The following is a 144,179-nucleotide window of genomic DNA, read 5'->3' as shown; positions in this document are numbered from 1 at the left end:
ACTTGATGAAAGTCTGAATGCTGGATTATCAGCCCCAATCAAGTTCCAAAGAAAGTCAAGCTGTCCTACAAGCTCAGGCAGCATCAGAGTCAGCGCAAACTCCGTTAACACTTGAATGAAATGAAACCCCATGGCAGGGGACCCAGGAGGACTCCACTGCTGACACAGACATAAAAAAGCTAAACTGTAGTTTGCAAAACATACATGAGTAAGAAAAAATCCTCCTGGGAAAGCTTCTTGTGGACAGATGAGACCAAGATAGAATTTTATGGTAAATCACTTCATTCTACTGTTTACCGAAAACGGCAAGGCATGAGGCCTACAAAGAAAAGAACACAGTACCTACACTCAAATATGGTTGAGGTTCAAAATTGCTTTGGGGTTGTTTTGCTGCCTCTGGCGCTGGGTGCCTTGACTATGAGCAATGGCCGCACTCATCTGTGCTAAAATAGGAAAATGGCCAAACGTTGTGAGCCCATTCACCAAACGTCAAGGTAATCTCAGATCGAATGGGTAACTAACCTGACTGGTGTGAACACTTACCTATGGTATCTGAGCTGACTGCCTAATGTGAACACTTACCTATGGCTAATAACAGGATAAAGCCTACTTATATAGGAGGCTCAGAACCAACTGTGTTGAGATGTAATTAAAATCACAGCATGGTGAAGGGGGGGACGTTCAAGTCAGAATATAGTATATAGTAAAAATAGGTAAACTGACTGAACAATATATATATAATTTATACTAGTTCACATTAGGCAGTCAGCTCAGATACCATAGGTAAGTGTTCACACCAGTCAGGTTAGTTACCCATTCGATCTGAGATTACCTTGACGTTTGGTGAATGGGCTCACAACGTTTGGCCAAATCTTGTGCTAAAAATCTCATGTGTTTTTTCATAAAGTTCATAAGCCATTATGCTATTCACATTCCATATATTTCACATTTTCCTATTTTAGCACAGATGAGTGCGGCCATTGATCTATTTTGTATGTGTCTTTTTTTGGCTATGCACTAGTATAAATTATATATATATTGTTCAGTCAGTTTACCTATTTTGACTATGAGCAAGGCGTCATGAAATCTGAAGATTACCAAAGGAGTTTGGGTCGCAATGTAGTGCCCAGTGTGAGAAAACTGAGTTTTCGTACTAGGTCATGGGTCTTCCAGCAGGACAATGACCCCAAACACTCTGTACTTCAAGGAGCACCCAGAAATGGATGGAAACAAAACTCTGGAGAGTTCTTACATGGCCATCAGTGAGTCTGGAATTAATTGCCATCCTGCGGAGAGATCTTAAAATTGCTTCTGGGAGAAGGTGCCTTCAAATATGAGAGATCTGGAGCAGTTTGCTAAGGAAGAGTGGTCCTAAATTCCAGGGGAGATGTGTAAGAAGCTTGTTGATGGTTATAGGAAGCTATTAATTGCAGTTATTTAGTCCAAAGGGTGTGCAACCAAATATTAAGGTGAGGGTGCCAACAATTTTGTATAGCCCATTTTTCTAGTTTTGTGGGAAATTATGTCCAATTTGCCTTTTTTCTGTTTTTTTTTTTTGTTGTTCCAATACACACAAAGGAAATAAACACGTGTCATCGAGGTTGGTAGTTTCGATGATGTGAGCTTGGAATGTATGCTACAGTACATATAGTGGTGAGAGAGTTATTAGGGCATTCCAGGGCCAGGTTTTATGAGCAGTCAAGAGATGGGTGGGAATGACATATCACATATCCCCACCTCGTGGTTTGGCAAATAAAATGGAGAACAAGTGTCTCATTTAATGTCTGTGACTGGAGGTGTGGAGGCCTCCAGCCTTGTTTGCTAAAAAACACTGACCTGAGTGGGCAGACCCGCAGTGCTATATAGACTGTTTATTTTCACTTTTTGCTGGAGAAGGCTATCTTTTGTTTGCATAGCCATAAGCAGGTTTATGGAGTTAATAAACCTGACTGGACAATTTTATGAAAACCTCTTCCTGTGACTATCTCAAAACACAGCTGAGTGAGCAAAACCCTACAATATATGTATACATACATAGCAAATTGCATGGATATTTCTATGTCTATACAGTGGAGAAAATAAGTATTTGATACACTGCCGATTTTGCAAGTTTTCTCACTTACATAGAATGGAGAGGTCTGTAATTTTTATCATACGTACACTTCATCTGTGAGAGACAAAATCTTTAAGAAAAAATCCAGAAAATCACATTGTACGATTTTTACATAATTAATTTGCATTTTATTCCATGAAATAAGTATTTGATATAATAGAAAAACAGAACTTAATATTTGCTTGCACGAGAAATTATTAGGAAATTCATAACAAAAAGTACTAGAGATGAGCGAGTGTACTCGTTACTCGTGTTTCCCAGAGCACGCCTGAGTGGTCTCTGAGTATTTCGTAGTGCTGGAGATTTAGTTTTCATTGCAGCAGCTGCATGATTTGTGGCTGCTAGACAGGCTGAATACATGAGGGAATTCCCTAACAAACAGACAACCCCCACATGTATTTAGCCCAGGTACGGACTGGGAATGAAATTCAGTCCTGGCATTTGAAATCACACAGGCCCATGGTGTCCCCGTCCCCAATAACCAGATGGGATATATTACTAATATTACCCTGGATGGAGGAAAGGAAGATTTACTACAAGACCAATATTTCTAATTATACCCACGGCATGCTGGGGTAAGTGATGGAGTGACCGGCTTTGTGCTCCGTCACAACTCTTAACAGTATGGGTGTCTTGAGAACAATGATTCTGTTAACAACATAGCCCACAGGGCAGCCCACGACCAGACAGGCCCTTCTGGCATTTGCCAGAATTGCCAAATGGCCAGTCCGGCCCTGATTTAGCCTGTCTAGCAGCCGTAAATCATGAAGCTGAGGCGAAGAAAACTAAATGTCCGAGCCCTAACAAATACTCGGAGACAACCCGAGCGTGCTTTGGAAAACACGAGCAACAAGTATACTCGCTCGTCACTAGTGAGTACATATGCACATTTTAATCTTTAATTATTTGGTCACATACAGGCTCGGACTGGGGCACCGGGACACCGGAGAATCCTCCGTGGGTCCCGCCCCCAGCCCCTGCCTCCTTCATTTGTCCCTGCCCTGCGTGCGGTGGTGCACACTGTCCCACAGTTTATTTACTCTATAGCCAGCGGCCGGCGCACATGCTGTACTGAAGAATGTGAAGTGCTGTGCAAGCAGCCGCGCGGCAGCTGCTCGCAGCTCGCTCCTTCACATCTGAAATGATCATTCATCTCGCACTGCTGTCTGCTGCCGACGGCGACGCCGAGTTTGTGCGTCGCCGTCTGTGCTCTTGTTGATAAGAGCGGCCCGTGCGCAGCGTGGTGCGACTGTGACTCAGAGTCAGAGAGGAGAAGACAGGGACACACGCACCCGCACGCACAGTCTGCAACTCTGCACTGTTCATCACCGACCTGTTTATTGTTCCTTTGCCCACCCTCGACTCCGCCTCTTCATCACTAAAAGTCTGTGGTCTGACTGGAGTCTGGACTAAGGGTGTGTTCTAATGCTGATTGGCTGACAGATGCAGGCAGGAGCAGTGTTATGGACCTGGTGGTTAGGAGCACCCGGAATGACCTGATGGTTAAACTGTAGAACAGGACAAGCTCTGGGAAATGGGAGCTCTGCTGACCGCAAACCCTAATCCTATCACACACACTAGAAATAGCCGTGGAGCGTACCTAACTCTGCCTAGACGCCTCTTCACAGCCTAAGAGCTAACTACCCCCTAAAGATAGGAAATAAAGCCTTACCTTGCCTCAGAGAAATTCCCCAAAGGAAAAGGCAGCCCCCCACATATATTGACTGTGAGTTAAGATGGAAGTCACAAACACAGGAATGAAACAGGTTTTAGCAAAGGAGTCCAGACTTCACTAAACAGACAGAGGACAGAAAAGGTATCTTTGCGGTCAGCACAAAAAACTACAAAATACCACGCAGAATGTGCAAAAAGACCCCCGCACCGACTCACGGTGCGGAGGTGCCACTCTGCATCCCAGAGCTTCCAGCTAGCAAGGCAATTTCATGATAGCAAGCTGGACAAGAAAACAATGAACAACAAAATAACTAGCAGAGACTTAGCTTCTGCTGGAGTAGACAGGTCATCAGAAAGATCCAGGAGAGATCTGAACCAGTACTAAGACATTGGCAGCTGGCATGAAGTAACGATCTGAGTGGAGTAAAATAGAGAAGCCAGCCTAGCCATAAACGAGGGCAGCTGAGGAAGGAATCTCAGAACCAGCAGCTCCACTCACAGCCACAAGAGGGAGTCCACGGACAGAACTCGCCGAAGTACCATTCATGATCACAGGAGGGAGTTCGAGAACGGAATTCACAACAGAGCAGCCAATCAGCATTAGTTTTCTTTGTGTGACCACACAGGTCACAGCACACCTCAATGAGCTGTGCTGTGATTGGTTGTCTGTCCTCCTGCCCAAGCAGCACAGGCACACAGGCGCGCACTGTCTGCAATACTATGATTGGAGAGGCTGCCTGGAGCTGAGGGACGTCACTTTTTTTTGATGATCGCAGCCAGTCAGAATTAGTAAGGTGTAAGTAAAATATGCCTGCAGGCAGCCTGCAGCATAGTTTGAGACACTGAGACAGTTATGGGAGGCCCCCCCTGCAATCTGAAGGTGACACAACAAGGTGGGGGTCCCCCATAGAAAATTTCTAATTTCCTGTGGTCCCCTCCCCCTTCCCCACTGTCTCCTAATTTACTGTGGGGCCCGGTCACCTCTCCCACCATTTCACCTCTGGGGAAATTAGGTGACACAGTGGGGAAGGGGTCCTCAGGAAATCAGGTGATGTGACACAGTGAGGAAGGCAATATACTACGTGGCTGGGCAATATACTACATGGCTTTGTGCTGTATACTACGTGACTGGGCAATATACTACGTCGCTGTGCAATATACTATGTGACTGGGCAATATACTACATCACTGGGCAATATACTACGTGGCTGGGCAATATACTACATTGCTGTGCAATATACTACGTGGCTGGGCAATACACTACATCGCTGTGCAATATACTACGTGGCTGGGCAATATACTACATCGCTGTGCAATATACTACGTGGCTGGGCAATATACTACATCGCTGTGCAATATACTACGTGACTGGACAATATACTACATCGCTGTGCAATATACTACGTGGCTGGGCAATATACTACATCGCTGTGCAATATACTACGTGACTGGACAATATACTACATCGCTGTGCAATATACTACGTGGCTGGGCAATATACTACATCGACGGGCAATATACTACGTGACTGGACAATATACTACATCGCTGTGCAATATACTACTTGACTGGGCAATATACTACATCGACGGGCAATATACAACGTGGCTGGGCTGTTATGATCCGGTGGTAGGATCTCAAACTGACCTGACACATATAACCTGAATATAAGGACAAGTTCTGGGGATGTGGAAGCTATACTGACCGCAATCCTGATCCTATCCACACACACTAAAGGCAGCCGTGGAGCGTTACCTGAAAACCTAGACGCCTCGTCACAGCCTGAGAAACTGACTACCCCTAGAGAGAAAGCAAAGACCTCACTTGCCTCAGAGAAATATCCCCAAAGTTTTAGATAGCCCCCCACAAATAATAACGGTGAGTTAAGGGGAAAACACAAACGTAGAGATGAAACAGGTTTAGCAAATGAGGCCCGCTTACACTAGATAGGCAGAAAATAGATAGGTGTCTGTGCGGTCAGTACAAAAAAGTATCAAAAATAAACCACGCAGAGAATACAAGAACCCCCACACCGACTCACGATGTGAGGGGCGCACTCTGCACCCCAGAACTAACCAGCAAGTAAAAAATCACATAAAAGCAAGCTGGACTGAACTAATCATATACTGAGAAACGTTTTCAAGGAAATAATGAGCAAAATGAACAAGCAAACTTAGCTTCTCCTAGCAGGAGACTGGTCTCAAGGAATATTCAGGAGCGCTCAGAATCAGGACTGAATACACCGACAGCAGGCAACAAGTGAAGGTCCAGCTGAATTAAATAGGCCCCGCATAGCAGGAAATGAAGCAGCTGAACCCAGCCAAGACCAGCCATATCACTAAAGGCCACCAGAGGGAGCCCAAGAACAAACTCACACAGTACCACTCATGACCATAGGAGGGAGCCCGAGAACGGAATTCACAACAGTACCCCCCCTTAAGGAGGGGTCACCGAACCCTCACCAGGGCTCCCAGGCCGATCAGGACGAGCCAAATGGAAGGCATGAACCAAATCGGCCGCATGGACATCGGAGGCGACAACCCAGGAATTATCCTCCTGACCATAGCCCTTCCACTTAACCAAGTACTGAAGCTTCCGTCTCGAAATACGAGAATCCAAGATCTTCTCCACCACATACTCCAACTCCCCCTCGACCAAGACCGGAGCAGGAGGATCAACAGAAGGGACCACAGGCACCACATATCTCCGCAACAATGACCTATGGAACACATTATGAATGGCAAACAATGTAGGGAGGTCCAAACGAAATGTCACAGGGTTGAGGATTTCCAAAATCTTATAAGGACCGATGAAACGAGGCTTGAACTTAGGAGAGGAAACCTTCATCGGGACATAACGAGAAGACAACCATACCAAATCCCCCACAAATAAGTTTCCAAGGTCTGGTTAGTTCGTTCGGTTTGACCATTCGTCTGAGGATGGAAGGCCAATGAAAAAGACAATTCAATGCCCATCTTAGCACAAAAGGACCACCAAAATCTGGACACAAACTGGGATCCTCTGTCAGACACAATGTTCTCCGGAATACCATGTAAACGAACCACATTCTGAAAAAACAGTGGCACCAAATCGGAGGAGGAAGGCAGCTTAGGCAAGGGTACCAAATGGACCATTTTAGAAAAACGATCACAAACCACCCAGATGACAGACATCTTCTGAGAGACAGGAAGATCCAAAATAAAATCCATGGAAATATGCGTCCAAGGCCTCTTCGGGACAGGCAAATGCAAAAGCAATCCACTGGCACGAGAACAGGAAGGCTTGGCCCGAGCACAAATCCCACAGGACTGCACAAAGGAAAGCACATCCCGCGACAAGGAAGGCCACCAAAAGGACCTCGCCACCAAATCCCTGGTACCAAAAATCCCAGGATGACCCGCCAACACCGAAGAATGCACCTCGGAAATAACTCTACTGGTCCATCTGTCCAGAACAAACAGTCTCTCCGGTGGACAACGGTCAGGTCTGTTGGCCTGAAACTCCTGCAACACCCGTCGCAGATCAGGAGAGATGGCAGACAAAATCACCCCCTCTTTGAGGACACCAGTCGGTTCAGAAACTTCCGGGGAGTCAGGAACAAAACTCCTGGAAAGGGCATCAGCCTTCACGTTTTTCGAACCCGGAAGATATGAAACCACGAAATTGAAACGAGAGAGAAACAGCGACCATCGAGCCTGTCTCGGATTCAACCGTTTGGCAGACTCGAGATAAGTCAAATTTTTGTGATCCGTCAAGACCACCACACGATGCTTGGCTCCCTCAAGCCAATGTCGCCACTCCTCAAATGCCCACTTCATTGCCAACAACTCTCGATTACCAACATCATAATTCCGCTCGGCAGGCGAAAACTTTCTTGAAAAGAAAGCACATGGTCTCATCACAGAGCTATCAGAGCTTTTCTGCGACAAGACAGCCCCTGCTCCAATCTCAGAAGCATCAACCTCGACCTGAAAGGGAAGAGAGACATCGGGCTGGCGCAAGACAGGAGCCGAAGAAAACCGACGTTTCAGCTCCTGAAAGGCCTCCACGGCCGTAGGAGACCAATTCGTCACATCAGAACCCTTCTTGGTCAAATCCGTCAAAGGCTTAACCACACTAGAAAAATTAGTGATGAAGCGACGGTAAAAATTAGCAAAACCCAAGAACTTCTGAAGACTCTTCACAGATGTAGGTTGAGTCCAGTCATGAATAGCCTGGACCTTGACTGGATCCATCTCAATAGTAGAAGGAGAAAAAATAAAGCCCAAAAAGGAAACCTTCTGGACTCCGAAGAGACATTTAGAGCCCTTCACAAACAAGGCATTGGTACGCAGGACCTGAAATACCATCCTGACCTGCTTCACATGAGACTCCCAATCATCAGAAAAGACCAAAATATCATCCAGGTACACAATCATAAATCTATCCAGATACTCTCGGAAGATGTCGCGCATGAAGGATTGAAACACAGAGGGGGCATTAGAAAGCCCAAAAGGCATCACCAAGTACTCAAAGTGGCCTTCGGGCGTATTAAATGCTGTTTTCCATTCATCGCCCTGCTTTATGCGCACAAGATTATACGCTCCTCGAAGATCTATCTTGGTGAACCAACTGGCCCCCCTAATCCGGGCAAACAGATCGGACAACTGTGGCAAGGGGTACTGAAATTTGACCGTGATGTTATTTAGAAGGCGATAATCTATACAAGGTCTCAGAGAACCATCCTTCTTGGCCACAAAAAAGAACCCCGCACACAAAGGGGACGAGGATGGGCGAATATGTCCCTTCTCCAAGGACTCCTTTATATAACTCCGCATAGCGGCATGTTCTGGTACAGATAAATTAAAAAGTCGCCCCTTAGGGAACTTACTACCAGGAATCAAATTTATGGCACAATCACAATCCCTATGAGGAGGTAGGGCACTGGATTTGGGCTCATCAAATACATCCTGGTAGTCCGACAAAAATTTAGGGACTTCAGAAGGAGTAGAAGATGCAATTGACACCAAAGGAGCCTCGCCATGAATTCCCTGGCAACCCCAACTTGACACAGACATTGCTTTCCAATCCAGAACTGGATTATGAGCCTGCAGCCATGGCAGACCCAACACGACAACATCATGCAAATTATGTAGCACCAGAAAGCGAATCACCTCCTGATGTGCAGGAGCCATGCACATGGTCAATTGAGTCCAATACTGAGGTTTATTCTTGGCCAATGGTGTAGCATCAATTCCCTTTAGTGGGATAGGGAATTGTAAAGGCTCCAAGATAAAACCACAGCGCCTGGCAAATGACAAATCCATCAAATTCAGGGCAGCACCTGAATCCACAAAAGCCATAACTGGGTAGGATGACAGAGAGCAAATCAAAGTAACAGACAAAATGAATTTAGGTTGTACAGTACCAATGGTGACAGACTTGGCGAACCTTTTTGTGCGCTTAGAACACTCTGAGATAACATGAGCAGAATCACCACAGTAAAAGCACAACCCATTCTGACGTCTGTGGTTTTGCCGTTCAACTCTGGTCAGAATCCTGTCGCATTGCATAGGCTCAGGTTTCTGCTCAGAAAATACCGCCAGATGGTGCACAGGTTTGCGCTCCCGCAAACGCCGATCAATCTGAATGGCCAAAGACATTGACTCATTCAGACCCGCAGGCGTGGGGAACCCCACCATAACATCTTTAAGGGCTTCAGAAAGACCCTTTCTGAAAATCGCTGCCAGGGCGCACTCATTCCACTGAGTGAGCACTGACCACTTCCTAAACTTCTGACAATAAACCTCTGCTTCATCCTGACCCTGAGAGAGAACCAGCAAAACCTTCTCTGCTTGGTCTACTGTTGTGGATTCTGTTTTTGGGCTCCCTCTGGTGGTTACAACTGGTACTGGGTGACTTTGGTGGGTGGCGGTCTCTGGTTTCCACCTGTCCATCAGAGGCTGGGTGTTTCCTATTTAACCTGGCTTTCCTGTCATTCCCTTGCCGGCTATCAATGTATCAGTGTGTCTCTGTTACCTGCTCCTAAAGCCTTCAAGACAAGCTAAGTTCTGATTTCCCTGTTTCATGTTTGCTTTCATGTTTTTAGTCCAGTTTGCAGATATGTAATTCTCTGCTACTGGTAGCTCTGGTGGGCTGAAATTACCACTCATGTACCATGAGTTGGCACATGAGTTCAAGTAATTTCAGGATGGTATTTTGAAGGGTTTTTAAGCTGACCGCACAGTGCACCTTTTGTATCCTCTGCTATCTAGCTTAAAGCGGGCCTCATTTTGCTGAATCTATTTTCATAACTACGTTTGTGCCTTCCTCTCATTTCACCGTCATTATATGTGGGGGGCTGCTATTTCTGTGGGAATATTTCTCTGGAGGCAAGATAGGTCTGTGATTCTTCTGATAGGGGAAGCTAGATCTCCGGCTGGCGCGAGGCGTCTAGAGTCCCCCCAGGAACGCTCCCCGGCTACTGTTAGTTGAGTGTTGAGGTTCAGGATCGCGGTCAGCTCAGGTTCCATCACCCTAGAGCTCGTCCTGTTTTTGCCCATGTTATTTGTTAAATTCCCTGCCATTGGGAACATGACAGTATAGCCGGCCCGCAGAGTGTTAATTGTTTGGGCTGAAGCAGGAGGAAAAGAAGTGTTGAAGGGTAATTTTTTTTTTTTTTTCCCTCAGAGTTTTGCTGCCTAGCCCTTAATTGCTGTCTAGCTGCTTCTTACCTCCTCTTAACCCTTGAATGGCTCTGACCTTAGCTGTTTAACATGGATGTCCAGTGTTTGGCTTCCAGCCTGAATAATCTTGCTGCAAAAGTTCAAAACATACAGGATTTTGTTGTTCACACTCCTATGTCTGAACCTAGAATTCCTATTCCAGAGTTTTTTTCTGGAGATAGATCTACCTTCCTGAATTTCAGGAACAATTGCAAATTGTTTCTTTCTTTGAAGTCTCGCTCCTCTGGAGACCCTGCTCAGCAGGTCAAGATTGTAATATCTTTCCTGCGGGGCGACCCTCAGAATTGGGCATTTGCATTGGCACCAGGGGATCCTGCATTGCTCAGTGTGGATGCGCTTTTTCTGGCACTGGGATTGCTCTATGAGGAACCTAATCTGGAGATTCAGGCTGAAAAGGCTTTATTAGCCCTCTCTCAAGGGCAAGATGAAGCGGAAGTATATTGTCAAAAATTTCGGAAATGGTCGGTGCTTACTCAGTGGAATGAGTGCGCCCTGGCTGCAAACTTCAGAGATGGTCTTTCTGAGGCCATTAAGGATATTATGGTGGGGTTCCCTGCGCCTACAGGTCTGAATGAGTCTATGGCTATGGCCATTCAGATTGATCGGTGTTTACGGGAGCGCAAACCTGTGCACCAGTTGGCGGTGTCTTCTGAACGGGCACCTGAGACTATGCAATGTGATAGAATTCAGTCCAGAAGTGAACGGCAAAATTATAGGCGGAAAAATGGATTGTGTTTTTATTGTGGTGATTCAGCTCATGTTATATCAGCATGCTCTAAACGCACAAAAAAGGTTGATAAATCTTTTGCCATTAGTACTCTGCAGTCTAAGTTCATTTTGTCTGTAACTCTGATTTGTTCACTGTCATCCATTTCCGTCGATGCCTATGTGGATTCGGGCGCTGCCCTGAGTCTTATGGATTGGTCATTTGCCAAACGCTGCGGTTTTAGTCTGGAGCCTCTGGAAGTTCCTGTTCCTTTGAAGGGAATTGACTCTACACCATTGGCTATGAATAAACCGCAGTACTGGACACAAGTGACCATGCGCATGACTCCCGTTCATCAGGAGGTGATTCGCTTCCTTGTACTGTATAATTTACATGATGTACTAGTGCTTGGTCTGCCATGGTTACAAACTCATAATCCAGTCCTGGATTGGAAAACAATGTCTGTGTTAAGCTGGGGATGTCAGGGGGTTCATGATGATGCACCTCTGATTTCAATCGCTTCATCTACTCCTTCTGAGGTCCCTGCCTTTTTGTCTGACAATCGGGATGTTTTTGAGGAGCCTAAGCTCAATTCGCTCCCTCCTCATAGGGATTGTGACTGTGCTATAGAATTAATTCCTGGCAGTAAGTTCCCTAAGGGTCGTTTATTTAATCTGTCAGTGCCAGAGCATACTGCTATGCGGAATTATATTAAGGAATCCTTGGAAAAGGGACATATTCGTCCATCTTCGTCCCCTCTGGGAGCAGGGTTTTTTTTCGTGGCTAAAAAAGATGGTTCCCTGAGGCCTTGTATAGATTATCGCCTTCTGAATAAGATTACAGTCAAATATCAGTATCCATTGCCATTATTGACTGATTTGTTTGCTCGCATTAAGGGGGCTAGGTGGTTCACTAAGATAGATCTTCGCGGTGCGTATAATCTTGTGCGGATAAAGCAGGGTGATGAGTGGAAAACCGCATTTAATACGCCTGAGGGCCATTTTGAGTATTTAGTAATGCCTTTTGGACTTTCTAATGCTCCTTCAGTCTTTCAGTCCTTTATGCACAATATTTTCCGTGAATATCTGGATAAGTTTATGATTGTGTATTTGGATGATATTTTGGTGTTTTCTGATGACTGGGAGTCTCATGTTCTACAGGTCAGGAAGGTGTTTCAAGTCCTGCGGGCCAATTCTCTGTTTGTGAAGGGCTCAAAATGTCTCTTCGGAGTCCAGAAGATTTCTTTTTTGGGGTACATTTTTTCTCCTTCTACTATTGAGATGGATCCCGTCAAGGTTCAGGCGATTTGTGACTGGACACAACCTACATCTGTTAAGAGTCTTCAGAAGTTTTTGGGTTTTGCTAATTTTTATCGTCGGTTCATTACTAATTTTTCCAGTGTTGTTAAACCTTTGACTGATTTGACTAAAAAGGGTGCTGATGTTGCTAATTGGTCTCCTACGGCTGTGGAGGCCTTTCAGGAACTTAAGCGCCGGTTTTCTTCTGCTCCTGTGTTATGTCAACCAGATGTTTCACTTCCCTTTCAGGTTGAGGTTGATGCTTCCGAGATTGGAGCGGGGGCGGTTTTGTCACAGAGAAGTTCCGATGGCTCAGTGATGAAGCCATGTGCGTTCTTTTCTAGAAAATTCTCGCCCGCCGAGCGCAATTATGATGTGGGTAATCGGGAGCTTTTGGCCATGAAGTGGGCATTTGAGGAGTGGCGTCATTGGCTTGAGGGTGCTAGACATCGTGTGGTGGTCTTGACTGACCACAAAAATCTGATTTACCTTGAGTCTGCCAGGCGTCTGAATCCTAGACAGGCTCGTTGGTCGTTATTCTTTTCTCGTTTCAATTTTGTGGTTTCATACCTGCCAGGTTCAAAGAATTTGAAGGCGGATGCTCTTTCCAGGAGCTTTGTGCCTGACTCTCCTGGAGACTCTGGGCCTACTGGTATCCTTAGGGATGGGGTAATATTGTCCGCCGTCTCCCCAGACTTGCGACATGCATTGCAGGAGTTTCAGGTGGATAAACCTGATGGTTGTCCACCAGAAAGACTGTTTGTTCCGGATGATTGGACCAGTAGAGTCATCTCCGAGGTCCATTCTTCTGTGTTGGCTGGTCATCCTGGAATATTTGGTACTAGAGATTTGGTGGCCAGGTCTTTTTGGTGGCCTTCCTTGTCAAGGGATGTGCGCACCTTTGTGCAGTCTTGTGAAGTGTGTGCTCGGGCTAAGCCTTGCTGTTCTCGGGCCAGTGGGTTGTTGTTACCCTTGCCTATCCCGAAGAGTCCTTGGATGCACATTTCCATGGATTTTATTTCAGATCTCCCTGTCTCACAGAAAATGTCCGTTATCTGGGTTGTGTGTGACCGCTTTTCTAAGATGGTTCATTTGGTACCCTGTCATGATCTCTGCAGGCAGAGATCATAGCAAGCCTATAGAGGGACAAGCTCTCGGAAGATGGAACTATACTGACCATGAACTAAGCCTGCCGCGCAACTAGAAATAGCCAGGTAGCATTTCCTATTTATCGCTAGATGCCCAGCTCTGGCCTAAGACCTAAATAGCTAGCAGAGGGAAATATAAGACCTGGCTCACCTCTAGAGAAATATTCCAAAGAAGACAGTAGCCCCCCACATATAATGACGGTGAGTTCAGATGAAACAACAAACGCAGCAGGAAAATAGTCTTAGCAAATTTGAGGTCCGCTTACTAGATAGCAGAAGACAGATAGTATACTTTCATGGTCAGCAGAAAAACACTAACAAAACACCATCCAGAGATTACCTTAAACTCTGGCATTAACTCATAACGCCAGAGTAGCAATCCCTGATCAACGAGAGCTTTCCAGACACAGTAACAAAACTTCAGCTGTGAACTGGAACAAATAGGCAAAACAAAACATGGACAAAAGTCCAACTTATCTAGTAGTAGTCTAGAAGCAGGAACAAGCACTGAGAGGCATCAGATAACATTGTTGACCGGCAAGAAACCACCAGAGAAATGAGCTTAAATAGCGACACCCACTACTGATGGAATCAGGTGAAACAGGAAAGAGGATGACAAGTCCAATTCCACAAGCGGCCACCGGGGGAGCCCAGAATCCAAATTCACAACAGTACCCCCCCCTCAAGGAGGGGGCACCGAACCCTCACCAGATCCACCAGGGCGACCAGGATGAGCCCTATGGAAGGCACGAACAAGATCAGAAGCATGAACATCAGATGCATTGACCCAAGAATTATCCTCCTGGCCGTAACCCTTCCAGTTGACCAGATACTGGAGTTTCCGTCTGGAAACACGAGAGTCCAAAATTTTCTCCACAACGTACTCCAACTCACCCTCAACCAACACCGGAGCAGGAGGCTCAACTGAAGGTACAACAGGTACCTCATACCTGCGCAATAACGACCGATGAAAAACGTTATGAATGGAAAAGGACGCAGGGAGGTCCAAACGGAAAGAAACAGGATTAAGAATCTCCAATATTCTATAAGGGCCGATGAACCGAGGTTTAAACTTAGGAGAAGAGACCCTCATAGGGACAAAACGAGAAGACAACCACACTAAATCTCCAACACAAAGCCGAGAACCAACACGACGATGACGGTTGGCAAAACGCTGAGTCTTCTCCTGGGACAACTTCAAATTGTCCATAACCTGCCCCCAAATGTGATGCAATCTCTCTACCACCGCATCCACTCCAGGACAATCCGAGGATTCCACCTGACCGGAGGAAAATCGAGGGTGAAACCCCGAATTACAGAAAAACGGGGACACCAAGGTGGAAGAACTGGCCCGATTATTGAGGGCGAACTCTGCCAATGGCAAAAAAGCAACCCAATCATCCTGGTCAGCAGAGACAAAACACCTCAGATATGTCTCAAGGGTCTGATTAGTCCGCTCGGTCTGGCCATTAGTCTGAGGGTGAAAAGCAGACGAAAAAGACAAATCTATGCCCATCCTAGCACAGAATGCCCGCCAAAATCTAGACACAAATTGGGTACCTCTGTCAGAAACAATATTCTCAGGAATACCGTGCAATCGGACAACATTCTGAAAAAACAGAGGAACCAACTCAGAAGAAGAAGGCAACTTGGGCAGAGGAACCAAATGGACCATTTTAGAGAAACGGTCACAGACCACCCAGATGACAGACATCTTCTGGGAAACAGGCAGATCTGAAATAAAATCCATCGAGATGTGTGTCCAAGGCCTCTTAGGAATAGGCAAGGGCAACAGCAGTCCGCTAGCCCGAGAACTACAAGACTTGGCCCGAGCACAAACGTCACATGACTGCACAAAGACTCGCACATCTCGTGACAGAGAAGGCCACCAGAAGGATCTTGCCACCAAATCCCTGGTACCAAAAATTCCGGGATGACCTGCCAATGCAGAAGAATGTACCTCAGAGATGACTCTGCTGGTCCAATCATCCGGAACAAACAGTCTATCAGGCGGACAACGATCCGGTCTATCCGCCTGAAACTCTTGCAAGGACCGCCGCAGATCAGGAGAAACGGCCGACAAAATTACTCCCTCCCTAAGGATACCTGTGGGTTCAGAATTACCAGGAGAGTCCGGGTCAAAACTCCTAGAAAGGGCATCTGCCTTAACATTCTTAGAACCCGGTAGGTATGACACCACAAAATTAAAGCGAGAAAAAAATAAAGACCAGCGCGCCTGTCTAGGATTCAGGCGTCTGGCAGTCTCAAGATAAATCAAATTTTTGTGGTCAGTCAATACCACCACCTGATGTCTAGCCCCCTCGAGCCAATGGCGCCACTCCTCAAACGCCCACTTCATGGCCAAAAGCTCCCGATTCCCAACATCATAATTCCGCTCTGCGGGCGAAAATTTGCGAGAAAAGAAGGCACAAGGCCTAATGACGGAGCAGTCGGAACCTTTCTGCGACAACACTGCCCCAGCTCCGATCTCCGAAGCGTCAACCTCAACCTGAAAAGGCAGATTCACATCAGGCTGACGCAACACAGGGGCAGAGGCAAAACGGCGCTTAAGCTCCTGAAAGGCCTCTACAGCATGAGGGGACCAATTAGCAACATCAGCGCCTTGTCTGGTCAAATCAGTCAGTGGTTTAACGACATCCGAAAAACCAGCAATAAATCGGCGGTAAAAGTTGGCAAAGCCCAAAAATCTCTGAAGACCCTTAAGAGAGGAGGGCTGAGTCCAGTCACAAATAGCTTGCACCTTGACGGGATCCATCTCAATGGAAGAGGGAGAAAAAATATACCCCAAAAAGGAAATTTTCTGGACCCCAAAAACGCACTTAGACCCCTTCACACATAAAGAATTAGACCGCAGAACCTGAAAAACTCTCCTGACCTGCTGGACATGAGAGTCCCAGTCATCAGAAAAAATCAGAATATCATCCAGATATATTATCATAAATTTATCCAGAAAATCGCGGAAAATATCATGCATAAAAGACTGGAAAACTGAAGGGGCATTAGAAAGACCAAAAGGCATGACCAAATACTCAAAGTGGCCCTCGGGCGTATTAAATGCGGTCTTCCACTCATCCCCCTGCCTGATCCGCACCAAATTATACGCCCCACGAAGATCAATTTTAGAGAACCACTTAGCACCCTCTATACGAGCAAACAAATCAGTAAGCAATGGCAATGGGTATTGATACTTAACAGTGATCTTATTCAGAAGCCGATAATCAATACATGGTCTCAAAGAGCCGTCTTTTTTTGAGACAAAGAAAAACCCAGCTCCCAAGGGAGAAGAAGATGGACGAATATGTCCCTTTTCCAAAGACTCCTTTATATATTCCCGCATAGCAGCATGTTCCGGCACAGACAAATTAAACAAACGACCCTTTGGATATTTACAACCCGGTATCAAATCTATGGCACAATCGCACTCACGGTGCGGAGGTAACGACCCAAGCTTGGGTTCGTCAAAGACGTCTTGATAATCAGAGAGGAACTCAGGGACTTCAGAGGGAATGGACGACGAAATAGAAACCAAAGGTACGTCCCCATGAATACCCTTACATCCCCAGCTCAACACAGACATTGCTCTCCAGTCCAAGACTGGGTTGTGAGACTGCAACCATGGCAATCCCAGTACCAAATCGTCATGTAAATTATACAGCACCAGGAAACGAATAATCTCCTGGTGATCCGGATTGATACGCATGGTTACTTGTGTCCAGTATTGTGGTTTATTATTAGCCAATGGGGTGGAGTCAATCCCCTTCAGAGGAATAAGAGTCTCCAAAGGCTCTAAATCAAAACCACAACGATTGGCAAAGGACCAATCCATAAGACTCAGAGCGGCGCCAGAGTCAACATAGGCGTCCGTGGCAATGGATGACAAAGAGCAAATCAGGGTTACAGACAAAATAAACTTAGACTGAATGGTGCTAATGGAAACAGACTTATCAAGCTTCTTTGTACGCCTAGAGCATGCTGATATAACATGAGTAGAATCCCCACAATAGAAACACAATCCATTCTTCCGTCTAAAATTCTGTCGCTCGCTCCTGGACAGAATTCTATCACACTGCATACTTTCTGGCGTCTTTTCCATAGACACCGCCAGATGGTGCACCGGTTTGCGCTCCCGCAGACGCCTATCAATCTGAATAGCCATTGTCATGGACTCATTCAGACCTGCAGGCAAAGGGAACCCCACCAAAACATCCTTAACGGCATCAGAGAGACCTTCTCTGAAAGTTGCCGCCAAGGCGCACTCATTCCACTGAGTAAGCACAGACCATTTACGGAATTTTTGGCAGAAAACTTCAGCTTCGTCTTGCCCCTGAGATAGTGCCATCAAAGTTTTTTCTGCCTGAAGTTCCAAATGAGGTTCCTCATAAAGCAAGCCCAAGGCCAGAAAAAACGCATCCACATCGCGTAACGCAGGATCCCCTGCTGGCAATGAGAAGGCCCAATCTTGAGGGTCACCCCTGAGCAAGGAAATCACAATCCTAACCTGCTGAGCAGGGTCTCCAGCTGAACGAGACTTCAGGGACAAATAAAGCTTACAATTATTTTGGAAATTCTGGAAGCTAGCTCTATTCCCTGTGAAGAACTCCGGCAAAGGAATTCTCGGCTCAGATACCGGAGCATGTACCACAAAATCTTGTAAATTTTGTACTTTCGTGATGAGATTATTCAAACCCGCAGTTACACTCTGGAGATCCATTATTGTCAGGTGCACACAGAGCATACAGAGATTAGGAGGAGAGAGAGAGAAAAGACTGCAGCAAGGCAGACTGGAGGAAAAAAAAAAAAAAAAAAAAAAAAAAAAAATTTCAGCAGACTTCTTATAACTCTCCTTTCTCAACCTGGGTCTTTAACACTTTACTGGCCGGTCAAACTGTCATGATCTCTGCAGGCAGAGATCATAGCACTGTCATGATCTCTGCAGGCAGAGATCATAGCAAGCCTATAGAGGGACAAGCTCTCGGAAGATGGAACTATACTGACCATGAACTAAGCCTGCCGCGCAACTAGAAATAGCCAGGTAGCATTTCCTATTTATCGCTAGATGCCCAGCTCTGGCCTAAGACCTAAATAGCTAGCAGAGGGAAATATAAGACCTGGCTCACCTCTAGAGAAATATTCCAAAGAAGACAGTAGCCCCCCACATATAATGACGGTGAGTTCAGATGAAACAACAAACGCAGCAGGAAAATAGTCTTAGCAAATTTGAGGTCCGCTTACTAGATAGCAGAAGACAGATAGTATACTTTCATGGTCAGCAGAAAAACACTAACAAAACACCATCCAGAGATTACCTTAAACTCTGGCATTAACTCATAACGCCAGAGTAGCAATCCCTGATCAACGAGAGCTTTCCAGACACAGTAACAAAACTTCAGCTGTGAACTGGAACAAATAGGCAAAACAAAACATGGACAAAAGTCCAACTTATCTAGTAGTAGTCTAGAAGCAGGAACAAGCACTGAGAGGCATCAGATAACATTGTTGACCGGCAAGAAACCACCAGAGAAATGAGCTTAAATAGCGACACCCACTACTGATGGAATCAGGTGAAACAGGAAAGAGGATGACAAGTCCAATTCCACAAGCGGCCACCGGGGGAGCCCAGAATCCAAATTCACAACAGTACCCTTGCCTAAGTTGCCTTCCTCCTCTGAGTTGGTTCCTTTGTTTTTTCAGAACGTGGTTCGTTTGCATGGGATTCCGGAGAATATCGTTTCTGACAGGGGATCCCAGTTTGTGTCTAGATTTTGGCGGACGTTTTGTGCTAAGATGGGCATTAATTTGTCTTTCTCGTCTGCATTCCATCCTCAGACGAATGGCCAGACGGAGCGAACTAATCAGACCTTGGAAACTTATTTAAGGTGTTTTGTTTCTGCTGATCAAGATGACTGGGTTGCCTTTTTGCCACTGGCCGAATTTGCCCTTAATAATCGGGCTAGTTCTGCTACTTTGGTTTCTCCTTTCTTTTGTAATTCGGGGTTTCATCCTCATTTTTCCTCTGGTCAGGTGGAGCCTTCAGATTGTCCTGGAGTGGACGTGGTGGTGGACAGGCTACATCAGATTTGGAATCAGGTGGTGGACAATTTGAAGTTGTCTCAGGAGAAGGCTCAGCAGTTTGCTAATCGCCGTCGCCGCGTGGGTCCCCGACTTCGTGTTGGGGACTTGGTGTGGTTGTCTTCTCGTTTTGTCCCTATGAAGGTCTCTTCTCCTAAGTTCAAGCCTCGGTTCATCGGTCCTTATAAGATCTTGGAGATTCTTAACCCTGTATCTTTTCGTTTGGATCTCCCAGCATCGTTTGCTATTCATAATGTGTTCCATCGGTCGTTATTGCGGAGGTATGAGGTGCCTGTTGTTCCTTCGGTTGAGCCTCCTGCTCCGGTGCTGGTGGAGGGAGAATTGGAGTATGTTGTTGAGAAGATCTTGGATTCTCGTGTTTCCAGACGTAAACTCCAGTATTTGGTTAAGTGGAAGGGTTATGGTCAGGAGGATAATTCCTGGGTGGTCGTCTCTGATGTTCATGCGACTGATTTGGTCCGCGCCTTCCATAGAGCTCATCCTGATCGCCCTGGGGGTTCTCGTGAGGGTTCGGTGACCCCTCCTCAAGGGGGGGGTACTGTTGTGGATTCTGTTTTTGGGCTCCCTCTGGTGGTTACAACTGGTACTGGGTGACTTTGGTGGGTGGCGGTCTCTGGTTTCCACCTGTCCATCAGAGGCTGGGTGTTTCCTATTTAACCTGGCTTTCCTGTCATTCCCTTGCCGGCTATCAATGTATCAGTGTGTCTCTGTTACCTGCTCCTAAAGCCTTCAAGACAAGCTAAGTTCTGATTTCCCTGTTTCATGTTTGCTTTCATGTTTTTAGTCCAGTTTGCAGATATGTAATTCTCTGCTACTGGTAGCTCTGGTGGGCTGAAATTACCACTCATGTACCATGAGTTGGCACATGAGTTCAAGTAGTTTCAGGATGGTATTTTGAAGGGTTTTTAAGCTGACCGCGCAGTGCACCTTTTGTATCCTCTGCTATCTAGCTTAAAGCGGGCCTCATTTTGCTGAATCTATTTTCATAACTACGTTTGTGCCTTCCTCTCATTTCACCGTCATTATATGTGGGGGGCTGCTATTTCTGTGGGAATATTTCTCTGGAGGCAAGATAGGTCTGTGATTCTTCTGATAGGGGAAGCTAGATCTCCGGCTGGCGCGAGGCGTCTAGAGTCCCCCCAGGAACGCTCCCCGGCTACTGTTAGTTGAGTGTTGAGGTTCAGGATCGCGGTCAGCTCAGGTTCCATCACCCTAGAGCTCGTCCTGTTTTTGCCCATGTTATTTGTTAAATTCCCTGCCATTGGGAACATGACAGTCTACCAGATTTGGTTCCTCATAAAGCACTCCAAGAGCCAGAAAAAACGCATCAACATTTAGCAGTGCAGGATCTCCTGGCGCCAGAGAGAATGCCCAATCTTGAGGGTCACCACGTAACAAAGAAATAACTATTTTAACTTGCTGAACAGAGTCACCAGATGAGCGAGGTCTCAGAGAAAGGAATAACTTACAATTATTCTTAAAGTTCAAAAACCTAGATCTATCTCCGGAGAACAGCTCAGGAATAGGTATTTTAGGCTCTGACATAGGACTGCGGACTACATAATCCTGAATGCCCTGTACCCTTGCAGTGAGATGATCCACACTAGAAGACAGACTCTGAATGTCCATATCAGTAGCTGCATTCAGAACCACCCAGAGATTAAGGGGAGGAGAGAGGCTAAACACAGTGCAGAGGAAAAAAAAAAATGACCTTAGGATTTCTCTTCTCCCTCTTCTGCTGCATTAACACTTTGTTGGCCTGCTGTACTGTTATGATCCGGTGGTAGGATCTCAAACTGACCTGACACATATAACCTGAATATAAGGACAAGTTCTGGGGATGTGGAAGCTATACTGACCGCAATCCTGATCCTATCCACACACACTAAAGGCAGCCGTGGAGCGTTACCTGAAAACCTAGACACCTCGTCACAGCCTGAGAAACTGACTACCCCTAGAGAGAAAGCAAAGACCTCACTTGCCTCAGAGAAATATCCCCAAAGTTTTAGATAGCCCCCACAAATAATAACGGTGAGTTAAGGGGAAAACACAAACGTAGAGATGAAACAGGTTTAGCAAATGAGGCCCGCTTACACTAGATAGGCAGAAAATAGATAGGTGTCTGTGCGGTCAGTACAAAAACTATCAAAAATAAACCACGCAGAGAATACAAGAACCCCCACACCGACTCACGATGTGAGGGGCGCACTCTGCACCCCAGAACTAACCAGCAAGCGAAAAATCACATAAAAGCAAGCTGGACTGAACTAATCATATACTGAGAAACGTTTTCAAGGAAATAATGAGCAAAATGAACAAGCAAACTTAGCTTCTCCTAGCAGGAGACTGGTCACAAGGAATATTCAGGAGCACTCAGAATCAGGACTGAATACACCGACAGCAGGCAACAAGTGAAGGTCCAGCTGAATTAAATAGGCCCCGCATAGCAGGAAATGAAGCAGCTGAACCCAGCCAAGACCAGCCATATTGCTAAAGGCCACCAGAGGGACCCCAAGAACAAACTCACACAGTACCACTCATGACCATAGGAGGGAGCCCGACAACGGAATTCACAACACTGGGCTATATACTACGTGGCTGTGCAATATACTACGTGACTGGGCAATATACTACATCGCTGTGCAATATACTACGTGGCTGGGCAATATACTACGTGGCTGGGCAATATACTACGTTGCTGGGCAATATTCTACGTGACGGCAATATACTACGTCACTGGGCAATATACAAAGTGACTGGGCAATATACTACGTGGCTGGGCAATATACTACGTGGCTGTGCAATATACTACGTCACTGGGCAATATACTACGTCACTGGGCAATATACAAAGTGACTGGGCAATATACTACGTGGCTGGGCAATATACTACGTGGCTGGGCAATATACTACGTGGACATGCATATTCTAGAATACTACGATGCCTTAGAATCGGGCCACCATCTAGTAGTACTAATAAAACGTTATCTAGCCCTGCAAAAAATAAGCTATCACACAGCTCCATCATCCGAAAAATAAAAACGTAACTGGTCTCATAAGGTGACACAAAATCTTTTTTTTCTCAATGTTCTATGTTTTGTTTTTCACTACTCAAATAATAAAAAAATGGACGTTTTGGTATTGCCGTCATCATACTGATGAGCCGAATGATATTGCAAGGTCATTTTTATCACAAAATGCTCAATTAAAAACAAAAAATCCTTCTTTTTTTTCACAATTTCACTGAACTTGGAATATGTTTCCCTTTTTCAAGTACACTATGTGTAAAAATCAATGGTGTCATTCAAAAGTCCAACTCGCCCTGCCAAAAACAAGCCCTCATATGTCTAATATCAGACCTGGGCAAAGTGCGGCCCGTGGGCCACATCTGGCCCTCTGGCTGTCTCAGTCCGTTCCATGGACCAAGACAGTTGTGGGGCTGGAAATCAGAGGTCCATCGGCCACACAGTGCCCGCCCGCTCGCTGTCTCTCCATCTGTGGCTCTGCGCTGCGCCGCTGACTCCTTTGGTGGATGAGGAGCCTCCTGCCAATTCCTCCAACAATCAGCATGTGAAACAGCTGATGCGATGACGTCACTTCATTGTGTCAGCTGTGTACCCCGAAGAGTCCGCGCACTGGAGGCAGGGAGAGAAGCAGAGCGCCAGGGAAGGGGACCGAGGTGAGTATGTTGTGTTCATTTTTTTTTTCTCATGTGTATGGGCTATTTGGGTGGGCATGGGGAGGCTATGGGGGTGTGACATGGTGCTGCATAAGGGGGTGACATGCTGCACATGGGGAGGATATGGGGGCGACATTCAGTGTATATGGGGGAGGCTATGGGAGGCTCATATGATATACGGAAGGGTTTGCGCTCAGGTTCAAATGATATATAGGGGGATGTCAACATACTTAATTCTGCTCAATATTAGGTGATACAATTAATATTAATAAAATGATCAATAGTATAATAATTATAATATATTGATATTAAAATTGAGCAGAATTAATTTTGGCCTATTGGTTCGGCCCTCCGCAGCAGCCACGGTCTCATGTGGACCCTTGGGAAAATTAATTGCCCACGCCTGGTCTATATGGACATAAAAATAAAAATGATGGCTCTTGGAAAAAAAAAGGAAGCACAAAACTAGAGCTCAAAGCTGGAAAATTTCCCCATCGTGAAAGGGTTAACAAAATTAATAAAGGGGATAGGGGAACTACAATACGCAGAGATATTAGCAAAATTAGGATTATTTAGTCTAGAAAAAAGACGACTGAGGGGCGATCTAATAACCATGTATAAGTATATAAGGGGACAATACAAATATCTCTCCGAGAATGTTTAATACCAAGGAAGGTGACGGGCACAAGGGGGAATTCTCTGCGTCTGGAGGAGAGAAGGTTTTTCCACCAACATAGAAGAGGATGAAGAATGGCCCCACTATCTTTGTATGGGGTGGTATATGAGATGGTACAACAAAGATAGTGAGGCCATTCTTCATCAATGGAAACCTAAATGCCACTGGATATCTGAAATTGCTACATGATGATATGTTGCCCTCTTTATGCACTTTAGATGGCACGTTCCCTGAGTTTTTCCAGCACGATGTTGCACCACCCCATTATGGGTGTCAGGTCCGAGCATTCCTACATGAACAGTGTCCTGGAAAGTGGATTGGTTGTCATGGGCCAGTTGAATTGCCACCAAGGACTCCAGACCTAGCTGATCCCCTTAGACTTTTATCTTTGGGTCATCTAAAGGCAATTGTCTATGCTGTGAAGATACGAGATGGGCAGCATCTGAAACAACGGATACTGGAAGCCTGTGCTAGCATTTCCTCTGCGGTGTTGCTACCAGTGTGTCAAGAGTGGGAGAAAAGTTTCCCCCCTTCCATATACTAATGTGCCACGAACAGGAAGTTGATATCACCAACCATTCCCATTTTATTTATGTGTATCCATATAAATGGCCCGCCCTGTATAGGAAGCCTAATGTCATTATGTCAGGAACTTGACCTGTATTTTGTTTTCTGCTCACTTCTATCTTTTTCTTGCCATAGTGAGCCGACACCAGACAATCTAATGGGTGAGTTCAATTTTGAGATCTCAGCCTCGGAATTGTGAGTAGTGCCCCTGTTTCCATTATTAATAATGATCATTCATGTTTTTATAGATGGGATGTCATTGTTTCCTTGATGTTCACATTTAGGAACAGGGTTCTCTACATCTTCAATCATGTAAGGTTTAGGGTTCATTCACACGGCCATCAATTCTGTCATACAAAAGAATTGGTCCGACTCAAACTCTCCCCGCTCTGTCTCAGAGTTTAACTGTAATGGCGCGCTGTACACACCAATAGTTAAATGTAGTGTAGCTCCAGGTGGGCTCCTCAGAGCGCGGGGCCCAGGCCAACAGCACCCTCTGACCCCTATCCTTAGTTATACTACTGCATGCACCTATTGACTTGTATGGGTACGTGTCATCCGAATATCAGATACACTTGCACCTTGCTGCCATAATTGCACATCTGCACTATCCCATAGTAGAACACTGGGCCTAGTGCTATCCGATACAACATCACATAGCTCTCGGCCATGTCATACGCTCGTGTGAGCGAACCCATAAAATATAGTTCCTGGTCTGTGCGGTGAGCTGCTTATTAGGCCTCATCTGCACTGACATGTTTTCATCAGTAATTTGAAGAATAAATGTGAATCTTTCTATTATATTCTGTGTGGGTTCAGCTCTCAGTTTTGTCTTACAAATCCCAGTGCTGAATGGTAACCAAAATACGAAAGTGTGAATGAGGCCTGACTCTGCATTAGTCTAGTGTCCTGCTCTGTCTTTTTTATTTCCATATCCGTACTGGAGCCAGTGCTGTAAAATGACATTCCATTCCACAGTGTTGGGTTCTGTACTGGTAATTGGAATCAAGGAGAGTTATAAGCCTGGAGTCTGGTGGGCTGTGTGTATATATATATATATATATATATATATATACTGTACATGCAGCGCCCCAGAGTCCTGGTCGTTGCAGTACTGTTGCTCCGCCGCTAAGGGGGGCTATGGTACGTCTGATGGCACTGAAGGAGTTCACCTGACCAGGTATCACAGTCACCAATACACTTCACAGTCTGGCCTCCAGGGGGAGCTAAGGGTGCTATGTATTAGGCCACTCCTCACAGTCTGGTAAAACTGGGGGTTGGATAGGAAGTTAGACAGAAAGCTGACTGGGTTGGAACCAGGCAACATCTTGTGGCAGAGGGTGTTGCAGGGGAAGATTCAGAGGGGTCCCTGTCAGGGGTGGGATCCTGACAGCAGCCTAGCGAACAGAGAGAACGTTACGGGACCGCGCCTGCACGAGATAGCGGCGGTGCCCTAAGAAAGGACAAGAAGCGAGGTTTATTGTGCTGAGTGAGAAACGAGATCAACGCAACAAGGAGAATACCAGTAGGAGTCGTGCTGTAAGATGAGGCAACATCCTACTGAGGCGCGCAGCCGGTGGCTGGAACGCCGAGGAAGTATTAGGCTCCAGGCAATACTTCAAACCTACGGCAGGACAGTCAGTTATAGGCGGGCTGTCTCACCTAAATCACCTAAGAAGACATAGGGGGCAACATTTGGAGAGGGGCGACTCTAGGGTCCCGGAAGAGCTCCGAGCCTACCCGTCATACGGGTGCGTCCTAGCCATAGCATCTGGGGGACGAAGAAGAACATCATAATTGAGTTGTGAGGGAACACGAGAAACAGACACAACAGTTGTGGGGACTATTCCGTAAGCACAGCAGGGGAGGACCGCAACACACAAGCGCTAGAAGGTAGGCACAGATTTCCACCTTCAAAGGGAACTCTGGAGGTGCCATCGGACCGGCCGGACTTGCGCAGCCCGGTTAACCGTATTCTGGACCGAGGATCCTGAAGCCTTCAGTAAAGAGGTAAAGAGACTGCACCCTGGTGTCCTCGTTATTTACTGCAACCGGCACTTCACCGCACCATAACATCATCACCATACCTCCACCTTCATTGTACGCCCCTCAGCAGGGTCACGGACCGGGTCTAGCCACCGTGACAATCCCAGAACAGAGACTCAGAGGCCCGGTACCGGGTACCCCTTGGCCCTGCGGCAGTGGGGGCGCTACAACTTGGCGTCACGAACAGGATCTACTTAAGCCTGAAGAATCAGGTCATGTGTGCCTTGGAATTGTGATTTATTGTGCTTGGACTGTGACTTATTGCAAAGACTGTGTATTGCCACTTGCCGCCAGAAGTTCCCGCCAAAACCGCCGCCATTACAGCGCTAAGGAGAGCGCAGGAGAAGAAGGGCGTGAAGTGGGCGTAAACAAGCTGAAGAGCGCGAAAGACAATGGCCGCCCAGTCTAAGTATTTCTGTCCCTTGAGGACGTGTCCGTCAGCAGCCGAGATCCGCCTCCTAATCCTTATTGGAGGGCGGAGGCAAAGAAAGCGAAACCGTCCACGAAGGAGAGAGCGGGAAAAGGACCAGGAAGAAGAAGCGAACCACGTGGAAGAAGCCATGGCGAGCTGCCCGGAACCGGAGCGTGGGGTCGGAGCAGAGGACTCCCCCAGCTACCCGGAGGGACACCGTGACCAGGCCTCCACCGCTGATGCTGACTTCCTGCCGGCCGGAGTGGATGAGCTCAGCGACCAACTCCTGCGGACGCAGCTGAGCACTGAGGCCGGGTGGAAGAAGACCTTCATCGGGAGCCTCCACAGACGTCTGTCGGCAGCCTCGTCTGGTCCGGAGCAAGAAAGAAGTTCCAGCGCTCCGAAGCCAGAAAGCAAGGCTCTGCCGGAAAGCGAGATGCTGCAAACGGAGATGACAATGCCGCAGCAAAAGGCCTCGCAACCAGAGTTCCAGACCCCAGCGGAGACGGAGCAGACCAGCACCGGAGGGACCACGTCTGAAGCAGGTATGAAGAACGACCCTGCCTCGCCAGCAGAGGACCTGCTGATAGGCCCCGTCGCGTTATCCCCTCTCCCTGGGACCTATAGACTCCGGCGCTTTACACCCTGGGATTGGGCCACGGGTATGGAGCACTTCTTGAAGGCCCCGATCTCACCGATCACCTTGCCGAGCGAGGTATATGTGGAGCTACGGACGCCAGAGCGAGAGTAAACCTCGATGCCATGGATATGTAAATAGTTAACTGTTTGTTTCCTGCTTGCTGCTAGTAACCGATTAGGGTTAACTCTTAAAGGGATCCCTTTGTTTACCCGGGATCCCTTCCTCTGTTTTTGCTTTTGTTTCCTGTTTTATCATTGTTATCAAGAACTGCTGAATCATGAACAATGCATGATTACAAACTCCTTGTAAATAGTTTGCACCTTCTTAAAGGTGTCCTCTACTGGTTTTACAAAAGAAAGGACTCTTTGTGAAGAAACTGTTCCTGGAAACAGCACCGGAGTCCTTACTGTATACGGACTTGCAGCTTGAGAAGTTGCACTACCTCGTAGAGACTTGGTCCCCTCTTAAAGGGAATGTTCACATGTTGCACTTACAAATAGTGTTGCCTTAAGATAGTTGGATGGTAATGATGTCTTGAAAGAAAAAGTAATAATGCCGATATGTAAAAGTTATATGTAGTAAGCTAGTTAATTGTAAGAAATGTTTAATGATGTTGCTAGAAGAGTGAGGACAGGAAGTGAACCCAGACGGGGTTAGTCAGTGAGTCCTCCTAGGAGCCATACAGAGATGGCTCAGTGATCTTGAACTAAGAGATGGATGATACGTTCTATACTGTGTATAGTAGCAGAAAGGCAGAAGGCCCGGACGAGAATGGGGTGGTCCTGCAACAGAACGAGAGGCAGTAGGCCTGGGGCAGATAGACAGGCAGTCCTGCAGATGTAAAAATGGAAAATGAAGAAAAGTTGATTAGCCTTATAGTGTTTTATAAGAAGGTCTTTAGTGGATTCAGCGTGTACGTCCTTAAAGGCAATGTTAAATTATTGTTCAGAAATTTGCACTAAGTAGAATACCCGGTTGGGTAAGAAAAGTTATTTATAGTATGTTATTCATAATATTTAACCATGTTTGTAACGTTCAAGTGTCCTCACCTCCCATAAAGGGAAGCTCTGTTCAAACTTACTTGTTATTTGCATTTTCAAAATTGTATGTCTTTTTGCTGACATGTATTGTTGTTTTCTTCCCAGTCCAGGAGTACTGGATTTAACCGGGGGGGGAGTGCAGCGCCCCAGAGTCCTGGTCGTTGCACTACTGTTGCTCCGCCGCTAAGGGGGGCTATGGTTCGTCTGATGGCACTGAAGGAGTTCACCTGACCAGGTATCACAGTCACCAATACACTTCACAGTCTGGCCTCCAGGGGGAGCTAAGGGTGCTATGTATTAGGCCACTCCTCACAGTCTGGTAAAACTGGGGGTTTGATAGGAAGTTAGACAGAAAGCTGACTGGGTTGGAACCAGGCAACATCTTGTGGCAGAGGGTGTTGCAGGGGAAGATTCAGAGGGGTCCCTGTCAGGGGTGGGATCCTGACAGAGGCCTAGGGAACAGAGAGAACGTTACGGGACCGCGCCTGCACGAGATAGCGGCGGTGCCCTAAGAAAGGACAACAAGCGAGGTTTATTGTGCTGAGTGAGAAACGAGATCAACGCAACAAGGAGAATACCAGTAGGAGTCGTGCTGTAAGACGAGGCAACATCCTACTGAGGCGCGCTGCCGGTGGCCGGAACGCCGAGGAAGTATTAGGCTCCAGGCAATACTTCAAACCTATGGCAGGACAGTCAGTTATAGGCGGGCTGTCTCACCTAAATCACCTAAGAAGACATAGGGGGCAACATTTGGAGAGGGGCGACTCTAGGGTCCCGGAAGAGCTCCGAGCCTACCCGTCATACGGGTGCGTCCTAGCCATAGCATCTGGGGGACGAAGAAGAACATCATAATTGAGTTGTGAGGGAACACGAGAAACAGACACAACAGTTGTGGGGACTATCCCGTAAGCACAGCAGGGGAGGACCGCAACACACAAGCGCTAGAAGGTAGGCACAGATTTCCACCTGCAAAGGGAACTCTGGAGGTGCCATTGGACCGGCCGGACTTGCGCAGCCCGGTTAACCGTATTCCGGACCGAGGATCCTGAAGCCTTCAGTAAAGAGGTAAAGAGACTGCACCCTGGTGTCCTCGTTATTTACTGCAACCGGCACTTCACCGCACCATAACATCATCACCATACCTCCACCTTCATTGTACGCCCCTCAGCAGGGTCACGGACCGGGTCTAGCCACCGTGACAATCCCAGAACAGAGACTCAGAGGCCCGGTACCGGGTACCCCTTGGCCCTGCGGCAGTGGGGGCGCTACATATACACACACACAGACGGAATACGCAGTGGAATATGGCCAGTGGGATATAGAGGACCTCCTGTGCTGTGCAGTATATAGAGGATGTGTCCTGTGCTGTGCAGTATATAGAGGATGTGTCCTGTGCTGTGCAGTATATAGAGGATGTGTCCTGTGCTGTGCAGTATATAGAGGATGTGTCCTGTGCTGTGCAGTATATAGAGGATGTGTCCTGTGCTGTGCAGTATATAGAGGATGTGTCCCGTGTGGTGTAGTGTATAGAGGTTAATAAACACTACGTTTGATATTACATCATTTTGCAACATAATTGGTATTATTTCTATATAACTGCAAGGTGGGCCCCAAGAATGATTTTTCTCTGGTGGGCCCAAGGTACTCCAGTCCGACGCTGGTCACATAAATGTAATTTATGCCTATATTTTTCTCACTTCAGTAACTTAGACTATTTAGTGCTGATGCATCACACACTAATCAGATTACAAAAATAATTAGACACAGATTGCAATGTAACAAACAGGTAAAATGCCAAGAGAGGTGAATATACTGTATGTGTGCATGTATGGTATGTGTGTGTGTTTCTGTGTTTGTATTTTTTTGTGTGTAAGTATGTATGTTTGTGTATATGTATGTATTTTTTCTGAATGTGTATACAGTATATAAATATAATACATAAATGTGTGTGTCAGTATGCTTTTGTGTGTATCTATTTATTTGTGTGTGTGTATATAAAGCGCTGCAGAATATGTTGGCGCTATATAAATAAAAATTATTATTATTATTATTATTATTATACAGTATATATAATACAAATTAAATATGTGTTTATACAGCATGTGTGTTTATGTTTTTGTGTGTGTGTATTTATTAATGAGTGTGTGTGAGTCGCCTGCCAGGGCAGTGGGGTTACTCGGTACCGAGTCCAGTACTTAAGGGGACGTGTCACAGTGGCGACCCGGTCCATGGACCTGGGCGCCCATGTAAAAGGGATATTGATTAAAGTTTATGTTCGTGATGCCACCTGTGGTATTCGGTCAGTGAGGACCGACGCTGCTTAAAGGGGTCCTCTGGGGTGATGGTATGGCAGCTAGATGGTATGACTTCCCACAGGTGAAGTAGGTCCCCAGGGCTCCCGGTGTGTAGATGGAGATCGTGAATGGTGCAGTAAAGAACGAGGACACAGGTTTGCAGTCTCTTTACCTGGTTTACTGAAGACTTCAGGCAGCACCAGATCACAGGTACAGGCAGGGTCCGGCTGGCTTGGAAGCTAATTCAGAGTCCCCTTTACTAGGTGGAGTTAAAAGCCTTCCTCATATCGTGGTGGTGTTGTAGTTCCTTACTGCCTATGGCTTCTGATAAGGTCCTCACAGTTCTCTCTGTCCTCCGTAAAGGTGGGACACAAACCCGTATGGCAGGTGACTCGAGCCTTTTTACAGAATCTCTATCATGACCAGGGGCTCTATGTGCCACTGTGCTTCCTGGGTATTAGGGCAGACAGGTGATGTGTAATCCAGATGTCCTGCTGGTATCTGCTGTAAGTCTTAGGGTACTGTCACACAGTACCATTTTGATCGCTACGACGGCACGATCCGTGACGTCGCAGCGATCGTATGATTATCGCTCCAGCGTCGTAGACTGCGGTCGCACGTTGCAATCACGGCGCTGGAGCGATGCCGAAGTCCCCGGTAACCAGGGTAAACATCGGGTAACTAAGCGCAGGGCCGCGCTTAGTAACCCGATGTTTACCGTGGTTACCAGCGTAAACGTAAAAAAAACAAACAGTACATACTTACATTCCGGTGTCTGTCCTCCAGCGTCTCAGCTTCTCTGCACTGTGTAAGCGCCATGGCCGGAAAGCACAGCGGTGACGTCAGACGTCACCGCTGTGCTCGCTTTCCGGCTGGCAGACGCTCACACAGTGGAGAGAAGCTGAGACGCTGGAGGACAGACACCGGAATGTAAGTATGTACTGTTTGGTTTTTTTACGTTTACGCTGGTAACCACGGTAAACATCGGGTTACTAAGCGCGGCCCTGCGCTTAGTTACCCGATGTTTACCCTGGTTACAAGCGAACACATCGCTGGATCGCTGTCACACACAACGATCCAGCGATGTCAGCGGGTGATCAAGCGACGAAAGAAAGTTCCATACGATCTGCTACGACGTACGATTCTCAGCAGGATCCCTGATCGCTGCTGCGTGTCAGACACTGCGATATCGTAACGATATCGCTAGAACGTCACGAATCGTACCGTCGTAGCGATCAAAATGGTACTGTGTGACAGTACCCTTAGAGCCCTCACAACCTCGGTCTACCGGTAATCTGCGTTTCACAAGGAGATAGCTCATTCGCAGCTGTTCTCCCCAAATGTCACTCTCCTGTGCTTCGCTCTCCTGCACGCTCACTAAACAATATTCTTCCTTTCGTATTCTTTCTCTTTCTCCAGGAGCTGTAGCAACTCTGGCTACACGGCTCCTTCAGTCTTTCCGACATTCAATGTCTGACTACTCTCTTTTTTGTCCTCTGACAGACTGCTCAAAAACTCTCCTTTCCCTCCAGATCAGAATGTATTTATAGGGGAGTTCACCCTTAATCTGGGTTTAGAGCTCCCCGCTTCCAATTGTGACATCACTCTCCCAATGAGGAAAGCAATGCCACTGTGATGACCAGGGGCATCACATGTGCATATACAGTATAAATATATTACAAAAGTATGTGTGTAAGAATGCTTTTGTGTATATATATATATATATATATATATATATATATATATATATATATATATATATACACTCTGCTCAAAAAAATAAAGGGAACACTAAAATACCATATCCTAGATATCACTGAATTAAATATTTCAGTTGCAAATCTTTATTCATTGCATAGTGGAATGTGTTGAGAACAATAAAACATAAAAATGATCAATGTAAATAAAAAATCAATATCCCATGGAGGTCTGGATTTGGAATGATGCTCAAAATCAAAGTGGAAAATCAAATTACAGGCTGATCCAACTTCTGTGGAAATGCCTCATGACAAGGAAATGATGTTCAGTTGTTTGTGTGTTGCCTCCATGTGCCTGTATGACCTCCATACAACACCTGGGCATGTTCCTGATGAGGAGATGGATTGTCTCCTGAGGGATCTCCTCCCAGACCTGGACTAAAGCACCCGCCAACTCCTGGACAGTCTGTGGTGCAATGTGACGTGGGTGGATGGTGCAAGACATGATGTCCCAGATGTGTTCAATCGGATTCAGGTCTGGGGAATGGGCGGGCCAGTCCATAGCTTCAATGCCTTCATCTTGTAGGAACTGATGACACACTCCAGCCACATGACTTCTGGCATTGTCCTGCATTAGGAGGAACCCAGGGCCAACTGCACCAGCATATGGTCTCACAAGGGTCTGAGGATCTCATCTCGGTACCTAATGGCAGTCAGGCTACCTCTGGCGAGCACATGGAGGGCTGTGGAGGTCATTTTGCAGGGCTCTGGCAGTGCTCTTCCTGTTCCTCCTTGTACAAATGCTGAGGTAGCTGTCCTGCTGTTGGGTTGTTGCCCTCCTATAGCCCCCTCCATGTCTCCTGGTGTACTGGTGTTGTGATTTTGCTTTTTGCTCCCTCTAGTGGTCATTAGTGATTTGACTCTGGAGCGTCTGTCTTTTCCTATATCCTCACCTGGGCCGTTAGTTCAGGGGCGTTTCTATATAAGCTCCCTGGACCTTCAGTTCAATGCCTGGCATCGTTGAAATCAGAGCTAATCTGTTGTGCTCTTGTCCTCTGATCCTGGTTCCTGTTTTTCAAGCTAAGTCTGCTTCTTTGCTTTTTGCTTTTGTTTTGTTTGGTATTTTTGTCCAGCTTGTTCCTATCTGTATCCTGACCTTTGCTGGAAGCTCTAGGGGGCTGGTGTTCTCCCCCCGGACCGTTAGACGGTTCGGGGGTTCTTGAATCTCCAGCGTGGATTTTTATAGGGTTTTTGTTGACCAGATAAGTTATCTTGCTATATTCTGCTATTAGTAAGCTGGCCTCTCTTTGCTGAACCTGGTTCATTTCTGTGTTTGTCATTTCCTCTTACCTCACCGTTATTATTTGTGGGGGGCTTGTATCTTGCTTTGGGGTCCCTTTCTCTGGAGGCAAGAGAGGTCTTTGTTTTCTTCTCCTAGGGGTAGTTAGATTCTCCGGCTGGCGCGAGTCATCTAGCGATCACCGTAGGCATGATCCCCGGCTACTTCTAGTGTTGGCGTTAGGAGTAGCTATTTGGTCAACCCAGTTACCACAGCCCTATGAGCTGGATTTTCGTATCTTGCAGACTTACACATTCCTCTGAGACCCTGTCCACTGGGGTCATAATAGTATGCCAGGCCAGTATTAAATGTTTAATGCATTGCAGAAGTGGGATTATAAGAAAGAAAATTTTGAGTTTTTTTTTTCCCTCTCTCATTTTTTTTTTTTTTTTTTCTTTTCCCCTTTACCTCAGAGTGGCTTAAGCTTGCTGCAGACATGAATGTCCAGACCTTGATTACAAGTGTGGACCAGCTTGCCGCTCGTGTGCAGGGTATACAAGATTATGTTACCAGAAATCCTAGGTCTGAACCCAAGATTCCGATTCCTGAACTGTTTTCAGGAGACCGATTTAAGTTTAGGAATTTCAGGAATAATTGTAAATTATTTTTGTCCCTGAAACCTTGTTCGTCTGGAGACTCTGCTCAACAGGTAAAAATTGTTATTTCATTCTTACGGGGTGACCCTCAGGATTGGGCTTTTTCGTTGGCGCCAGGAGATCCGGCATTGGCTGATATTGATGCGTTTTTTCTGGCGCTCGGTTTACTTTATGAGGAACCTAATCTTGAGATTCAGGCAGAGAAAGCCTTGCTGGCTATGTCTCAGGGCCAGGACGAGGCTGAGGTGTATTGCCAAAAATTTCGGAAATGGTCCGTGCTGACACATTGGAACGAGTGTGCACTGGCCGCTAATTTTAGAAATGGCCTTTCTGAGGCCATTAAGAATGTTATGGTGGGTTTTCCCATTCCCACAGGTCTGAATGATACCATGTCCCTGGCTATTCAAATTGACCGGCGGTTGCGGGAGCGCAAAACCGCAAATTCCCTCATGTTGTTGTCTGAACTGACACCTGATGTGATGCAATGTGATAGAAAAACCGCAAATTCCCTCATGGTGTTGTCTGAACGGACACCTGATTTGATGCAATGTGATAGAATCCTGACTAGAAATGAGAGGAAAATTCATAGACGCCGGAATGGCTTGTGCTACTACTGTGGTGATTCTACACATGTTATCTCAGCATGCTCTAAACGTATATCTAAGGTTGTTAGTCCTGTCACCGTTGGTAATTTGCATCCTAAGTTTATTCTGTCTGTAACTTTGATTTGCTCACTGTCATCTTATCCTGTCATGGCGTTTGTAGATTCAGGTGCTGCCCTGAGTCTTATGGATCTCTCATTTGCTAAGCGCTGTGGTTTTATTCTTGAACCATTAGAAAATCCTATCCCTCTTAGGGGTATTGATGCTACGCCATTGGCAGAAAATAAGCCGCAGTATTGGACACAGGTTACCATGTGCATGACTCCTGAACATCGCGAGGAGATACGTTTTCTCGTTCTACATAAAATGCATGATTTGGTTGTTTTAGGGCTGCCATGGTTACAGACCCATAATCCAGTCCTTGACTGGAAGGCTATGTCAGTGTCTAGTTGGGGCATTCATGAGGATTCCCTGCCTGTGTCTATTGCTTCTTCTACGCCTTCGGAAGTTCCGGAGTACTTGTCTGATTATCAGGATGTCTTTAGCGAGTCCAGGTCCAGTGCATTGCCTCCTCATAGGGAATGTGACTGTGCAATAGATTTGATTCCAGGCAGTAAATTTCCTAAGGGAAGACTGTTTAATCTGTCGATACCTGAACATACCGCTATGCGTTCATATATCAAGGAGTCTCTGGAGAAAGGACACATCCGTCCGTCTTCTTCCCCTCTTGGTGCGGGATTCTTTTTTGTGGCTAAAAAGGACGGATCTTTGAGGCCTTGTATTGACTATCGGCTTTTAAATAAGATCACTGTCAAATTTCAGTATCCTTTGCCGCTGTTGTCTGACTTGTTTGCCCGGATTAAAGGTGCCAAGTGGTTTACCAAGATAGACCTTCGTGGTGCGTACAACCTTGTGCGCATTAAGCAAGGGGATGAATGGAAAACCGCATTCAATACGCCCGAAGGTCATTTTGAGTACTTGGTGATGCCTTTTGGGCTCTCTAATGCCCCTTCAGTTTTTCAGTCCTTTATGCATGACATTTTCCGGAACTATCTGGATAAATTTCTGATCGTTTATCTGGATGATATTCTGGTTTTTTCTGATAATTGGGACTCGCATGTGGAGCAGGTCAGGATGGTCTTTAAAATTTTGCATGAAAATTCTTTGTTTGTCAAGGGCTCAAAGTGTCTTTTTGGTGTACAGAAGGTTCCCTTTTTGGGGTTCATTTTTTCCCCTTCTGCTGTGGAGATGGACCCAGTCAAGGTCCGAGCTATTCTTGATTGGACTCAGCCCTCGTCAGTTAAGAGTCTTCAGAAGTTCTTGGGTTTCGCTAACTTCCACCGTCGTTTTATCGCTAACTTTTCTAGCATTGTGAAACCTTTGACGGATATGACCAAGAAGGGCTCCGATGTGGTTAATTGGGCTCCTGCTGCCGTGGAGGCTTTCCAGGAGTTGAAACGTCGGTTTACTTCGGCGCCTGTTTTGTGCCAGCCTGATGTCTCGCTTCCCTTTCAAGTTGAGGTGGATGCTTCAGAGATTGGAGCAGGGGCCGTTTTGTCGCAGAGAGGCCCTGGTTGCTCTGTTATGAGACCTTGCGCCTTTTTCTCTAGGAAGTTTTCGCCTGCGGAGCGAAATTATGATGTGGGCAATCGGGAGTTGTTAGCCATGAAATGGGCATTTGAGGAGTGGCGTCATTGGCTTGAGGGTGCTAAGCATCGTGTGGTGGTCTTGACTGATCACAAAAATCTGATGTATCTCGAGTCTGCTAAACACCTGAATCCTAGACAGGCCCGCTGGTCATTGTTTTTCTCCCGTTTTGACTTTGTTGTCTCGTATTTACCAGGTTCAAAGAATGTGAAGGCCGATGCTCTTTCCAGGAGCTTTGTGCCTGATACTCCTGGAGTCGCTGAACCTGTTGGTATTCTTAAGGATGGTATTATCTTGTCAGCTATTTCTCCTGATCTGCGACGTGTGTTGCAGAGATTTCAGGCTGATAGGCCTGATACTTGTCCACCTGACAGACTGTTTGTGCCTGATAAGTGGACCAGCAGAGTCATTTCCGAGGTTCATTCCTCGGTGTTGGCAGGTCACCCAGGAATTTTTGGCACCAGAGATCTGGTGGCCAGATCCTTTTGGTGGCCTTCCTTGTCTAGGGATGTGCGGTCATTTGTACAGTCCTGTGGGACTTGTGCTCGAGCTAAGCCTTGCTGTTCTCGTGCCAGCGGGTTGCTCTTGCCCTTGCCTGTGCCTAAGAGACCTTGGACACATATCTCCATGGATTTCATTTCTGATCTTCCGGTGTCTCAGGGCATGTCTGTTATCTGGGTGATATGTGATCGCTTCTCCAAGATGGTCCATTTGGTTCCTTTGCCTAAACTGCCTTCCTCTTCCGATCTGGTTCCTGTGTTTTTCCAGAACGTGGTTCGTTTGCACGGCATCCATGAGAATATTGTGTCAGACAGAGGATCCCAGTTCGTTTCCAGATTCTGGCGATCCTTTTGTAGTAGGATGGGCATTGACTTGTCGTTTTCGTCTGCTTTCCATCCTCAGACTAATGGACAGACGGAGCGAACTAATCAGACTTTGGAGGCTTATTTGAGGTGTTTTGTCTCTGCTGATCAGGACGATTGGGTGACCTTCTTGCCGTTAGCTGAGTTTGCCCTTAATAATCGGGCTAGTTCCGCCACCTTGGTTTCGCCGTTTTTCTGCAACTCTGGTTTCCACCCTCGTTTTTCTTCGGGTCATGTGGAACCTTCTGACTGCCCTGGGGTGGATTCTGTGGTGGATAGGTTGCAGCGGATCTGGAGTCTTGTGGTGGACAACTTGAAGTTGTCACAGGAGAGGGCTCAGCGCTTTGCCAACCGCCGCCGCGGTGTGGGTCCCCGACTACGTGTTGGGGATTTGGTGTGGCTTTCTTCCCGCTTTGTTCCTATGAAGGTTTCCTCTCCCAAATTTAAACCTCGTTTTTTTGGTCCTTACAAGATATTGGAAATTCTTAATCCTGTATCCTTTCGCCTGGATCTACCTGTGTCGTTTGCTATCCACAACGTGTTTCATAGGTCCTTGTTGCGGCGGTACGTTGTGCCTGTGGTTCCTTCTGCTGAGCCTCCTGCTCCGGTGTTGGTTGAGGGCGAGTTGGAGTACGTGGTGGAGAAGATCTTGGATTCTCGTCTCTCTTGGCGGAGGCTTCAGTACCTGGTCAAGTGGAAGGGCTATGGTCAGGAAGATAATTCCTGGGTGGTCGCCTCTGATGTTCATGCGGCCGATTTAGTTCGTGCCTTTCATGCCGCTCATCCTGATCGCCCTGGTGGTCGTGGTGAGGGTTCGGTGACCCCTCACTAAGGGGGGGGTACTGTTGTGATTTTGCTTTTTGCTCCCTCTAGTGGTCATTAGTGATTTGACTCTGGAGCGTCTGTCTTTTCCTATATCCTCACCTGGGCCGTTAGTTCAGGGGCGTTTCTATATAAGCTCCCTGGACCTTCAGTTCAATGCCTGGCATCGTTGAAATCAGAGCTAATCTGTTGTGCTCTTGTCCTCTGATCCTGGTTCCTGTTTTTCAAGCTAAGTCTGCTTCTTTGCTTTTTGCTTTTGTTTTGTTTGGTATTTTTGTCCAGCTTGTTCCTATCTGTATCCTGACCTTTGCTGGAAGCTCTAGGGGGCTGGTGTTCTCCCCCCGGACCGTTAGACGGTTCGGGGGTTCTTGAATCTCCAGCGTGGATTTTTATAGGGTTTTTGTTGACCAGATAAGTTATCTTGCTATATTCTGCTATTAGTAAGCTGGCCTCTCTTTGCTGAACCTGGTTCATTTCTGTGTTTGTCATTTCCTCTTACCTCACCGTTATTATTTGTGGGGGGCTTGTATCTTGCTTTGGGGTCCCTTTCTCTGGAGGCAAGAGAGGTCTTTGTTTTCTTCTCCTAGGGGTAGTTAGATTCTCCGGCTGGCGCGAGTCATCTAGCGATCACCGTAGGCATGATCCCCGGCTACTTCTAGTGTTGGCGTTAGGAGTAGCTATTTGGTCAACCCAGTTACCACAGCCCTATGAGCTGGATTTTTGTATCTTGCAGACTTACACGTTCCTCTGAGACCCTGTCCACTGGGGTCATAACAACTGGCCTGTCTCCTGTTAGCGCCTCCAGCCTCTGGACACTACGCTGACAGACATAGCAAACCTTCATGCCACAGCTCACATTGATGTGCCATCCTGGATGAGCTGTACTACCTGAGCCACTTGTGTGGGTTGTAGAGTCTGTCTCATGCTACCATGAGTGTAAAAGCACAACCAACATTCAAAAGTGACCAAAACACCAGCCAGAAAGCATTGGTACTGAGATGTGGTCTGTGGTCCCCACCTGCAGAACCACTCCTTTATTGAGGGTGTCTTGATAATTGCCAATAATTTCCATCTGTTGTCTATTCCATTTGCACAACAGCATGTGAAATTGATTGTCACTCAGTGTTGCTTCCTAAGTGGACGGTTTAATTTCACAGACGTTTGATTTACTTGTAGTTATATTCTGTTGTTTAAGTGTTCCCTTTATTCTTTTGAGCAGTGTATATATATATATATATATATATATATATATATATATATATATGTAACATAAATATGTGTGTATGTACATATGTATTTAAGATATCTACAAATTATCATGCCCAAGACTCTTGAACACTTCTGATGGCCTTTTCTACTTATACTTACGACCCTTGTATCATAAGCCGTGGGACGCAAATTTTCAACAAGCATTTGATGTGATTTCACCGTTTGTAACACAGCAGGCATTCTCCAGTTGCCAGGTTAGTTAAAATGACTTCAGAGTTGTCGCACAGCAGGGAGAGATCACGGCTTTATATAAACACAACACTGGAAAGTCGTGTTACTCCGTCTACATTGAAAACTTTTTGATATGTAGCTTGTCAAAATGCAGATGTGAAGAAGAGGGAGAAAGTGAAGGAGAATAGAACGAAGTATACAAGAAAGGGAATACAGAACCATTGGAGTGAAAGGTGGCCACAATAATTTGCTAAGACTATGTAACCCCCCTTAACCCCTTCATGATCTTACGCACATCCATACGTCCAGGTTGGGGAGTACTTCCCTAAAATGGTACGTATTTATACACCCTGGCAATTTTTCGCTCACCGGATCAGAGCATATGCAATCACCGCCGGGTGTTCAACTGACATGACAGCTGACATCCGGCATTCACTGCCAGGAGCAGTTTAACCCTCTAAATGCTGAGATCGATTTTGATCGCAGCATTAAGAAAGCAGGGTTCCCTCTACCCTCCTATCGGTACCCCACAACGCCATTGCGAGTGGCCGATCATTGCCTTGGTGACCCAATGTCGTCATGATGAAATACTGGTCACCAGGGCTAGCAAGGTTAGCTAAATCATTGGCAATGACAGTGCATTGCTATGCTTTATAACTGCGATCAGAGGTGTGAATGTAAAAGTCTCAGAGTGGGACTAAGCAAAAAAGTTTAAAAAATTGATAAAATATAAAAAAAAAACACAAATTAAAAAAATATATATGTATATAAATATAATGTGTATATATATATATGTATATATATATATATATATATATATGTACTGTATATATTGCTCTGGCAAAAATTAGGAGACCACTGCAAAATGTTCAGTTTGTCTGATTTTTCTCTTTATAGGTATATTTTTGAGTAAAATGTAAATTGTTCTTTTATTCTATAAACTACTGACAACATGTCTCCGAAGTTCCAAGCAATAAATTTTGTATTTATTTTCTGAAAATGAGAAATGGTCAAAATAACAAAAAATTGCATTGCTTGCAGACCTCAAATAATGCAAAAAAAAACAAATTCATAATAATTTAGGAACAATAATAGTAATGTTTTAACTCAGGAGGAGTTCAGAAATCAATATTTTGTGGAATTACCATGATTTTTAATCACAGCTTTCATACTTCTTGACATGCTTTCCACCAGTCTTTCACACTGCTTTTCGGTGACCTTATGCCACTCCTTGTACAAAGATGTAAGCGGTTCTTCTTTGTTTGATGACTTGTGACTATCCATCTTCCTCTTGATTACATTCCAGAGGTTTTCAATGGGGTTCAGGTCTGGAGATTGGGCTGGCCATGTCAGGGATTTGATGTGGTGATCCTTCATCCACACCTTGATTGACCTAGCTGTGTGGCATGGCGCATTGTCCTGCTGGGAAAAAACAGTCCTCAGAGTTGGGGAACATTGCCTGAGCAGAAGGAATCAACTGTTTTTCCAGGATAACCTTGTATGTGGCTTGATTCATACGTCCTTCGCAAAGAACAACCTGCCCAATTCCAGACTTGCTGAACCATCTCCAGATCATCACCGATCCTCCACCAAATTTCACAGTGAGTGCAGACACTGTGGCTTGTAAGCCTCTCCAGGCCTCCGCCTAACCATTAGACGACCAGGTGATGAATAGTAGAGCAATTTGGCGCACAGCAAATTCAAACAATTCTAAGAAATCAATGGGGGTGCGGGTGCATACCTAGTGAACATGTAATGAAGCATGACAACAAAGAAGCAAAGAAAGTCACTATGAGGTATGCACACCAGCCAAGAATATATATATAAAACAGGAAACTTTATTGGTAACAAAGTTTAAAAACAATTAAAAACAATATGGTACAACACTCCACCACATAAGCCCCCACTCTGTGTAAGGAATAATAGTAAACAAAATGCACACCGAAACAATCAGTAAATGGCAAAAAAAGAAAAAAAGAAAAAGAAATGAGCCTGAAATGGAATGCAAGCATGTAGTACTAGAACGCCCACCAGCAGGTAAATAGTACGCAGCACCAAGCCAATAGAGGTATAAATGACATCTATATCACATAGACCTAGAAATATGATAAAGATCCGTGAAGGACAAAGGGGCTGAGACATAAACACAGGGTCCAATCTATCAAGTAATACAGACACTGTTAAACAGGAGCAAGTAACCTGAAGGGAACTGCCATGCTGGCGGCTGAACACAAGAGCGGGTGGTGGGGGAGTGGACTCCCAACGCGTATCACTGTTACCAGGACAGCTTCGTCAGGGGAAGTGAACCAATGCTACCAATAGGCTCTATAAATACCTGAATCCTAATGAGTAAGTCTCGCCCGGTGTATGTGACCAGAAGACCAGAAGATGGGGGCAGCAGCTGTGAGTGATGCAATGCAGACGTCTCTGCTGTAATATGTCTAGTGCGCACGCGCTGTTCAGAAGATCAGAGTGCCGCACTAAACAGGGAATAGGGCGCATGCGCAGCTCCCGGGAGTCAGAAAAATGAGAGACCAGGTGTAAAGAAGAGCCCATGCAGGCTAGAGCTTATACAGGGACAGCGCAATCGAGCATGAGAGATACAGATGGAGGAATACAGAATAAAGTACAAGGAGGATGTCTTAGAGCAGAGAAACAAAAGACTTACAAACAGAGAGCCCCAGAGAAGTCCAGGAGATGAATGTGCCATACATAAAGGAAATATCTATAAATGTAAACTAACATTAGTAATAGCAAATAAATAGATATATGCCTCTGTTTATTTATTTATTTACATCCTCTTCATGGTAAATAATAAGGCACCAATAGACTAGAGTGCCTGTATGTAAGGCCCCACCAAATCAAGGAATACTATGGAGCCCCAATAACATATATAGTGCCCATGTGCAGAACCATACCAGATATAAAGAGTACAGATATATAACACCTGAACCCCAATATGTATATAAAGATCATGCACAAAGAGAGTAATATGTCTACATAGAGCACGGGCCGGGCAAACAGGTGGACATGGCCATTATATAGAAGATACTCCAATATCTATATGTCTAGTGACTAGTAAAGAACTAGGGGTTACACGGACATGGATAAACCTAAAAAATAGAAAAGCAATAATACAAGAAAAAGAAAAAATGAAAAACATACAGAACCTTATAAACCGTATAATAGAAAAATATTCATTTCCAAGTGCATAGTAAATGCGCATATTAAACATAGTCCATCTTGTATAACGAAGATTCACGTAGAAAAGATGCCAAATTTGAGGTTCCACAGACACAGGCAGAAGCCATAAAGGGGGTCAAATGTCACTAATGATATGTAGATCCACAGGTAAAGATGTTAATTCAGTCCAGGCGGAAGAAGTCCAAACATCGGAAAATGTTCATCAATGGTCAAGGTATGTCCGGAGGATAACCATAGCAAGGTCAGGTAAAATCCTGGTAGTGGGTCAGCCCAAGAAACCTGTAAATAAAAGATTTTCGTTAATCCCCTGTGGAGCTGTAGAATGCAATACAAAAATCCAACGGGATTCAGCCTGTAGAAGTTTCTTATGTAAAGGGCCACCTCTACCATTGCCCTTTATGTGTTCCAGACCAACTACCCTGGTATTAGAATAACTTCCTGCGTGGTGAGTAAGAAAATGAGAAGCCACTGTCGTAAGTGTCTTACCTTTACGACTATCAGTGGCTGCTGTATTAATAGTTGAAAAATGTCCCTGGATTCTTCATCGTAATTCCTGTGACCTTTGACCTATATATACAAGAGAACAAGGGCAGATGATGGCATATATGACGTTGGTCGTTTTGCAATTAATATATGTCTTCAGATTGTGCTGAGTCTGATCAACCGGATTGCGGAATACATCACGTGTGGGGTGCATGTATTGGCAGATATTGCAATCTCCGCATGGGAATGAGCCCTTTAGGATGATACCTCGATTGAGCCTGTGTGAGGGCCTAATGTAATGGCTCCTCGTAAGGATGTCCCTTAAATTCGGGGCTCTCCTTGCGGTCAAGAGTGGCCGCTTGCTCACAACCCGGGAGGTCTGTAGATCAGTAGTCAAAATTCTCCAATGCTCTTGTAAGACATTTCTTACCTGTGTCCAGTTAGTATTGAAATTCGTAATAAAACGAACATGATTATCAGAAACCTTCTCCCTTGGAACACGTAATACATCAGCAACCGAGGGACACTCTTCGAGCGATTTTTTATCGTCCGCCGAAAGCGAAACAGAGCTAGGACAAGGCGAGGCCGCAAGAAACGCAGGACTGTCTACGCGAGTAACCCGGAGCAAGAGCTACAGACCCCCACATTACAATCCACGGAAGAAGTTCCAAAAGTAATCCTGTCATGTACCCATAATAGTGGTGAGTACAACATGCCTGATGCGAGTGATGACTTCCAAATTCTGAATTTATCTCAGTACAAATTGTCTCCTACAGAAATGTCTGTTCTTAGGAGAGGTCTTACGTTTTCATCGGCCCAGCAATTAGACAAATTTACATTGATTAAGGACCTCTTTCTCTTTTGTAGGAAAATTCTCTTACAGGTGTTACACAATCAGCCACAGGCAGCACCTCCTCCTTCTGTGTATAATCAAACTGATCAAGTGGTCTTTCAGGATCTTTTGGATCTTCTATGTGAGAGTGAAGCAGAAACAGGTAGGCCACATTTTCCCCATAAGAACAAATCCTTGGTCTGTCCATCATTTTCCATCATACCAGCAATACGAATTTTCTTTGAGATGGTTAAAAGAGATATTGAGGCATTACCCACAGGGGCCGGGTCCCTAACTAACTTTACATCATTGGAGAGACGTGCCCTCTCTGCTTTAAGATCTAATACTGAATTTTTAATCCGAGAGGCAGACAAAGGGGGGAATGTGGTCCTATGGCCCCATGGATTATATTTGGAGGAAGCTCATAGACAGTTAAACAACCAACAATTTTATCGCAAATTACCCTCTGACCCTACTGGGATATACGCTACCAAACTGAGGACTCTTATCGATAAGGCCTTCGATTTGGGTATCATAAATGTGGGAGAGCGAAATTTTATTTGGATTGAACAACCGACTGTCTCAACATTTTACATGCTACCAAAAATTTATAAAGACCTAAAGAAACCACCTGGGCGGCCGATTGTATCCAGTATTGGTAGCTTATGTGAAAAAGCATGTGTATATATCGACTCCTTCCTGCAACCTTTGGTGTCAAGACTACCCTCCCATATTAGGGATTCTTCACATTTCATCAGATCTCTTAAGGGTGTTACCTTGTCCTCGGAGGAATTCATGGTTACTTGCGATGTGGAATCGCTTTATTCCAACATTAATCATGATGATGGTATACAAGCGGATCTGTACTTTCTTGACCAACAACTGAATTCGAATAGATTACATGATTCCTTTATTGTTGACTTATTGTCTTTTGTTCTCAGACATAATTTTTTCATTTTTGACAGGACGTTTTACCTACAAACATCAGGTGTGGCCATGGGGGCGTGTTGTGCACCTGCGTTCGCTAATTTATTCTTAGGATGGTGGGAGTCAACAGTCGTCTATACTTCTACCTGGTTTCAACGGAAGGTACGACATTGGTTGCGCTTTATAGATGAAATCTTTTTCATTTGGTCTGGCTCCCTGGAAGAGTGTTTGACATTTTTGGGTTTTCTTAACCAAAATGCTTTGAACATTTTCCCAACTCACACTTTTTCATCCTCTGCAGTCAGTTTCTTGGACCTGCATGTCAATTGCCGAGAAGGCACTTGTAGCGCCCCCACTGCCGCAGGGCCGAGGGGTACCCAGTACCGGGTCTCCGAGCTTCTGCTCTGGGGTTGTCACGGTGGCTAGGCCCGGTCCGTGACCCTGCCGTGGGGCGCACAGTCAGTAATGATGATAGAAGTAGATAGCGGTAGCGGTGGTGAGGCTGTAGTGATGCAGTGTAGTGGTGCAGTGCAGCAGTAAATAACGAGGACACCAGGTTGCAGTCTCTTTACCTCTTTACTGAAGATCTCTGGGTCCTCAGTCCGGAATAGGGTTCACCAGGCTGCGCAAGTCCGGCCGGTCCAAGGGCACCTCCAGAGTTCTCTTCACAGGTGGAAATCTGTGCCTTCCTGCTTGCGCTATGTGTTGTGGTCCTTCCCTGCTGTGCTTACGGAAAGTCCCCACAACTGTTGTGTCTGTTTCTTAAGTTCCCTCACAACTCGATTAGATGATGTTCTGCTAACCCTCCGTCCCTCCCTGATGTTCTGGTTGGGACGGCACCCGTTTGACGGGTAGGCTCGGAGCTCTTCCGGGACCCTAGAGTCGCCCCTCTCCACAAGTTGCCCCCCAAGACTGCATAGGTGATTTAAGTTAGACAGCCCGCCTTAGACTGACTGTCCTGCCGCTGTTTAGAGTATTGCTTGAAGCTGGATATTATAATACTCCCTCGGCGTTCCGGCCACTGGTTATGCGCCTCAGTAGGATGTTGCCTCGGTCTTACAGCACGACTCCTACTGGTATTCTCCTATTGCTATGATCTCGTTTCTCACTCAGCACAATCTATCTCGCTTCTGGTCCCTCCTTGGGCACCGCCGCTATGCTGAGCAGGCACGGTCCCGTTACGTTCGTTCAAGTTGCCAAGCCTCTGTCAGGATCCCACCCCTGACAGAGACCCTACTGTATCTTCCCCCCACAACACCCTCTGCCACAAGGTGTTGCCTGGTTCCAACCCAGTCAGCTTCTGATCTAACTTCCTGCCTGACCCCCAGTTTACCCACTATGGTGAGGAGTGGCCTAGTGAATAGAACCCTTAGCTCCCCCTGGAGGCCCGGCTGTGAAATGTATTGGTGTCTGTGATACCTGGTCAGATGAACTCCTTCAGTGCCATCAGACGTACCATAGCCCCCCTTAGTGGCGGAGCCACAGTACTGCAACGACCAGGACTCTGGGGTGCTGCACACTGTGTCTACATGTCTATATCGGAAACCTACAGCCACTAACAGCTTACTGGAGTACCGAAGTTTCCATCCCACGCACATAAAGCAAGGTGTCCCAGTGGGGCAATTTCTAAGGGTCAGGCGCAACTGTACTGATGACCAAGATTTCCAACGAGAGGCGCTGGACCTTACTAATAGGCTTAAGAGGAGAAATGATCCTAGGAAGTGTATCTCTAGGGCTTACCAGAGGGCTAAGACAGAAACACAGGATTCTCTTCTTATTCCAAGGTAGAAAGTTTCTGATAATTATGTTCGTTTTATTACGAATTTCAATACTAACTGGACACAGGTAAGAAATGTCTTACAAGAGCATTGGAAAATTTTGACTACTGATCTACAGACCTCCCGGGTTGTGAGCAAGCGGCCACTCTTGACCGCGAGGAGAGCCCCGAATTTAAGGGACATCCTTACGAGGAGGCGGAGCCATTACATTAGGCCCTCACACAAGCTCAATCGAGGTATCATCCTAAAGGGCTCATTCCCATGCGGAGATTGCAATATCTGCCAATACATGCACCCCACGCGTGATATATTCCACAATCCAGTTGATCAGACTCAGCACAATCTGAAGACTTATATTAATTGCAAAACGACCAATGTCATATATGCCATCATCTGCCCTTGTTCTCTTGTATATATAGGTCAAAAGTCACAGGAATTAAGACGAAGAAGAAGAATCCGGGGACATTTTTCAACTATTAATACAGCAGCCACTGATAGTCGTAAAGGTAAGACACTTATGACAGTGGCTTCTCATTTTCTTACTCACCACGCAGGAAGTTATTCTAATACCAGGGTAGTTGGTCTGGAACACATAAAGGGCAATGGTAGAGGTGGCTCTTTACATAAGAAACTTCTACAGGCTGAATCCCGTTGGATTTTTGTATTGCATTCTACAGCTCCACAGGGGATTAACGAAAATCTTTTATTTACAGGTTTCTTGGGCTGACCCACTACCAGGATTTTACCTGACCTTGCTATGGTTATCCTCCGGACATACCTTGACCATTGATGAACATTTTCCGATGTTTGGACTTCTTCTGCCTGGACTGAATTAATATCTTTACCTGTGGATCTTCATATCATTAGTGACATTTGACCCCCTTTATGGCTTCTGCCTGTGTCTGTGGAACCTCAAATTTGGCATTTTTTCTACGTGAATCTTCGCTATACAAGATGGACTATGTTTAATATGCGCATTTACTATGCACTTGGAAATGAATATTTTTCTATTATACGGTTTATAAGGTTCTGTATGTTTTTCTTTTTTTTTTTTCTTGTATTATTGCTTTTCTATTTTTTAGGTTTATCCATGTCCGTGTAACCCCTAGTTCTTTACTATTCACTAGACATATAGATATTGGAGTATCTTCTATATAATGGCCATGTCCACCTGTTTGCCCGGCCCGTGCTCTATGTAGACATATTACTCTCTTTGTGCATGATCTTTATATACATATTGGGATTCAGGTGTTATATATCTGTACTCTTTATGTCTGGTATGGTTCTGCACATGGGCACTATATATGTTATTGGGGCTCCATAGTATTCCTTGATTTGGTGGGGCCTTACATACAGGCACTCTAGTCTATTGGTGCCTTATCATTTACCATGAAGAGGATATAAATAAATAAATAAACAGAGGCATATATCTATTTATTTGCTATTACTAATGTTAGTTTACATTTATAGATATTTCCTTTATGTATGGCACATTCATCTCCTGGACTTCTCTGGGGCTCTCTGTTTGTAAGTCTTTTGTTTCTCTGCTCTAAGACATCCTCCTTGTACTTTATTCTGTATTCCTCCATCTGTATCTCTCATGCTCGATTGTGCTGTCCCTGTATAAGCTCTAGCCTGCATGGGCTCTTCTTTACACCTGGTCTCTCATTTTTCTGACTCGCGGGAGCTGCGCATGCGCCCTATTCCCTGTTTAGTGCGGCACTCTGATCTTCTGAACAGCGCGTGCGCACTAGACATATTACAGCAGAGACGTCTGCATTGCATCACTCACAGCCGCTGCCCCCATCTTCTGGTCTTCTGGTCACATACACCGGGCGAGACTTACTCATTAGGATTCAGGTATTTATAGAACCTATTGGTAGCATTGGTTCACTTCCCCTGACGAAGCTGTCCTGGTAACAGTGATACGCGTTGGGAGTCCACTCCCCCACCACCCGCTCTTGTGTTCAGCCGCCAGCATGGCAGTTCCCTTCAGGTTACTTGCTCCTGTTTAACAGTGTCTGTATTACTTGATAGATTGGACCCTGTGTTTATGTCTCAGCACCTTTGTCCTTCACGGATCTTTATCATATTTCTAGGTCTATGTGATATAGATGTCATTTATACCTCTATTGGCTTGGTGCTGCGTACTATTTACCTGCTGGTGGGCGTTCTAGTACTACATGCCTGCATTCCATTTCAGGCTCATTTCTTTTTCTTTTTTTCTTTTTTTGCCATTTACTGATTGTTTCGGTGTGCATTTTGTTTACTATTATTCCTTACACAGAGTGGGGGCTTATGTGGTGGAGTGTTGTACCATATTGTTTTTAACTGTTTTTAAACTTTGTTACCAATAAAGTTTCCTGTTTTATATATATATTATTGGCTGGTGTGCATACCTCATAGTGACTTTCTTTGCTTCTTTGTTATTAGACGACCAGGTGATAACAGTGATAGCAGGAGTCGCTGCTGGGAGATATAGTCTCTCAGCAGCCGGCGTCTGTGCTCAAACTTGTAAAAAAAAAGTTAAATAATTAAATACATATTCAAATAATAAGAAAAAAAAAATATACTCAACTAACACCAAATCCCCGATGCCCCTGTCTCCTATAAAAAATGTAAAATAACAAAACAGCATACAGTATACTCACCTTAATGCCCAATCCCCGATGATTATGTCTCCTGTAAACAATCAAAAATATTAAACAGCCATATACTCTCCTCTCCGCCATAGTCCATGTAATCCAGAGTGTCGGAGATGTGACTGCTCTAACCGGCCACTGGCGATACACTGCCAGGAGCATCATCGCACCCGCAGTGTATAGCACTGAGCTGCCATGAGAGAGGTCACACGAGTTCATCAGCTGATGAGATCCGGTGATCTCGCTTACAGCACCACCACTGTGATGAACTCTGGTGAACTCTCTCACGGCAGCTCAGTGCTACACTCTGCACGAGCGATTACACTCTCCTGTCAGTGTGTAGCCGGCTGCTCAGTAACTGCTCTAAAAGTCATAACGATTGTCGTGGGACAATATGAAATATTATATTCTTGGTGGAAAGGTGAGGAATATTGTGGTTTATCATTTTAGTTTTGTTGCAGTAGATGTTGGCTTCGGTAGATTGGGAGTTTGGTGAGTATGGTTTAATTTAGATTCCATAAAGGACTGTGTCATTATTTCAAATAAAGGACTTTAATTCTGGGTGTGCATATTTTTTTTCTAATATCACTATGGGGTTAGTAATGGGGGTGTCTTATAGATGCCTCTCCATTACTAACCTTTGGGCTTGATGTCACCTGACAATACAAATGTGACAGCAATCCCCCCAACCATTACCCCACTCGCGACTGCACCAGTGCAAGTGGGAAGAGAACCTTTTCTGGGGCAGCCGAGAGCTGAAGTTTTTAGTCTGAGAAGGGGCAAATATCCATGGCTCCTTCCTAGGCTATTAATATCAGTCCACAGCTGTCTGCCCAGCCTTTGCTGATTCGATTCTATAGGGGGGCTCTATGTCAATTTTTTCTGGGGCCCCCCTGTAAACTAGCCAGTAAAGTCTAAGCAAACAGTTGTGAGCTGATATTACAAGCTTGGGAACCTTTATGTCTATTGGCTCCTTCCCAGAATATTAACATCAGCCCTCAGCAATTGGCTTTCCCTCTGCTAGTTATGAAAATTACGCGGGAGGCCATATCATTTTTTTTTTTTAAAGGGAACCTGTCACCCCCAAAATCGAAGATGAGCAAAGCCCACCGGCATCAGGGGCTTATCTACAGCATTCTGTAATGCTGTAGATACACCCCCGATGTACCCTGAAAGGTGAGAAAAAGAGGTCATATTATACTCACTCAGGGGCAGTCCCGTTGCGGTCCGGTCCGATGGGCGTCACGGTCCGGTCCGTGGCCTCCCATCTTTTTATGATGACATCCTCTTCTTGTATTCACGCTGCGGCTCCGGCGTACTTTGTCTGCAAAGTACTGCAGTGTGCAGGCGCCGAAAAAGGTCAGAGAGGCCCGGCGCCTGCGCACTGCAGTACTTTGTTCTGCAGGGTAGACAAAGTACGCCTGCACCAGAGCCGCAGCGTGAAGACAAGAAGAGGACGTCATCCTATGAAGATGTGATGCCCCGGACCGGACCACGACGCCCATCAGATCGGACTGCCCATCGGATCGGACTGCCCACCCGGGTGAGTATAATCTAACCTCTTCTTTTCATCTTTCAGAATGCTGTAGATAAGCCCCTGATGCCGGTGGGCTTAGCTCATCTTTGATTTTAGGGGTGACAGGTACCCTTTAATTAACATTTGATGTTTGGTTACAGTCTATGTAAGGTGTGTGTGTGTGTGTGTGTGTGTGTGTGTGTGTGTGTGTGTGTGTGTGTGTGTGTGTGTGTGTTTACCATCCCAGTAAGGAGGGTGTCTGGCTAACACCTTTTCATTACTAAACCTAGGGCTTCATATCAGTGACAGCTGCTAACACCAAGCCCTAATCCCATTACCCTGATGATACTGTATCAGAATGAAAAAGGTGGCGTTGAACCAAGAAATAACATCACAATTTTTTTTTTAAGAACTTAATTTAGCTAAAAAAAAGCCTTCATTGCTATTCAAAAACGCATGCAAAAACTCATACAAAACCACGGCAAAAACGCACCAAAAAAGCAGCAAAATGCACTTTTTTTGAGGGACCCACCTGGAGCGATCATCACTCTTAACTGAATAGGAGTTCTGCACACAACGATACAGTTAAACACAGTAGTAGAACAGGGAGAAATAGTCTCCCTGCACAACCACTCTCCATTCTGTACACTGCAGATTGCTTAAACCTGTGGCCTACAAAATTGCAGGGTAACACATTGGAGAAGGAGGAATTCTGATGTCCAGTTTGTGTGCCGGAGCGATGACACCAACTGCAGACTCAACAAGATCTGTGGATACATTAATACATTGTGTTTTAACTTTATAATTAGTACTTGTTGTGTAGCTGTGGGGACATAATAAAGTGTGTGGGAACCTCTTACAATTTGAAGGTTACTGTGGGAGCCCTGATACAGTGTCAGGGTTCCTGTGGGAGCCCTCATAAAGTGTGGGGATATTGTAAAGCTTGAGGGACCCTCATTGAGTATGAGCGCTACTGTTGAGAAACATCATACAGTGTGGAGACTACTGTACGGGCCACCATACAGTGTGAAGGCCATCATATCATAAGAGGACTACTCTGGGGCCATTATATAGTGTGTGATCTCTTATTCAATATGTTCTACAGGACTGGTATCTACAACTATAAGGTCACCGTGTGTCAGTACTATAGATGCTGGTCTTTACATACAGTAGTAATATTTTCACTAACAGGACAGTTATCTGCTGAGGCTCCCCCAATGCCCATGATTAAAGGGCATTACCGCAACCTACCCCAAGTTGAACCCTTAGCTACATCTCTGGCCACACATGAGACAGTGGTGAGGAGGAATAGAACATGGTTGAGCTCTGAGACAAAAAGAGAAATATACTTAATAGATTTGTCTATTGTACTCACTATGTAAGGCAAAATAGGTTCTGTGGAAAGGAGGGGATTAAGAGGAACATTATCAATGAGAGATATGACCCTCAACCCAAAAGTCCCAGAGCAGCCATATGGAATGTCTCACCAATATACCCTTCCCATCCAGTCTGTCAAATATGGCACCACATGAGAAAATTCACAAATATTTTCCTGTTACTTTAAAGCTAGAAATCAATGTGAATACATACCAATTACTAGTAATGCGTTCCGTAATTCTCTTTGAAATGTTGTATTTTTTGTCTTATTTATTTCTAAATCAAGTGGTAAGTAAAATGGGGAACATTGATTGTATGGCTTTGCAGAGTGCGTGAGATAAATGGCTTCAGAAAAGTGCATTTGATATCCTCAATATTCTCTATGGATCTCATTATCTAGATTGTTGAGTTTGCCATGCTGACGTAAGGCTTCTTATAAACCTCTCATTGAGGAAATGCAGCCTCAATTACAAGAATTAGGCTTCATTTTTACATCAGGTATTCTGATGTACAGCCTTCATCTCCCACATGTGTTTTTGCAATTCTAAGTTTAGAAGATACATCAAAAAATGTTTTTAGACTGTTTGAAGCAACTTTATGTTTGATCTTTAATGTTTTCCTGTAGGAAATAAATATATATATACAGTGGGGAAAATAAGTATTTGTTCCCTTGCTGATTTTGTTTGCCCACTGACAAACACATGAACAGTCTATAATTTTAAGGGTAGGTTAATTTTAGCATTGAGAGGCAGAATATCAAAAATAAAATCCAGAAAATCACATTATAAAAATTATATAAATGTATTTGCATTTTGCAGTGAGAAATAAGTATTTGATCCCTCTGGCAAACAAGACTTAATACTTGGTGGTAAAACCCTTGTTGGCAAGCAGATGTTTTTTGTAGTTGATGATGAGGTTTGCGCACATGTCAGGAGGAATTTTGGTCCACTTTGCTTCCCCCATAGAGGAAACATTTGCGAAACGGCGCTGTCGGGGTGAGAACACTCTGTTCATTTGGGACCTCCACGTGGATTCACATCCAGGTATGACTCCAATTGTTTCAGTCATCTTATTTACTGTCCGAATCTACGTTGACAGTAATATTTAGCACTCATACTCCAGCCACCAATGTTAGTATTTGCAGATTTCTGCATCATTTCCTGCTGACTTTTCCATATACATGCTGTTCATATTTTGCACAATGCACTAGGCACGTTTTTCACTTGAAGCTTTTGTCAGCTTGTTTATATAATAGGCCTATTACACATGACACTTTATATAGAGGGTGCATTATTTCATTATTTTATTGTATTTAGACCTATCCGGTCAGGCTGAAACTTATTAATTATATACATGCATTTGCATTTTATGTAACATCTAACAGTCTATGTGTGTCATACCTGTGATACAATATTTCAATTGGCACTGACCATGTGTCCCTTTGCCATTGTGTTCTTCTTTTGTGTGGTTGCAGCAGCTTGATTCTGCATCTTATTTTAATTACTTTTTTTAGAATATCCAATAAAACTTATCATGTTTTAATATACATTTGCATTCATCGTCTTCTTCCACTTTATTTTAGTGGGAGTGTGTAGTGAAGTCAATGTACGGATTTGGGTAAACTGGTAAAGGGATGGTTGTCTGTATTATTCAAATGACTATTTAACCACACATTATACTGACAGGTAATTTTAGACCAATTTTAATGTGAAAAACACATGAAAAGTCTCTTTTAGTCATTTGTGATCATCCAAATCATTTTGTGAAAAATACTGATGGTATCTCTGTCAGAGGTAACATCATCCTGTTGTGACTGAGATGAGTGATGTGACACTTGCTAGAAAAAAAAAAGAGTCTAATTGTGGCCAGCGATTGGTAGCACTGGGACTCAATACAAGTATGGGGCGCAATTTATAAAAGTCAATATTTCAGTGTTACTAGGGATCAGAAACATAAGAGCCACCTTCAAAGAAGGCAGCCACGACGCTGCTGAATGTGGATCTTTTACTTAAAAATGCCCTGGGGGTGACAAGTTCCCTTTAAGGAGCAGGACTCATAGACTGGTAAAGCATATGCATGCAATCTAAAAACTTTGAGTGAGGGCCACCTGAATTGGCTTTTTGTTCCGCTGCTGACATCCTGTCTCCCCCTCCTCCTTATCACCAAATCTGCATTGAGAAAATGAGATGAGGCAGGGCTGGGTAGTATCACCCTGCAAATTTTCTTTCTCCATCTCCGCCTGGTCCACATCCAAAGCTTCAGCCCTCATTGTGAGCAGAAAGCTGTTGCTGATAGTTACGGTCATGATGGCGTCATCACCACTGACCATCTTGGTTGATTCATCAAAATGTTATAGAACCTCAGCAGCAACTCTGCCATATCAGCGACAGTTGTAGCTGACTTGCGGAAATGGCCGCACATGCGGTGTACCTTCACATGTAATTCAGGAAAATCTGGGTAGGTTTTCAGAAAATGACGTACCACTATTTTTGAGCATGTGCGCCAGGCATGGTACATGTGCAAGCTTGCCATTCTTCAGAGCCGCCACTAGGTCATTATCACACACAAACATACCTGTTTGTAGGTTTCGGCAGCGAGACTCACAGATCTGTCAGGTCTGTTATACCTTTCCACAACTCTGCAGTGGAGTGTGATGTTTGTCACGTAAACAAATTAGTGTAAGCAGAGCCTGTTGCTGCTTCACCAAGGCAGTACTGCAGAACTTCCACCTTGCAACTGATATGGATGGCATGGTCTGAGATGACAATTCGGAGATGGAAGATGTGGAGGAGGAGGGGGGTGCAAGAACTGGTATAGAATGAAGAAGCCCTGATAGAACTAGGGCCCGCAATCCTCTGTGTCGGTAGCACATGTGCCGTCCTAGGGTGTGATTGATCCAGTGCGCCACCAGGCAAATCTAGCATTCCCAGCAACAAGTACTTGTCCACATGTTGGAAGTCAAGTGGATCTTCCACTAACTGCGTTGGTCAGGGCACGGTTGATGTTATGGGACAAGTGCTGTTGCAAGGCAGGGATGGCACACTGTGAAAAGTTTTGGTGGCTGGGTACTGAGTACTAAGGGACGACCACAGCTATGAGGTTGCGGAAAGCCTCAGTATCCACAAGCCTGAAGGGCAACATTTCCAGGGCAAGCATTCTGGAATTGTGACAGTTAAGTGTTTGGGCCTGTGGGTAGGTGGTTGGTTATTTTCCCTTGTGTCTCATGGCTTGGAGTAGGGACAGCTGGACCCTGCATTGGGAGAAGGAATCGGAGGTGGTTGCTCATGGGGCTAGCAAATGTGCAATAACAGGTGCAGGGCTGGATGCATCCGAGCCTGCGTCATGGACAGGGAATTTGTAATCACAGGGAAAGAGGCAGTTTAGTCATCCACAGACACTGATTGTGGACTCAGGCGTTCGACCCACTTAGTTGGTTGCTTTCATGACATGTGCCTGAGCATTCTAGTAGTTGTCAGGCTGGTAATGGTCAGGCCCCTGCTGATATTGGTATGGCACATGTGTCATATGACAATTCTTTTATCGTCCGCACCTTCTTTAAAAAAAAGCACCAGACTGGGAAACACTTAAGCCTTGGCCTGAGAATTTACAACATATTGGTGCTCTGGGGAACAGTTACCCTCCTTCTCCCTATGGCCACCACCTCCCTCTTCCTGCCTATTGCGGTGCTGCATATCACTCCCCCTCTGTGCTGCTGACTTCTCTCTGCATGGCACCTTCCCAGGTTGAGACAGTGACTTCATCGTCCACCACCTAGTCTTCCACTTTCGCACTCTTGTCCTGACTTGTTGACTTAACAAGATTACTTTTTGGCTACTGTGTCTGATCATCATCTTCCTCTTTCAACATTAATTGCTGTTCCCCATTATCATCTTCTTCTGACCGTGGCTGCTTAAATATTTTGGGCATTACTACACACGACCCTCTTGAAATATGCAAGGCAAGAGCCCAGAATCAATAAATGGAAAAGTAAAGAACTCCTCGGTGTCCAAGTGTGGGATCACTTGTCTTCTGGGACTTGCCATGGTTGGAGGAAGGAGTATCTGGGAGAGTATTATGTTGTCTAGACTTTTTGCTAGTGAGACTGGACCATGTGGAAGACAGGGTGGTGCTGCAAAACAGACTGGAAAGATTGTCTGCTATCCACCTGTTTTCACCATTCTAGCTTCAAGTATTGTGTCCCACGTCCCTCTGTAAAGTGGGACTGGAAGCTAGGTCTCATGCATGAGCATGTTTGTTGTTCTTCCTTCTCTTACTGCACGTCTTGTGCATTTTTTGAATTAGGCATACATTTATATGAGGAGAAGGAATATAAACCAGCTCACCCGTGATGCATAAGCTGAATTTCGGAGGCACGGACCCTTTGTGTCCAGGCATGTAGAATCCAAAAAAGAAAAATGTCCAGCTTCACCGAATATGTGAAAAAAGTTTTCTTTATTCACAAACTTAAACATGGAGGATACAAGCTTCAGCACAAACCATATGGGTACGAATCTCAACGCGTTTCTGGAGACTAAGCTCCCGTAATCATGACAACATACATTTATATGCCTGAAAACTTTCCAGTATAAATAGGGAAAAGAAAATATATATCCCTGAAAAGGACTCTTCTTTAAATGGCACACCAGCATTATACAAGTACTGCAATAGCAATATAAAACTCTACCTATTTGCCTGTAATACAAAACTATACCTCCATTGAATGCAGGTAACAGGGGTTTTACTAGAGAAAGGAAAATATTTAGCCCTGAAATGGACTTTTCTTTTAATGCTGCGGTATACAAGTACTGAAATAGCAGTATTAAACATTGCCTATCAAATATGCCTGCTCTAAAATATGCTCTCCCTTCTATAACAACTTTCCTTGAACTGTTCCTGAGGATAGTGTGCTGAGCATAAGACCCCATGACGCGATGTTGCCGGCCAATCACAGTAATGCCCGTATCCAACATGACTGCAGCATTACCGTGTATGTCAGGCAATCCCCGCATATTTATTAGCTGTCTAACAGGCGCTAAACATACGGGGTGTGGACTCGAGCATGGCGCTTGAGCACCGCGACAAGTAATAGAGTAACGAGTGTTCCCGAGCACCCCGATGATCCAGTGAGTATCGAGCAGTGGTGAGCGCGCTCACTTATTACTATTTATTATCCATGTGCTGTGACATCACTGTATTTACTGTCCATATACTCTGACATCACTGTGTTTATTATCACTATACTGTGACATCACTGTGTTCATTGTCTCTGTACTGTGACATAACTGAGTTTATCATCTGTGTGCTCTCACATAACCATATTGTCCCTCTACTGTGACATCACTGTATGTATCATCCCTCTACTGTGATATCACTGTGTGCATTATCCCTCTACTGTGACACCTCTGTGTCTATTACCCCTGTACTGTGACATCACTGTGTTCATTGTCTCTGTACTGTGACATAACTGAGTTTATCATCTGTGTGCTCTCACATAACCATATTATCCCTGTACTGTGACATCACTGTATGTAACATCCCTCTACTGTGACATCACTGTGTGCATTATCCCTCTACTGTGACAGCACTGTGTGCATTATCCCTCTACTGTGACATCACTGTGTGCATTATCCCTCTACTGTGACATCACTGTGTGTAGTATCCCTGTACTGTGACATCACTGTGTGTATTATCCCTGTACTGTGACATCCCTGTGTGTATTATCCCTCTACTGTGACATCACTGTGTGTATTATCCCTGTACTGTGACATCACTGTATGTAACATCCCTCTACTGTGACATCACTGTGTGCATTATCCCTCTACTGTGACATCACTGTTTTCAATATCTCTATACTATGACATCATTAAGTTTATCATCTCTGTGATGTCACATCACTGTGTTTACTTTCTCTATATTGTCACATTATTGTGGTTATTATCAGGCTTGTGCAGCGCCCCAGAGTCCTGGTCGTTGCAGTACTGTGGCTCCGCCACTATGGGGAGCTATGGTACGTCTGATGGCACTGAAGGAGTTCATCTGACCAGGTATCACAGACACCAATATATTTCACAGCCGGGCCTCCGGGGGGAGCTAAGGGTTCTATTCACTAGGCCACTCCCCACCATAGTGGGTAAACTGGGGGTCAGGCAGGAAGTTAGATTAGAAGCTGACTGGGTTGGAACCAGGCAACACCTTGTGGCAGAGGGTGTTGTGGGGGAAGATACAGTAGGGTCTCTGTCAGGGGTGGGATCCTGACAGAGGCTTGGCAACTTGAACGAACGTAACGGGACCGCGCCTGCTCAGGATAGCGGCGGTGCCCAAGGAGGGACTAGAAGCGAGATAGATTGTGCTGAGTGAGAAACGAGATCAAAGCGATAGGAGAATACCAGTAGGAGTCGTGCTGTAAGACCGAGGCAACATTCTACTGAGGCGCACAACCGGTGGCCGGAACGCCGAGAGAGTATTATAACATTCAGCTTCAAGCAATACTCTAAACAGCGGCAGGACAGTCAGTCTCAGGCGGGCTGTCTAACTCAAATCACCTATGAAGTCTTGGGGGGCAACTTGTGGAGAGGGGCGTCTCTAGGGTCCCGGAAGAGCTCCGAGCCTACCCGTCAAACGGGTGCCGTTCCTACCCGAACCTCAGGGAGGGACGGAGGATTAGCAGAACATCATCTAGTCGAGTTGTGAGGGAACTTAAGAAACAGACACAACAGTTGTGGGGACTTTCCGTAAGCACAGCAGGGAAGGACTACAACACATAGCGCAAGCAGGAAGGCACAGATTTCCACCTGTGCAGAGAACTCCGGAGGTGCCATTGGACCGGCCGGACTTGCGTAGCCTGGTGAACCGTATTCTGGACTGAGGACCCAGAGATCTTCAGTAAAGAGGTAAAGAGACTGCAACCTGGTGTCCTCGTTATTTACCGCGACCTGCACCCCAAAACTGCACCATCATCACCACTTATTGCACTGGACGCTCCCCACTGACAGACAGGGCCACGGACCGGGTTTAGCCACCGTGACAACCCCAGAACTGAGACTCAGAGGCCCGGCTCCGGTTACCCCTCGGCCCTGTGGCGGTGTGGGGGCGCTCTACTTGGACTGGCCCACCGGAGAACCGGAGGATCCTCCGGTGGGCCCAGGCACAGACACCTGCTGGTAGGGCCCCCACTGCTCCAGGGCCCCCACTGCTCCAGCGCCCCCCCCCGCCTGCCCCCCCTTGAAGACGATAGTCACCAGGACCCTGCTCCAGCGATGGTCTCGGCGTCTGCACTGCAGCTTGTCCTGCTTGTGCGGTCACGTGGTACCGCTCATTAAGGCCATGAATATGCGCATATTCATGACCTTAATGACAGTATCACATGACCGCACAATCAGGAAGCAGATGCTGCGCCGCCGCCGGGAGTCGGGACAGAGCGCGAGCCGCGAGGGATGTCGGCAGGGCCGTGCAGTGTGTGGGACAGGTGAGTATGAGGACGGGGGAACTGGGGGCTGAAGGAGGACATTGGCGCGCGGTGCGGGTGCGGCGGCGGCGGCGGCGGCGGCGGTAAGTCTGGGGCAGATTGCTGGTCACACTGGGGACAGTGCTCTACACTGGGGCAATGCTGGACACTGGCGCAGATTGCTGGACAATGGGGAAGATAGATTGCCGGACACACTGGGGGCAATGCTGGACACTGGGGCAGATTGCTGGACAATGGGGCAGATAGATTGCAGGACACACTGGGGGCAATGCTGGACACTGGGGCAGATTGCTGGTCACACTGGGGGGCAGTGCTGGACACTGGGGCAGATTGCTGGTCACACTGGGGGCAGTGCTGGACACTGGGGCAGATTGCTGGACAATGGGGCAGATAGATTGCTGGACACACTGGGGGCAATGCTGGACACTGGGGCAGATTGCTGGTCACACTGGGGGCAGTGCTGGACACTGGGGCAGATTGCTGGTCGCACTGGGGGCAGTGCTGGACACTGGGGAAGATTGCTGGACACTGGGGCAGATTGCTGGACACTGGGGCAGATTGCTGGACACACTGGGGGCAATGCTGGGCACTGGGGGAGATTGCTGGACACACTGGGGGCAATGCTGGACACTGGGGCAGATTACTGGTCACACTGGGGGCAGTGCTGTACACTGGGGCAATGCTGGACACTGGTGCAGATTGCTGGACAATGGGGCAGATAGATTGCCGGACACACTGGGGGCAATGCTGGACACTGGGGCAGATTGCTGGTCACACTGGGGGCAGTGCTGTACACTGGGGAAATGCTGGACACTGGGGCAGATTGCTGGACACTGGGGCAGATTGCTGGACAATGGGGCAGATAGATTGCCGGACACACTGGGGGCAATGCTGGACACTGGGGCAGATTGCTGGTCACACTGGGGGCAGTGCTGTACACTGGGGCAATGCTAGACACTGGGGCAGATTGCTGGACAATGGGGCAGATAGATTGCCGGACACACTGGGGGCAATGCTGGACACTGGGGCAGATTGCTGGACACACTGGGGGCAATGCTGGACACTGGGGCAGATTACTGGTCACACTGGGGGCAGTGCTGTACACTGGGGCAATGCTAGACACTGGGGCAGATTGCTGGACACTGGGGCAGATTGCTGGTCACACTGGGGGCAGTGCTGTACACTGGGGCAATGCTGGACACTGGCGCAGATTGCTGGACACTGGGGCAGATTGCTGGTCACACTGGGGGCAGTGCTGGACACTGGGGCAATGCTGGACACTGGGGCAGATTGCTGGACAATGGGGCAGATAGATTGCTGGACACACTGGGGGCAATGCTGGACACTGGGGCAGATTGCTGGTCACACTGGGGGCAGGACTGGAGGCATGGGCAGAATGTAGACACGGGGCATGATTGGAGACACGGGGCAGAATGAAAGACATGGGGCAGGATTGGATCATGGGGCAGGATGGATACGATGGAGACAGAATGGGGCAGGATGGGGAGATCATATGGGGTAGAATGGATACTCATGAGGGCAGGATGCGAGAACATATGGCTGGAGCCAGGAATGAGATAAACGTGGCCAGGGTGGGGAATATTATTACCATAGGGGCTAATTAAGGGATATTATTACTGCAGTGATGTATTTATTTAATTTTTTGAGGACACTGTTTTAAATGGGGGGGGCGGTCCTGTTAGTGTGCAGAGTGACACTATATCGCCTTTTTTTCTCCATGTGGTGTAATGTAGAAGTTGTGAAAAATTAAGTAATGTGTTCTGCAAGCGGAGCTCTAGATAACTGTGTTATTTCCTGCAGAGACGAGTCCTGGCTGGATGAAGTGATGGCGGTCTGTGCTGGATGAAAGATGAAGGACTTCACCTAGAGACGTCAATGGTGAGTCAGTGTTACCCATACACTGACACTATACACTGTATACTATATACAGAGCTCCTGTGTACAATCTCACCAGTGATCACTGTATTACCTATATATTTTATACAGAGCTCCTGTGTATAATGTCACCAGTGATCTCTGTATTACCTCTACACAGACACTGCATACTAAGTACAGATCTCCTGTGTATAATGTCACTTATGCTGCCGTCACACATTCAGTATTTGGTCTGTAATTTACATCAGTATTTGTAAGCCAAAACCAGGAGTGGGTGATAAATGCAGAAGTGGTGCATATGTTTCTATTATACTTTGCCTCTGATTGTTCCACTCCTGGTTTTGGCTTACAAATACTGATGTAAAATACTGACCAAATACTGCTAGTGTGACGGCAGCCTTATGGTGATAGTATTGTGTTTTTTTTTTTTTGTTTTTTTTTATTTCTGATCAGTATTGTAGTATTCAGTCACCAAGTGGTGGTAATATGTGGTCTGGAAATGGTGTTGTGGTATTTGTCCCTTGTATGTGCTATTTGGTCACCAAGTGGTGGTAATATGTGGTCTGGAAATGGTGTTGTGGTATTTGTCCCTTGTATGTGCTATTTGGTCACCAAGTGGTGGTAATATGTGGTCTTGACATGGTGTGGTGGTATTTGTCCCTTGTATGTAGTATTATTCGGTCACTATGTGGTCTGGTCATGGTGTGGTGGTATTTCTTCCTGTATGTGGTATTAATGGTCTTGGTATAGTGGATTGTGTTGTGTATGGCGGTCATTTGTTCTCTGATACTAATTAGGAGAAGATTCTTTATTTCCATTAGAGTTGTAATGCTTTGCACAGCGGCGGAGATGCACTTACAGGGGTTTCCTGTGGAAAAAAGTAATCACCTCTCCACAGGATAAGTGATAACGTATTGATTGGTGGGGGTCTGACTGCTTGGACCCACTCAGCAAAATGTGGCACTTTTTATCCCCATTAGACTGGAGTGGCATGTCCGACTAGATCACTGATCCATTCATTCCCTTAGTGGCTGCACTTGTTTTTTTCTGGAAGCCCCAAAGAGAATGAATGGAGCTGTGGTCAGAAATCCCACCTGCCGCGGCATTTTAAAATGGTGATAAAAGTGTCCTGTCAGGGATAAAACTTCCCCAGTTTCTAATGGTCGGATCTAAGCGATCACCAATCCTGTGGAGCCCATGGATCAGTGATAACTTGTTTTAACCAAGAACCCCATTAATGTAAACTACCATAATTATACATCCCAGTTATTGGGGTACACGGTAGATGTGCAGCAGCCGCCGGTGTTTTGCAGCCGATGCTCCACTATAATGACAGATATTTGCATATAGCTGTAGGGTGGGCCCCTAGAGTCCATTCCTCTGGTGGGCCCCAGACACCCCAGTCCGACGCTGATTATTATTGTACATTTTCCAAAAATCTCTATTTAAAGGATTTGTTCAAAGTAGACAACCACTTTAATAAATTACACCTCATTATAGACTTAGCTACTAATTAACAGCATTTTATGCTCTCTCCACTTTTAACAACCAATTCAAATCTCCTTTTATTTCAATGCAGATTTCTGACTTACAGTGGATGAAAATTGACTTTCCATTTTCAAGCTTTTTAATTTTTTTTTTAATTTAACATTTCAACAGCACTTACATTAATGACATTTTGGGCCCACTGTCGGATCAATACTTCACTTTTTTTTAACCACATGTGCTAAATTTCTGTTATTTAAGCTTAAATATCTATCACTGGTAAACAAATTCAGAGGATTTTATAAAAGTAGTGCTGGAAGTAAATGACCTTTAGAATGATCAGATTAAACCATTAATCTCATCTTCGGAAATCTTCTTTAGTTTGATATGATCAGCAAATTTAGAAAAATAGATGGCTATCTTGTAGCTTTATCGAGAGCTTCCAAATTCAGTTGTTAATAGCAATATTATCAGACATGCAAGTAGAGGAATCCAAAGGCTGTGGGTAATTCTAAGATTCCGGCTTTTTCAAATGGGGATGGAAAATATCGGTCATATAAAAAGATGTTTGATCTTAGGGGCATAGAGGTTAATCTGACTCGAGGGGCAGCCCAAGTCATCACTCACATGTCCTTTTTTCATGTACGCTTTTTATCCGTGTTTTTCATTTTTCATAATAGTCCATGAAGCTGTTCACATGTCCTTGATTTTTTTGCAAAAATAAAGCATCGAACCTCATCCATTTTTGATCGGTTTTATGGATAAACCATACAAGTGTATCGGTCCGTGAAAATCACTGACAACATATCCGTGTGGTGACCGGTTTTGAAATTGTAATGAAAAGAAGAGTTGCAATTTTTTTTTACTTACGAGAAAAATAACTGATGGTAAAAATTGACATACTGACCAGAAAATCTAATTTTGTAAAAAAAAATGTTTTCCTGCACTAGAAAAAATGGACAACTAAATAAAGATAAGAGTCATGGATAGTTTTCTAGCTTCCTTTCTATAAGTAGGCTGTCAAGTGGACATTTTGTTCTTCACGTTGCACTATTCCAAGTAGCCATAAAGATAAAGAAACATGTGGACAGACAAAAATAGAGGAAAAGGGGTAAACGTATAATTACCTAATCCATTCATGATCTTTGACTTACCCATACGTCATGGTCGGATAGGGGTTAACGACCTTTGACGTATGGGTATGTCATTGCAATAGTGTGCAACACAAGAACTGTGCCCGCACAATCAATGTCGGGAGCTTGGTTTATGTGATAGCCAAGACTCGGCTCTCATTGTCAGGGGTGGTGCCCGAACTGCCCCCAACTGTTTAACCCCCTACATACTGCAATCAATATCGATTGCAGTATTTGGGAGGCTAAGGGAGGGCTCTCCCTCTCCCTTTCAATCTGCGCCACGCGAAGTCATCGCGAGGGCCCTATCATGGTATCCAGAAGTCGTCATGACAACTTCAAGGTCAGTCACCTACAGCAAACCTATTAGACCATGCCAGAAGCATGGTCTAAGAGGCTTCTCTCAGTATAACACTGACAAGAGTAATGCATTGCAATGCATTATACCAGCGATCAAAGCATTGAAAGTTAACTAAACGGACTAAGTAAAAAAGGAAGAATAATTGCAAAAATATTACAAAATAAATGAAAAAAATGAAAATAATATTATACCAATAAATAAAATCTATGTAAAAATAAAGAAAAAAAAGGTACATATATTTGATATTGCCACATCCATATCAGCCCACCTGTAAAACTAATTAAAGCAATCAAAAAGTCAAATGGAAAAAACAGTGATATCACTGAAAACGTCATCTTGTCCCACAAAAAAACAAGCTGCCATACAGCTCCATCAGTGGAGAAATAAAAAGTTATAGCTCTCAGAATAAAGTGATGCAAAAACAATTATTTATTCTATAAAATAGTTTAGTGTAAAAGCGGCAAAACATAAAAAAATAAATGAGGTATCACTGTAATCGTACTGACCCAAAGAATAAAGCTACCTTATCACTTTTACCACACAGTGAAAAGCATAACAAAAACACCCCAAATTTTTTTTGCTAAATTGCTTGTTTTTGTTCATTCTGCCTCCCAAAAATCGAAATAGAAAGTGATCCTAAATTTTGTGACCTAAAATGGAACCAATAAAAACAGCAACTCGTCTCACAAAAAATCAGCTCTCACGTGACTCTGTCAGCCAAAATATTGAAAAATTATATCTCTCAAAATTTGCTAATGCAGTTTCTGCAAAAAAAAAGTTTTTTTGTGTATGATAGTAGTCAAACATAAAACATCGATATATATCTGGTATCGCTGTAATCGCACCGACCCAAAGAATAAAGTCGTCTAATCAATTATATCACACAAAGAAAAGCATAAAACCAAAAATAAAAACAATTCTTAATCCAGTGGTGTTTGTCTTTTTAAGCATGCATAAAAGTGCAGTCCGCCACAGTTTTGTGCACCTCTAAAAAGAAGGACACAGCTGAACAGAGGCCAAACGGAGTCCAGAATAACTCTGGTGCGTCATTATAGTGAATGGATCCTCTGGGTTTTCATCTGAATCATGTCACTCGGGGATTTAGATGAAAACCCCAAAGTAAATGCTTAGCATAGAGTGCAGGATAAATGTGATCCCAAGTGTTATGTAAAATGTTCCCAACAAAAACTTCAACTCAATCTGGAAAAAAGCAAGTCTCCACTCGGGTCCATCATCTGTCAATGAAAATATAGGGGGGTTTGTTATGACCCCAATGGCGAGGGTCTCAGAGAAACAAGTAAGTCTGCGACGTACAAAAATCCAGCTCATAGGGCAGTGGTAACTGGGTTGACCATATATCTACTCCTAACGCCAACACTAGCAGTAGCCGGGGAACATGCCTACGTTGGTCGCTAGATGTCTCGCGCCAGCCGGAGGACTAACTACCCCTAGAAGAGGAAAACAAAGACCTCTCTTGCCTCCAGAGAATAGACCCCAAAAGTAGGATAGTAGCCCCCCACAAATAATAACAGTGAGGTAAGAGGAAATGACAAACACAGAGATGAACTAGATTTTAGCAAAGAGAGGCCCACTTACTAATAGCAGAATGTAGTAAGATAACTTATATGGTCAACAAAAACCCTATCAAAATCCACGCTGGAGATTCAAGAACCCCCAAACCGTCTAACGGCCCGGGGGGAGAACACCAGCCACCCTAGAGCTTCCAGCAAGGTCAGGAAACAGATTATATACAAGCTGGACAAAAATGCAAACCAAAAACAAATAGCAAAAAGCAAGAAAGCAGACTTAGCTTAATCAAGCAGGAACCAGGATCAGTAGACAAGAGCACTACAGATTAGCTCTGATATCAACGTTGCCAGGCATTGAACTGAAGGTCCAGGGAGCTTATATAGCAACACCCCAGACCTAACGACCCAGGTGAGCATACAAGGGATGAATGACATACCCAGAGTCAAATCACTAGTAGCCACTAGAGGGAGCCAAAAGGTAAATTCACAACAGTACCCCCCCTTAGTGAGGGGTCACGAACCCTCACCAAGACCACCAGGGCGATCAGGATGAGCGGCGTGAAAGGCACGAACTAAATCGGCCGCATGCACATCAGAGGCGACCACCCAGGAATTATCCTCCTGACCATAGCCCTTCCGCTTGACCAGGTACTGAAGCCTCCGCCTGGAGAGACGAGAATCTAAGATCTTCTCCACCACGTACTCCAACTCGCCCTCAACCAACACCGGAGCAGGAGGCTCAGCAGAAGGAACCACAGGCACAACGTACCGCCGCAAGAAGGACCTATGAAATACGTTGTGGATGGCAAACGACACCGGAAGATCCAGGCGAAAGGATACAGGATTAATGATTTCCAATATCTTGTAAGGACCAATGAAGCGAGGCTTAAATTTGGGAGAGGAGACCTTCATAGGAACAAATCGAGAAGACAGCCATACCAAATCCCCAACGCGAAGTCGGGGACCCACACCGCGGCGGCGGTTGGCAAAACGCTGAGCCTTCTCCTGTGACAACTTCAAGTTGTCCACCACATGCCCCCAGATCCGCTGCCACCTATCCACCACGGAATCCACCCCAGGACAGTCTGAAGGCTCCACATGTCCCGAGGAAAAACGAGGATGGAAACCAGAGTTGCAGAAAAATGGCGAAACCAAGGTGGCGGAACTAGCCCGATTATTAAGGGCAAATTCAGCCAACGGCAAGAAGGTCACCCAATCATCCTGATCAGAAGAGACAAAACACCTCAAATAAGCCTCCAGAGTCTGATTAGTTCGCTCCGTTTGTCCGTTAGTCTGGGGATGGAAAGCGGATGAAAACGACAACTCAATGCCCATCCTACCACAAAAGGATCGCCAGAACCTGGAAACAAACTGGGATCCTCTGTCCGACACAATATTCTCAGGAATGCCGTGCAAACGAACCACGTTCTGGAAGAACACAGGAACCAGATCAGAAGAGGAGGGCAGCTTAGGCAAAGGAACCAAATGGACCATCTTGGAGAAACGGTCACATATCACCCAGATGACAGACATGCCCTGAGACACCGGAAGATCCGAAATGAAATCCATAGAGATGTGTGTCCAAGGTCTCTTCGGGACAGGCAAGGGCAAGAGCAACCCGCTGGCACGAGAGCAGCAAGGCTTAGCTCGAGCACAAGTACCACAGGACTGTACAAATGACCGCACATCCCTTGACAAGGAAGGCCACCAAAAGGACCTGGCCACCAGATCTCTGGTGCCAAAAATTCCCGGGTGCCCTGCCAACACCGAGGAATGAACCTCGGAAATGACTCTGCTGGTCCATCTAGCAGGCACAAACAATCTGTCAGGTGGACAAGAGTCAGGCCTACCAGCCTGAAATCTCTGCAACACACGTCGCAGATCTGGAGAAATAGCAGACACGATAACTCCTTCCTTAAGAATACCCACAGGTTCAGCGACTCCAGGAGCATCAGGCACAAAGCTCCTAGACAGAGCATCGGCCTTCACATTCTTAGAACCTGGCAAATACGAGACCACAAAGTCAAAACGGGAGAAAAACAATGACCAGCGGGCCTGTCTAGGATTCAGGCGTTTAGCAGACTCGAGATACATCAGATTTTTGTGATCAGTCAAGACCACCACACGATGCTTAGCACCCTCGAGCCAATGACGCCACTCCTCAAATGCCCACTTCATGGCCAACAACTCCCGATTGCCCACATCATAATTTCGCTCTGCCGGCGAAAACTTCCTAGAGAAAAAGGCACAAGGTCTCATAGTAGAGCAACCAGGGCCTCTCTGCGACAAAACGGCCCCTGCCCCAATCTCCGAAGCATCCACCTCAACCTGAAAGGGAAGTGAGATGTCAGGCTGGCACAAAACAGGCGCCGAAGTAAACCGGCGTTTTAACTCCTGGAAAGCCTCCACGGCAGCAGGAGCCCAGTTAGCTACATCAGAGCCTTTCTTGGTCATATCCATCAGCGGTTTAACAACGCTAGAGAAATTTGCGATAAAACGACGGTAGAAGTTAGCAAAACCAAGAACTTCTGAAGACTCTTAACTGACGAGGGTTGAGTCCAATCATGAATAGCTCGGACCTTGACTGGATCCATCTCCACAGCAGAAGGGGAAAAAATAAACCCCAAAAAGGGAACCTTCTGTACACCAAAGAGACACTTTGAGCCTTTTACAAACAAAGAATTTTCACGCAGAATCTCAAAAACCATCCTGACCTGCTCCACATGCGAATCCCAATCATCAGAAAAAAACAGAATATCGTCCAGATAAACAATCAAAAATTTATCCAGATACTTCCGGAAAATGTCATGCATGAAGGACTGAAAAACTGAAGGTGCATTAGAGAGACCGAATGGCATCACCAAGTACTCAAAATGACCTTCGGGCGTATTGAATGCGGTTTTCCATTCATCGCCCTGCCTAATGTGCACAAGGTTGTACGCACCACGAAGGTCTATCTTGGTGAACCACTTGGCACCTTTAATCCGGGCAAACAAATCTGACAACAGCGGTAAAGGATACTGAAATTTGACAGTGATCTTATTTAAAAGCCGATAGTCAATACAAGGCCTCAAAGATCCGTCCTTTTTGGCCACAAAAAAGAATCCCGCACCAAGAGGGGAAGAAGAAGGACGGATATGCCCCTTCTCAAGAGACTCCTTGATATATGAACGCATCGCGGTATGTTCAGGTACCGACAGATTAAACAGTCTCCCCTTAGGAAACTTACTGCCAGGAATCAAATCTATTGCACAGTCACATTCCCTATGAGGAGGCAGTGCACTGGACTTAGACTCGCTGAAGACATCCTGATAATCAGACAAATACGCCGGAACTTCCGAAGGCGTAGAAGAAGCAATAGACAAGGGCAGGGAATCTCCATGAATTCCATGGCAGCCCCAACTTGACACTGACATAGCCTTCCAGTCCAAGACTGGATTATGGGTCTGTAACCATGGCAAACCCAAAACAACCAAATCATGCATTTTATGCAGAACAAGAAAACGTATTACCTCCCGATGTTCGGGAGTCATGCACATGGTAACCTGTGTCCAAAACTGCGGTTTATTTTTTGCCAATGGCGTAGAATCAATACCCCTAAGAGGGATAGGATTTTCCAATGGCTCAAGAACAAATCCGCAGCGCTTGGCAAATGACAGATCCATAAGGCTCAGGGCAGCACCCGAGTCCACAAACGCCATGACAGGATACGATGACAGTGAGCAAATCAAAGTTACAGATAGAATAAATTTAGGTTGCAAATTACCAATGGCGACCGGACTAACAACCTTAGTAAGACGTTTAGAGCATGCTGAGATAACATGTGTAGAATCACCACAGTAGTAACACAAGCCATTCTGGCGTCTATGAATTTTCCGCTCATTTCTAGTCAGAATTCTATCAAATTGCATTAAATCAGGTGTCTGTTCAGACAACACCATGAGGGAATTAGTGGTTTTGCGCTCCCGCAACCGCCGGTCGATTTGAATAGCCAGGGCCATAGAATCATTCAGACCTGTGGGAATGGGAAAACCCACCATCACATTCTTAATGGCTTCAGAAAGGCCATTTCTAAAATTAGCAGCCAATGCACACTCGTTCCACTGGGTCAGCACGGACCATTTCCGAAATTTTTGGCAATACACTTCAGCCTCGTCCTGACCCTGAGACATAGCCAGCAAGGCCTTTTCTGCCTGAATTTCAAGATTGGGTTCCTCATAAAGCAAACCGAGCGCCAGAAAAAACGCATCAATGTCAGCCAATGCCGGATCTCCTGGCGCCAGCAAGAAGGCCCAATCCTGAGGGTCGCCCCGTAAAAAAGAAATAACAATTTTTACTTGCTGAGCGGAGTCTCCAGATGAACAGGGTTTCAGGGACAAAAACAATTTACAATTATTCCTGAAATTTCTAAATTTAAATCGGTCTCCGGAAAACGGTTCAGGAATCGGTATCTTAGGTTCTGACATAGGACTTCTGATAACATAATCTTGTATGCCCTGCACACGAGCAGCAAGCTGGTCCACACTTGTAATCAAGGTCTGGACATTCATGTCTGCAGCAATCACAAGCCACTCAGAGGTAAAGGGGAAAAGAAAAAAAAAAATGAGAGAGAGAAAAAAAAACTCAGAACTTTCTTTCTTATAATCCCGCTTCTGCAATGCATTTAACATTTAATCAAGGCCTGGCAAACTGTTATGACCCCAATGGCGAGGGTCTCAGAGAAACAAGTAAGTCTGCGACGTACAAAAATCCAGCTCATAGGGCAGTGGTAACTGGGTTGACCATATATCTACTCCTAACGCCAACACTAGCAGTAGCTGGGGAACATGCCTACGTTGGTCGCTAGATGTCTCGCGCCAGCCGGAGGACTAACTACCCCTAGAAGAGGAAAACAAAGACCTCTCTTGCCTCCAGAGAATAGACCCCAAAAGTAGGATAGTAGCCCCCCACAAATAATAACGGTGAGGTAAGAGGAAATGACAAACACAGAGATGAACTAGATTTTAGCAAAGAGAGGCCCACTTACTAATAGCAGAATGTAGTAAGATAACTTATATGGTCAACAAAAACCCTATCAAAATCCACGCTGGAGATTCAAGAACCCCCGAACCGTCTAACGGCCCGGGGGGAGAACACCAGCCACCCTAGAGCTTCCAGCAAGGTCAGGAAACAGATTATATACAAGCTGGACAAAAATGCAAACCAAAAACAAATAGCAAAAAGCAAGAAAGCAGACTTAGCTTAATCAAGCAGGAACCAGGATCAGTAGACAAGAGCACTACAGATTAGCTCTGATATCAACGTTGCCAGGCATTGAACTGAAGGTCCAGGGAGCTTATATAGCAACACCCCAGACCTAACGACCCAGGTGAGCATACAAGGGATGAATGACATACCCAGAGTCAAATCACTAGTAGCCACTAGAGGGAGCCAAAAGGTAAATTCACAACAGGGGTTTCCACGTTATTGGTAGAACAACGGCTCTGGAAAACACTATAGCTCCTAGCACCCGAAAAAAACCCAGCAAATTCTGCTCTTCCAAATCCAAATGCCCCCTCCCTTCTGAGCCCCAGTGTGCTTAAAGGGAACCTGTCACCTGAATTTGGCGGGACCAGTTTTGGGTCACATGGGCGGGGTTTTCGGGTGTTTGATTCACCCTTTCCTTACCCGCTGGCTGCATGCTGGCCGCAATATTGGATTGAAGTTAATTCTCTGTCCTCCATAGTACACGCCTGCGTAAGGCAATATTGCCTTGCGCTGGTGTGTACTCCGGAGGACAGAGAATGAACTTCAATCTAATATTGCGGCCAGCATGCAGCCAGCGGGTAAGGAAAGGGTGAATCAAACACCCGAAAACCCCGCCCATATGACCCAAAACTGGTCCCGCCAAATTCAGGTGACAGGTTCCCTTTAAACCACATATAGCGCCCACATGTTTGGCATTTCTCTAGTGATGAGAGCCCACCTAATTTACTGATGCATTTCTCCAGAAGCACGAGTTGGGTAAATGTATGGACACTACAAAATACGTGAACTACCATGACACATTTCCAATTTTCACTCAGCAACATGTACTGCTGCTTCTTTCTGGAAAACACTGATGGAGTCAAAATCGACACTACACCTGTAGAAGAAATTGCAAAAGGGGTATAATTTCCAAAATGGGGTCACTTGAGGGAAGATTCTGCTCTTCTGGCAATTAGGGCTTTGCATATGGAGTCCGCAAACTATTCTACGATTTGTTCCCCGAGACTCAAATAGTGCTCCGTCCCGTGGGGTATTGCCACAATGAGCAAAAATTGTTGGGAAAAAATTTGGTGCCATTTTTACCCATTTTCCAGTGTGAATGTAAAATCGGGTGCTAAAACTAAATGTTTATGCTTAAAATGTAATTCTTTTTTATTCACTGTCCAATGAAATAAAGTTCTTTGACACGCCCATTGTGTCACTATGATCACTGCACGCCTAGATGAATTCACTGAGAGGGTGTAGTTTGTAAAATGAGGTCACATATGGGAGGTTTCTGCTGTTCTGGCACCTCAGGGGCTCTGCCAATGCGACATGGCGCCGCCAAACCAGTGCAGCAAAATGTCAACTCCAATATGGCGCTTCTTCCTTTCTGAGCTCTCTGCCTCAAAGTTAGTGTTTGACCACATATGGGGTACTAGTATACTCAGGAGAAAATACATAACAAATTGTACAATCCATTTTCTCCCATTATTCCTTTTTGAAAATTGAAAACTTGGGCCCAAAGCAACATTTTAGTGGAAAAATTGGTAATTTAACAGTGACCCACCCAATGTTATGCAAATCTCTGAATCACCTGAGGGTTAAAAATGCTCACTACACCCCTAAATGAATTCCACAAAAAGTGTAATTTACAAAATTGGATCACTTATGCGGGTTTCTGATGTTTTGGCATGTTAGGGGCTCTACAAATGTGACATGGCATCTGCAATGTATTCCAGACAAAATTGTGCCTCAGAATTAAATTAGAGTTCCTTCCCTTTGAGCCCTGCCGTGTGTCCAAACAGGAACATCCCATGTGGGGTCCATTTTCACCTGTTATCCTTGTGGAAATGAAAAATGTTGGGCTGAAGCAATATTTTTGAGGCCAAACACAATTTTTTCATTTTCATGGCTCAATATTGGAAAATTCTGTGAAACACCTGTGAGTTCAAGGTGCTCACCACACTTCTAGATAAGTTCCTTAACCCCTTTCTGACATCAGGCGTAATAGTGTGCTAATGTTGGACTCCCTCCCTTTGATGTGAGGTCCGGCGGTGAGCCCACATCTTTCCCGGGACATGTCAGCTGTTTTGAAAACCTCCGGGGGTTAGGGGGTTTAGTTTCTAAAAGGGGATCTCTGTGGGGGCCTCCTCTGTTTAGGTCCATCAGGGGTTCCTCAAACACGAAAAAGCATCTGCTGTGTATTCCAGCCAATTTTGTGCTCCAAAAGTTGATTGGTGCTCCTTCCCTTCCAAGCTCTGCGGTGCACACAAACAGTAGACTTGAACAACATATGGGGTATTGGTGAAACTGCACGATACATTATACAGTTCATTTTCTCCTATTACCATTTTGAAAATAAAAAATTTGAGAAAAAGTAAAATTTTAATTTTTTTCCTTTCACACTGCTTTAACCCCTTAATCCCATCTGACGTACTATCCCGTCAAGGTGACCTGGGACTTAATTCCCAGTGACGGGATAGTACATCATACGCGATCGGCCGTGCTCACGGGGGGAGCGCGGCCGATCGCGGCCGGGTGTCAGCTGCATATCGCAGCTGACATCCGGCACTATGTGCCAGGAGCGGTCACAGACCGCCCCCGGCACATTAACCCCCGGCACACCGCGATCAAACATGATCGCGGTGTACCGGCGGTATAGGGAAGCATAGCGCAGGGAGGGGGCTCCCTGCGGGCTTCCCTGAGACCCCCGGAGCAACGCGATGTGATCGCGTTGCTCCGAGGGTCTCCTACCTCCCTCCTCGCCGCAGGTCCCGGATCCAAGATGGCCGCAGCATCCGGGTCCTGCAGGGAGGGAGGTGGCTTACCGAGTGTCTGCTCAGAGCAGACGCTTGGTAAGCCTGCAGCCCTGCACAGCAGAACGTCGATCTGACAGAGTGCTGTGCACACTATCAGATCAATGATCTGTAATGTCCCCCCCTGGGACAAAGTAAAAAAGTTTAAAAAAAATTCCCCACGTGTGTAAAAAAAAATTAAAAAAATATCCTAAATAAAGAAAAAAAAAATATATTATTCCCATAAATACATTTCTTTAGCTAAATAAAATAAAAAAAACAATAAAAGTACACATATTTAGTATCGCCGCGTCCGTAACGACCCAACCTATAAAACTGCCCCACTAGTTAACCCCTTCAGTAAACACCGTAAGAAAAAAAAAAAACGAGGCAAAAAACAACGCTTTATTATCATACCGCCGAACAAAAAGTGGAATAACACGCGATCAAAAAGACTGATATAAATAACCATGGTACCCCTGAAAACGTCATCTTGTCCCGCAAAAAAACGAGCCGCCATACAGCATCATCAGCAAAAAATAAAAAAGTTATAGTCCTGAGAAAAAAGCGATACCAAAATAATTATTTTTTCTATAAAATAGTTTTTATCGTATAAAAGCGCCAAAACATAAAAAAAATGATATAAATGAGATATCGCTGTAATCGTACTGACCCGACGAATAAAACTGCTTTATCAATTTTACCAAACGCGGAACGGTATAAACGCCTCCCCCAAAAGAAATTCATGAATAGCTGGTTTTTGATCACTCTGCCTCACAAAAATCGGAATAAAAAGCGATCAAAAAATGTCACGTGTCCAAAAATGTTACCAATAAAAACGTCAACTCGTCCTGCAAAAAACAAGATCTCACATGACTCTGTGGACTCAAATATGGAAAAATTATAGCTCTCAAAATGTGGTAACGCAAAAAAAAAATTTTTGGAATGAAAAGCGTCTTTCAGTGTGTGACGGCTGCCAATCATAAAAATCCGCTAAAAACCCGCTATAAAAGTAAATCAAACCCTCCTTCATCACCCCCTTAGTTAGGGAAAAATAAAAAAAATTAAAAAATTTATTTATTTCCATTTTCCCATTAGGGTTAGGGTTAGAGTTAGGACTAGAGTTAGGGCTAGGGTTAGGGTTCGGGTTAGGGCAAGGGTTAGGGCTAGGGTTAGGGTTAGGGTTAGGGCTAGGGTTAGGGCTAGGGTTAGGGTTAGGGCTAGGGTTGGGGCTAGGGTTAGGGCTAGGGATAGGGCTAGGGTTAGGGCTAGGGTTAGGGCTAGTGTTACGGCTAGTGTTAGGGCTAGTGATAGGGCTAGTGTTATTGCTAGGGTTAGGGCTAGGGTTAGGGCTAGGGTTGGGGCTAGGGTTGGGGCTAGGGTTGGGGTTACAGTTAGGGTTGGGGCTAAAGATAGGGTTAGGGTTTGGATTACATTTACGGTTGGGAATAGGGTTGGGTGTGTCTGGGTTAGGCTACGTTCACATTTGCGGTCCTCGCCGCAGCGTCGGGCGCCGCAGCGGCGCCGCATGCATCATGCGCCCCTATATTTAACATGGGGGCGCATGTACATGCGGTGCACTTGCGTTTGGCGCCGCATGCGTCCCTGCGGCGCCCGCGTCGGGGCGCAGAGGACGCAGCAAGTTGCATTTTTGCTGCGTCCGAAATCAATGAAAAAAAGGACGCATGCGGCACAAAACGCAGCGTTGTGCATGCGTTTTGCCGCGTTTTTGTTTGCGTTGTGCGCTGCGGCGCCGACGCTGCGGCGCACAACGCAAATGTGAACGTAGCCTTAGAGGAGTGGTTAGGGTTACTGTTGGGATTAGGGTAAGGGGTGTGTTTGGATTAGGGTTTCAGTTATAATTGGGGGGTTTCCACTGTTTAGGCACATCAGGGGCTCTCCAAACGGGACATGGCATCCGATCTGAATTCCAGCCAATTCTGTGTTGAAAAAGGAAAACAGTGCTACTTCCCTTCAGAGCTCTCCCGTGTGCCCAGACAGGGGTTTACCCCAACATATGGGGTATCAGCGTACTCAGGACAAATTGGACATCATCTTTTGGGGTCCAATTTCTCCTGCTACCCTTGGAAAAATACAAAACTGGGGGCCAAAAAATAAGTTTTGTGGGAAAAAAAAGATTTTTTATTTTCACGGCTCTGCGTTGTAAACTGTAGTGAAACACTTGGGGGTTCAAAGTTCTCACAACACATCTAGATAAGTTCCTTGGGGGTTCTAGTTTCCGATATGGGGTCACTTGTGGGGGGTTTGTACTGTTTGGGTACATCAGGGGCTCTGCAAATGCAACGTGACGCCTGCAGACCAATCCATTTAAGTCTGCATTCCAAATGGCGCTCCTTCCCTTCCGAGCTCTGTCATGCGCCCAAACAGTGGTTCCCCCCCACATATGGGGTATCAGCGTACTCAGGACAAATTGGACAACAACGTTTGGGGTCCAATTTATCCTGATACCCTTGTAAAAATACAAAACTGGGGGCTAAATATCATTTTTGTGAAAAAAAAAATAATTTTTATTTTCATGGCTCTGCGTTATAAACTGTAGTGAAACACTTGGGGGTTCAAAGTTCTCACAACACATCTAGATAAGTTCCTTGGGGGGTCTAGTTTCCGATATGGGGTCACTTGTGGGGGGTTTGTACTGTTTGGGTACATCAGGGGCTCTGCAATTGCAACGTGACGCCTGCAGACCAATCCATTTAAGTCTGCATTCCAAATGGCGCTCCTTCCCTTCCGAGCTCTGTCATGCGCCCAAACAGTGGTTCCCCCCCACATATGGGGTATCAGCGTACTCAGGACAAATTGGACAACAACGTTTGGGGTCCAATTTATCCTGATACCCTTGTGAAAATACAAAACTGGGGGCTAAAAAATCATTTTTGTGAAAAAAAAAAGAATTTTTATTTTCACGGCTCTGCGTTATAAACTGTAGTGAAACACTTGGGGGTTCAAAGCTCTCAAAACACATCTAGATAAGTTCCTTAGGGGGTCTACTTTCCAAAATGGTGTCACTTGTGGGGGGTTTTAATGTTTAGGCACATCAGGGGCTCTCCAAATGCAACATGGCATCCCATCTTAATTCCAGTCAATTTTGCATTGAAAAGTAAAATAGCGCTCCTTCCCTTCCGAGCTCTGCTATGCGCCCAAACAGTGGTTTACCCCCACATATGGGGTATCGTCGTACTCAGGACAAATTGCACAACAACTTTTGTGGTCTAATTTCTTCTCTTACCCTTGGGAAAATAAAAAATTGGGGGCGAAAAGATCATTTTTGTGAAAAAATATGATTTTTTATTTTTACAGCTCTGCATTATAAACTTCTGTGAAGCACTTGTTGGGTCAAAGTGCTCACCACACATCTAGATAAGTTCCTTAGGGGGTCTACTTTCCAAAATGGTGTCACTTGTGGGGGGTTTCAATGTTTAGGCACATCAGGGGCTCTCCAAATGCAACATGGCGTCCCATCTCAATTCCAGTCAATTTTGCATTGAAAAGTCAAATGGCACTCCTTCCCTTCCGAGGTCTGCCCTGCGCCCAAACAATGGTTTACACCCACATATGGGGTATCAGCGTACTCAGGACAAATTGCACAACAATTTTTGTTGTCCAATTTCTTCTCTTACCCTTGGGAAAATAAAAAATTGGGGGCGAAAAGATCATTTTTGTGAAAAAATATGATTTTTTATTTTTACGGCTCTGCATTATAAACTTCTGTGAAGCACTTGTTGGGTCAAAGTGCTCACCACACATCTAGATAAGATCCTTAGGGGGTCTACTTTCCAAAATGCTGTCGCTTGTGGGGGGTTTCAATGTTTAGGCACATCAGGGGCTCTTCAAATGCAACATGGCGTGCCATCTCAATTCCAGTCAATTTTGCATTGAAAAGTCAAATGGCGCTCCTTTCCTTCCGAGCTCTGCCATGCGCCCAAACAGTGGTTTACCCCCACATATGGGGTATCAGCGTACTCAGGACAAATTGTAAAACATATTTTGGGGTCTATTTTCTCCTGTTACCCTTGGTAAAATAAAACAAATTGGAGCGGAAATAAATTTTGTGTGAAAAAAAGTTAAATGTTTATTTTTATTTAAACATTCCAAAAATTCCTGTGAAACACCTGAAGGGTTAATAAACTTCTTGAAAGTGGTTTTGAGTACCTTGAGGGGTGCAGTTTTTAGAATGGTGTCACACTTGGGTATTTTCTATCATATAGACCCCTCAAAATGACTTCAAATGAGATGTGGTCCCTAAAAAAAAATGGTGTTGTAAAAATGAGAAATTGCTGGTCAACTTTTAACCCTTATAACTCCGTCACAAAAAAAATTTTGGTTCCAAAATTGTGCTGATGTAAAGTAGACATGTGGGAAATGTTACTTATTAAGTATTTTGCGTGACATATGTCTGTGATTTAAGGGCATAAAAATTCAAAGTTGGAAAATTGCGAAATTTTCAAAATTTTTGCCAAATATTCGTTTTTTTCACAAATAAACACAAGTTATATCGAAGAAATTTTACAACTGTCATGAAGTACAATATGTGACGAGAAAACAATGTCAGAATCGCCAAGATCCGTTGAAGCGTTCCAGAGTTATAACCTCATAAAGGGACAGTGGTCAGAATTGTAAAAATTGGCCCGGTCATTAACGTGCAAACAACCCTCGGGGCTTAAGGGGTTAATGTTGGTGAAGACCCTAAAGGGTTAATAAACTTCTTAAATGTAGTTTTTAAAATGGTGTCACTTTTCAGTATTTTCTGTCACATAGGCCCCTGAAAGTCACTACAAATTGAATATGGTTCCTAAAAGATTGTGAAAAATTTTGTTGGGAAAATGAAAAATTGATGATAAATTTTAACCCTTCTAACGTTTTAACTAAAAATAAAAAAATAATGTTGATGTGAAGTAGACTAGACATGTGATAAATGTTATTTATTAACTATTTTTTTTAGATATAACTATTTGGTTTAAGGGCATAAAAATTCAATAGTTGAAAAACTATTTGTCAAATTTTCAATGAACACAAGTCATAGTGACCTAAATTTTTCACTAGTATGAAGTACAAGAGGTCACAAAAATAATCGCAGAATCACTGGAATATGTATATATTCCAGTGAATATGTATTTGGCAAATATTAATAATTATGGTAATCCTAATTGACCTAAAATGGGAAATCTTTATTCTGATTTCATGTCAGATATTGAGAAATACATGCAGACGTGTCTTTTTATATAGTGTATGGAAACTTCTCTTTTCAACTGTATATATCCCGGTACGGTCACTACCAGCTCCACAATAAAAAGAGGAGCCACTACTAGCTGCCACCAACAATCGTTTATATACGCCGACTGCACACCCATTTTAGGTAGCGTATAACTTCAGGTGTGCGGTTATCAGAGCAAGACACAGAAAATATGTCTCCCACAAATTTCGGATTGATGCAAAACCCCAATATTCATCACTGACCACTAGTGTTGAGCGATACTTTCCGATATCGGAAAGTATCGGTATCGGAAAGTATCGGCCGATACCGTCAAAATATCGGATCCAATCCGATACCGATACCCGATCCCAATGCAAGTCAATGGGACGAAAATATCGGAATTAAAATAAACCCTTTATACACTTGTAGGTTCATTCTACATGAAGGAAAACAACTAAGAATAATGTAGGATGTATTGGGGGACGTGGCGGAGACATTAAAGGCACAGAGGTTTAGCCCAATGTAATAGAATAGCAGGATTTTTTTTTTTTTATGACGTTCGGCGTTAGAAAGAATTTGACTATGTTATTTTTTTTTTTTTTTATGTCACATATTGATGTTTCACTATCACTACTTCAACGCCCTTCACCTTCTTTTTTACTTCTCCCACGCTTTCTTCTTCATTATCCTCATCATCAGCTTCTTTGACATCAACTTCTTCACCTTCATCTTCTTCTTCATCTTCTACCTATTATTTTTTGGGTTACATTGTTCATATTCTTTTTATTTTACTATTATCTTCATCATATTCTACTTCTTCATCATATTCTTATTTGTGACAGGCATTCCCGTAGTTGTTATCTATAAAAGTTTGAAGATTACACCTTCCGTTCTGCCTGTCACAAAAGAGTTACATTTGTCCGCGTTCAGTTTGGCCTGCAGCATCAGGCTTTATCCAGGGGCACGACGAGGAGGAACGGACTCACCCCCATACACTGCTTAGTCTTCTTCTGCTTATAATTTAGATAATATTTTTTGCTCTGATATTTAGTGTTATGCTTAATGTTCTTCTGCTCTTTGTTCTGCAGCCTCTTGTTCTTCTGCTTCTCGGTCTTCCAGGTCGTCGTCATCTCCAGGGTTGTCGTCTCCGGGGTCGTCGTCATCGGGGTGGTCTTCAGGGTCGTCATCTCCGGGGTCGTCGTCATCACGGTGGTCTTCAGGGTCATCGTCTCCAGGGTCGTCGTCATCACGGTGGTTGTCGTCTCTGGTGTCGCCGTCATCTTAGGGGTGTTCTTCCGGGTCATCGTGTTTAGTCTCTTGAACTTGGAAATGTAGCAGAAGGTACAAGAAGGCTGAGAAAATGCCGAGAACCAGCTGATGGAACTGGAACTCGGATGGCTACCCGAAGGTCCAAGAGCCAATGGAACTACCGAGGACCAGCTGACGTTACTGGAACCCGGTTACTAAGCAGGAGGTACCCGTGCCTGAAAGCACTACCAAGGACCACCTGACGTTGGTGGAACTCGGATACCCAGAGGGAGGCACCTAAGCCAAAGGCTCTGCCCGGAACCAGCTGACGGTACTGGAACCAGGATGGGGAGCAGAAGGTACAAGAGCAAAAGACACTGCCGAGAACCAGCTGACGGTGCTGGAACCCGGATGTGTAGCCGAAGGTCCAAGAGCCAATGGAACTACCGAGGACCAGCTGACGTTACTGGAACCCGGTTACTAAGCAGGAGGTACCCGTGCCTGAAAGCACTACCAAGGACCACCTGACGTTGGTGGAACTCGGATACCCAGAGGGAGGCACCTAAGCCAAAGGCTCTGCCCGGAACCAGCTGACGGTACTGGAACCAGGATGGGGAGCAGAAGGTACAAGAGCAAGTGTCTGCGTGGCTTTTGCAGGACACGATGCCGGCTGCACAGCAGGGGAACAGCTGGCGGTGCTGAACCCCACTGACACATTGGCTGGTGTTTTTCTCTGTGCAGCTAGCAGTACCGGGCCCCAACTGGCGGTGTTGGAGCCCAGGGCTCTGCAGGGGGAGCAGAGTGTAGGCCGAAGCCTAATTGAACCAATTTCAAAGGTAACCTTTAACCCCCCCTCAGGGGTTACAAAGTAGAAGAGCCACAGCTTATGCAGCAGTAGTGCTGCACAAGTCAAAGGTTGCTCTTTTAATTTCGCTCCTTGCACACGCTGAGTGAAACACGTATAACATTTAGCCCTTTATACAGTCAAACTGTGTTGGAGGCGCGAGTTCCCTTTGTAATGAGACGCAGCACAGATGTCAAGAATCCCACCTTGGTGCTGGGTGCAGCCTCCTGAGCGTTGTTATTTGCTGTACAGGAGTCTGCGCTGTCGTGTTATCCCCTGGCCTAGCGCTGTTAGCGCTGCCCATGTTCTGGCATCATTTAATGTCGGCCGGTGCGTTTCGCGATGACCATGAATCCCAGCCCCGCAGTGTCTTAACATTGTTAAAACACTGCGGGGCTGGGATTCAGGGCCTGGCGCAGCACATATGTTCGCCTCTCACACTCGGGTCCTTACACCCGCTTCAGACTGTGCGGCGTCATCTGATCCCTTATCGCATGCCACGGCCATGAAGCCGCACAGTCCGCAGAAGGCGGAAGGAGATGAGGGACAGGCGAACTGATGCACTGATCATGCCCATCAATCACACCCTCGCAGTCCCAATAACTAAGACAACGAGGGGCGTTGTGTGGGTCAGGGCGGCCGCAGAGGCGCAGGCAGCCAAACCATGATGCCAGAAGACGGGCAGCGCTACCAAGGGGGTTGCAGCGTGTCATTACAAAGGAAAGTCACACCACCGGGACGGTTAAATGGTCACACAGAGGACACATTTTAGACGTGTTTTCAGTTTCACATGTGCGAGGAGAATACGTTTATGAGCCACCTTGCACACATGCAGCATTACCGCTGTACAAGGTGGCCTTTAAAACGTACAAACGCCTGGGGGAGGGGGGACAGGTTCCCTTCAATTTCAGTTCTTGTGTCTGCGTGGCTTTTGCAGGACACGATGCCGGCTGCACAGCAGGGGAACAGCTGGCGGTGCTGAACCCCACTGACACATTGGCTGGTGTTTTTCTCTGTGCAGCTAGCAGTACCGGGCCCCAACTGGCGGTGTTGGAGCCCGGGGTCAGCAGGAGGAGGAGATGGAGCAGAGTGTAGGCCGAAGCCTGCACTGGCGGCAGCTTTTGGGTCTGTTGTGCCTGCGTGGCAGTTGCAGGACACGTTGCCGGCTGCACAGCAGGGGAACAGCTGGCGGTGCTGAACCCCACTGACACATTGGCTGGTGTTTTTCTCTGTGCAGCTAGCAGTACCGGGCCCCAACTGGCGGTGTTGGAGCCCAGGGCTCTGCAGGGGAAGCAGAGTGTAGGCCGAAGCCTAATTGAACCAATTTCAAAGGTAACCTTTAACCCCCCCTCAGGGGTTACAAAGTAGAAGAGCCACAGCTTATGCAGCAGTAGTGCTGCACAAGTCAAAGGTTGCTCTTTTAATTTCGCTCCTTGCACACGCTGAGTGAAACACGTATAACATTTAGCCCTTTATACAGTCAAACTGTGTTGGAGGCGCGAGTTCCCTTTGTAATGAGACGCAGCACAGATGTCAAGAATCCCACCTTGGTGCTGGGTGCAGCCTCCTGAGCGTTGTTATTTGCTGTACAGGAGTCTGCGCTGTCGTGTTATCCCCTGGCCTAGCGCTGTTAGCGCTGCCCATGTTCTGGCATCATTTAATGTCGGCCGGTGCGTTTCGCGATGACCATGAATCCCAGCCCCGCAGTGTCTTAACATTGTTAAAACACTGCGGGGCTGGGATTCAGGGCCTGGCGCAGCACATATGTTCACCTCTCACACTCGGGTCCTTACACCCGCTTCAGACTGTGCGGCGTCATCTGATCCCTTATCGCATGCCACGGCCATGAAGCCGCACAGTCCGCAGAAGGCGGAAGGAGATGAGGGACAGGCGAACTGATGCACTGATCATGCCCATCAATCACACCCTCGCAGTCCCAATAACTAAGACAACGAGGGGCGTTGTGTGGGTCAGGGCGGCCGCAGAGGCGCAGGCAGCCAAACCATGATGCCAGAAGACGGGCAGCGCTACCAAGGGGGTTGCAGCGTGTCATTACAAAGGAAAGTCACACCACCGGGACGGTTAAATGGTCACACAGAGGACACATTTTAGACGTGTTTTCAGTTCCACATGTGCGAGGAGAATACGTTTATGAGCCACCTTGCACACATGCAGCATTACCGCTGTACAAGGTGGCCTTTAAAACGTACAAACGCCTGGGGGAGGGGGGACAGGTTCCCTTCAATTTCAGTTCTTGTGTCTGCGTGGCTTTTGCAGGACACGATGCCGGCTGCACAGCAGGGGAACAGCTGGCGGTGCTGAACCCCACTGACACATTGGCTGGTGTTTTTCTCTGTGCAGCTAGCAGTACCGGGCCCCAACTGGCGGTGTTGGAGCCCGGGGTCAGCAGGAGGAGGAGATGGAGCAGAGTGTAGGCCGAAGCCTGCACTGGCGGCAGCTTTTGGGTCTGTTGTGTGTCATGATCTCTGCAGGCAAAGATCATAGCAAGCCTATAGAGGGACAAGCTCTCGGAAGATGGAACTATACTGACCATGAACTAAGCCTGCCGCGCAACTAGAAATAGCCAGGTAGCATTTCCTATTTATCGCTAGATGCCCAGCTCTGGCCTAAGACCTAAATAGCTAGCAGAGGGAAATATAAGACCTGGCTCACCTCTAGAGAAATATTCCAAAGAAGACAGTAGCCCCCCACATATAATGACGGTGAGTTCAGATGAAACAACAAACGCAGCAGGAAAATAGTCTTAGCAAATTTGAGGTCCGCTTACTAGATAGCAGAAGACAGATAGTATACTTTCATGGTCAGCAGAAAAACACTAACAAAACACCATCCAGAGATTACCTTAAACTCTGGCATTAACTCATAACGCCAGAGTAGCAATCCCTGATCAACGAGAGCTTTCCAGACACAGTAACAAAACTTCAGCTGTGAACTGGAACAAATAGGCAAAACAAAACATGGACAAAAGTCCAACTTATCTAGTAGTTGTCTAGAAGCAGGAACAAGCACTGAGAGGCATCAGATAACATTGTTGACCGGCAAGAAACCACCAGAGAAATGAGCTTAAATAGCGACACCCACTACTGATGGAACCAGGTGAAACAGGAAAGAGGATGACAAGTCCAATTCCACAAGCGGCCACCGGGGGAGCCCAGAATCCAAATTCACAACAGTACCCCCCCCTCAAGGAGGGGGCACCGAACCCTCACCAGATCCACCAGGGCGACCAGGATGAGCCCTATGGAAGGCACGAACAAGATCAGAAGCATGAACATCAGATGCATTGACCCAAGAATTATCCTCCTGGCCGTAACCCTTCCAGTTGACCAGATACTGGAGTTTCCGTCTGGAAACACGAGAGTCCAAAATTTTCTCCACAACGTACTCCAACTCACCCTCAACCAACACCGGAGCAGGAGGCTCAACTGAAGGTACAACAGGTACCTCATACCTGCGCAATAACGACCGATGAAAAACGTTATGAATGGAAAAGGACGCAGGGAGGTCCAAACGGAAAGAAACAGGATTAAGAATCTCCAATATTCTATAAGGGCCGATGAACCGAGGTTTAAACTTAGGAGAAGAGACCCTCATAGGGACAAAACGAGAAGACAACCACACTAAATCTCCAACACAAAGCCGAGAACCAACACGACGATGACGGTTGGCAAAACGCTGAGTCTTCTCCTGGGACAACTTCAAATTGTCCATAACCTGCCCCCAGATGTGATGCAATCTCTCCACCACCGCATCCACTCCAGGACAATCCGAGGATTCCACCTGACCGGAGGAAAATCGAGGGTGAAACCCCGAATTACAGAAAAACGGGGACACCAAGGTGGAAGAACTGGCCCGATTATTGAGGGCGAACTCTGCCAATGGCAAAAAAGCAACCCAATCATCCTGGTCAGCAGAGACAAAACACCTCAGATATGTCTCAAGGGTCTGATTAGTCCGCTCGGTCTGGCCATTAGTCTGAGGGTGAAAAGCAGATGAAAAAGACAAATCTATGCCCATCCTAGCACAGAATGCCCGCCAAAATCTAGACACAAATTGGGTACCTCTGTCAGAAACAATATTCTCAGGAATACCGTGCAATCGGACAACATTCTGAAAAAACAGAGGAACCAACTCAGAAGAAGAAGGCAACTTGGGCAGAGGAACCAAATGGACCATTTTAGAGAAACGGTCACAGACCACCCAGATGACAGACATCTTCTGGGAAACAGGCAGATCTGAAATAAAATCCATCGAGATGTGTGTCCAAGGTCTCTTAGGAATAGGCAAGGGCAACAGCAGTCCGCTAGCCCGAGAACTACAAGACTTGGCCCGAGCACAAACGTCACATGACTGCACAAAGACTCGCACATCTCGTGACAGGGAAGGCCACCAGAAGGATCTTGCCACCAAATCCCTGGTACCAAAAATTCCGGGATGACCTGCCAATGCAGAAGAATGTACCTCAGAGATGACTCTGCTGGTCCAATCATCCGGAACAAACAGTCTATCAGGCGGACAACGATCCGGTCTATCCGCCTGAAACTCTTGCAAGGACCGCCGCAGATCAGGAGAAACGGCCGACAAAATTACTCCCTCCCTAAGGATACCTGTGGGTTCAGAATTACCAGGAGAGTCCGGGTCAAAACTCCTAGAAAGGGCATCTGCCTTAACATTCTTAGAACCCGGTAGGTATGACACCACAAAATTAAAGCGAGAAAAAAATAAAGACCAGCGCGCCTGTCTAGGATTCAGGCGTCTGGCAGTCTCAAGATAAATCAAATTTTTGTGGTCAGTCAATACCACCACCTGATGCCTAGCCCCCTCGAGCCAATGGCGCCACTCCTCAAACGCCCACTTCATGGCCAAAAGCTCCCGATTCCCAACATCATAATTCCGCTCTGCGGGCGAAAATTTGCGAGAAAAGAAGGCACAAGGCCTAATGACGGAGCAGTCGGAACCTTTCTGCGACAACACTGCCCCAGCTCCGATCTCCGAAGCGTCAACCTCAACCTGAAAAGGCAGATTCACATCAGGCTGACGCAACACAGGGGCAGAGGCAAAACGGCGCTTAAGCTCCTGAAAGGCCTCTACAGCATGAGGGGACCAATTAGCAACATCAGCGCCTTGTCTGGTCAAATCAGTCAGTGGTTTAACGACATCCGAAAAACCAGCAATAAATCGGCGGTAAAAGTTGGCAAAGCCCAAAAATCTCTGAAGACCCTTAAGAGAGGAGGGCTGAGTCCAGTCACAAATAGCTTGCACCTTGACGGGATCCATCTCAATGGAAGAGGGAGAAAAAATATACCCCAAAAAGGAAATTTTCTGGACCCCAAAAACGCACTTAGACCCCTTCACACATAAAGAATTAGACCGCAGAACCTGAAAAACTCTCCTGACCTGCTGGACATGAGAGTCCCAGTCATCAGAAAAAATCAGAATATCATCCAGATATATTATCATAAATTTATCCAGAAAATCGCGGAAAATATCATGCATAAAAGACTGGAAAACTGAAGGGGCATTAGAAAGACCAAAAGGCATGACCAAATACTCAAAGTGGCCCTCGGGCGTATTAAATGCGGTCTTCCACTCATCCCCCTGCCTGATCCGCACCAAATTATACGCCCCACGAAGATCAATTTTAGAGAACCACTTAGCACCCTCTATACGAGCAAACAAATCAGTAAGCAATGGCAATGGGTATTGATACTTAACAGTGATCTTATTCAGAAGCCGATAATCAATACATGGTCTCAAAGAGCCGTCTTTTTTTGAGACAAAGAAAAACCCAGCTCCCAAGGGAGAAGAAGATGGACGAATATGTCCCTTTTCCAAAGACTCCTTTATATATTCCCGCATAGCAGCATGTTCCGGCACAGACAAATTAAACAAACGACCCTTTGGATATTTACAACCCGGTATCAAATCTATGGCACAATCGCACTCACGGTGCGGAGGTAACGACCCAAGCTTGGGTTCGTCAAAGACGTCTTGATAATCAGAGAGGAACTCAGGGACTTCAGAGGGAATGGACGACGAAATAGAAACCAAAGGTACGTCCCCATGAATACCCTTACATCCCCAGCTCAACACAGACATTGCTCTCCAGTCCAAGACTGGGTTGTGAGACTGCAACCATGGCAATCCCAGTACCAAATCGTCATGTAAATTATACAGCACCAGGAAACGAATAATCTCCTGGTGATCCGGATTGATACGCATGGTTACTTGTGTCCAGTATTGTGGTTTATTATTAGCCAATGGGGTGGAGTCAATCCCCTTCAGAGGAATAAGAGTCTCCAAAGGCTCTAAATCAAAACCACAACGATTGGCAAAGGACCAATCCATAAGACTCAGAGCGGCGCCAGAGTCAACATAGGCGTCCGTGGCAATGGATGACAAAGAGCAAATCAGGGTTACAGACAAAATAAACTTAGACTGAATGGTGCCAATGGAAACAGACTTATCAAGCTTCTTTGTACGCCTAGAGCATGCTGATATAACATGAGTAGAATCCCCACAATAGAAACACAATCCATTCTTCCGTCTAAAATTCTGTCGCTCGCTCCTGGACAGAATTCTATCACACTGCATACTTTCTGGCGTCTTTTCCATAGACACCGCCAGATGGTGCACCGGTTTGCGCTCCCGCAGACGCCTATCAATCTGAATAGCCATTGTCATGGACTCATTCAGACCTGCAGGCAAAGGGAACCCCACCATAACATCCTTAACGGCATCAGAGAGACCTTCTCTGAAAGTTGCCGCCAAGGCGCACTCATTCCACTGAGTAAGCACAGACCATTTACGGAATTTTTGGCAGAAAACTTCAGCTTCGTCTTGCCCCTGAGATAGTGCCATCAAAGTTTTTTCTGCCTGAAGTTCCAAATGAGGTTCCTCATAAAGCAAGCCCAAGGCCAGAAAAAACGCATCCACATCGCGTAACGCAGGATCCCCTGCTGGCAATGAGAAGGCCCAATCTTGAGGGTCACCCCTGAGCAAGGAAATCACAATCCTAACCTGCTGAGCAGGGTCTCCAGCTGAACGAGACTTCAGGGACAAATAAAGCTTACAATTATTTCGGAAATTCTGGAAGCTAGCTCTATTCCCTGTGAAGAACTCCGGCAAAGGAATTCTCGGCTCAGATACCGGAGCATGTACCACAAAATCTTGTAAATTTTGTACTTTCGTGATGAGATTATTCAAACCCGCAGTTACACTCTGGAGATCCATTATTGTCAGGTGCACACAGAGATTAGGAGGAGAGAGAGAAAAAAGACTGCAGCAAGGCAGACTGGAGGAAAAAAAAAAAAAAAAAAAAAAATTCCAGCAGACTTCTTATAACTCTCCTTTCTCAACCTGGGTCTTTAACACTTTAGTGGCCGGTCAAACTGTCATGATCTCTGCAGGCAAAGATCATAGCAAGCCTATAGAGGGACAAGCTCTCGGAAGATGGAACTATACTGACCATGAACTAAGCCTGCCGCGCAACTAGAAATAGCCAGGTAGCATTTCCTATTTATCGCTAGATGCCCAGCTCTGGCCTAAGACCTAAATAGCTAGCAGAGGGAAATATAAGACCTGGCTCACCTCTAGAGAAATATTCCAAAGAAGACAGTAGCCCCCCACATATAATGACGGTGAGTTCAGATGAAACAACAAACGCAGCAGGAAAATAGTCTTAGCAAATTTGAGGTCCGCTTACTAGATAGCAGAAGACAGATAGTATACTTTCATGGTCAGCAGAAAAACACTAACAAAACACCATCCAGAGATTACCTTAAACTCTGGCATTAACTCATAACGCCAGAGTAGCAATCCCTGATCAACGAGAGCTTTCCAGACACAGTAACAAAACTTCAGCTGTGAACTGGAACAAATAGGCAAAACAAAACATGGACAAAAGTCCAACTTATCTAGTAGTTGTCTAGAAGCAGGAACAAGCACTGAGAGGCATCAGATAACATTGTTGACCGGCAAGAAACCACCAGAGAAATGAGCTTAAATAGCGACACCCACTACTGATGGAACCAGGTGAAACAGGAAAGAGGATGACAAGTCCAATTCCACAAGCGGCCACCGGGGGAGCCCAGAATCCAAATTCACAACAGTTGTGCCTGCGTGGCAGTTGCAGGACACGATGCCGGCTGCACAGCAGGGGAACAGCTGGCGGTGCTGAACCCCACTGACACATTGGCTGGTGTTTTTCTCTGTGCAGCTAGCACATCTGGGCCCCAACTGACGGTGTTAGAGCCCAGGGTCAGCAGGAGGAGCAGGGGGAGCGGAGTGTAGGCCGAAGCCTGCACTGGAGCAAGTTAAAAGGAAACCTTTAACCCCCCCCCCCCCAGGCGTTTGTAGCTGGAAGAGCCATCGTGTACAGCACTAATGCTGGAAAAGGTAAACTTAGCTCTTTTAATTATGGTCCTTGCAGATGCTGAACCTAACACTTATGAAATGTGTCCCCTCACAGCGTTCAACCGTCCGGTAGGTGGAACTTTCCTTTGTGATGTGACGCAGCACAGCCGTCATTTTTACCCCCTTGGCGCCGTACGCGGCCTCCTCAGCGTTGTTTGAATCTGTCCCGGAGCCTGCGCTGTTAGGTTACCCCTTGGCCATGCACACATTTTGCGCTGCCCGTCTTCTGACATCATTTGCTGTCAGGCTGGCTGCGCCTGTGTGGGTGCGCTGTCCGAGATTCAGCCTCGCGGTGTCGTGTAATGTAATCCCACCGCGGGCCTGTGATCCGTGGACATGCGCAGTGCATATCCTCGCCTCTCACTACCCTCCCTACGGCTTCTTAAGACTGTGCGGTGTCACGGCCGTGGCATGCTATTAGGGACCAGCTGACACCGAACAGTCTGAAGAAGCCATAGGGAGATGAGTGAGAGGTGGAGGTTCAGATATGCACTGCGCATGTCCATGGATCCCAGGCCCCCAGTGGGATTAAATCAGAAGACACTGCGAGGCGGGCTCTCGGCCAGCGCGGCCGCACAGGCGCAGCCATCCTGACACCAAATGATGCCAGAAGACGGGCAGCGCTAAGTGTGCCTGGCCACGGGATAACATAACAGCGCAGGCTCCGGGACGGAATAAAACAACGCTGAGGAGCCGGTGCGCGGCGCCGGGGGGGTAGGAATGACGGCTGTGCTGCGTCACATTACGAAGGAAAGTCCTTCCTCCGGGACGGTTTTACGGTATCAGTGGACACATTTTATAAGTGTTAAGTTCTGCGTGTGCAAGGAGCTAAACAAAAATAGCTACCTTTTCCTTGTGCAGCATTACTGCTGCACAAGGTGGCTCTTTCAGTAACAAACGCCTTGGGGGGGGGGGACAGATTCCCTTACATTTCAGTTGTTGTGTCAGCGTGGCGGTCGCAGGACACATTGCCGGCTACACAGCTGGGGATCAGCTGACGTTACTGAAACCCAATAACACTGGGTCGTATGTTTTGACTGTGCAGACGGCACTTCTGAGCCTCAACTGGCGGTGTTGGAGCCCAGGAATTTAAGTTCAGGTGGTAGAAAGATGAACACAACAGGAGACCTGGATAACGTATACAGTGACCTAATTATTTAATCAGGAGGAGGAGTGGCAAATTCCTGCGAGATCCAGGCCTTGTTCATTTTCAGGAAAGTAAGCCGGTCAACGTTATCGGAGGATAGTCGCATGCGACGGTCAGTTAGTACACCACCTGCAGCACTAAAGACACGTTCCGATAATACACTGGCCGCAGGGCAAGACAGCACCTCCAATGCATACTGGCTTAGCTCTGGCCATGTATCCAGCTTTGAGACCCAAAACTTGAAAGGGGAAGAGCCGTCTGGGAGTACAGCAAGAGGGCAAGACATGTAGTCTGTCACCATCTGACGGAACCGTTGCCTCCTGCTGACTGGAGCCGTCTGTGATGGTGTAGACTTTTGTGGGGGGCACAGAAAACTGTGCCACAGTTGGGCCATACTGGTCTTGCCTTGGGCAGAGGCACTGCTTCTGCTCCCTCTTTGTGCAGAGCCTCCACCACTGCCTGGACGCACTGAGCTGCTTTGGAATGCACTAGCAGCACTTCTCTCAGTTGGAATGGAGAAGATGATGGAATTGACCAGTGTGTCTTGGTACTCCCGCATGTTTCGCTCCCGGTTCAACGGTGTGATGAGGCTTTCTACGTTGTCCCGGTAGCGAGGATCGAGGAGGGTGAACACCCAATAATCAGACATGTTGAGAATGTGGGCGATGCGGCGGTCGTTTCTCAGGCACTGCAGCATGTAATCCACCATGTGCTGCAGACTGCCAACTGCCCAAGAAACGCTGTCCCCTGCTGGAGGCGTGATCTCTGCCTGCTCGTCATCACCCCACCCTCGCTGTACACACTGAGTACTGGACAATTCGGTAACTCCCTCCTCTGGACGGATGTCTTCCTCCTCCATTGACTCCTCCTCATCCTCCTCACAAACTGTCCCCTGCCTACGCGTTTGTGAGGAACCACGTGGCGCTGACTGTCCAGAAGATGATGGAAATGGTGAATCCTCATCCTCCACCTCTTCCACAACATCATCCCTTAGCGCTTGCAGTGATTTTTCAAGCAGGCAGATAAGGGGGACAGTCATGCTGACTAGTGCATCATCTGCACTCGCCATCCGCGTGGAATAATCAAAGGGACGCAAAACCTGGCAGACGTCATTCATAGTGGCCCACTCTGTGGTTGTGAAGTCTGTACGGCGCTGACTGCGACTTTTTTGCGCCTGAAGCAGCTGGTACTCCATTACAGCTTGCTGCTGCTCACACAACCGCTCCAACATATGTAACGTGGAATTCCACCTGGTAGGTAGGTCACATATGATGCGATGTTCCGGCAGGCGGTGTCGGCGCTGCAGAGCCGCAATGCGCGCTTTTGCCGTGCTGGAACGCCGCAAGTGAGCACACTCTAGGCGGACCTTGTGCAGCAGTGCATCAAGATCCGGATAGTCCCTCAAAAAGCTCTGCACGACCAAATTGAGCACATGTGCCAGACATGGGATGTGAGTGAGGTTGCCGAGGCCCAGAGCTGCCACCAGATTTCGGCCATTATCACACACTACCATGCCTGGCTGGAGATTCGCTGGCACAAACCACACATCGCTCTCCTGCTTGATGGCATTCCAGAGCTCCTGCGCTGTGTGGCTACGATTCCCCAAAAAAATTAATTTCAAGACGGCCTGTTGACGTTTGGCCACGGCTGTGCTCATGTCGGTCGTAACAGGTACACGTTCATCACGGGTCCATGTGGAGGTGGACTGTGACGGCTCCTGCAGCGATGATTCTGAGGAACTGGTGTAAGAGGAGGAGTCAATGCGTACAGAATGGATTCCTGCAATCCTTGGAGTGGGCAGGACACGTCCTGCGCCACTCGCACGGTCTGTACCCGGCTCAACGACATTAACCCAATGGGCAGTGAGGGAAAGGTATCGCCCCTGTCCATGTTGACTGGTCCACGCATCGGTGGTGAGGTGGACCTTGCTACTGACGGCGTTCAGTAGCGCGTGTTTTATGTGTCCCTCCACATGCTTGTGCAGGGCAGGGACGGCTTGCCTGCTGAAGTAAAAGCGGCTGGGCACATTGTACTGTGGGACTGCCAATGACATCAAGTCACGGAAGCTGTCAGTCTCCACCAGCCTGAATGACAGCATTTCCAGTGACAGCAGTTTGGCAATGCCTGCAGTCAGAGCCTGTGCTCGTGGGTGGTTTGACGAGAAAGGCCGCCTTTTCTCCCATGCCTGTACTACCGATGGCTGTAGACTGGGCTGGGAGTGTGTGGATGACTGGGAAAGTGGTGCTGCGGGTGGAATTACAGCGGGTCTCTGGACAACAGGGCCAGAGGTTCGTCCACGGCGATCCTGGGAGGAAGCCGAACCAGCTGCGTGTGAGCTAGAGGAAGAGGCAACACGAGCTGAAGAGGTGGTAGCTGCCGCTGTTGGTTGGCCTACCTCTTCAGTGTGTTTTTCTAACTCCGCCGGGTGCCTGTTGTGCACATGTTTCCACATGTTGGAGGTATTGAGGTTGCTGACATTTTTCCCTCTTTTGACTTTTTGATGACACACGTTGCATCTGACATAGCAAATGTCATCTGCAACTGTGTCAAAAAAGGACCAGGCACTGCAAGTCGTGGGAGCGCCCTTTTTGGCTTTTGGAAGAGACATGCTTCTAACGGGTGCCAAAGCGGAGGCTGCAGGATCCGCAGTCTTCCCCCTCCCTCTCCCTCTTTGGGCCGTACGGGGAATCTCTTCCTCAGAGCTGCTCCCACCACCTTCCTGTCCCTCACGCCAAGATGGGTCGAGGACCTCATCATCTACACTACCCTCTGCCCCCAACTGCTCCTCCTGGGTAGTCTCAGCAGCAGAGCACGCACCAGTAAGTGGCACCTGAGTGTCATCATCAGCTGATGCGGCCTGCGATGTGGTGACCGGAGCCACTGGCCCACCCGCCTCTTCAGAGGAAGACAGAAAAAGCTTTTGGGCATCACTGCACCCTGCCTCTTCTTCCATTTCTCCAATGATGCTTGGCTGGCCCCCTGTTTCCAAGCCAAGAGATTCAGAGAACAGAAGTAGAGACGGCTCCTGTCCTGGGCTCTCTGTCTGCCTGGGCAATTTGGCAGGTGGTGAAGAGACAGATGGCTGCTCTCCAGTGCTCTGTGTCTGAGAGGATGTGGCACTAATGGAAGTTGATGCATTAGCTGCCATCCATCCGACAACAGCTTCAATTTGTTCTTGACGCAGCAGCGGTGTACGGCGCTCTGACACAAAGCTGCGCATGAACGACTGTTGCCTGGTGAAAGTGGGTGCTGATGAGTCACCGGTGCCCGCAGCAGGCACAGAATCCCCACGTCCCCTCCCTGCTCCGCGCCCACGCCCACGTGCCTTACTCACTGCCTTCTTCATCTTGGTTGACTGATAAAGATAAGCAGAAAAGTACTAACGGATTTGTGTGCTTATTCCTGAGCAACTCCTCCTAACAGGTATAAGAAACACTAATTTTCTAAAGTGTGGACTAGACTTTAATATGAGCTAATGTGGCCTACACAAATGTAAAGTGGTGTAACTGGTGTGTTTGGTGAACTTTATTATTTATTTCTTTTTTGGGGGCTGAACTGACAACAGATAGAGCTGCAGTCACACAGAGACCGTGCAGACAGACGTAAACGGCGCTGCAAGGCCCAAAAACCCTCCTCTACTTTATCCTATGTAGTGTTTTTCCACAAATTAGCTTGAGACGGGTGGAAAGACACTAATAGGATTTTTTTAAATTAATTACCAGCAGACTACACTACTTGAAAAAAAATTAAAATTGATTTGGCGGTATGACGCAGTGAACAACCCTGAGCTGGAGACAACCAGGCTACGGCTGCTCACAGACTACAGGGCGAGCTGCAGTCACACGGAGACCGTGCAGACAGCCGTAAACGGCGCTGCAAGGCCCAAAAACCCTCCTCTACTTTATCCTATGTAGTGTTTTTCCACAAATTAGCTGGAGACGGGTGGAAAGACACTAATAGGATTTTTTTAAATTAATTAGCAGCAGACTACACTACTTGAAAAAAAATGAAAATTGATTTGGCGGTATGACGCAGTGAACAACCCTGAGCTGGAGACAACCAGGCTATGGCTGCTCACAGACTACAGGGCGAGCTGCAGTCACACGGAGACCGTGCAGACAGCCGTAAACGGCGCTGCAAGGCCCAAAAACCCTCCTCTACTTTATCCTATGTAGTGTTTTTCCACAAATTAGCTGGAGACGGGTGGAAAGACACTAATAGGATTTTTTTAAATTAATTAGCAGCAGACTACACTACTTGAAAAAAAATGAAAATTGATTTGGCGGTATGACGCAGTGAACAACCCTGAGCTGGAGACAACCAGGCTATGGCTGCTCACAGACTACAGGGCGAGCTGCAGTCACACGGAGACCGTGCAGACAGCCGTAAACGGCGCTGCAAGGCCCAAAAACCCTCCTCTACTTTATCCTATGTAGTGTTTTTCCACAAATTAGCTGGAGACGGGTGGAAAGACACTAATAGGATTTTTTTGAATAAATTAGCAGCAGACTACACTACTTGAAAAAAAAAAAAAAAAAAAAGAACAGTATGAGGCAATGAACCACCCTCCCTGAACTGAATACAACCAGCTATGGATGGCCTATGTGGCTGCACTCAGACTAGAGAGTGGGCTGCACTCACACACACACACACACACACAGACCTTGCAGATCGCTGTGAAAACAGCGCTACAAGGCAAAAGCAAGGTGAATAGTAGGTGAACACAGCGGTTGCTAAATTAGCCTTTGGAAAGCACAAAGAAGCAAATCGCTATCTCTAAACTGTCCCTCAGTCAGCAAACAGCGTCCTGTCACTAACTGAATTCACAGCAGAGTGATCGCAAAATGGCGCCAGCGACTTTTAAACTGCAGCATGACATCATTTCAGCAGCCAATCACAGCCTTGCCAGTAGTTTCATGCCCTCCATGCTAAACAGGATGTGCCCACACTTGGAATCATTCTCATTGGCTGAATTTCGGAATTTTGAATCTGGGAACTTCCGATTCCGGTATCCGATACGCGGCAAGTATCGGAATCCCGGTATCGGAATTCCGATACCGCAAGTATCGGCCGATACCCGATACTTGCGGTATCGGAATGCTCAACACTACTGACCACAGGCACCAAAAGGTCTGCTTTCATGGCTTTGATCAGAGCAAGCATATGTCTGAGAAGCATGCTTCCCTGCCTCTGTTTAAACAAATCTCAGACTTGCTGTCTTGTTTTCTCTCAAATCATGTCTCTGTAGTAATTACTAGTCACTGCAGGAGGTCCCTACTTCAATGGAGGTTGAAGTGTTAGTAATTAATCCCATATATTCAATGTGAGGGTGATATGTCCCGATCTCCGGTGATGTCTTATCGATTTCATTTTTTCTCTATGATACCTTCCATTCCTGCTGCTCATATTCTCCACAGATCTCCTCATTTTCTTTTCCTGCAAGGGGACTCATGTAACCACTGCGGTTAATCAGTGTTTGGCTGCAGCAGTGACATGCCAAAGAGAAATCTAGAAGACCAGCAGGAGGATACAGATAATGTTGAGAAGAAACAACAAGGGTCCAGTAGGAGAGTGTCTGTTCATTTTAAAACCATCATGAGCCCATGTAACGGATAACTCCTTTAATTAGTCAAGCAAGTCTACTTACCCAGGGCATGCACAATTAAGTCAGGTTTACTTACTGACATAGCAAGAGTCCTATGGGCCCCTTGTGCGAAAATTGGGAACTGGGCCTCCACCAGCATGTTGATCAGATGTATAGGCCCCTGTTATAGTGTGTCCCGTCCACACCCCCGACCTGTGATAATGCTCCTCATCCTGGCCCCTTTCTTTAATAATATTACCTGTCCTGACCCTTGCCTTGTAATAATTTCCCCCGTCCTGGCTCCTATCCAGTAATATTGCCCTGTATTCTATCCCCAATCCTTTAATATTGTCCTCCATCCTGGCTCTTTTCCTTAATAATGCCCCCCATACTGGGCTCTATCCTGTGATAATGTCCCCGTCGTGGCCCCCAACTTGTAATAATCTCCATTTTTTTTATTAATTTCTCCTGTCCTGGCCCCTATCCTGTAATAATGTCCTCCATCCTGGACCCCTTCCAGCAATAATGTCCCCCATCCTGTAATAATGTCTTCCATCCTGGATGCTTTCTTTAATAATGTCCCATATCCTGGCCCCCATTCTGTAATAATGTCCCCCGTCCTGACCCCAATCTTGTAACAATTGTCCCCATCCTGGCCCTCACGTTGTAATAATGTCTTCTATCCAGGCCCCTTTCTGTAATAATATCCTCTATCCTTTGCCGCCTCTTGTAATAATGTCCCCCATCCTAGACCCATCCTGTAATAATGTCCTTTATTCTGTAACAATGTACTCCACCTTGGCTACCATCTTGTAATTATGTCCTCCATCCTGGCTCCTTACTGTAATAATGTGCCCTGTCCTGGCCACCCCCAACTTGTAATAATATTCTCTATACTTGGCACTTTCCCGTAATAATAGCCCCATCCTGACCCCATTTATTACTAATGCCTACCCTGGCCCCTATCTTGGTCCAATTCGTCTTGCCTATCCACACTTCCATGGCAAGCAACATCCTCTTCCAGCTCCATAGCCAGCAAAGGGGCCATGTGCATGACGGGCACATAGACGTCGGCTGCTGTCCCGATTAGCCAGTGGCATGTATATCTATTGCAGACAGAGAGCCAGTGACAGCTGAAATTTTTCAGCTCAATGTATATGGAGCACCCACCAGGGCCTTGGGGTACTCGGTCTGGGCCCAACAGTTCTTCAGGGGGTTGTCACGGCAGCAGTGACCCGGTCCATGGCCCTGGGCGTCCAATAAAATGGAAATGAAGGGGAATAAAGTTTATAGGGGATTTGTTCGTGATGCCATCGGTGGTGCTCGGCAATAGAGAAATGGCCGTCGCTGCAATTCAGGTCCACTGGGGCAGTTGGTGATGCAGCAAAGATGTTACAGCTCTCCACGGGTAGAGCTAGGCCCCAGGGCAGTTGAAGAGTTGAAGTCAATGATGGTGAATGTTGTAGTGCAGGGCAGGTGACACAGTAAATATTTCTGAGGACACAGCAGGGTGCAGTTTCCACACTTTAGTCACAGTCCTTTGATGCAGTCCCCAGCCGGGTGCTGTGTCCTCCGGGTCTGTGGTCTAACTAGCTCTCAGGTAATTTGGGGTTCACTTTTCCGATACTCCATTTCTTATGTTCCTTCCTTGACCGTCTCTCTGCGCTGGCTCTCACCCTCCTGCCCTGTGCCTCACACACAGTGTCAAAGCCAGCAGCCTCGGATCCTGTCGGGCAACGTCCTCCTGGTCCCCTTGATCCTATGTGGCTGCCTTTTCGGCGAATATGTGTGGATGTGGCTATGGCACTTACCACAGCCTCCGGCTTGCTAGCTGAGCCTTATAGTTCCTCCACTAATCGGGGGGCCGGTTCCTTCCACCCAACTACAGTTGGCGTGGATTCAGCCACCCAGGGTGCATTTCTCACTTCCGTGGCCCCTAGAACCCCTTCCTTCCTTCTTTCAGGAGCTTCTCACTTCACATCTGCTCTCCTCAACTCTTCCTCCCCAACTCCTCGCTTACTCACTAACTAACTCCTCCCTTTAACTGTCACTCTCTCCACCCACACCCTCTACCTAGATCCCCCTCCAGCCTGAGATGGGGCCCTCCCTCAATAGGGTCCCCCCAGATCCCCTGGCCTGGAGTGGTGTAGTGTTGGATGCTAGTATGGGTCTCAGGTAGTGCCCCCTCCTTACCCGAGAGAGGAGTACCACACCTCTGGATGAGGTGCAGTACCTCTGTGGCAACTGGACCCTCAGGGGCAACACATATGTCCGAGGACACACATTCAATTGGAACTGATGCTAATGTCGACAAGCTTCTTGCCTCCACTGACCCAGTTACTTTATGTCCCTGGTTGTACTGTTCTTAGCTTCATTGGCTTGTTTGCCATGCTCAGACAGCAAAGACGTCACATGTTACACACAAGGTTCACTGGACTGATGAGATGCCCTAGGCAGGGCAGAGAATGCCCATCGTACCCTCGAGGGCATGATTGCAGCAACTAAAGCAGGACTAGTCCTGATAAATTTGCATTTGATGAGCATGTATGCAACATCAAGAATATCATATTAATGTAAATATATGCGGGTCATATGATGGCAGATTAAAAAACGTTTGGGGGACCTGACTTGTTCCCTTTAAAATAAAATAGAAAAAAAATAGAAAATAAATAATGTAAAAAAATATACAAAACTCTGTACTACCGTAAAACTAAATGCTTCACTGATTTATTTGTATGTAAATGTTTCTTTTCTTTTTTTTTCATTTCAGGAAAAGAAAAATAACTACAGCTATATAATTAAAAACTGCTCACAGCTCAGATTCTGCACAGCAGTTAAAGTGTTTTTGCATTTCAAGGAAATCCATGCTGGCACTATGCACAAGTCGTAATGCACAAGACCTGTTTGCAGGCAAATGACTGTAATAAAATATCTTTGTGTTCCATCATGTTTTAATACGGTGTCGGCGATCGCAATGAATGAACATAAGGATGACATTTGTTTTTATGGAGAAGACGAGATTCTTTAACCTGAACAAACTGGATCTGAACAGAATATGTTGGTGTCTTACTCAAATCTTCTGGCTCAGTGTAAACTGGGACTTGCCAACATTTACTTAACGATAACATCTTCTGAGGAAACATGGTATCAGAAGCTTTCTCAGCAGATTTTCTTGTAGAAAGTTGTGTTGCCAAATAAATTCAAAAAGCACTGATGATGTAAATTGAATTTGTGTTGAATTTTTTAGGAATTTTCCAAATCGGGCGATTTTGAACAATGTGAATCTCCTAAAATGGCCATCCCCATTTTACACTTTGCAAGAGATTGTATCAGACAGAGAGGGATCATATAACCTTTGCAGCTACCACATCACATGATATAGCAGGCTATAATCAAAAGAAACAATAATAGTCTGTATAAAAGCAGAGGTAGGGAATGCAGCAGCCATTTTGGGGTGAATCTAGATAGTGACAGGAGATCACGAGAAAGAGAGGGAGGAAGCCAAAAATAGTGGACAAATTTTACAGATAGTGTATTTTGTACAATAAGAATAGTGGAGAAGATTAGTACAATCTGTGAATAAAAGAGAATATTACAGATTTAATTGAACTGGTAGCAATTTCTCATCACACAGATTATACTACATTTCAATTAGATTTTTTTTTTCAATCTTCATGCAGAAGCAACCTAACAACATTTCTGGAAAAAAAATGAAAATCAGTGTCTGCCACACAAAGGTCCTGATTCATCATTTAGGTTTTTTTTAAAAGTCACTTTCCTTTTTCTTGTGGTAATAGTTACCTTTTTGTTAGTTGCAAAAATTGCACCAAAGTTTTGACGTACTCAAAATACACCAAGGGGGGGGGGGATCGGAGTGAAGTTGCGTCAAATTTAGTGACTTTTTAAAAAGTCATAATTGATGAATCAGGCTAAAACATCTGAAATTGCTAGATTGCGCCCACACAGCAGAAAAAAACAAATGAGCATATATAAAGTAGACTTCAAGAAAGGTGCAAATAGAGTAATGAATTGAGTGCAAACAAACAGGGGCAAATTGGAAATCTGTACACTTAGCACCAAATTTTGTGGTCTGTTCCCATTGCTGATTTTTGAACATGTACCCTTGCTCAGTCTTTCGGGGAAGGAGGGAATTATGGCTGAAAAGAATGATCACCATTAAAGGTGGCAATGGCAATGGACAGGGTAGTGTAAAAGAACTTAAAAGATACTGCAACATTTGGCAATAAGAATGTGGTAGCCGCAAGCAGCAGCACTTCCACTACTGGCACCAACCATCCCAACAGTAGTACTACCAAACGTTGCTTTTGATTGGCCTCCTTTGCCTTCAGCAATCGTATAAGTGGAAAGGAAGTGGAGGCCATTATGGAATGTATGGCACATCACTCGTCCCAGTCACAGAATGACGATGTTACCTCTGATAGTGAAACAAGCTTTCAGTCAGTGTTTTGCATAGTCCGCCTCCTTCAGTTCCATAACAGTTAGTATCTTACATCACAGAATTTCAATTCCATTACTGACACCTTTATCTGTTCTGTCCTTTAGTCCTTTAAGCCATAGCCCTCCAGGAGGCTAAAGAAGATATTTCACAACTTATTTCAGTTGATTTATTGGATGAGATGAACAGTCCACTTTTGCACTTGGATGAGATGGTTGTAGAGGAGATGGAGGACATGATTCAAACAGCTAGCTGTGTTGGTGGTTCTGCCAGCCGCTGTGGTAGAAGGATTGGCAGTCCCAACGAAGCGAAGGTGGCAGTCTGATTCAGGGCAAATTAAGAGGTGGAAATCAGGCGGGGGGCAAAGAGCTTAGGACATTGGAAGACTGGGAAAACTGTTAGCAAAGTCAGGCAAGATGATTCTGTGGTGGACAGTGTGATGAGGAGATGATGTCAACAGTAAAGGATTGGGTTGGCCAAAGATGTTGAGTGCCAGAGGAAGAAACCACTTCAGTCTGATCAAAAGGTCCCACTGGACCAAAGAAAAGTATACACGCTACATACACAAGGTCCCCCGCCAGAATAGGCATCTCATACCTTTGTGCTTTGACATCAGGACTTTTAGCCCATGGAGTCCACATGGATTTCTCTTTTCTATCTCTGAACTATACGTATACATTACACCTGGATTAAGCGACTTATGATTGAGACCCCAGAGAGGTCGAAACATCAGAATTTGTAGTCGCAATCGTCCCTTTCCAGTGAAATTTAATACTTGATTTTTGCTTTATTTATGCATTTATGAAAAATTTCTGAAAGATATTCCACTAAGAGTGTGCGGTGAATTCTAACTTCATTCAATGATGTAGTGTTGTCAGCGCTGCAGCCATACATTGAGCTCAGCAGTTCAGATCTTCATCGTCAGGCCCGACAAGCTTAGTATTTGGCTGCAATGCTCTCAATGTGACATCACCGCTGCACCCAAACAGCGGAGCAACACTGGTGGCAAAGTAAAATCTCAGTTTGTTTGTCCCGACCCTCTCTGAGCCTATGGACAAATAATGTTTTGAAACAGTACAAACCCTTTAAGGTTTGTTTTGCAGGGTAATCACCCCAATTTTGAGGGATATATCTTTACTACTGCAGAACCAACAGGGAAAACAACATGATCTAGTTCCTTACCGTGGAGAACTAGGGATATTGTTTTTAACTAGCCACCAGAGATTTAATAATTAGCCATATAACTATTGTAGTCCACTAGGAATATTATTATAAACCTCTCAAAATGTAGCCTTTTCTCCCCTCACACCTCGTGGTGACACATCCACTAAACTTACAGTCAATGGTCAACACTCTTCTATAGCAGTAATGGAGCATGGCACCATGCTTGGTATCTATGTAGAGCCCAGGTTGTGTGGGGGAGAAAAGAAAGGTGGTACTAGAGTGTAAGTCCCCTTCCTCTCTGAAGAGGCAATTTGAATACGGTATTTAATTTCCCAGAGGAGCATGCATGGCGTATAGAAAAGTTTCCTCAGTTTGACATGCCAGGCCTGGCTTGTCACTCTCCTCAATGAGAAAAGGTACCCCATAGATGCCAGTCTTAAGCCTTTCACCTAGCCAAATCAGATCTCACAGTTTGCACGGACAAGGTGCAACACTCTGAAACACCGTGCTGCAAATTGAGATTATGTGTCCCAGGGTTTAATCCTGTCTGCCCTTTTTCCAGGCGGATCATGTCAAGGGTTAATTTTGCTCTGCCTCATTCTGGGTTCAGGTTTGCTATTTAGCTAGAATGCATCCTGCTGGCGGTGTCAGCTATAGTTCTGCCTTCGGCGTGTGAACCTGACTTTGGTAGCTCTTGATTTGTCCTGCTGTGATCCCTGACTTGCCCCGTGTCTGTTGACTCCCTCTGTCTGCCCTTTTCCCAGCGTTTCCCTGTTTGTCGGTTTTGATTCTCTGGTTCCTGACTTGGCTTCTATTCGGACTCGCTTCTGCCTTCTGACTTTGTCTTATCCGCTTCTGACCATTGCTGAACCTCCTGGCTTGTTCCTGACCACGTGTACTGCTTATCCCTTTCGGTACTTCTGCCTCTGATTGTATTTTGACTCGGATTGTCTGACCACTCTTTTGCCACTTGGTGGCACCTGTGCTGCTGCTCTGTGGTGCTTCTCTGTGTACGCAGTCTTACATCCCTCTCAAGCTCCTTCTGGTGGAGGTTATATTATACTGCACTGCAGCAGCATGACATTATGGTTTGGCTTTTATCTTAAGCCCTATAGCAAGGCTGATAAAAGCGTCAATATTGACTTTTGGGATTGCTACTTCCAATAGTTGGCATTAGAGTGCAAGTCCTCTTCCTTTCTGAAGAGGCTATTTGCATATGGATGAAAATACAGCACGGAAATTCTAAGTGAAAAGCAAGAAAAGTTACGAATTTTAAAAAGTAATTAAGTTAGAAAATTAAATTCTAATTTTATAAAAAATACCAAGGATAGAAGAATAAAACCAAAACTTTAAAAAGAACATGATGTTCTTTGAAGCGCTGTCTTCCAATTTATGCCTAATAATGTTAAATGCTCACTGAAGCTGAAACTCCACAATCACTTTCACAAACAAACGGTCATTCCAACTGCCAACTTTGATAAATACTCCTCACGCTGAGCCGAAAGGAGAACGTGAAGGGTACGAATTTTGGAAGACAGTACTGAACTTCTTTTGATTCATAGGATGGTCAAAAGGGGATTTATCTATTTTTGCAATCCAGCTGTTCAATGTGTTTTGAGTCTGCTATCGGATCTGCCAGTGATGCATCTCAACTAATGTCAGCAGATGTTTACTGGGAAAGAAGATGATAAAAAACGGAAGGCGTAAGAGGAAACAAATGAATCGATAAAGAAAACGACCAGACAACATCTGGGAGGTGATAATGCCTTCATTAGTTAGATCCAACTATTCTCAAGGCTGGGACTTCTGATGCGACAGTTGGCAGCAAAAAGAGTTAGATAGATAGATAGATAGATAGATAGATAGATAGATAGATAGATAGATAGATAGATAGATAGATAATTTCTCACGGTAGCTATGCCTTGTCTTCAGATCATATGAATTCCACAGATGTATTGCACCCCTTCCCCTACCAAAAAGAAACCTTTCAGAAAAGCCAATTTCCGGGAGGTTTCAGAAGAACCTAACCCAACGCCCCCCTTCCATCCGAGAGTCTTATGTGCATGGTGGCACTGGAAAGATGAATGTCAAGGAAGATAAGAATCCAGCATGTCCGATGGCAGACTGCCCATCTTTTCTTTCTTCCGAAGGTAAACTGCTGCTAGATATGTCCAACATTGATTCTCTCATAGAGAACACAGAAGCTCTCTACAGACCAAGTGTTTCGATGTATAGGACAGTCGGGAAATATAGCTGGATATCTTTAGTAGTGCCATGACTTCTGGAATCCTGTCCTGGCAAAGTCTCATTTTCCTTTGTGTCAAAATGTTAAGGTACAAGCGGATCAAGTAAAATTTTAATTTGCTGACTCGTGTGGCTTTTCTCAGGAAGTTTGATTAGCTAAAAAGTTATTATCTGCAAATTTAATGTCCCTTCTTATGTTCTGGGGTCTCCGCAGACCTCAGAGCGTAATAAACATAAGATGTAAAAGATAAGAGAAAACATTATATCCTCTTTATTATCCTAGTTGCATATTTTTATCACCGCCGTGAACGGTAATATCCCAAAAGGTCATTATTACTGATGAGCAAATAGTGAAATAATCGGATTCGGAAAATAGGCACGAATAGTTTATAATATTTGTGTATTCATACCAAATAACGAATCCAATGCAAGTCAATTCGAAAGCTGACTATTTTTCTGCTGGACCCAACAAACTGGTCTTGGGGCCTGAAAAAAAAGCTGAAATGAATGGGAAAGTGCTAAAACTAAATGAGAACAGCATGGAGAAGATGCCTGCATGTCTTTCTGACTCACATGTGATATCTGGGAATAATGTTGTCAGATGATTGCGCCAGTTTTACGGATTTATAAGAAGACATACCAAACCTAATAAATTTTAAAGGGAAAAATGCTAAGAAACATAATTCCTTCATAATTACATGTACATAACGCAAAGTAAAATTAAAAAAAAAATTAATAAATTATACCTCCCCTTTAGCATCTGTTCACACGTAGCATTTTGGCTTTAGTTTTTCCTTTTTTATTTGTGAGGCCTCTCATTCCTACATTTGAGAGGTCCCTCCCTCATTCCAAATTGTTAGCTAGATCGTGCAGTACATGTTCCCCAACACTTTCCAATGCCTTTTCAAACATGGCCATTTGAATTTTTGGCTTCACCCGCCACTACCAGCATGTCCACCACTATGTCGTTATGCGGACCCTGCTTGACATATTCAGAGGGCCAGCAGGTGCCGTGGAACCTGAGTTTGTGAGCTCCACAGTTCATTTTGGCCACCGGATCCCAATGGAGCCGCTGTCATAGCAGGTGAAGCCGCTGTAAGGTGAATATAGTACAGGAGATGGGGAGCTGTATGATCAATGTCAGGAAATTGGATTCTACCAGATACCAAAAGCATTAGAATTAAATTCAGAATACAGTGTATGAAAGTGAGGGCCTGTATTGTGGTTAGCCTGTCAGGCCTGAAACCATGTCAGGAACATATACAAAGCTGTACCTGGAAGCAGCATCCTCAAGGGAAAGAGACAGGAGTGCCATTGACCAATCTGCACAAGCCTACGCACTTCTTCTGGAAACTACACAACCAGGCAGAATTAATCTGTTACATGGTTTTGAGCAACAATGGTGTAATTACAGGATATGTCCCAGAAAGTGATGATGTCTACCCTCAGACACAGATTTTGTAGCTAGGCGTTCTGTCCAACTACTGGGGTATGTCAGAAGTATATGGCATATGCGTCACAATTCATTTTTGGATATGTGGCAGCTCTGGTTCCGCTATAGTTTAAATGTAGCATTTTTTCCTTTCAGGCCAGCAAGGGTTAATTTCAGTTTCCTTGTTGGCAGCTGTTTTGCTGCTAGTCAGCTGATGTGGCTGATGAACACTCCCACTATGTTTTAAATAGTCACCTGATGCGTCAGCTGACTGTTGGTGATAGAGTTCTTCTCTGGAGACCAGCCGATGAGTTGGGAGCTCTCTGGTGCCAGCATGTATCAGCTGCTTGAGGCCTGGTTCCCCCGAGGAAGCTCACGCGAAACGCGCATCGGGGCCGCCGGACACACACTGACACCTATGATATTGGGGTAAGATTGGCAACGATATTTGACTAGTATTTATCCATACTGTGGGTTTTTGGAGCAGTGATACTAATGAAATGACTGGCACATGCTGTGTTGTAGGTAGCACTATGCACTTTAAACTATTTATCATGCTCCCTTGAAGTATTAACAGACCCAGAGTAGGTAGTTGTGTTTGCCTTCCTTATACCCCAGGTGATACCTGTAGTGTGATTTGTCCGCCGCACATGCATTATACGTACACTTTGTCTGTTATGCTTGTAACATATGTGATTTGATTATGCTTAATAAAATTTGCTATTTTTTTACGTATGATTCAATGGGCATTTATACTCCGTAGTTTTTCTATAGGATTTATACATGAGTGGAGTTTCCCTGTTATCCTTTATGCCTTTTGCGGGGCTTATTTCCGTACGGAGCTTTGCAAATGACATGCATCAGTGGTTGTTGTATTTAGTCAGCTGATGTGGCTGATGAACACTCCCACTATGTTTTAAATAGTCACCTGATGCGTCAGCTGACTGTTGGTGATAGAGTTCTTCTCTGGAGACCAGCCGATGAGTTGGGAGCTCTCTGGTGCCAGCATGTATCAGCTGCTTGAGGCCTGGTTCCGTATCCTCTGCTGTGTGGAGCTTGCAGCACAAGCTTCAAGGCTACGTTTTCTTATTGCCTGTCTTTGTCTGTCTCATACTTGTCACTACTCCCTCCAGTGTTTACACCATCTGCAGTGGTGAGGCTAGCGTCCTTGCCGGCCAGTGCACTAACCAGGGTATAGTGAGGTGACAACCAGGGACTAGGCACATAATGGTGGCTGGGGGAAGGACCTGCATAGGGCGTTAGGGGAGCATGGGGATAGACACAGGCTGTGTTAGTAGGTGCCCCATCCCTCGTTCCCTATTGTTAGGGCCTTCCTCTCCCTTTTTCAACCCCAGTTGCTGGTGTTTGTTGTGCCATCTGTTGGACCGAACCCTTGTGGATCGTGACAGTATGCTAACAGAGGTATTATGTTGAATTTCCCTTTATATAGGAATGTGTGGGTAAGTTTTTCGAACTACCAGCATACAGTATATATAGAGCATGCTTCATTATTCATATTATTATTCTGTGTAAGGCTGAAAACTGAAGAAGTGTTTGGAGCATATTAATGCATTCATGTTCCACAATGTCCAAGTGCAGACTCAAAAATCAACATCAGGCTCCCAGACACATGCTTAAAGAGACCATGAGAAGGGCAACACAATAAAAAAATATAATAATAGAATATATAGAGATTGAGAGTAGAAATTTGACCATTGCACAATATACAAAGGTTTCCAAAAATTACCCAAGGGGTCTTTATCATACACGCTGAAAGAGACCATGATGGGGACATCTCAATGTATTTTGCAGTTCTTACAATAGCTAGAGATAGGGAGTACAAGTTTCACCATTGCACAATGTGCAAAGTTTTCCAAAAATTACCGAAGGGGTCTGTATTATGCATGCTGAAAGAGACCATGATGGAGACCTCACAATACACTTTTCAGTTATTACAATAGGTAGAGATAAGGAGTACAAGTTTCCAAAAATGTTAAAACGCAAAAAGTCTTGAGAAAGGCATCTCAAACGTTCAGTGTCCCCAGCAGGATGAACACTAATCATCCTCTCTTCCTCACAATGCATCTCTTCTTCCTCCACCTCCTCTTCAGGCATTCCAAGCTGGACAGACATGAAGCTAGCATTGGGAGTCCACTCTGTAGCCCAGACCAAAACTCCTGTTCCTCCTCATCCTCATCCTCTTCCTCATCATCACTCAATGTGGCCTGAAAATATTGTGTGAGACTGCGCTGTTTGGTATCAGCCACTGTAAAATTTGGCTTCATAGCTACCTGCTCGGCATTCAAAGCTTCCTCTTTGAGATTCTGCAGCGAACGTTTTAATAGACAAAGCAGCTGGATGATTACACTGATAATAGCGTCATCAGCATTCATAATCTTGGTGCAGTATTCAAAGATTTGAAGAACCTCACATATGTCAGCGATCTACACCCACTCGGCAATTGTTATGTGTGAGGGCTAAGTGTTACTCTGATGGGCATTGAGAAGCTGGAATTCAGACACTGCCCTCTGCTGCTCACTAAGCCTTGCCAACATACGAAAGGTCGAATTCCAGCATGTGGGCAAGTCACAAATCAGTCAATGACAAGGCAAATTAAAGAGCTGCTGCAGTGAAGCCAGACCGGTGAAAGCCTGAGATGATTTTCAGAAATGGGCACTGACACGGCACACCTTTGCAAGTAGGTCCGGCAACTCAGGATATGTTTTTAAAAAACGCTGTACAACCAAGCTCAGCATGTGGGCCATGCATGGAATGTGTACCAGCTTGCTGAGCTTTAAAGCCTCCACCAAGTTACGCCCATTATTGCACACAACCAGACCTGGTTGGAGATTCAATGGGGAGAGCCACTGATCGGTCTGTTCTTTTATTCGTTTCAACAGCTTGGCTACGTTGTGAGCTTTATCACCTAAACAGATGAGTTTCAGCAGAGCGTACTGCCACTTCGCCAAGACAGTGCTGCAGACCTCCCAGCTGGGGAGTGATGGGAAGACTTGTTCTGCTGAGGATGAGGAAAAGAAGAGACAGGAACTGGAATATGAGCAGACTGAAACCCTGACTGAAACCCTGATGGATGTTGGCCCCGCTGTTCTTGGTGTGAGCAAGATGTGTGATGTCCCAGCCTCTGACTCTGTCCCAGACTCCCCCAGGTTCACCCAGTGTGCCATCAGGGAAATGTACTGTCCTTGTCCACAAGAACTTGTCCACGTGTCGGTGGTTAGATGGACCTTCCCTCTGACGCTGGAAGGCCAGCTAATCACAGTAATGCCACACCAAAGATGGTGCCGGCATTGCTGTGATTGGCAAGCCAGCCCAGTATGTTCATTGGCTGCAAATAAAGCACCAAACATGCTGGGTGGGTCACTCGAATATAGCAAAGCAAATAGCAAGTTACTCGCTGAGTAACGAATAGCCTGAATAGCATACTATTCGTTCAAGTAACAAATCATGCCAAATATATTAGCTCATTACTAGTCATGATGTAATTAGAGCGCCCCCACACCGCCGCAGGGCCGAGGGGTACCCGGAGCCGGGCCTCTAGGTCTCAGTCCTGGGGTTGTCACGGTGGCTAGACCCGGTCCGTGGCCCTGTCTGTCAGTGGGGGACGTCCGGTGCAATAAGTGATGTTGTAACGGTGCAGTTGTGGGGTGCAGGTCGCGGTAAATAACGAGGACACCAGGTTGCAGTCTCTTTACCTCTTTACTGAAGCTCTCTGGGTCCTCAGTCCGGAATACGGCTCACCAGGCTGCGCAAGTCCGGCCGGTCCAATGGCACTTCCAGAGCTCTCCTTGCAGGTGGAAATCGGTGCCTTCCTTCTAGCGCTATGTGTTGCAGTCCTTCCCTGCTGTGCTTACGGAAAGTACCCCACAACTGTTGTGTCTGTTTCTCGTGTTCCCTCACAACAACTTAATTCGCAATGATCTTCCTCGTCCCTCCAGATACTATGGTAGGAACGCACCCGTATGACGGGGAGGCTCGGAGATCTTCCGGGACTCTATCTGCGCCCCTCTCCTGTTGGTACCCCCCTTTGCCTTCCTGGGTGATGCGTGAGACAGTCCGCCTCAAGCTAACTGCCCTGCCGTAGGTCTGAGGTATGGCTTGAAACTCTTTACCTCCTCGGCGTTCCGGCCACCGGTAGTGCGCCTCAGTAAGGTGCTGCCTCTTTCAGCACAACCCTCACTGGTATCTCCTTTCGCTTGATTTCGTTTCTCACTCAGCACAATCTATCTCGCTTCTTAGTCCTTCCTTGGGCACCGCCGCTATGCTGAGCAGGCACGGTCCCTTTACGTTCTTTCCATGCCAAGCCTCTGCCAGGATCCCACCCCTGGCAGAGACCCTACAGTCTCTCCCTTCACAACACCCTCTGCCACCAGGTGTTGCTCCGTTCAATCCTGTCAGCGTTCTCTCTAACTTCCTGCCTGACCCCCAGTTTACCCACTATGGTGGGGAGTGGCCTAATGAATAGCACCCTTAGCTCCCCCCGGAGGCCCAGCTGTGAAATGTATTGGTGACTGTGATACCTGCTCAGAGAACTCCTTCAGTGCCATCGAACGCACCATGGCCCCCCTTAGTGGCTGAGCCATGATACTGCAACGACCAGGACTCTGGGGCGCTGCACTCCCCCCTGGTTAAACACAGTACTCCGGGACTGGGAAGAAAAACAACAATACAGGTTAGCAAAAAGACATACAATTTTGTTGAGTGCAAATAACAGTAAGTATACTTAAGTAGGCTTCCCTTTATGGGAGGTGAGGACACTTTTAACGTTACAAACATAATCAACATTATAAATTACAGAGCATAAATAACTTCTGTTACCCAACCGGGTATTCTACTTAGTGCAATTTTTGGAACAATAACTTAACATTGCCTTTAAGAAACTCACACTCTTAGTCTATCAAAGGCCTTCCTATAATCACATTATAAGGCATTTCAACTTTACATTCTCCTTCTTGTGAACCTGCAGGACCGCCTGTCCCTACGGCACCAGACCTACTGCCTCTCCTTTCTTCTACAGGACCGCCCTGTTCAGCCAGGGCCTACTGCCTTTCGCTACTATACACAGTATAGACATAACATTCCTTTCGGTTGAAGAACTCTGAGCCAGCTCTACTCGGCCCCTTTAAGGACTCACTCTCTAACCCCTACGGGTTCACTCTCTGTCCTTAGCAATAAAGTAACTTTTCAATGGGGACGCAGGGTTTACCTTCTATCCTCACCCTCATTATTACTTCTCTTACTTTCAACTATGCAGACCTCTACTTCTACCCCTACGGGCTCTCTGCATCTTTCCTGTCTTCAAAACATTATTCAAATTTCACATTTTAACAAATTCAACACATATAACTCGGCATGTAAAACAGTTACATTTTCTTTTCAAGGCATCATTACCACATTACTGTTCTGTAACAGTATCGCTTTCAAGTACAATTCTTCACATCCCCTTTAAGAGGGGACCAGGTCTCTCTGAGGTAGCTCGTCTTCTCAGCCTACCAGTCTCATGCAAAGTTCCGGTCCGGTATCTTCACAAAGTGTCTTTAACTAGGACCAGTAGGAAGCACCTTTAAGAAGGTGCAAACTATTTACAAGCAGTTTGTATCATGCACTGTTCATGATTCAGCAGTTTTTATAACATTGTGGAACAATGTTGAAAGCAAAAGTGAAAGTGAAGCAAAGTGAAAGCAAAAATAAAAAGCAATAGGGATCCCGGGTAAACAAAGGGATCCCTTTAAGAGTTAACCCAGGACGGGTTTTAGCAGCAAAACAACAAGGAAATAAACAGTTAACTATTTACAGTCTCAGGTTTCCGAGGTTTAGTTGGACGGCTTCCAGGGCTGCACCTGGCACTTTACCCCTCTTGGCCTGGGGAAAGTGAGGTCCAGGGTTACACCCAGTGCTGGACAAACGCCGTTAATCCGTCTTTCATGTACGATTAAATCATGCGCAGCGATGGAGGTCTGCGCAGCTTGAGTATGGGCATCTGCTGCAGCAGAGGTAACGGCTGCTGCAAGATCAGTCACTGGAACGGAGTCAGCAGCTGTGGCACTAGCAGTCACTGGAGTGGTGTCGGTCGTCAGGGCAGGGTGGCTCTTCCTACCTGCTTCAGATGCGGTTCCTCCGGTGCCGGTCTGCTCTGCCTCCGCTGGGGTCCGGAACGCTGGCTGCGGGGCCTTGTTCTGCGACGCTGTCATCTCTGCTTGCAGCACCTCGCTTTCCGGCAGGGCCTTGCTTTCCAGCTTCGGAGCGCTGGGACTTCTTCCCTGCTCCGGACCAGATGAGGCTGCCGACAGATGTCCGGTGAGGCTCCTGATGATGGCCTTCTTCCACCCGGCCTCAGTGCTCAGCTGCGTCCGCCGGGGTCGGTCGCTGAGCTCGTCCACTCCGGCCTGCAGGAATTCAGCATCAGCGGTGGAGGCCTGGTTGCGGTGCCCCTCCGGGTGGCTGGGGGAGTCCTCTGCTCCGACCCCACGCTCCGGCTCCGGGCGGCTCACCATGGCGTCCTCCATGTCGCTCGCTCCTTCTTCCTGGTCCTTTTCCCGCTTTCTTCTTCGTGGGCGGTTTCGTTTTCGTTGTCTCTGCCCACCATTAAGGATCAGGAGGCGGATCTCGGCTGCTGACGGACACGTCCTCAAGGGGCCGAGATATTTAGACTGGGCGGCCATTGTCTTTCGCGCTCTTCAGCTTGTTCACGCCCACTTCCACGCCCTTCTTCTTCTCCTGCGCTCTCCTTAGCGCTGTAATGGCGGCGGTTTTGGCGGGAACTTCTGGCGGCAAGTGGCAACACACAGTCCTTGTAATAAAGCACAGTCCAAGCACGATAAATCACAGTTCCAAGGCACACATGACCTGATTCTTCAGGCTTAAGTAGATCCTGTTCGTGACGCCAAGTTAGAGCGCCCCCACACCGCCGCAGGGCCGAGGGGTACCCGGTACCGGGCCTCTGAGTCTCTGTTCTGGGGTTGTCACGGTGGCTAGACCCGGTCCGTGGCCCTGTCTGTCAGTGGGGGACGTCCGGTGCAATAAGTGATGTTGTAGCGGTGCAGTTGTGGGGTGCAGGTCGCGGTAAATAAAGAGGACACCAGGTTGCAGTCTCTTTACCTCTTTACTGAAGCTCTCTGGGTCCTCAGTCCGGAATACGGCTCACCAGGCTGCGCAAGTCCGGCCGGTCCAATGGCACTTCCAGAGCTCTCCTTGCAGGTGGAAATCGGTGCCTTCCTTCTAGCGCTATGTGTTGCAGTCCCTCCCTGCTGTGCTTACGGAAAGTACCCCACAACTGTTGTGTCTGTTTCTCGTGTTCCCTCACAACAACTTAATTCGCAATGATCTTCCTCGTCCCTCCAGATACTATGGTAGGAATGCACCCGTATGACGGGGAGGCTCGGAGATCTTCCGGGACTCTATCTGCGCCCCTCTCCTGTTGGTACCCCCCTTTGCCTTCCTGGGTGATGCGTGAGACAGTCCGCTGTCATGATCTCAATGGCAAGAGATCATAGCATCAGCATATATAGGAACAAGCTCTTGGAAGATGGAAACTGAGCTGACCATGAACTAAACCTAACGCACAACTAGCAGTGGCCGGGTAGCATGCCTACGTTGATTCTAGATGCCCAGCACCAGCCGGAGGACTAAATAAAGCTAGCAGAGGAAAATATTAGTCCTAGCTCACCTCTAGAGAAATACCCCGAAAGGAGACAGAGGCCCCCCACATGTATTGGCGGTGAATCAAGATGAAATAACAAACGTAGTATGAAAATAGGTTTAGCAAATTTGAGGTCCACTTACTACATAGCAGAAGACAGAAAGGACACTTTCATGGTCAGCTGAAAACCCTATCAAAACACCATCCAGAAATTACTTTAAAACTCTGGCATTAACTCATAACACCAGAGTGGCAATTCCTGTTCACAAGAGCTTTCCAGACACAGTAACGAAACTACAGCTGTGAACTGGAACAAAAATGCAAAAACAAACATGGACAAGAGTCCAACTTATCTAGTAGTTGTCTAGGAGCAGGAACAAGCACAGAGAGGCTTCTGATAACATTGTTGACCGGCAAGCAACTAACAGAGCAGCAAGGCTATATAGCGACTCCCACATCTTGATGGGAACAGGTGAACAGAGAAGATGAAGACACCAGTTCAATTCCACCAGTAGCCACCGGGGGAGCCCAGAATCCAAATTCACAACAGTACCCCCCCCTCAAGGAGGGGGCACCGAACCCTCACCAGAACCACCAGGGCGATCAGGATGGGCCCTATGAAAGGTACGAACCAGATCAGAGGCATGAACATCAGATGCATTCACCCAAGAATTATCCTCCTGGCCGTATCCCTTCCACTTGACCAGATACTGGAGTCTCCGTCTGGAAACACGAGAGTCTAAGATTTTCTCCACAACGTACTCCAACTCACCCTCAACCAACACCGGAGCAGGAGGCTCAACGGAAGGCACAACCGGTACCTCATACCTGCGCAATAATGACCGATGAAAAACGTTATGAATAGAAAAGGATGCAGGGAGGTCCAAACGGAAGGAAACAGGGTTAAGAATCTCCAATATCTTATATGGGCCGATGAACCGAGGCTTAAACTTAGGAGAAGAGACCCTCATAGGGACAAAACGAGAAGACAACCACACCAAATCCCCAACACAAAGCCGAGGACCAACACGACGGTGGCGGTTGGCAAAAAGCTGAGTCTTCTCCTGGGACAACCTCAAATTGTCCACCACCTGCCCCCAGATCTGATGCAATCTCTCCACCACAGCATCCACTCCAGGACAATCCGAAGATTCCACCTGACCAGAGGAAAATCGAGGATGAAACCCCGAATTACAGAAAAACGGGGACACCAAAGTGGCAGAGCTGGCCCGATTATTGAGAGCAAACTCCGCCAATGGCAAAAAAGCAACCCAATCATCCTGGTCAGCAGACACAAAACACCTCAGATATGTCTCCAGGGTCTGATTAATCCGCTCGGTCTGGCCATTCGTCTGAGGATGGAAAGCGGACGAAAAAGATAAATCTATGCCCATCCTAGCACAGAATGCCCGCCAAAATCTAGACACGAATTGGGTCCCTCTGTCAGAAACGATATTCTCAGGAATACCATGCAAACGAACAACATTTTGAAAAAACAGAGGAACCAACTCGGAAGAAGAAGGCAACTTGGGCAGAGGAACCAAATGGACCATCTTAGAGAAACGGTCACACACCACCCAGATGACAGACATCTTCTGAGAAACAGGCAGATCTGAAATAAAATCCATCGAGATGTGCGTCCAAGGCCTCTTAGGAATAGGCAAGGGCAACAACAATCCACTAGCCCGAGAACAACAAGGCTTGGCCCGAGCACAAACGTCACAAGACTGCACAAAGCCTCGCACATCTCGTGACAGGGAAGGCCACCAGAAGGACCTTGCCACCAAATCCCTGGTACCAAAAATGCCAGGATGACCTGCCAACGCAGAAGAATGAACCTCAGAGATGACTCTACTGGTCCAATCATCAGGAACAAACAGTTTATCAGGTGGGCAACGATCAGGTCTATCCGCCTGAAACTCCTGCAAGGCCCGCCGCAGGTCTGGAGAAACGGCTGACAATACCACTCCATCCTTAAGGATACCTGTGGGCTCAGAGTTACCAGGCGAGTCAGGCTCAAAACTCCTAGAAAGGGCATCCGCCTTAACATTCTTAGAACCCGGTAGGTATGACACCACAAAATTAAACCGAGAGAAAAATAATGACCAGCGCGCCTGTCTAGGATTCAGGCGCCTGGCGGTCTCAAGATAAATCAAATTTTTGTGGTCAGTCAATACCACCACCTGATGTCTGGCCCCCTCAAGCCAATGGCGCCACTCCTCAAAAGCCCACTTCATGGCCAAAAGCTCCCGATTCCCAACATCATAATTCCGCTCAGCGGGCGAAAATTTACGGGAAAAGAAGGCACAAGGCCTAATCACGGAGCAGTCAGAACTTTTCTGCGACAACACTGCCCCAGCTCCGATCTCAGAAGCGTCGACCTCAACCTGAAAAGGTAGTGCAACATCAGGCTGACGCAACACAGGGGCAGAGGAAAAACGGCGCTTAAGCTCCCGAAAGGCCTCCACAGCATCAGGGGACCAATCAGCAACATCAGCACCCTTCTTAGTCAAATCGGTCAATGGCTTAGCAATATCCGAAAAACCAGCAATAAATCGACGATAAAAGTTAGCAAAGCCCAAAAATTTCTGAAGACTCTTAAGAGAAGAGGGCTGCGTCCAATCACAAATAGCTTGAACCTTGACAGGATCCATTTCAATGGAAGAGGGGGAAAAAATATATCCCAAAAAGGAAATCCTCTGTACCCCAAAAACACACTTAGAACCCTTCACACACAAAGAATTAGACCGCAAAACCTGAAAAACCCTCCTGACTTGCTGGACATGAGAGTCCCAGTCATCAGAAAAAATCAGAATATCATCCAGATACACAATCATAAATTTATCCAAATAATCGCGAAAAATATCATGCATAAAGGACTGGAAATCTGACGGAGCATTTGAAAGACCAAAAGGCATCACTAAATACTCAAAGTGGCCCTCGGGCGTATTAAATGCGGTTTTCCACTCATCCCCCTGCCTGATTCGCACCAAATTATACGCCCCACGAAGGTCAATCTTAGAGAACCACTTGGCCCCCTTTATGCGAGCAAACAAATCAGTCAGCAACGGCAATGGGTATTGATATTTAACAGTGATTTTATTCAAAAGCCGATAATCAATACATGGTCTCAAAGAGCCGTCTTTTTTTGACACAAAGAAAAAACCGGCTCCTAAGGGAGATGACGATGGACGAATATGTCCCTTTTCCAAGGACTCCTTTATATATTCACGCATAGCAGCATGTTCAGGCACAGACAGATTAAATAAACGACCCTTTGGGTATTTACTACCCGGGATTAAATCTATGGCACAATCGCACTCTCGGTGCGGAGGTAACGAACCAAGCTTGGATTCTTCAAAGACGTCACGATAGTCAGACAGGAACTCAGGAATTTCAGAGGGAATAGATGATGAAATGGAAACCACAGGTACATCCCCATGAGCCCCCTTACATCCCCAGCTCAACACAGACATAGCTTTCCAGTCGAGGACTGGGTTGTGAGATTGCAGCCAAGGCAATCCTAGCACCAAATCATCATGTAGATTATACAGCACCAGAAAGCGAATAATCTCCTGGTGATCCGGATTAATACGCATAGTTACTTGTGTCCAGTATTGTGGTTTATTATTAGCCAATGGGGTGGAGTCAATCCCCTTCAGAGGAATAGGAGTCTCCAAAGGCTCTAAATCATACCCACAGCGTTTGGCAAAGGACCAATCCATAAGACTCAAAGCGGCGCCAGAGTCGACATAGGCGTCCGTGGTAATAGATGACAAAGAGCAAATCAGGGTCACAGATAGAATAAACTTAGACGGTAAGGTGCAAATGGAAACAGATTTACCAAGCTTTTTAGTGCGCTTAGAGCATGCTGATATAACATGAGTAGAATCACCACAATAGAAACACAACCCATTTTTCCGTCTAAAATTCTGCCGCTCGCTTCGGGACAGAATTCTATCACACTGCATACTCTCTGGCGATTTCTCAGTGGACACCGCCAGATGGTGCACTGGTTTGCGCTCCCGCAAACGCCTATCGATCTGAATAGCCATTGTCATGGACTCATTCAGACCCGCAGGCACAGGGAACCCCACCATAACATCCTTAATGGCATCAGAGAGACCCTCTCTGAAAGTCGCCGCCAGGGCGCACTCATTCCACTGAGTAAGCACAGACCATTTAAAGAGAGAGAAAAAAAAAAAAAAAAAAAAAAAAAAATTTCAGCAGACTACTTATTTCTCTCCTTTCTCAGCCAAGGATTTTAACCCTTTAGTGGGCCGGTCAAACTGTCATGATCTCAATGGCAAGAGATCATAGCATCAGCATATATAGGAACAAGCTCTTGGAAGATGGAAACTGAGCTGACCATGAACTAAACCTAACGCACAACTAGCAGTGGCCGGGTAGCATGCCTACGTTGATTCTAGATGCCCAGCACCAGCCGGAGGACTAAATAAAGCTAGCAGAGGAAAATATTAGTCCTAGCTCACCTCTAGAGAAATACCCCGAAAGGAGACAGAGGCCCCCCACATGTATTGGCGGTGAATCAAGATGAAATAACAAACGTAGTATGAAAATAGGTTTAGCAAATTTGAGGTCCACTTACTACATAGCAGAAGACAGAAAGGACACTTTCATGGTCAGCTGAAAACCCTATCAAAACACCATCCAGAAATTACTTTAAAACTCTGGCATTAACTCATAACACCAGAGTGGCAATTCCTGTTCACAAGAGCTTTCCAGACACAGTAACGAAACTACAGCTGTGAACTGGAACAAAAATGCAAAAACAAACATGGACAAGAGTCCAACTTATCTAGTAGTTGTCTAGGAGCAGGAACAAGCACAGAGAGGCTTCTGATAACATTGTTGACCGGCAAGCAACTAACAGAGCAGCAAGGCTATATAGCGACTCCCACATCTTGATGGGAACAGGTGAACAGAGAAGATGAAGACACCAGTTCAATTCCACCAGTAGCCACCGGGGGAGCCCAGAATCCAAATTCACAACAGTCCGCCTCAAGCTAACTGCCCTGCCGTAGGTCTGAGGTATGGCTTGAAACTCTTTACCTCCTCGGCGTTCCGGCCACCGGTAGTGCGCCTCAGTAAGGTGCTGCCTCTTTCAGCACAACCCTCACTGGTATCTCCTTTCGCTTGATTTCGTTTCTCACTCAGCACAATCTATCTCGCTTCTTAGTCCTTCCTTGGGCACCGCCGCTATGCTGAGCAGGCACGGTCCCTTTACGTTCTTTCCATGCCAAGCCTCTGCCAGGATCCCACCCCTGGCAGAGACCCTACAGTCTCTCCCTTCACAACACCCTCTGCCACCAGGTGTTGCTCCGTTCAATCCTGTCAGCGTTCTCTCTAACTTCCTGCCTGACCCCCAGTTTACCCACTATGGTGGGGAGTGGCCTAATGAATAGCACCCTTAGCTCCCCCCGGAGGCCCAGCTGTGAAATGTATTGGTGACTGTGATACCTGCTCAGAGAACTCCTTCAGTGCCATCGAACGCACCATGGCCCCCCTTAGTGGCTGAGCCATGATACTGCAACGACCAGGACTCTGGGGCGCTGCATAATGACATGCACAGTGAACTTATGCAAACATGCACAGAACTATCCTGGGCCTTATCAGTGCCAGAAGTCCTTGTTCAGTGTGAGAGACCTGTGAATTTCAGCACTCGAAGGGTTGGATTAGAAGATGGGACTAGGTCAGGACAGGTGATGGTGAGGAACAGAGGGGCCAGAGAGATGAGAAATGAGGTGAGTATAAGAATTTTGTAGTGACACGGGGATAGTGTCACCGGGGTTTAGGTCAGGGGCGCTAGCCGAGAATGCGAGCCGATACACATGGAGTGAGAAGAACGAGGTGTGTAGAGCGAATGGGACCTGAGCTAGGCCGGTCACGTGATCACAGGGGGCAGAGCTAAGCCAGTCACGTGATCACAGGGGGTGGAGCTACCCCGCGAGCAGACGGAGAGCCGACCATGATGCGGAGAAAGATGCACAAACCGAATAACGAGATCAAAGCAAAGTCAAGGGTCAGAAGCCAAACAAGTACGAGGTAACTAAGGGCAAGACAGACAGTAAACAGGGACGAGCAAAGGGGTCAGAATACCAGGAGGGACAAAGCAGTACCGAGCAGCAGGACAGAGACAATAGTAAAGGGACAAACTGGGTCATGCACAGCGAAACTCACACACACAGAGGAACAGCGATTACAGAGGAGTGACCTGGGTCAGCAATCTCTAGCTGAGTAAACCAAAGTATCACCGACACTGGACCCAGGTACTACCAGCATTAAATAGCCACCCCAGAACCACTGAGAGGCGGACAAACTTAACCCTGACCTGACCAGGATGGAGCAGAACTGCCCCGTCCTGAGTCATGACAAATTTTTTACAATTTTTAACCTTTTGATGACTCTTTATGATTCCAAATAATTGCATCTAGCAACCACCGTTTTGCTGAATCTATGCAGAAGCGAATTACACAAAAAAAACAGTATTTTGGCAAATGTTGATTTTTTTTGTAATATTCTAATAAAATAGATAAATCAGGAAGATTAAAACTATATACTGTATATATCTATTTTTGGTTGGAAAAAATAATACTAACAATCGTCCTTTTTATATTTTAAGAAACTTTTATGTTTTAGGAAAAATGATACGTAATTGCATATACTTACTGCATTGATAGCTACAATCATCTTCATCTACTAAATGTATGGAAAATACAATAATAATGTTCTAATGTTCAGGAAATCACAGGGGGAAACAAAGTAACAATCTGAAATTATAGACTTGTACAATTCTCATATTACAGTGTCTTGCGAAAGAATTCGGCCCCTTTGAGCTTTTCAACCTTTTCCCACATATCATCCTTCAAACATAAAGATACTGAATGTAATTTTTTGGTGAACAATCAACAACAAGTGGAACACAATTGTGAAGCTGAATGAAATTTATTAGTTATGTTAAATTTTTGTGGAAATTCAAAAACTGAAAAGTGGGGCGTGCAATATTATTCGGCCCTTTTACTTTCAGTGCAGCAGAAGTTCATTGTGGATCTCTGAATGATCCAATGTTGTCCTAAATGCCTAATGATGATTAATATAATCCACCTGTGTGTAATCAAGTCTAGGTATAAATGCACCTGCTGTGTGATAGTCTCAGGGTTCTGTTTGAAGCACAGAGAGCATCATGAAGAACTAGAAACACAACAGGCAGGTCCGTGATACTGTTGTGGAGAAGTTTAAAGCCGGATTTGGATACAAATTGATTTCCAAAACCTTAAACATCCCAAAGAGCACTGTGCAAGCGATCATATTGAAATGGAAGGAGTATCATACCACTGCAAATCTACCAAGACCCGGCCGACTCTCTAAACTTTCATCTCAAACAAGGAGAAGACTGATCAGAGATGCAGCCAAGAGGCCCATGATCACTCTGGATGAACTGCAGAGATCTACATATGAGGTGGGACAGTCTGTCTATAGGACAGCAATCAGTCGTACACTGCACAAATCTGGCCTTTATGGAAGAGTGGCAAGAAGAAAGCCATTTCTCAAAGAAATCCATAAAAAGTGTTGTTTAAAGTTTGCAACAAGCCACCTGGGAGACACCAAACATGTGGAAGAAGGTGCTCTGGTCAGATGAAACCAAAATCGAACTTTTTGGCAACGTTGCCAAACGATATGTTTGGCGTAAAGGCAGCACAGCTCATCACCCTGAACACACCATCCCCACTGTCAAACATGGTGGTGGCAGCATCATGATTTGGTCCTGCTTTTCTTCAGCAGGGACAGGGAAGATGGGTAAAATTGATGGGAAGATGGATGGAGCCAAATACAGGACCATTCTTGAAGAAAACCTGTTGGAGTCTGCAAAAGACCTGAGACTGGGACAGAGATTTGTCTTCCAACAAGAAAATGATCCCAAACATAAAGCAAAATCTACAATGGAATGGTTCACAAATAAACATATCCAGTTATTAGAATGGCCAAGTCAAAGTCCAGACCTCAATCCAATCAAGAATCTGTGGAAAGAGCTGAAAACTGCTGATCACAAACGATCTCCATCAAACCTCACTGAGCTCGAGCTGTTTGTATAGGAAGAATGGGCAAGAATTTCAGTCTCTCGATGTATAAAACTGATAGAGACATATACCAAGGGACTGCAGCTGTAATCGCAGCAAAAGGTGGCGCAACAAAGTATTAAGTTAAAGGGGCCAGATAATATTGCACGCCCCACTTTTCAGTTTTTGAATTTCCACAAAAATTTAAAATAACCAATACATTTCGTTCAACTTCACAATTGTGTTCCACTTGTTGTTGATTCTTCACCAAAAATTTACATTTGGTATCTTTATGTTTGAAGCATGATATGTGGGAAAAGGATGAAAAGTTCAAGGGGGCGGAATACTTTCACAAGGCACTATATATATATATAATTTTCTTTATTGTTGTATCAAATTCAATTCCTTTTTTTTATCTTATTTGACTGCCTGTTTATGGATTAAAAATGGATTAGACTTCACTTCGGCCATTTTTAGTAGCAAGTGACGTGACGACATGTAGATCTTATGAATCTTCTCTCTGTCTTTTTGCTCACTGCCTGTTGTCAAGTGTAATCTGTCTCTAGCAGCAGAGACAACATGAGGGACTAGAAAAAGTTGGGGTTTGGGAATTTGTTTCTTTACAGGAAGTGGGGTGTGGCTCTTCTCTTCTCTCTACAGGAGGTGGAGGTGGAGCTTCCCTTTGTATGTCTACAGGAAGTGAGGGCTTTTTTTATGTTTTTCCGATTTGTGATCTTCTGACTCTCTGTTTGTCAAACTTCAAACCTTAACTGAGAGGTGGGCTTTCAGCTTAGGGCAGGAAAGTCATTAGCCAGTGGCAGGAGCAATTCATGCTGGAAAGTGTGTGAAAGAAGTCTCCAACACCTACAGTAATGGCAGAGAAATACCCATTGAAAAAAGCTTGACGTAGCTGCACTGGGATTTATCAACCTCCCATAATAAATCAGTAGGTAGTGAGCTCCCACTTTTCAATTTAATGTTTATCTTTTAAATTGTAAGCGGGGACACCAAATCACAAAGTCTACTATTTTTTGGCAGGCGAAGGCCCCGTAGAAAATTTTGAGAAGCTTAGTATGCTTATAAGTGTTGGCTAAGCTTACTTACAAATCATCTAAGACCCGGATGGGAAGCTATCGCCATGTAACCAACATCACGATACTTCATAGTAAATGGAATATACATTCGATAATCTATTAATGTAATTTACCATTTTTTGACTAACCTAAAAAAAGTTTATACTACAAACCCTTTATTATCCATCCTCAATACGTAGCAGATCTTAACTTTGAAAAGTCGCACATGATTTCCCATCCATTTTGCTTGTCTGACAGCAGGATTGCTAAGAAGAACACTTTGCATGACAACAACATAGCAGAGGACGTCTGGACTACTGATGGGAAGGACTGAGCTGCCTGCATTCAACCCTGGAGCACGCAGCTACTTTCATCCAGGTGTTATGAAATGTTATGTAAGACACTAAATGAATCTTAGGAAGGTAATCAATGGGGGTTGTGGTGAAAAAAAAATCAATTTATCACAAAAACAAGACCTTCATGGTGCCGGCTGCTGGTAAGGAGCAGACCATACACAGACAATCCCATTACCATGAATGTACATTGTTAAAAATGCTGATTGGTCTGCAGGACCAGCAAAGGCTTATTTTAAGGAAAGCTGGTGGAGATGAGTAAAACGAATTTGTGCATAATTTTTAGAAATGTATGGAACCTACAAAAAATGGTTAATGATATTTTACAGATTGCAGAAGATTTAATCAACCAGAAAAGGCTCACATGACCTCAGGTATACATAGCACAGGAAGGAATATTATAGCCTGTATAAAAGCCAAAGCAAGGAAGCAGTTGCCATTTAAAAATAGTATTGAAATCATGTCATAGCCCACATCTTGGGATTAGAGAAAGGAAGAGGAAGCCATAAACACTGTAGAAACTGTATGCAGTGAAATGTAAAAGTTTGGGCACCCCTGGTCAAAATTACTGTTATTGTGAACAGTTAAGCAAGTCGAAGATTAAATTATCTCTAAAAGGCCTAACGTTAAAGAAGAGACATTTCCTTTGTATTTTAGGCAAACAATATAACTATATTGTCATTTATTTATTTATATTTCCAATGTAAAAAATACAAAAAGGATAATGGACGAATGCAAAAGTTTGGTAACCCTTGGAGATTTGCGTGCTCAGATAACTTTGACCAAGGTTTCAGACCTTAATTAGCCTTTTAGGGTTAGGCTTGTGCACTATCATAATTAGGAAAGGTCGGGTGATGAAAATTTCCCAGCTTTATAAAAACCCAGCCTCCTCTAACCTTGTGCCAAAAAAAAAGCAGCCATGGGTTCTTCTAAGCAGCTGCCTAGCACTCTGAAAATGAAAATGATGGAGGCCCACAAAGCAGGAGAAGGCTTTAAGAAGATAGAAAAGTGTTGTCAAGTTATTGAAAAATAATTAAGAAATGTCAGTTAGCAGGAAAAATCGAGGTCAAGATAAGGTCTGAACATCTCCTACATTCTCATCATAAAATTGAGAGTCAGAAGTATGAAAAAGTACATCTAAACAAGCCTATGCATTTTGGAAACAAGTCCTGTGGACCGATGAGGTGAGAATAGAACTCTTTGGCCACAATGAAAAGGTGTGGTGAAAAAAGTGCATAGATTTTCAGGAAAAGAACATTTCGCCAACCACTAAGCATGGGGCTGGATCAATCATGCTTTGGGGTTGTGTTGCCGCGAATGGCAAAGGGAATATTTCACGGGTAGAGGAAAGAATGGATTCAATGAAATTTCAACAAATTATTAATCTAAACAGAACACCATCTGTAAAAAAGCTGAAGTTGAAAAGAGGATGGCTTCTAGAAATGGAAAATGACCCTAAACACACGTCAAAGTCCACAATAGACGACCTCAAAAGGCCCAAGCTGAAGGTTTTACAATGGCCCTCACAGTCGCCTGATCTGAATATCATTGAGAATCTGTAACTAGAATTCAAAATAGCAGAGGATGCAAGACGGCCCAGGAATCTCACAGAACTGGAGAAATTTCCAAAAGAATAAAGGATGAAGACCTCTGAAACAAGAATTGACTCTTGTCTGGCTACAAAAAGCGTCTACAAGCTGTGATACTTTCAAAAGGGGGTGTTACTAGTTACTAACCATGCAGGGTGCCAAAACCTTTGTATTGGCCCATTTTCCTTTTTGTAATTTAAAAAAAAAAAAAAAAAAAAAAAAGGGCAAAATGTTTTTTTTACCGAAAATACAAAGGAAATGTGTCATCTTAAATGTTACACCTTTTAGAAATCATTTCATCTTCAACTTTATTCACAATATCAGTAATTATGACCAGATGTGCACAAACTTTTACCTGCCACTGTGTATAGTGTGTGACAGCACAACATTGAGGAAGATTAGTGTATGAGTTTACCACCTGCTTCACATTATTTTATAAACGTAGTTAATACCTTCTTCCTGGGTCTTCATCATCGATGTGGTGGGCAAGAAAATTACACAAATTAAGTTTGTTTTGTCACAAAAAAAAAAAAGTCTTTGCATCCATGATTACTTAAAGGGAATTTGTCAGTATGGTCAACCCTCCTATGACCTGGATTCCCGTATACACTGCGTAAGAGGATTCATCCTACCGACAGATTCCCTATAAATATATAGCCTCTTAATTATTTTTAGTAAAAATTATCTTTTTGAGGGCATTAACTGGTTAAAATTTCAATTTTATCGTGCCTTGCCTGGTCTTAATTCTCCTGGTAGGACCTAAAAAAGGAACGGGCCCATGAACATTGCTGGGTAGAAAAGACACGGTAAAAACAACTGTATTATGGGTTTCCATTACTACAATTTTCTTTGCTGTCCTCCTCATTTTTTGTAAAACTTAGTATTTTTTTTTGTCCATCAACTCGTGCAAATTTCCCAGATGGACCCCTGCATGACTGGCACCCTGCACAAGGATGGGCAAAGAAAGCAAAAAATAACATATACAGTATAAGTCATGGATTCTATGAGTTCTATGATTCTATAATATAATATAATAATATAATAATGATTATATAATTCTATGAATTCTATATCATTCTCATTTTTTTGCAAAAACAAAAAATATTTTTGTTTGTTTCTTGACTATGGAAACACTTATAATGGAATCCTATTGATTAGACCATAAAGTATATATAGTAGAAACACTAAAGAAAAAATACTTTATAACAGACCAATTGAAGGTATAAAAGTAAGTTTTATTGAGACGCATTATAAAACCAAGCCATAAAGGGCAAAATATAAAAAAACCACAGATAAGGCAAATTGATGGAAACACACGGACAAATTATGTAAGGTAAGCTATATGGTAAATAGCTGATCATATAAGGAGACATGAAGAATAATATAAAGGCAAACAAGATGTCAGCTGTTTAATTATATCCCAGATGTAACTTTTGGACAAAAATTTGCCACATAATCAGACCTGTATGTACATAGAACATGGTTAATATATCCAAATATATTAAGGTATAAATGAGACATCTGGTAATAATATTTAAGTAGCAAACCACTCACTTAGGCTACGTTCACATTAGCGTTAAGCTAATGTGCGTCGGGTTTGCGTCGGCGACGCAGCGGTGACGCATGCGTCATGCGCCCCTATACTTAACATGGGGGACGCATGTGTTTTTTTTGCTGCGTTGTGCGACACATGCGTCTTTTTTGCCGCAAGCGTCGGACCAAGAAAACGCAACAAGTTGCATTTTTCTTGCGTCCGATTTTCGGCAAAAACCGACGCATGCGTCGCAAAACGCAGCGTTTTTGCGTGCGTTTTGACGCATTTTTGCGTGCGTTGTGCGTTGCGTCGCCGACGCAACGGCGCACAACACTAGTGTGAACGTAGCCTTATACCTTAATGAGCAAACGCTGATGTGCAAAAATGCATAATAAGAGACTAAGGCTGTATGCCCACGTTGCGTTTTTTATGGGTCTCTGCAGTGGAAACGCTTAAAAAACGCATTCCCATACAATCCTATGGGATTCCGCAGTTGCTGTACCCATGCTGCGGATTTTCCCGCTGCGGAATCGCATAGCAGAAAAATCCACAGCATGTTCATTATTTCTGCGGAATCACGGCGATTCCGCCGCCATAGGATTGCATTGAAACGCTCACTTTACGCATGTGGCTATGCCCACCATGCGTAAAGTGAGCGTTTCATGTGGTACCCAGGTCTGGAGGAGAGGAGAATCTCCTCCAGGCCCTGGGAACCATATTTCTGTTAAAACAAAAAGACTTAAAATTAAAAGTAGGGATATACTAACCTTCTGATGACCCCCAGAGTCCCCCCGGCTCTCAGCGGTGCACGCGGTTTCCAGGAATGCATTGCGCGAATCACCTGACATGACATCGCGGTCACGCGACCGTGACATCACAAAGCAAAGCATCCCTGGGAACAGAACGTGCCGGGAGCACTGCTGAGGAGATCGGGGCCATCGGAAGGTGAGAATAACCATATTTTTTATTTTTTTATTATTTTTAACATTCTATCTTTTACTGTTGATGCTGCATAGGCAGCATCAATAGTGAAAAGTTGGTCACACTTGTCAAGCACTATGCTTGTGTGACCCACCTGTCAATCACTTTTCCAATCGATGCAAGCATTCTGCAAGCTAAAAACGCTTTTAAAATGCTTGTGTTTTACGGGAAAACGCATGAGAATTCCACATGTGTTTTACCCGCGGCAGGGAGTTGCGGAAATGCTGTGGACATTTCCGCAGCATTTCTGCAACATGGGCACATAGCCTTAGCCTTATGGAGATGAATACAACCCCTGTCAAAAATTATGGAATCACCGGCCTTGGAGGATGCTCATTCAGTTGTTTAATTTTGTAGAAAAAAGCAGATCACAGACATGGCACAAAACTAAAGTCATTTCAAATGGCAACTTTCTGGCTTTAAGAAACACTAAAAGAAATCAAAAACAAAAAATGTGGTAGTCAGTAATGGTTACTTTGTTTCACCAAGCATAGGGGAAAAAAATATGGAATCACTCAATTCTGAGGAAAAAATTATGGAATCATCAAAAACAAACAAACAAAAAAACCCTTCAACACATCACTAGTATATTGTTGCACCACCTCTGGCTTTTATAACAGCTTGCAGTCTCTGGGGCCTGGACTTAATGAGGGTCACACAGGACTCTTCATCAGTCTGGCTCCAACTTTCTCTGATTGTTGTTGCCAGATCAGCTTTGCAGGTTGGAGCCTTGTCATGGACCATTTTCTTCAACTTCCACCAAAGATTCTCAATTGGATTGAGATCCGGACTGTTTGCAGGCCATGACATTGATCTTATGTGTCTATTATCAAGGGATGTTTTCACCGTTTTTGCTCTATGGCAGGATGCATTATCATCTTGAAAAATGATTTAATCATCCCCAAACATCATTTCAATTGATGGTATAAGAAAAGTATCCAAAATATCAACATAAACTTGTGCATTAGATGTAATGACAGCCGTCTCCCCATTGCCTTTACCTGACATGCATCCCCATATCATCAATGACTGTGTAAATTTGCATGTTCTCTTCAGGCAGTCATCTTTATAAATCTCATTGGAACGGCACCAAACAAAAGTTCCAGCATCATCACCTTGCCCAATGCAGATTCGCGATTCATCACTGAATATGACTTTCATCCAGTCATCCACAGTCCACGATGGCTTTTCCTTAACCCATTGTAACCTTGTTTTTTTCTGTTTAGGTGTTAATGATGGATTTCATTTAGCTTTTCTGTATGTAAATCCCATTTCCTTTAGGAGGTTTCTTACAGTTCGGTCAGAGATGTTGACTCCAGTTTCCTCCCATTCGTTCCTCATTTGTTTTGTTGTGCATTTCCTGTTTTGGAGACATATTGCTTTAAGTTTCCGGTCTTGACGCTTTGATGTCTTCCTTGGTCTACCAGTATGGTTGCCTTTAACAACCTTCCCATGTTGTTTGTATTTGGTTCAGATTTTAGACACAGCTGACTGAACAACCAACATCTTTTGCAACAATGCATGATGATTTGCCCTCTTTAAGAGTTTGATAATCCTCTCCTTTGTTTCAATTGACATTTCTCATGTTGGAGCCATGATTCATGTCCGTCCACTTGGTGCAACAGCTCTCCAAGGTGTGATCACTCCTTTTTAGATGCAGAATAATGAGCAGATCTAATTTGACGCAGGTGTTAGTTTTGGGAATTGAAATTAGGAGGTTGATTCCATAATTTTTTCCCACATAATTGAGTCCATAATTTTTTTCCCTCTGCTTGTTCTAAAAAGGTAACCATTACTGACTACAACATTTTTTGTTCTTTATTTCTTTTAGTATTTATTAAAGCCAGAAAGTTGCCATTTGAAATGACTTTAGTTTTGTGCCATGTCTGTGATCTGCTATTTTTCTACAAAATTAAACAACTGAATGAACATCCTCCAAGGCCGGTGATTCCATATTTTTTGCCAGGGGTTGTATCTATGTACCTGCCTCGTGTCAGTAAAAATGGTTACATGTCCATTACCTTTTAAATAGAGAGAGGTCGAGGCATATACCACACCCGACGCGTGTTTTGCATTGAAATGCTTCATCAATGCGAAACATTAATAGCTCATTGATAGCGGTCTCCCAGCCAAGAAAATTGCCGAAGAGGTGGAAGTTTAGGCAAAATATCGGAATCAACAAGTCGACTCAACACAAGGTCTATCAGTTCTGGCGCAGTAAACATGGCAGTAGAATTAGCTTGTGTGCTTCGTAATAGTGAGATCACAGATGTCTATGTAAGCACTATGCGATGCACATTACATAAGTCGGGAATGGTGGCTGAAACAAAGGTGAAGATGCCTCGACTTCAATATTGTCATAAGAAGTGTCGGCTCAAGTTTGCAAAAAAGTACAAAAAGTGACTGTAGAAAATTTGAAATGGGAGATTTGAAGAGATAAGATGGAAATCAATAGACTAGGCTCTGATGGGTGCAAATGGGTCTGAATGAAACCAGGGAAATATGGGCAAACAGATCAAGAAATTAATGGAACTATCAAGTTTGCTGGAGGTAGCCAGATGATATCAGGTTGGTTCACAGCCAAAGGCTTTTGATAATTGACTAGCATCGATGGTGGTCTCAATGCTATAAGTGAGTATCTTACAAGACAAGTTACTTTGTACACTCCAGTACTATGGATATGAAAATGACGACATAGTGTTCCACCAGGACAACCCTGTTGTGAATTCGCTTTTTGCTCCCTCTAGTGGTTACTAGTTTTTTGACTCTGGTTTTTCTGTCATTCCTTTTATCCGCACCTGGGTCGTTAGTTAGGGGTGTTGCTATATAAGCTCCCTGGACCTTCAGTTCTATGCCTGGCAACGTAGTTATCAGAGCTAGTCTGCTGTGCTCTTGTCTACTGATCCTGGTTCCAGTTATATCAGCTAAGTCTGCCTTTTTGCTTTTGCTATTTGTTTTGGTTTTGTATTTTTGTCCAGCTTGTTCCAAATCTATATCCTGATCTTTGCTGGAAGCTCTAAGGGGCTGGTGTTCTCCCCCCGGACCGTTAGACGGTTTGGGGGTTCTTGAATTTCCAGTGTGGATTTTGATAGGGTTTTTGTTGACCATATAAGTTACCTTTCTTTATTCTGCTATCAGTAAGCGGGCCTCTCTGTGCTAAACCTGGTTCATTTCTGTGTTTGTCATTTCCTCTTACCTCACCGTTATTATTTGTGGGGGGCTTCTATCCAGCTTTGGGGTCCCCTTCTCTGGAGGCAAGAAAGGTCTTTGTTTTTCCTCTACTAGGGGTAGTTAGATTCTCCGGCTGGAGCGTGTCATCTAGAATCATCGTAGGAATGATCCCCGGCTACTTCTAGTGTTGGCGTTAGGAGTAGATATATGGTCAACCCAGTTACCACTGCCCTATGAGCTGGTTTTTTGTATTCTGCAGACTTCCACGTTCCTCTGAGACCCTCGCCATTGGGGTCATAACAGTTTGCCAGGCCTGTATTAAGTGTTTAATGCATTGCAGAAGAGGGATTATAAGAAAGAAGATTCTGAGTTTTTTTTTTTTTCTTCTTCCCCTTTACCTCAGAGTGGCTATGCTTGCTGCAGACATGAATGTCCAGACCTTGATTACAAGTGTGGACCAGCTGGCTACTCGTGTGCAGGGCATACAAGACTATGTTATCAGAAATCCTAGGTCAGAACCTAAAATACCGATTCCTGAACTGTTTTCCGGAGACAGGTTTAAGTTTAGGAATTTCGTGAATAATTGTAAATTGTTTTTGTCCCTGAGACCCTGTTCATCTGGAGACTCTGCTCAGCAAGTAAAAATTATTATTTCGTTCTTACGGGGCGACCCTCAGGATTGGGCTTTTTCGCTGGCGCCAGGAGATCCGGCATTGGCTGATATTGATGCGTTTTTTCTGGCGCTCGGTTTACTCTATGAGGAACCCAATCTTGAGATTCAGGCAGAAAAGGCCTTGCTGGCTATGTCTCAGGGACAGGACGAGGCTGAAGTGTATTGCCAAAAATTTCGGAAATGGTCCGTGCTGACACATTGGAACGAGTGTGCTCTGGCCGCTAATTTTAGAAATGGCCTTTCTGAAGCCATTAAGAATGTTATGGTGGGTTTTCCCATTCCCACAGGTCTGAATGATACTATGGCACTGGCTATTCAAATTGACCGGCGGTTGCGGGAACGCAAAACCGCAAATTCCCTCATGGTGTTGTCTGAACAGACACCTAATTCGGTGCAATGTGATAGAAAAACCGCAAATTCCCTCATGGTGTTGTCTGAACAGACACCTGATTTAATGCAATGTGATAGAATCCTGACTAGAAATGAGCGGAAAATTCATAGACGCCAGAATGGCTTGTGCTACTACTGTGGTGATTCTACACATGTTATCTCAGCATGCTCTAAACGTATAGCTAAGGTTGTTAGTCCTGTCACCGTTGGTAATTTGCAACCTAAATTTATTCTGTCTGTAACTTTGATTTGCTCACTGTCGTCTTATCCTGTCATGGCGTTTGTAGATTCAGGTGCTGCCCTGAGTCTTATGGATCTGTCATTTGCTAAGCGCTGTGGTTTTACTCTTGAACCATTGGAAAATCCTATTCCTCTTAGGGGTATTGATGCTACGCCATTGGCAGCAAATAAACCGCAGTATTGGACACAAGTTACCATGTGCATGACTCCTGAACACCGCGAGGTGATACGTTTCCTGGTTTTACATAAAATGCATGATTTGGTTGTTTTAGGGCTACCATGGTTACAGACCCATAATCCAGTCCTGGACTGGAAGGCTATGTCAGTCTCAAGTTGGGGCTGTCGTGGTATTCATGGGGATTCCCTGCCTGTGTCTATTGCTTCTTCTACGCCTTCGGAAGTTCCTGAGTATTTGTCTGATTATCAGGATGTCTTCAGTGAGTCTGAGTCCAGTGCACTGCCTCCTCATAGGGACTGTGACTGTGCTATAGATTTGATCCCTGGCAGTAAATTTCCTAAGGGAAGATTGTTTAATCTGTCGGTACCCGAACATACCGCTATGCGTTCATATATCAAGGAGTCTCTGGAGAAAGGACATATTCGTCCGTCTTCTTCCCCTCTGGGTGCGGGATTCTTTTTTGTGGCAAAAAAGGACGGATCTTTGAGGCCTTGTATTGATTATCGGCTTTTAAATAAGATCACTGTCAAATTTCAGTATCCTTTACCGCTGTTGTCTGACTTGTTTGCCCGGATTAAGGGTGCCAAGTGGTTCACCAAGATAGACCTTCGTGGTGCGTACAACCTTGTGCGCATTAAGCAAGGTGATGAATGGAAAACCGCATTCAATACGCCCGAAGGTCATTTTGAGTACTTGGTGATGCCTTTTGGGCTCTCCAATGCGCCTTCAGTTTTTCAGTCCTTTATGCATGACATCTTCCGGAAGTATCTGGATAAATTTTTGATTGTTTATCTGGATGATATTTTGGTTTTTTCTGATAATTGGGATTCACATGTGGAGCAGGTCAGGTTGGTCTTTAAAATTTTGCGTGAAAATTCTTTGTTTGTCAAGGGCTCAAAGTGTCTCTTTGGTGTACAGAAGGTTCCCTTTTTGGGGTTCATTTTTTCCCCTTCTGCTGTGGAGATGGACCCAGTCAAGGTCCGAGCTATTCTTGATTGGACTCAGCCCTCGTCAGTTAAGAGTCTTCAGAAATTCTTGGGTTTTGCTAACTTCTACCGTCGTTTTATCGCTAATTTTTCTAGCATTGTGAAACCTTTGACGGATATGACCAAGAAGGGCTCCGATGTAGCCAACTGGGCTCCTGCTGCCGTGGAGGCTTTCCAGGAGTTGAAACGCCGGTTTACTTCGGCGCCTGTTTTGTGCCAGCCCGATGTCTCACTTCCCTTTCAGGTTGAGGTGGATGCTTCAGAGATTGGAGCGGGGGCCGTTTTGTCGCAGAGAGGCCCTGGTTGCTCTGTTATGAAACCTTGTGCCTTTTTCTCTAGGAAGTTTTCGCCTGCCGAGCGAAATTATGATGTGGGCAATCGGGAGTTGTTGGCCATGAAATGGGCATTTGAGGAGTGGCGTCATTGGCTCGAGGGTGCTAAGCATCGTGTGGTGGTCTTGACTGATCACAAAAATCTGATTTTTTGGGGTACGCAGACACAGGACACGGCCACCCATAGGTATTTACCTGTCAATCCCTGATTAATCCTCTCCTTATACTTTTGCACACAGCGTGTGGTTTTGAATGGGCCGATTAATGTTGTAGCACTCTGCACTTTTGCAATTATTTGCACATATATCCTTCTTGCACATTTGTAATTTTTGATCTGTATACCACTAAAATATTTAGACCTAAAGTAAGGTCTTTCACTATTTATTCCTATTGCGTTTGCTGCTATTATTCATTTTTTATCACGTTTGCACTTTTGGCTATTGGAATGTTTTTATATATAAGTTGTGAGGTTCTGGGATTCTCCATGTAAATGTGGCTGGTATATTATATACTACATACTATTATCTTCTTGTCCTGTGTTTCACATATATATATATATATATTTTGTAATTGATTTTAATTTGTTTTTAATGAATGAACTGAGTTATTCTTTGATGTATATTAAATAAAATATCAACTTCTATACACTCTCTTGTCTTGGTGCTCTCTGGTGATCCATATTGGGGTGTCTGGGTTTCTTTTCCCACTAGGTGGCGGCAGTCACTTACCTACACAGTATACCAGGAAGGGGTGGATTTTGAGGACATATATTGTATTCCCTATATTGATGGTATAACTGTGTGTTTAATATTGGATCTGGAATCATGTGGTGGACAACTTGAAGTTGTCACAGGAGAGGGCTCAGCGCTTTGCCAACCGCCGCCGCGGTGTGGGTCCCCGACTACGCGTTGGGGATTTGGTATGGCTTTCTTCCCGCTTTGTTCCTATGAAGGTCTCCTCTCCCAAATTTAAACCTCGTTTTATTGGGCCTTACAAGATATTGGAAATCCTTAATCCTGTATCTTTTCGTCTGGATCTTCCTGTGTCGTTTGCCATTCACAATGTATTTCATAGGTCCTTGTTGCGGCGGTACATTGTGCCTGTAGTTCCTTCTGCTGAGCCTCCTGCTCCGGTGTTGGTTGAGGGCGAGTTGGAGTACGTGGTGGAGAAGATCTTGGATTCTCGCCTCTCCAGGCGGAGGCTTCAGTACCTGGTCAAGTGGAAGGGCTATGGTCAGGAGGATAATTCCTGGGTGGTCGCCTCTGATGTTCATGCGGCCGATTTAGTTCGTGCCTTTCATGCCGCTCATCCTGATCGCCCTGGTGGTCGTGGTGAGGGTTCGGTGACCCCTCACTAAGGGGGGGGTACTGTTGTGAATTCGCTTTTTGCTCCCTCTAGTGGTTACTAGTTTTTTGACTCTGGTTTTTCTGTCATTCCTTTTATCCGCACCTGGGTCGTTAGTTAGGGGTGTTGCTATATAAGCTCCCTGGACCTTCAGTTCTATGCCTGGCAACGTAGTTATCAGAGCTAGTCTGCTGTGCTCTTGTCTACTGATCCTGGTTCCAGTTATATCAGCTAAGTCTGCCTTTTTGCTTTTGCTATTTGTTTTGGTTTTGTATTTTTGTCCAGCTTGTTCCAAATCTATATCCTGATCTTTGCTGGAAGCTCTAAGGGGCTGGTGTTCTCCCCCCGGACCGTTAGACGGTTCGGGGGTTCTTGAATTTCCAGTGTGGATTTTGATAGGGTTTTTGTTGACCATATAAGTTACCTTTCTTTATTCTGCTATCAGTAAGCGGGCCTCTCTGTGCTAAACCTGGTTCATTTCTGTGTTTGTCATTTCCTCTTACCTCACCGTTATTATTTGTGGGGGGCTTCTATCCAGCTTTGGGGTCCCCTTCTCTGGAGGCAAGAAAGGTCTTTGTTTTTCCTCTACTAGGGGTAGTTAGATTCTCCGGCTGGAGCGTGTCATCTAGAATCATCGTAGGAATGATCCCCGGCTACTTCTAGTGTTGGCGTTAGGAGTAGATATATGGTCAACCCAGTTACCACTGCCCTATGAGCTGGTTTTTTGTATTCTGCAGACTTCCACGTTCCTCTGAGACCCTCGCCATTGGGGTCATAACACAACCCAAAGCATAATGTACTTCAAGATTTGATGAAGAAATGGTTGAATTAAATTAATTAGAGGTGCTGGATTGGCCCCCACAGTCCGCAAACCTTAGCGCAATTGAAGACATGGGTAGAGTTGAAGAAAAATCCTTTTACATACCCAAGTGAGCTGACCAGTAGGCACCAACTTTGGGAACCTGCAGAAGACACCTGGCATCTGATTTTGGTTGAGATCAAGAGCATGCCCAGAAGAATTCAGGCAGTGTTGAAAATCAAAGGATAATTTTCAAAATACTAGCAAAATAATATAAATTAAACTATAGATGTTTAGGAGCAAAACAGTAACTATGCAGTGACATAACAAGAATCTGCATAAGTCATTGTACAGGAGAAGGAGGAGGTGAGGTGTGATATCAGCTATTGTGAATGGTGGATCCTGTATCATCTACTGCATATAGAGGTGTTATCAGTCATTGTACAGGAGGAGGAAGAGGTGAGCTGTGACATCAGCTATTGTGAATGGTGGATCCTGTATCATCTACTGTATATAGAGGTGTTATCAGTCATTATACAGGAGGAGGAGGTGAGCTGTGATATCACCTATTGTGAATGGTGGATCCTGTGTCATTTACTGTATATAGAGGTGTTCTCAGTCATTGTACAGGAGGAGGAGGAGGTGAGCTGTGATATCACCTATTGTGAATGGTGGATCCTGTGTCATTTACTGTATATAGAGGTGTTCTCAGTCATTGTACAGGAGGAGGAGGTGAGCTGTGATATCACCTATTGTGAATGGTGGATCCTGTGTCATTTACTGTATATAGAGGTGTTCTCAGTCATTGTACAGGAGGAGGAGGAGGTGAGCTGTGATATCACCTATTGTGAATGGTGGATCCTGTGTCATTTACTGTATATAGAGGTGTTCTCAGTTATTGTACAGGAGGAGGAGGTGAGCTGTGATATCACCTATTGTGAATGGTGGATCCTGTGTTATCTACTGTCTATAGAGATGTTATCAGTCATTGTACAGGAGGAGGAGGTGAGCTGTGACATCACCTATTGTGCATGGTGGATCCTGTGCTATCTACTGTATATAGAGGTGTTATCAGTCATTGTACAGGAGGAGGAGGTGAGCTGTGACATCACCTATTGTGAATGGTGGATCCTGTGCTATCTACTGTATATAGAGGTGTTATCAGTCATTGTACAGGAGGAGGAGGTGAGCTGTGACATCACCTATTGTGAATGGTGGATCCTGTGTTATCTACTGTATATAGGGGTGTTATTAGTAATTGTACAGGAGGAGTAGGTGAGCTGTGACATCACCTATTGTGAATGGTGGATCCTGTGTTATCTACTGTATATAGAGGTGTTATTAGTAATTGTACAGGAGGAGGAGGTGAGCTGTGACATCACCTATTGTGCATGGTGGATCCTGTGCTATCTACTGTATATAGAGGTGTTATCAGTCATTGTACAGGAGGAGGAGGTGAGCTGTGACATCACCTATTGTGAATGGTGGATCCTGTGCTATCTACTGTATATAGAGGTGTTATCAGTCATTGTACAGGAGGAGGAGGTGAGCTGTGACATCACCTATTGTGAATGGTGGATCCTGTGTTATCTACTGTATATAGAGGAGTTATCAGTCATTGTACAGGAGGAGGAGGTGAGCTGTGACATCACCTATTGTGAATGGTGGATCCTGTGTTATCTACTGTATATAGAGGTGATAGCTGTTATTTTAATACTGACTATGATTATAATGAGACTGCTGAAATGTCAGTTGTACAGAATTTCATAGACTATTGTATCAGTGTATTATTAGTCTTAATGGCCAGTGTGAAAATTGTAAGATATCATCTGATTTTTTTTTCTTTTTGAAAGACTGAAATTGAAAGAAAAAAAAATCCATTCAACATAATAAGATAATTTAAATAATTGGTCAATTTCTGATCACACATTCGCTATAAAATAACATAGGCACAGATCGCACTTCCTGACGACCTCTCCTTGGCGTTCTGGGGCTACGCAACTTGTAGCATGCAGTGATTAGGACTGCAAAATGTTGAAATCCAGCAGCGTTGGGTTGTGGGTTGGCAAGTTACATAACCACATTTACTAATATTAGTTGTGATGAAGGACATGGCGGTTTTATGCCATCCGACTTCGTGTAGCCGCAGCCTTGATGACTTGATTAAGGAAGAGGTTATTGAGGCAGCGATGTAGATTTTTCCATATGAATATATAGTAATGGTGTCGTAGAGCCGAGTGTATTGGCCAATTTGTGCACTTAGTAACCTCATTTTATGAGTATATTTTATATAACAGTTGTGCATCCAAATTTCATATATTCAATGTTTGCATACACCTTAGCGCTTACAGGAGGCTGCTGAATGCTTGCTTTGCATATTATGCCTTTAGAGCAGCTTGCACCTGTTCACACTTGCATTAGTCTATTTGAAGGTACTGCTCAATTTTTGTTTTTATATTGCCGGAGTTTATCAACAAAGTACCCAGTGGAGAGGTGTTATATCAAAACAAGTGATAGTGTGTTGAGTATATTTTAATATCTTTCTAATTCTTTATTAATCCTTAAAGGGTTTGTCCCAGTTTATAATGAAAGTCTGCCATCACTCAGCGTGACTGCAAACTTCTAAATCTGTACGTGCAATGCCAGTGTCGAGAACAGGTGGTTATATGAGCGAGAGCGTGTGATGTTGATACTTATAGACACATTCCAACTAGACGTGCACAGCCTCAAGACTATAGCACTGAGCGAGGTCATACACGTCTAGTTGGAATGTGGCCATAAGTATGCATATCGCATTGATCACACGTTCTCACCACCAGCAACAGAGAGTCCTAACAGCACGCACAAATTCAGAAGTCTGGAGTCACATAGGGTCACAAACCTGGACAATCACTTGAATCCAGTAATCCAGCAAACTGTTTTTTTCCCATTTGGAGCCCACCGAGCACCCAGAAAGTGAGCCTCTTTACAAATTTTGAGTCAAACGACAGATGTAGCACCGCCGATTTTGTCGTCGCTGGCTCCTGTTTGATGGCTTTAGCTTATGACGACAGTATCCCGCCACATTGCCCTTGAGGTGTCAATCAGCACAGACTATGTCAGTTCCATTTATTAATACTCATGTACCCAATCCCTATATTTATTCCACAGCTTGGTGTGATAAAATCAGCGGACTCAGTCAAATCAAGTCCTATTTGCCGGAGTTTCACTAACGCAACTTTCACTTTTCTGGTTTAGCATAATGATTGCTAACGAGTACATATTTCAGCCTAATGATCCTGCAGCAGAATATCAAGTGCGCTGCCAAATCATTCATTCATTCAGCTTGAATACTATACATTTACATTAAGATGAAGTGAGGAGCCTGCCAAGGGCTTTATGATTCCGAGCACTTACACTGTCCTAGTCACAAAAGGAGCCCAGAATGCTTCCTATAATTAGATACACGGAAAGTAATGTACGGCATACATGAATGTCAGATTCCAGAAACGGTTAGGTGATATATCAATTTCACTCGGCAACTCTGACAATAGAGAAGTGATTACAAACTCTTACTCAATGTCAATAAAATGAAGAAAAAAAATCGACATCATGTTTTGAATCACATTTTTGAATTGTTTTTCAATTTTCAGATTTTAACCCTTTTCCAATGTTGGACGTAATATTACGCCCACGTCGGAATCCCTCCCTTTGATGTGGCCTCCAGCGCTGAGCCCACATCTTTCCAAGGACAAATCTCAGCTGTTTTGAACAGCTGACATGTGCCTCTAACAGCCGCGGATGGAATCGTTATCCACCCGTGGCTGTTAACCCGTTAAATGCGCTGTCAATCTCTGACAGCAACATTTAACTCGCGCTTTCGGTAAGCGTGCCGGAAAACCCGCCCATCAGTGACCCCGTCACGTGATCGCAGGTCACCGATGGGTTGACATGACAATCAGAGGTCTCCAGCAGACCTCTATGGTTGTCATAGCCAGATTGCTATGAACGCCACTCGGTGGTCGGTGCTCATAGCAATTGAGCCTTTCTGCTGCATACAGGTGATCTGATCATCACCTGTATGTAGCAGAGTCGATAAGACAACTGCAGTTTCTAGTCTCCCATGGAGACTGGTGAAGCATGCAAAAAGTAAAAAAAAAAAAAAAATGTAAAATAGAAAAAATATATATATAAAAGTTCAAATCACCCACTTCCTCCCCATTTAAAATAAAAACAATAAAAAATAAATCAAACTTACACATATTTGGTAACGCCGCATTCAGAATCGCCCAATCTTTCAATATAAGAAAAGAATTAACCCGATCGGTAAACGGCGTAACGAGAAAATAATTCAAAACGCCCGAATTACATTTTTTTGGTCATTGCTACATTGCAATAAAATGCAATAACGGGCGATCAAAAGATCGAATGTAAACCAAAATAATATCAATAAAAACGTCAGCTCAATGCGCAAAAATTAAGTGCTTACCCAGCCCCAACTCATGAAAAACAGAGACGCTACCAGTCTCGGAAAATGCGCCATTTTTTTTATTTATTTTTTTTTACCAAAGTTTGGATTTCTTTTCACCACTAAAATAAAAAATAACCTAGACATGTTTGGTGTCTATGATCTCATAATGACCTGGAGAATCACAATGACAGGTCAGTTTTAGCGTTTAGTGTACATGGTAAAAAATAAAAATAAAAAAATGTGGAATTGCACTTTTTTGCAATTTCATCGCACTTGGAATTTTTTTTCCTGTTTTTCAGTACATGATATGTTAAAACCAATGATGTAGTTCAAAATTACTGCTTGTCCCGCAAAAAACAAGCCCTCACAAGACCATTTTGACTGAAAAATAAAAAAGTTATGGCTCCGGGAAGAAGGGGAGCAAAAAATAAAAGCAAAATGGCGGAAAATGGCCCAGGGGTTAAGGGGTTAAAGTGAATTTGTCATTAGGGTCAACCCTCCTAAGCTATCTACATGTGCACGTAGGTCATAGGAAGCTGAATAAAATGATATCTTGATATCTGCGATACGATGTCTTATTCCAGAGAAATCCACGATTTTCATTATATATAAATGAGCTACTAAGATCTATGGGCCGGACATAGATCTCCCTGAGAATGAAGTCTCCACAATCAGTGATGGTTTGGGGAGCCATGTCATCTGCTGGTGTAAGTCCACTGTGTTTTATCAAGACCAAAGTCAGCGCAGACGTCTACCAGGACATTTTAGAGCACTTCATGCTTCACTCTGCCGACAAGCTTTATGGAGATGGAAATGTCATTCTCCAGCAGGACTTGGCCCCTGTCCACACTGCCAAAACTACCAATACCTGGTTTACAAACAACAGTATCACTGGGCTTGATTAGCAGCAAACTCGCCTGACCTTAACCCCATAGAGAATCTATGGAGTATTGTCAAGAGGAAGATGAGACACCAGACCCAACAATGCAGACGAGCTGAAGGCTGCTATCAAAGCAACCTGGGCTTCCATAACCCCTCAGCAGTGCCACAGCCTGATCGCCTCCATGCCACGAAGCATTGATGCAGTAATTGATGCAAAAGGGGCCCCGACCAAGTATTGAGTGCATTTACTGAACATACATTTTGGATTTTAATATAATTTTTCAAGCTGGTGTTATAAAGTATTCTAATTTACTGAGATAATGACTTTGGGGTTTCCATTGGCTGTAAGCCATAATCATCAACACTAGCAGAAATAAAAGCTTGAAATAGAGCACTCCGTTTGTAATTAAACCATATAATATGAGTTTCTTTTTTTCTTGAAAAACAGAAATAAATTAACTTTTTGATAATATTCTAATTTAGTGGGAAGCACTTGTATGTTCCCCATCCCGTTATATATGCTCCCTGTTCTTCAACTGCTCGCAACTGAATGCAAAGAAAAACAGAAACAATTCTACTCACCTTCCTCCACTTCAAAGCTGTGCGTCATTCGCTTCTGTAGCCGGCAGCTGACTTCAGCGTGCAAGCAACAACCAGCTTATGACATCATTGCCATGTGCCCCCCAGTCACGGGCACACCAACGTCAGCTGCTGGCATCTGATAGGCCAGCGGCTTGCAGGGACCTGGCAGATCACATCCAAATGCACATCCAACTGAAATGGGTGCAGCCAGGGTCCCCTCCTGCATGGGCTTGATCATGGTCGCACCCTCTGCGACCGCGATTGTTATGCCCCTGCAGAGATTGCATCAGGGGTGTTGTCTTCTTCCCCTGTATGACATTAACCAATTACATGAGAGCAGCAACACACAGGGGGATAAAAATAACTCACCCTCACAATAGCATAGAATAAGTTTCTCAGTGTGAAACATGTAATGGCAAGCTGTCTCCACTGATCTCATTGCAGAGCTGTGTGTGATTCCAATGTGCTGGAAGTAGAGCAGTGATAACATACACCTATCAGCTTTAATCTTGATGAGTGTGAATGAAGGGGCAGTACAGTTGAGTTTTGCCCTATTACAATCACAATGACTTCCTTGGGATGAAAGGTTTTTGGAATTATGCTCATCTCTGGCGCTTTGTAATCACGCTCAGCTCTGCAATGAGAAAAGTGAGAGTAGGGCTGTCTGTCATTACATGTTTCACACTGAGAAACCTGCTCTAAGCTATGGTTCTTTATTCCAGTATGAGGCTGTCTAACTTCTGATTGGTCAATGTCAAACAAGGGAAGAAGTACACACCCCCAGAGAAAAATCTCCGGTAACGCCCTATTCAACATAATATATATCAACACCTAAGCTTTTGAAGCTAATATCTTTGTGACAGAGAGGAGAAATTAAGCTATGCAGCAGTGTATTCCAACTGGTGAAAGTTCCTTTTTAATAAAAACTCAACCAAAGTCTATGTCAGTGCTATTTCTGCACAAAAAAAGAGTAACATTAATGCATAAAGTTTGCAGTTCATGAAGTTAGCCTAAACGTCCTCTGTTTCAATGATGAAAAAATATATGTCAAACTTAATACAGGGGGGTAAAATGAGACCATTAATGGGGTAACCTGCACTTAAGGGACCAGCAATGTTTATATAATGTATTTGTTTGAGGCATAAATTTACTATCTACAGTGAAAATAAGTAATTTTTTTTTCTCATTTTCATGTGACTTTTTAAGGGGACCTTTCACTGGATTTTTTTTCGTATTGAAACCGAAAAACTCCTTTAATTACCACTTTTACACTGATTCTGGAGCAGTTTTTCTTTTTCTTCTGTACCCCTCCGCTCCAAAGTTATTACCCCAGTTACAATGATGCCATTTTTTCTACCAAGTGGGCGTGTACCACAGAATTTCTCTGTGGGCGTGGCCGTGTTTTTATGGCCTGTATCAGAGGAGAAAAACAAAACACCCACAGAGAAGGACTCTGGTATACGCCCAGTTGGTTTTAGGGTAGATTTGCACCATTTTTACCGATGGTGGGAGAGCATAACTTTGGTATAGAGGGTGACAGAAATTAAATTAAATAAAAACTGTTCCAGAATCGGTGGAACAGGAGAAATTAGTGGAGGAATTCAGGTAAAATTGCAGTAAAAGGTCCCCTTTAAGAGTCTAAAGCATGTGCTTATAAAATGGCTTTGAAGATGATCTGCTGTGGCTTTTCTAGGTTCCAGTAGGTGATATCATATTTAATACATACATTGCTACTAAAGATACATCCAAAAGCACAAAGAATTATGTAATTGACTGCTCAGATTACCCAAAGCAAAACTGAAAATCTACAGTAAGCAGATTTTGATGGGAAAACTTTGATGGGAATAACTTTTTGGAAGCAGTTCTCATGGTGAGCAGCACATTACTGGTGGTTTCATGTAATAGTCACACTGGCTGCATTGGTTCTGGGTAATTTTTATGCTTAAATGGTTATTAGAGTATAAATATATATCTTGTTATAGAACTAATCATACATTGCATATAATATTTTATGGCAGTCAAGCATGACTCCGGCTCATTATTTAATAAAATATAAGAAAAAGTAAAAAGTGGTTTTAATAAAGAATTAAAAGGTAAAGTAAAGAAAAGACTACAATAGCAAACTTTAATCTTTATTTCACGTCTATAAATGATATTTCCTGTACAATGGAGGAAGGAATTATGGGGTGAAATTCACAGGCAGGGACGGTTTTAGACAAAGCGGTGCCACAAATGCTAATGTATTGCACCATCAGACAGAAACATTTCGGGTACATTTACATGAACCGATTTCTGACCATTACACAAGAGCCAGTCGATTATATTCAGATCATTCGG

The sequence above is a fragment of the Ranitomeya variabilis genome, chromosome 3, assembly GCF_051348905.1.
Source record: "Ranitomeya variabilis isolate aRanVar5 chromosome 3, aRanVar5.hap1, whole genome shotgun sequence".
NCBI lineage: Eukaryota > Metazoa > Chordata > Amphibia > Anura > Dendrobatidae > Ranitomeya > Ranitomeya variabilis.
This window is presented reverse-complemented; position numbering follows the sequence as displayed.